This window comes from Melopsittacus undulatus, chromosome 3 (genome assembly GCF_012275295.1).
Source record: "Melopsittacus undulatus isolate bMelUnd1 chromosome 3, bMelUnd1.mat.Z, whole genome shotgun sequence".
Taxonomy (NCBI): Eukaryota; Metazoa; Chordata; class Aves; order Psittaciformes; family Psittaculidae; genus Melopsittacus; species Melopsittacus undulatus.
In genome coordinates, this window is record NC_047529.1 from 68,284,803 (window position 1) to 68,394,848 (window position 110,046).

The 110,046-nt window shown below is 41.6% G+C and overlaps 1 protein-coding gene across 1 annotated transcript; it reads left to right on the top strand.

Moving 5' to 3' along the window:
- Nucleotides 1-25,175: 25,175 nt before the first annotated feature.
- RSPO3 (R-spondin 3) lies at nucleotides 25,176-86,189 on the top strand. Its single transcript, XM_005154728.3, has 5 exons — nucleotides 25,176-25,272; nucleotides 59,104-59,295; nucleotides 60,727-60,873; nucleotides 63,219-63,416; nucleotides 85,139-86,189. Exons 1-5 carry the CDS (start codon nucleotides 25,176-25,178, stop codon nucleotides 85,330-85,332), a joined length of 828 nt encoding a protein of 275 aa, XP_005154785.1. The 3' UTR covers nucleotides 85,333-86,189.
- Nucleotides 86,190-110,046: the final 23,857 nt, after the last annotated feature.

A 110,046-nucleotide genomic window follows, 5' to 3' on the forward strand; every position in this document is an offset into this window, starting at 1 on the left:
AGGGTGGTACTGCCTCGTGGCACACACCTACCCCATGGCAATGGCCTGGCTGGGGCTATCTGAAAGCCAGCTGTGAACTTCACAGTTTTGCATTGAGATTTTCCAGCAAAAGCTGTGTTCTGTGAAGTCCCTTGATCATGTCAGTCTTGCTTGCTTTGGCCATAGAAAATGATGGAGTATAACACCAAAAAACCAAAACCAACAACAAATCAACAAAACCTTTTCCTAGGATTGCATTCAGTTCCCATCAAATTCAGTAAGAAAGCCTGTGCTAAGTAGGAGGCAGAATTAGTCCTACCTATGCTAATTTGGGCCTATTTCCAGGGCTATTCCAAAGTAAAAGGGGTAACTGCCAAAACATCAACCCCTTTCACCTTGTGATTGCTCCCTGGTGTGCCCTCTTTTCAGGAGGAGTAGGTTAATAAGGAAAGAGCCCTCTGTATTACCTTAACCAGCTGAAAAAGGAATATGGTGCCCTAGGGCCTACCTGCAGTTATCTGAGATTTCCTGCAGACCCTAACACTAATTGGCCATAAAACTGAAAGACGTACCTATTCTGAAATGTATCTTAGTGAGATGAGCAAATCACCACTGGCTGCTTAAGAGCCACTCTTACAGATCTATAGACTGATGAAGAAAAACTTCTACACCTGAAGAACAAGCAGATCTCATCTCGTGGGTGGAGGGAAGTAACAGTATCAGTGTCAGTGGTATTTTATTAGACTAGGAATTCTGTGTTGTGAAGGCTTGGTTGGAAAACGTGCTTGTTTTTTGGAGACTAAAAAGATCTGGTTTAAAATCGGACAGTAATCGAAAGTTGCAGAAAGCTGCACAATTAATTAAATACAAGATTATACAGACAAGTATAATATGAATGTCTAATCTCAACTGATTTTACCCTTCCTTAGGCAAGATGTGTGAATGAGGGATCTGCCCTGTGAAACTCTGACAAAAATTTCATTTTGAGTTGTGACAGTAAAGGTTACTGATAAAGATAAGTGCTTTAGAAACATGGCTGCCTGACCTTTGGAAACAAGTCCTTGCCACTCTAAAACTAGTTATCCCACTCACACTGTTTTATTCTCTTTTGCTATTTGTCAATAAGGTACATATTACTATCACCAGTGTACATACAAGTTGACCTGGCATTTTGTTTCATGTGATAGAGTTGTTTCATTGCTCACAGTTATGGTGATATCAAGTTCAAAAGATAGCAATCAAATCTGTGAAATCATCATCTGCTTAAAGCAGAAAGCAAAACAGATGTGAAATAAATTTTAAGCCAGCAGAAAGAAAATCCAGTGCTGCCATCACCTCAGTACTCTATCACCTGTACAGAAACAGTGCACAAACACCGGGTGTTCTTGCCACCCACCTTCTAATATCACGCAAAGTTGACTAGTGCTACCGTGCTATCATAAAGTAGAATTTATGTACTGCAGCAGGAGTGGAAACCATCCTCATCCAATGTCCTTTCAGAGGATGTGCAAAGAAAGCAATCAAAGGCTTTGCAAGTTTTTGGATTGTGTTTCTGATCCAGCAAGAAGTCTTTGTTCATGAGGGAAATATTCTTTGATGTAAACAGCTTTACATCTCTGGAATCTGCTTCCCACCTTCATAACCACTTCTCTACTATTGAAAACTGTTGCTGTTCTATGAAGGATCTAAAATCTGGGTACTGGGTTTTAGTTAGGGGAGAACTACCATGTAATACAGAAGCAGCTATCTTTATTATGCTGTGGTGACAGTTATTCTTTCACAAGGGGTGTCAGAGGATGACTGCAAGGCTGAAATTTCCACAGCTAATGTAAAAGACTGACTGAGGCAGAGGGCCAACAGAGCGAGCAGCACTGAGACACTGACCACGTTGTCTGCCTGGAACTGGAGCCAGCTGCTACTGTGCCTGGCCATAGGTCCACAATGATAACACCAGCTTTTATTCCTCCCAGCTGATCCAGATACAAACGTTTGATCTAGATACCATGTGGACATATTATATTTCTTCCAGCACATGAACTGAAGCACGTTATTCACAATTTATTAATTTTATGCTTCCAACGTAGCAATCACAGGATGCCCTATGCCTGAGCCACATAAACCTAACTGATGGAAAGATAAGCTAGTGCAATGAACTCAACAAATTGGTACTAACAAGATGACTTTATTCACTAGCAAGTTTGGTCAGTTCATTGCATCATGTTTTTGTGGTACCTCTTGATCTTGAGGAAAAGCCCTTCAGAAAGAGTTGCTGTGTCAGGAAACCCCAGCCCCAAAGAAAAGACTGCAGCATACAAGCAATTAGTAAACCCTCTGGACTCCAGTATGCCAGGACCTGAGAGCAGAGACCTTCACCCTGAGGGAAGTGATCCTACCCCTCTACTCTGCATTCATGGGACCTCAGTTGGAGTATTGTGTGCAGTTCTGGTGCCCTCAACTTAAAAAGAACATGGAACTGTTGGAAAAAGTCCAGAGGAGGACAAAGGGACTGGAGCACCTCCCATATGAAGACAGGCTGAGAAAGTTTGGGCTGTTCAGCCTGAAGAAGGCTGTGTGGAGACCTCATAGCAGCCTCCTAGTATCTGTAGGGGGCCTACAAGGATGGACTCTTCATTAGGGACTGTAGTGATAGGACAAGGGGTAACGGGTTAAAACTTCAACAGGGAAAGTTCAGGTTAGATATAAGGAAGAAGTTCTTTACTGTGAGGGTGGTGAGGCACTGGAACAGGGTTCCCAAAGAAGTGGTAAATACTCCATCCCTGACAGTGTTCAAGGCCAGGCTGGACAGAGACTTGGGTGACATGGTCTAGGGCAAGGTGTCGCTGCCCATGGCAGGGGGTTGGAACTAGATGATTTTAAGGTCCTTTCCAACCCTATGGTTCTATGATTTTGCCCCTGCTTAGAATCAGAATAAGCTTATTGGGGTTTATTAGCCTGGGCAACATTGGAAAGTGGCTGAGTGGCCTCGGAAGTAGTATAGTTCACTCACATATTGCAAAACCTGATTTAATAAATCCTGCTAAATTGGATTAATAATGTATGACTCTGCTCTGGGGTTTCTGCACCCGTGGCATGACTAATTTATAGCTTAGATAAACCACCCATAGATAAAGACTGACAAGGTCAGAAGCACCGAGTTCAAATATCTGTTATCTCTACCTTTCTATTCATCAGTATCTTGATTTTTCCTCTTCTTTTCCCATTTCTAGAACAGGCATGTGCAGCGTTTGGCATATTGGAGAAAATACTGGTTGAGTGGGAAAAGAAAGCCAGGCAGCACATGATTCCTCTTCAGCCATGCGTCTTCCCTGAGAAAAAGGATAGGATTACTTTGGTACATGCTGTGTTGGATCTGTATACACTGTTCTGGGAGGTGAGATCAAACTTACAGGCTAGATTCTGCCTGCAATCATCCCTTTCATTCCACACGTTAGAGCAATACTGAAAAGCAAAAGATTTAAGTTTTGCCTAATGAAAGGGAACACAAGAAGAGAAAGGAAGCAAATCTCTCTGTATGTTACTGCAGAGACTGTGCACTGGCTGTTTCCTCTACAGTTCTGCCCTGGAAATGGCAGCTTCCAGCCAGATCTTATGTCCTTACCTCAAAGCGTACTTCCATTGCTACATGGCACCATGCAGCACCATGCAGAGCAACAACACCAAAAAGAAGACAACCAGTGCAGTGCAGCACGGCACTGAGCAGCTTCTCCCAGCAAGGCTCATTTGTTTGGGTCCCATGCCATACCGATGTGGTGATGCTGTTTCTGTTCCTGGAGCAACCTCCTTCAGTGCCAGCCCAGATGTCTGGCACCAAATCTCATCACACAGACTTGTGTTAAACGGGACATTTATGAGTGGTAATTAGTAGTCCACATTTCTAACTCCTTTCACTACTTATGTGACCACTGAAAACTGGGTAGGGTTAACCATATACCCCCACTGAGGGGCTGAAGTTGGACTCATGTCTCTGAACCTGGAGTCTGATGCACAGAGTGAAGGTGCTTGTCTGTTAATATCTCTCATGTTTCCTCTTCAACACTTCTTCCTTCTCCCCAGCATGTGCTGGCCAGATTTTTTCACATAAGATATAGGCTTCCCATAAACCACCTGCAAGAGACACTGATGTCATTTCTTCATGGAGTTTGCAAAGCTGGCTGTTTGATCTGCTTCTAGAGACAGCAGCATCAGCAACCAATATGGCTCCTGAAAACCTGGTCTATCTCAGCAGTTCTTATTTCTGATCTGTGGGGGTTTAATAGCACATACTCATTTTACCAAGGCAAATTCTTTTCTCCACAATGCCCATTGAAAATATGTCCGTACCCAGAGGGATGCTTAGCAACATTATGCCACAAAACATGTCCCTAGGGGGTTTTGGTAGCAGTAAAGGCCTGGATGTTGAAGGAATATTCTTACAACATTGCCTGTGTGAAAGCCTCACTGATTTACTGCCGCCTTGAGGAGCCCAGCCACCACAAAACAAGTCCAAATGAAGCAGCAGCCTTGAGGTGAACTACATCACCAAAGCTTTCTTTACCCTGTTGATGGTAACACAACTCATGTGCCCTTGAACCTGAGACAAAACAAGCTGTGAAAACCTCTGTGAAATTCAGAAGTGGTGGCAGTGTTCTGTGGCACCGAATGCCCACACAAAAACTCGTCTCTCTAAAACGTTCCAACTGCACAATATTTCAGCTACACGCTACTAGAAAGCACCTAATATTAAGCCATACATCATCAAAGGCAGGCTTCTCATCCCTTTGCTGCAAAGGCAAAAGTAGGTAACTTGGGTGTGATTTATAGGGAAAGCTCTAACTAGATGAGTGCAACACATAGCCTGTGCCAGTGGCAGTAAATCCAAGCCCTCTGTACTCTCAAGGAATGTTTTATGCAGTAGCCTGAAAAATATGTGCAATGCCTTTGAAAATCCTATAGTTGAGGGTTGGTAGAAAATTTCTCACCAGCATCGTATGTGGCTACCTGCCTGTGCTGAGAAACTGCTACAACAGTAGCAGCTGTAAAAATTTCCTGTTATCAGACATTATATCAGACTCCCCAAATCACTTTTGTAGTCAGAAGGTTAAAAAGTTTATCTGTGTTTACAGGGTCTGTTTTACCAGGAAAAAGAAAAAGAGAGAAATTATTATATCTAGCCTTGAGAAGGACACTTTAATTGCAGGGCTGAAGTGGTTAGAAGTGTTATACCAGGACTTTGGAAGTAAAATTAATTCTTCTCCAGCAGGCTCCTGAAAATGTGAGACCAATGGGCAGGCGAAGTAGCTGGAGTAGGCAGTGAAATGTACTCAGAAAAAGGAGGAATTCAACTGCCTGTCAACAGTTGTAAGTGGTTTCTAATTTTCTTTGTGGAAATGGGTTTATAAAACTGTTCAGCCCCGAACAGGAAAAGGAGCTCATTCCTTGCCATCTAAATAACCCCTACAAAGGGCAGAGGAAACATGGGAGGCAAATAATTTCCCAAAGTCAAGCTACGAGGTAGCTGGGGACCTAAGGGGAGAACAGATTCCCATGGCACAGCATTGAGCATCCAGACGGGGGACATGTTTCCATCTCCTCTGACAGCCCGCCTGCAGCAGGGCAGGTCATCTTCAGGAGGGGGAGGCAGCAGGGCAACTGTGTCCAAAGGTCTGGCCCTGCTGGGTGCAGAGGCTGCTGCCTACTCTTCTGCTCCAGGAATGAAGGTTTATTTCTGTCTCTGCTCAGAACAGACTGTTCCAGGTACAGTCTCCTGGGAAGATAAAATAGACACCAGTCTTTAAAGCAGTGGCATTTGCCCCCACCTGGAGCAATACAACAACCACTGCAGAGAGAAAAAAAATTCAACCAGTCTCAGAAATCTGGGAGATAGCAGGTCTTAGCCTCTTTAAATAGGAGTAATAAAAATAATGACTTCTGTTAATAGTAGGTATCCAGTTTCCAGTGTTGAACAAGAAAAGTGCAATACCTGCCATTTTAAATTACTCTGTCATGTTTTCATTCCTTCCCTTCCTCCTGGGATTTCAAAAATCTTGACAAAATGTGTGTTCACTCTTCAAATATTTCCTGAGGCCAGTGGGGTCCATATGTTCTTAGGAACAAGTTTTTCACTCTGTGGGTCATTCCTGATGACACTTAGATTTTGTGATCGGTATATATTGGCAGCACAGAGCTAGAAGATGATGGGGATTTCCCCAAATATAATGCACTATCACACATAATTTAAAGGTAGCACAAAAATACAACATTTGACAAAGATTATGCAAAACTTTTCAGTGTTTGCATGGTGATTACAGCCATGGCTCCTAAATTAAAGTGTCATTGTCAAGGTAGGAATGATATTTTACTTAAGCTGCTGCTGAACATATGGTGTTATTTATGCCTCAGACATTCATGGCAGAAAGAATTTTCTAAGCTAAATGCTGTTAGCGAGCAGCCAGCAAAAAGACGAGACTTCACTGTTTTTACTAGCTAACAGAGTGCCATTTCAGATAAAAATAGTTAAGGGATGTATTTATTTGAAGGAAAAAAAGAAAATCTAAACAGATTTGTCCAGAAACCATGAGTAATGTAATTGTAAATCTGTATTTTTCCTCTGCTGTCAGATCTTGCTCTCTGGTTGTCCTTAGCCACCCACTGTACATCAATCCTGTGACCTTCCCCCTGATCAGTAGTTTTTCATTATGGTATTATTCAAAGAGGTTGGGGCAGGTTATGTGTGACAGGAGATGGGCATGTCTGTATTCATCTATGCACAAGCTGAGAATAATTTGCTGGTTTGCTTATATGGAAAATGAAAATGAGTTGAACCTGAATTTCAAGTCAGCTTTACTCCTAGGTAGTGGCAAATGATGTAGGAGATTGTACACTCTGGGTATTACTTTTTATTACTACTTTTAAGAAAAACACAAAATGAGAGGCTACTTTAGAAAAAGGATGATTTTTTATAAACAATTTAAATATATTTAAATATGGAGTCCTCTCTCCCTCACCTTCCCAGGTCCAAGGTAAGACAAACATATAATCCACCATGCTGTCAGAAATCTATGACTTAATTGTTATGACTGGAGTGCAGCTATTGGTGGTTACAGGCTGTTCAGAAGGAACAGGTGGGGAAGGAGGTGTGGAGGCATTGCCCTCTAGAACAAGAGATGGATAGAGTGTGAAGAGCTGTCTCTGAACAATAACCACCAGCAGGTTGAAAGGTTATGAGTAAGAATAAGAGATGGAGGCAACAAAGGGAACCTTGTGGTTGGTGTCTACTACAGGTTGCCCTATCAAGGAAAACCTGTTGATGAAGCCTTCTTACTGCAGCTACAGGAGTAAAAAGCAAGAAGCATCACACTTGCAGGCTCTCTTCCTGCTTGGGGACTTCAAACATCCCAGTATCTGCTAGAAAAGTAGCACAGTGAGCTATAGCCAATCCAGGAGACTCCTGGAATGGATTGAGGATAACTTGTTAAGCCAGGTAATAATAGATAGCCCTACCAAAGAGTAGGTTGGCCAGAGAGGTGGTTGTTGCCCCACCCCTGGGAACATTCAAGGTCAGGTTTGGACTGGGCTCTGAGCAACCTGATCTAGTTGAAGGTGTCCCTGCTTATTGCTGGGAAGCTGGACTAAACAACCCTCCAATCCAAACCATTCTATGATTCTATGACATGAGCCTGTATATTTCATCTTGATGCATTTCCTAACTCAGCTTCATAGTTGGCATATAGAGCTGCCACCAGCAAACTGATTTATTTTGCTTAAATGTTAACACTTGCTCATATTATAGAGCTGGATAGGGATCTGCAATATAACAGACTATGCTAAAGAAAACCTTGATGAAAAATTGTTATATTAATAATTCAAAGAGAGCTGCTAAGGATTTGAACAAGTGGAAATGGACATAAGAATTTTACTTTTCAGCCAGAACTTCTGACATTTATCTGATTTACTTTTTTTTATTATTTATCTATTTTAGTTATGTGGAAAAAACATATATAACATCATACATGTATTAAAAAAAACCCAAAGTTTTAGTTTAGGTTATTCACATTTCTGTTCATTTTTATTATGCAGAGGCTACCCCCTGCAGCAGGTACAGGCACTATACTGAAGGGTCTCCCGTGCCATGCTAGCACAGCCCTGCAGGCTGGGGGAGAAAGATAAGCAGAAAAGGCAATGAAACAGAGCTCCCTGAGCTGGCCCTGCTGTAAAAGGCATCCATGAAACCACACCTCCTGTGGGGCACATAACAGCTCAAGGGCTGGATTTGGCACTGCCCTCATGCTCCCAGACCCTCAGATACGACTCTAACTTCTAGAGTAAGGTCTTCTAGCTCTTTCCCACTTGCAAACTCACTGGTGGCTGTACCGTGCCCATGCACAGCTCCATCATGTGTGCAGGCTAGCAGCAGGACACTGACATCTCCATCCATGATCAGTACAAAGAAGGGTCAGTGGGGACCCGCCAAAATGACCAGCAGATAACTCAAAGTTTCTATAGTATATTTTGTCAAGAGACTATTCATAAAACACAGGCACAGCATTTCTGCCTGTTTTGTAGAAGAAAATGCACGTTGTTGCCACTTATTTCAGCTAATCTTTGCAAAGTGCTTAAGTTTCATGTTAAACACATTAAGCACATGTTTATATCCAATTCAGCACCGTTATTAAGAATTTTCAACAGGATATGAGCAAAGTCAATAAATCTGGAAAGCAGCCATTTGTCAAGTCTTACAACTTGCAGTAAAGACATCCAGTAATAACACAAAAAGGTGCTGTGATGCTTTTAAAGGCAGTGTACAGTAACACGAGATTGTGTCAGTAGGTAGTGTTACAACCCCAACACCCACATGGGCCACATGCTCTCTTTCTCACAGCATCTAGAGATAAGGAATTTATTTCTCAAATTACACTACTGAATTAAGTGATTTTGGGCTAAATTCACTGGTTCATTTCTTAGCAGGCTCCCAGCTCCATCAGAGGTGGTTTTATTCAAGTATCAGAACCAAGACAAGGTTTCTATCAGTTCTGAGAACACATCCAGACCCCACATTCCTGCTGCTTTTACTTTCAAATTTTTTTTCCAGTTTGTTCCCCTATCCTCATAATTCTTCTTTAAAGCCTTCTAAAAGGGTGTTTTTATTTCTTTATAAATCATTTCTTCAAAGTTCTAATGCATGGGGCATGTTTTCTGGATCACTTGTCCTCAAATTCTGTGTGTACTGAGCAAGTGTGGGACCTGGACATGTGCCTGTGCAGGAAGGAGATGTGTGTCTGCAGACCCAGGCACAAGAGTCTCCAAACTGGTATTTCACACACCATTGTCTATATGAAATGGCCAAATTTCATCATAATCTGCATTTTTATGTATTCCAAGACCACTGCCTTTTAAAATACTTGACTATTTTAAACTCTAACTTGTGATAATATTTCATCTCATTTAGACTGATGTAAACCCCAATAATTTCACAGGAGACAATGATGCCAATCTGGGATAGGTCAGTCCTGTCTCTGATAAACCTCCTCAGCTGTAAAGGTGAATAATGGTTTAATTCTGTCATGAGATGACAGTTCCTCTATTTGTTTCCCTTGCTTTGAAGATTGGGGATGAATCTGGGGCTTTGTTCTGACAGCAAAGGCCTAACAGTGCTAAAGACATTTGCAAACAACCCCTAACTTCCAGACTACAAAACCTGAACTATTCCCATCCTAAACTTCTCCTCATCACATTCTGCCAATCATGACAAATTGTGTGAAATCTGTGGTGAATTTGTGATGTGGAGAAAAGTCCACTAGGGACTAATTTGACACCATCAGATGAAATCCTCCTTTATTACCCTAAGGCAAGATTTAAACTAGTTTCCAGGGGTGAGAGGTTACTCTATTAACCCAGGGTGCTTGCCCCAGCAGGCTGCCACATAGACAGTCTGGAGCATCGTTAAGTGGATGTAATTCTCCTGCTTCCTCAGGAGACCCTTTTTTGGGGTTTTTGTTTTAGGGTGGCACTTCAGTTCTTAGTCTTCAGATAGACACCTCTTTTCATAGTAAGACCAATCTCTACCAAAGCCTTTTCTGCAGCATTTTTTTTGCAGGAGAAAACACAGATTTAGGTGCAGTTATTCTAACAGGTCCAGCTAACACTGAAGAAGGGAATGGAGGCTGAGGAGGGCAGGGACCCCAGGTGAAGCTCAAATTATGCAGGAAGGCAGACATGAGTTGGGATATGTGGAGCACAGAATCAGCTCAGCTTCCCTGGGGCACTGCCAGCCATCCCACACAGAAGACACCTCTCCACTCACCTGCCCCATGGGCACCTGGGAGGAGACAACAGCTTTTGCACTTGGCCAGGCTTCAGCTGAGCATCTGCCTTTGTGTGACCTTGTGCCTGAGGCACCACATCACCTGGATCGGCCAGAGGCTCTCCAAGCAGGCTCCTCACAGCACCAGCCCAGGGCCCAGCAAGGCTTCCTGTCTTGGGGTTCATCACCAACCAAAGCAGTTACTTTGCTTCTGGATCCCAGACAGTGCTGGGATTGGTATAGCTCTAGTCTCATGAAATGACCACTGAGTTGCAAACCTTAAGCATAGCGTTTGATCATGTTTTTCTTTGACCATGGCATGGTTACCCTGCCGTCCACATAAACTGCACACCACTAAGAAACAACTGTGCAGATGCTAATGCTCACCAACACCAGGTGAGATTGCAAAATCATGTATAATACCCCTCTAATTCTCATTCAGGACCCAGTTCCACCAAGGTCAATGCCATAAGAAAAATGTCATTTACAAAAGAGCTCAAATTGCATATCCTTTTTTTGGTTTGTTTTTTTTTTTTTCTGTCCATTTCTTCAGGATATTTTTCCTTCTTCCTTCAGCTTCAAAAAAGCTGAGTTTAGTTTAGCTCTGTATCCTTGTATTTCTCCTTTTCACACAAGCACTGACTGCCAGGGGACACGGTGTTTATGTGAGATTTTGCAAAGGACAGAAAGAAAGCTCCTTGGTGTTTTCTGTGATGAGTCAGAAAAGCAAGGACAAAAACAAAATGAGAATTTTCCTGTAAGCCTGGGCACGAAACAGGCTCTTGTTAGGGTGGTGTGTGGAAGTGGTTTAGCTGAACCAGGGACTTCTGGTGCAGCAGAGGCAAAGCCACCCTGAATTTGCAAATATTGTAATGTTTGTCTTTGGCAATAATTTGGAAAAGGCACTGCAGAGGCAGGGAAGAAGAATCCCCAGGAGGGCAGATGCAATATAATACACCACAGTGCAATATTCTTTATGATTTTAATAGTGACATAAATCCTGAATGGTGAGGTAGGTCTGCCTCTTTTAAAATGATTTTTTATTTGGAAAAAAGGAACTGTTAAGTGAATTAAAATTAGATAGTTTTAAGAAATTAAATAAAAATATTTATGCAGGGTCTTGGATGTGCTTGTTTTCACCTCTAACTAAATTAGGTGAAGCCAAAATGTTGGGGACTGATGATTATTGCAAAATAATCCAGATAAAGATTGATTTAAAGTTAATTAGCTACCACTGAATGGGTTTTTATATATATGGACATTCTTGTCCTGAGGCAAACAACTTGGAAGACTCTGCATGCTGGGATCACCTGAGAATATAAATCTGGGCCATAGTACTTCTGATAAAAGCACTGCACTTTTATTGTTAACTAGCATTTTGTGGGGCTAATGCTGCTTACTGCCCTTCAGGAACTACCCAACATCCCTTACTTTTGCCACAAGACTTCTGCCTTTTTCACCCTCCAAGACCCTGTGGGAGGCAAGCCCCATTGCCATGTAAGAGTGTTTGCAACACACTCCTTCAGGAAGAAGAAGACAGGCTTGGAGACATCTGCTTTCAAGATCAACAATTGCTTTGGGAGAAAAAGAAAAGGAAGAGAAAAACAAACAGGAAAAGCCATTTAAACTGAATTACTGGCACTGCTATTTTCACCTCTCCACAACCTAGCCGTGACTTACAGAGCATCCTGAGTTAAGAGTTCATAATTCCGGCTGAATTTAATGGGAGTATTTACACAAGAATTATGTTGCAATAGCTAATAGGCTTGGTTGTGGGCAAGTCTGTTTTCCTGTGTCTGTACTGATTTTGGTCCAAAGAACATTCCCCCTTCTGCAGTTCCAGCAATAGGTAGGAAAAATTCTAATGCTGTTGTGACCGATCACTGTTAATTCAAAAATAGTATCATCTAATAGACAGGCTGCAGTGTTTGCAATCCATGCTGGTGGTTGCTCCTGGCTTGTCCAGACCAGATCCCATCATCAGTACCACAAGAAAAGGTTTGCTGGTGGGAAACTTGTAAGGAAAATATGATTTTCATCAGGTGATCTCATCTCTGCTTTCTTCATGGACGTAATAATAGTAACAGTATTTCTCAAGGTTACTATGAAGACTAATGAGCAAATGCTTATAAAGCACTTTGAAGATGAAAAGTGTGAAATATTCTACTTAGTTATAGAAGCATAATGAGGCAAAGGAAGCAGTCAGCCATCTAACTTACATAAAATTTCCTTTTATAATGTTCTAGTGATGCTGGTTGTTGAATGTGACAGAGGGCAGTCAATCTCTGTGCATAAACAATGACACCAGGAGATGCACTTCCTCTTCATGAACTTTGGAAAACCTGATCTGTCTCACTCAATAATGAAAAGAAAAATAAGGAAAGAGAGAAAGAAAGAGAGAGACAGGGAAGGAAAATATGTTCTTTGATCCAATGTGAGATGTAGGGCAATGTTTCATATTAACCCTGGCTTCCTCTTCATCCAGCTGATTTCTTTGAAAAACACAGGCATAGTTCATCCACTGGTCCTATGGCCTGTGTTGTTCCTCAGGGAGGCTGAATGTTATGGTTAGAAAGAGCTAAAGAAAAAATATTGCTGAGGAATTTAACTAGATTTTTCAATCTAGCAGCTTTAGTATTGAAGCTAAAGTTTCTCATGGAAGTCGTGGGGGGTTTTATTGATATTATCAGGGAAGCTTGGAGTATTTCCAGCCAGGACCAGACAGAAACTATTGGATTGTATTGGGTTGGGTTCACTTGGGTAGGGTAGAGTACTTCTGAGGATATGGAGAGCTTGAAATCAAATCCCTGTCCCTCCTGGTTCCAAACAAGAATATCAAGGTGGCTCTCCCCTGCCATAACAAGTGATTTTTGATCCACTACTGCTTTTTTTTTCCCAAATCAACTTGGACTTTTCCAGCAGGGAGATTGTCATAGAGGAAGGGAGATCCTCCACCCTGCAGTGACAAGGATTCTCAGATGAATTGCAGAGACCTAGTCATCCATCCCTAGTCCCAGTCAAACAGGCAGGGAGAAAAACCTGAGCAACATGCTACCCTGGAGCTCAAAAGCTGGGAAGAACATTGATGGTAAGCTGCAAATGATGGGCTAGAAAAGCCTGTGTCCACATGACAAACACTGTTAGGTAAGAGTTCCCATTCAATTTCTTGCTGAAGGGTCTCTAGAAAATACAATGGCAAAGAGAGGCATGAGAACATTTTTCCTACAGCACAGACAAGCACCCTCATCACCCAAGGAGATACAGGCATAAGAAGGGAAGAGAGTAGTGCTTTCCAGGGGTTTCTTCAAAATGCCTCAGGCCTGTATGAAACAAAATCAACAAGAAAGGTTTTTGAAATCAGAAATATCAGCGAAGTAGGATTTAATTTCTTGTATTCTACCAATTGCCTGGCCTTCCCTCTATGTGGGTTTGGGTTTTTTTTTTGTCTATACATAACAGTGCAGAAGGGAAGTTAAATCATCTAACTTCAGAAATCTGTGTATTTTAGGACACAATTCAGCTGAGTTCTTTTAGACATCTATCACAAGACAAAGAAATCAGTGTCTTTCCACCAACTACAAAAGCAGTCTAGATGATAAGTTCATATGCAAATACATGGTCATAGAATCATACAATCACAGAATAGTTAGGGTTGGAAAGGACCTTAAGATTATCTAGTTTCAACTGCCACATCCTTCCCATTTCCCCCATGAAGAAGTAAGTATCCCTTCATGGCACACGGCTGAGCACAAGCAGGCTTTGCCTGCAGAATCACACCAGGTTGTGTTCATTTATGAGCAAAACCAGGTTGAATTTCAACTGCTAGCTGTGGCCTCCCAACCCGTTATCTCTGCTAGGTGTTTAGATCTCAGAGAATTTGTGGAGTTTCTGGGTTTCCAGATACCAGACAGTCTTTTCTATGAGGTAATGGGCATAATTCCTTCAGTGATTTTGGAGGAATCTGTAGAAGGAAACTCATGAGCATTACTTGCTCTCTCCTGTAAGGGAAGCAATTGAATTCATGGTTTTCTGACAAAGGCTTGTTTTCTGTGGTTGTCAGAAAGCCAGGAGACATTTAGCAGCTGTAACAGTGGAAGCTAAATAAAAGCAGAAAATTTCCAGGCTGCTGTTACACTGGATATGTAGTAAAGTGAGGTTAAAGAGAGGTAGCTCTGCTCCAGGAGAGTCTGTCACCCAGTATAACTTTTGAAGTGGCACAACCCTCCCTGCCTCCCACCTTGATACTGGGTTAATTCTTAAAAACAGTCCAGTGACCACTGCAAAGCAATGATAGTTGCGCATTCAAACCACAAATCAATGCTAAAAGTGGACTTGCATTTTTAAAATAGAGTATGTCCACAGCCTTCATTCAAGTTATTAATGTATCTTGAATAAACTCTGAAGATTCAGAGTTACATTTCTAACATGAAGTTATCATGTAACAGACTTAGTGTTTCACCAGATACTGAAGTCATACTAAGCACTGAGAAAACAGTCTTCCATACAAGCAATACTTCCATTTCTGTGGGATGAGAAACTCTTTCACTTTCTTTTCTGCTTTTGTTTCCTAGGGCTGTCTTTCCTTCAAAGCTAAAACTGGTATTTGCTGGTTTCAAGGGATATTTATTGTTGTGACAGTGACACATCACTCCAAGTAATGCCTCTTAAGTACTATTAGCACATATATGATCTTAAAATGAACAAACACATTCAAACAAAAATGTTTTATTAATAGACAGGCCAAAAGTAAGTAAACAGAAAACAAACAGAGCTTTCAAAAAGAAAGAACTACAGTTGAAATACTTTAAAGATAAATAAACTTTTAGATTTGACTCCCTCTAGAGTATTTTTAAGGAAAAGCTTGATACAGGAGATTCCTTTTCTTTTGTTGCAGAAACTCTCTCACCGCAGTCCCACCAAAATATACTTCTCTCCAAATGCAAGAACCCCTCTGTGCCCAGCAGCATCTCTTCAGCAGAGCACTCTGCCTGAAGTCGGTCAGAGCCAGACCCCTGCAGGGCTCAGACCAGAGTGTCTCAATGCCTCACTGAGACCAGAAGACAAAGGAAGGTATTTTTTAATAAGCAAAGAAAGAGCCATACCAGTGCAAGCCTACATTTTCCAGAAAGGGGACCCAATATCGCCTGTCTTCATCAGTTAAAGGCAGTAGGAGGGCTTTCATTTGGTCTGTACTGTTGAGTCAAGACAGAGCGGAACCACATCAGTAGGGACCTGTTGTAGTACAGGATCTTCATTCACTTTGACTTTTGGGGATTCAAACAAACTCAACACGGTGTTGCAACATCTGCAGGTACCAAATACCTATTTTTTTTCTAAAAGTAAGATCAGTTCCCTATTTCAAAATGAGCAGAGTGCCAATGTAGTCTTCATAACCCTTTCGGTTAAAGTCCCTCAGCCCCGTTGTGCACAACACAAAAAAACACTAGCGTTCAGCCATGCCCTGTATCCATTAAAGCTCTCACTACTGCTCAGTCGGAGGGAGCCACAGAGCATTACAAGGAAGATATTGAACAGAAGGAAAGGTAGCAAGAAAAAGGCAACTTAAATTTCAAGAGTCCACTGGAAACAAGACACAGTGTTCAAAAGCATTTGTATCTATATACATAATGAAAACCAAAAAGAACATCAGATACATTCCATACGTTTCATATGTAATAATGAATAGGGAATAAAGGACATGAACAATTTTTCTTCTCTCTTTACCAGGCAGTAAGATGGAAAGATTCCTAAAGAAAAAAAAAAAAAGTTTAAATATGCTGTAGCTGCCTGGATCTGAAAAGGGGGAAACTGGATTTCTTCGTACTTAGCGCCATCACTTCCTATGATGTAATGAATTATCACTTATTAGTTTTCTAAAGCCACTAAAGAAAGGGGAAAAAAACAAGCCCTAGTATCTTCTTAGGTGCAGAAATGTGTAGATAAGTTAAATCTGACTACAACACATGTACTGCACTGCAGTCCCTCCAAGAATAAATTTGGATCACTGTGCCATAGGCTCCAAAGGGTCAACATGACATATTGCATCATATCCCCCTACACACACACACACACACACACACAAGAATTCACTAACAAACACCACTTCGAAAAGTTATCTTTTATTCCCCTTTCACATTATAGTTATGAAATATTTTAGTGGATAGCTTTGGTGTTTTGCCACATTTCTCTCAATCTATTTATAAATGTTTGGCTGGAAAGAAAGTAAATACTACAGGACAAACACTTTATAAACCTTTGCTTTTTTCATATAATGCTTGCACTGGAATTGGTTTTGCTTAAAAAATAATAATAATCAGGAGTACTGTGCAGAGTAACACAAGTCTCCCATGCTTGTTAAAGGGCAAAAATGAAAAAATTAAAAAGCAAAAACCAAATTCTTTGAGTCCTATCTGAGAACACAGAAATTATGTCTTTTATGAGGACTAAAAATAAATAAATAAAGGCCTGCCAGGTAGACTCCATCCTGCATAGCACATAGCTGGTAACAGCCTTCGGGGCAATCACTGCTGTTTGATTATAACTCGAATTGAGTGACATGCTACCAGAAAGGCAGCAGAAAAGATGAGTGTGCGATATCCCCTTCTTAATAATGGATTAAACAAATGTTTCACACCTTAAAGCTCTTGATGCATTTGGAAAATCACAACTGGTTTCTCACAGGCAGAAAAGCACTGGCTAACGTGCATGCTGCTTCAGCTGCACCCTTCCCACCTCACATACCCAGGGACTTGCTGCTTGTTTATTTAAATGACACTGTTGTTTGAAATGATGAAGGCTTCTTATCCTCTTGAGTCATGCATTCTCTGTCTGGGATCCTCTGTTTAGGCACTTTTAGCACCTCATTAATTACTAACTGCAACAAAGTCATGCTGTTTTGCAACTCTATTGCCTTTGTTAAGAAATCTCAATCCTGTGTTAGAATGTGAAAGGGGACTGTTATCTACCATATGCCCTGCCTGACTCCATATTACAAAATTAGCTTTCTAGTTCCTGAAATACATATACATGTGCTCTTTACATCCATACCCCATGATTAAACAGCCTGGCTTCCGTTAAATATCCTGCCGGTAACAATCGTAGAAACTACTGTGGCAGATAAAACACGCTCAGCTCCACGCGTTATAAATAAAGGTTTTACCCAGGAAGGTACAATTTCGTAACAATGATCATTAAGTCTTGCTACAAAATGCTCTTCGGGATGACTTTTTATGAGTCTGAGGGAACTAAAACCCTCTCAAACAGTTAACTATTGAGATAAGAAACTAACAGATTAAGCAGTTGGAAATTTTATTTCCCTTTTAGATGAGAGGTTAGTGAGACAGTATTATGTAAAGAACTGTAAAACTCTTCCCTGCAGTGACCTGGGTGCTATTACTGTATGCAATTCTGAAGGTACATTAAGGCAGGTTGGTATGAGAAGTTTGATCCAAACAAGACCTTTGATGGCTGCGCAGACAGCTGTGATCATCTTCAGCAGCAGCTTAGCCTGGAAGCACCTAATTAAATTCACAATGTCCTTCCTTGTCTGGGGTGAATGCTCCTTGGAGTTCAGCCCCTACAGAGACCCAGAGCCGGCCCAGGCAGGACTTCTTTGTGAGCAGCTTGTGGGCCAAAGCTCAACACAGCAGAGCTAAATTCACTAAGGAGCTAGACATGGCCATCAGCAGGGCCAGGTCCCTCTCAGCAAGAAAAGAGCAATAGCTTCTTTATAAAACACAGGTAGAAAAAATGAAATTGTAATGATAATGACTGTGCTTAGTGGTTATGATCTATTAAACCAGGACATGCCAGTTTCCACGCATAAATTTCTGTTTAATGTGAAATGTGCAAGCAATCTTTTTTAAAAAAAAGCCAACAACAAAACAACCAAAAAAACAACTAAAACCAAACAAAAACAAACAAACAAACAAAATAAATAAATAATTAAACAAAAAAAAAAACAAACAGAAGTTAAGACTTCCCTCATGTGCCTTAAAATCGGGTCCTTTTTATGGTCTGACACCAAGAATCTGGTCTCCTTTGCTATGTGGTGGTACAGATGCAGCAAGCAGCCCTTGAGTAACCCCAGCTGAAGAACCCCATAACCGGGAGCAAAAAAAGAGAGAAAGTGACTATTCGTTGGAAGAAAGGGTTTGAATTTGTCCCCTGATGAAGAAGACTGGCTGGACCAGACACAGATGGTGGGCAAAAACCAGCTGTGCTGGGTGTTTCCTTATTGCCAGCTCCTGTTAGCTGTGAGTTCAGAAGCAATGTTGGTTCTGATAGCAGTTTGGAGGGGTACAACTATTCCCACAGTTTCAGGACTTTAGACATCTAACTGTTGAATGTTGGAGGTCACTTGCAAAGTTCACATGCTTACAAGGTAAGTTTTGCTACTCCTAAATCGAAGACACCTTCTTATTTCATTAGATCTTGGCTTTCAAGTTGAAGCTATCTGATGCTTTTTTTCTGACTTGTTCCATGTAGTAGATGTTGATATTGTCTTAGCAGAAGCTCCACATCATTAAATCATTGTCATTTCACTACCAGTCATCTGCCTCATATGAAAAGAAACAAGTCCAGAACTAAAACACAGTGTGGCTCTTTCCAGCCATCAGAAATGTTCTGGAAGGTACAAAAAATTGGTAAAGCTCTGGCTAAAGGAAGCATGTTTCTCCAGACAAGTGCAATGTCTTCTTTGAGCATTATCTGCCTAATACAATCATGTTACTGAAGTATCTCATAGAGTAACTATGACACATTTACCAGTGTTTAGTGAAGGACCACCTCTTGCTTGAAATATTTTTCAAGTAACATAATAGTTGTCTTCACCTGTTAAAATTCTAACTGCCACATAGTAAGGCCAGTGGAACAACTTTTCCTCCTGTGCCAACCCTGATGTGCTTGTTTAGGAGAAGCAGTGCTGCTGTTTCACTATATTACCATGGGACCCAAGACACATTCTGCATGTCTCAGTCAGGTTCCTGTTGCCTTTCTCTGCCAGCACAGGGCAGGGTACCCCATGCTTGCATGCCTGTGTCTCATGTTGTGACAGTGACAGTGGATGCTGAGTCCCGCTTCTACAGCTACTACCTCTTATGCCTTCAGGTCACCAGAGATGAACTGCTTTAGGATTTCCTAGCAATAGGATGGGGTTGTTGAGGACAGCTAAAACTGAACATCGATTCCATCCACAATGTGCACCACCACCCTTCTTCATGCCCTCTTGTTCCTCTGTACGCACAGTATGCCCATCACTTGTGCTGAGGTGTGAGCACACATATTACGAAACAGTCTTCTTCTTTACTCCCTGCCTTTCCAAAGGACCTTACCTCTGTGATTTTACTTTCAGTAGGAAGATTACTTCACTGACCCTTTTGAGACTTCCCCTGCTCTTACTGTTTTACATGTCAAGCTTTTAATTCACCCTTCCTCATGGTGAACCAGATCAGGGAACTGAATCTTCTGGAAAGAAACTTTTTTCTTTTTTTTTTTTTTTTAATTTTCAGGATTTCATTTTTAAGCATGATATTTCCCTAATCCAGTGTATGACTGCTAGTGCTTGGATCAGCACAGTGAAGGAAGTGGGAATGAGCAAATTGCTGGAGTAAGTGTGGGATCTACTTAGGCTGACACCAAAGAAATCCATCAGGAGCACTGCCAAGTGAGAAAACAGCTCCTAACTTAGTGTTGTGAATTACCCTCCCAAATATTCAAATCATGGAGAAGTCAATGCCTAGACAAACGGATGTGTCAGTATCCTATGAAACCTTTGCTGCTGGTTACTCACATCTTCCAGCTTTACCCAGTTCCAGTTCCACCTTACGGGCTGTCACCACAGAAGATGTATGCTTAGGCAAACTGATGTGTGAATTTAAACCAGTGCAGTTATTCTGGTGTTGCCTCCTGGGTGGTAAAAGTTAGTTTAGACCAAAAGCATTTTTTTTTTAACTTAGCATACATTACAAAAACATTTATTTTAATCACTTCTGTTCTATGTTAAGTATTTACACCCAAAATACACAGATACTTCCATGGCAATGCTGAGATTTTTTTTCCAGTACAGTTGCTCTAGGCACAGATTCTGCAAACAGAACAAAAAAAAAAAAAAGCTGGTCCGCATCCCAAAAGTTTTACAATGTGAATGCACGTCCAAGAGACGACCAACTGATAGATGAATACAGGGAAACAATGACTTAGCATGGTTTGATCATCCTTGTAGTAAGCGCTAAAACTTCCTATGTGCCAAGAAAGTTCTCCTTTTGAGGCCTTCCTGTTGGACTGTCTTAACTGAGCTGCATCTGGAAGGTTTGTGCTGCAGAATTTGCCTACGTGTTTTTCCCACAAATATGCTTTTTTTCCCTATGTACAATAAAACAATAACTCAGCTTTCTTCCAGTGTGATCTAGAAGACCAGATCCAAGCCTCTCTTAGACTGATGAAGGGTCAAGCTGACAGCAGCAGGCTTTGGACCTAGCCCAGGCTGTGGAATAGTCCAGACTGACATGCTAATTCAGGGACTGATCCTGCAGACTTTGGTTACACTGGGATTTTATTACAGTGATGGAATTGCACAAGTTGGAGATGGGAAAAAACCAATTAGGTCATCTAGTCTATTTGTTGCCAGTATAGGATTGTTCTCTGCTGCACATTTTGTTACTGTTCTGCCATTATATCCTTTAAATATCTGAAACATAAAGAGATTATTAAAGATATTGGGACTAGATCTTTAGAAATTAGTTTATTTTTTAAACAGTACACATCTTCTCATAGGTTCAACTTACTGTGAGTAAAACATTTCTCATCACTCCTTTTGGTTTATTTAGACTATGCAATTACAGTCTCCTGTTTGTGATATTAACAACTTTTGAGAATGCTCATGATGTTATAGAATATCAACCTCCTAAATTGAAAATGGCTAAAGAACAGATAGGTTTTGTTATGAAATACAGAGAAATGCAGCAACTGTCAGATTGGGAAACAGAGGAAAAAGTAGTAATACAGACACACACACATACTGACAGATATATATATCTCTGTGTGTTTTGAGTAATTTCTTACACATTTATGCTTCTGTGCATGCCTTGCCCACTCTGTGCTTGCCTCTTAGTTTGTACAGGGAAAGAAAAATCTGGGGCAAAGACTGTCATGATTTGAGGTCCTGTGCAGTGCCAAGAATATTGCTGGTGTTTAACAAACAGTGGATGTGTCACATTGTGCAACTTTTACTCGAGATGCCTGCTCCAGTCCTCTAACTCTTCTCCCTTCAGTGGAGATGACTGACCAAGGTCTGTGGGGATGCTACTGCAGATACATCCACGGTGGTGAAGTCTGACATATGCCATCTACACCCTGAGCTGATCCTGAAAAATATGGATATCGTATTGGATATAGTATGCTTCATTTTCAAGTTATGTATCAGAAGTAATCCAAGGCCTTCATTTCTTTACTGTGTTTCTGAAGTTGAAAAGACAAATTAGTGACCCTTTTGTTCACTTATACAAACTCTTTCCAGTCTAGAGAAGAATGACAAAAGGTTAGCATTCAGCTGTCCTGTTCACACGGCTAGCTTTCATGACCAGAGTGTCATTTTAGGCAAGCACAATATCAGCTATTAATTTAATATTGTCCTATTTTTGAGTATAATCTAAGCATCTTCAGGCCGCCTTCTTTTTCTCCCAATTTATTAGCTGTTTGGAAAACTGGAATTAATATTTTCTAGCTGTGGAAAGTTGCACAGAGAAACCTCTGGGCAGGAACTGCAATAGTGAAACCACCACACACTATTCTTCTTGGATTAAAGATTATTTTTAAAAAAGCCAGCAACAACACAACAATACCTAGCTGAATTTACAGTCTCCTGCTGCTAGTTTTAATGCAGTTCAGTAAAACAGAGGGCTCAGACATCTTTGACTTTCTGGCAGTAACAGACCATCAGCCATTCTCCACCTCCACACCCTCTTTAATAAACCCCAATACAGAGAGGTGTACAAACCACCCTGGGAGATGTTTCTGATTCATCCATTTTTAGCTGCAGGGAAATACTACATCCAGCTCCCTCCACCGCATGCACTGCTGCTGGCTCCTGGCATCCCAGGGCCTGGCAAGAGGAGGCTTCTTCATAAGCCTGATGATCCTGGCGATGCTGGCAGCCCTCTGCCCACAGGCCCCGGCAGAGCTGCATAGCCCTGTGCAGCCAGCCCAGGCCACTGGCTCTGCCCCCCGAGGGCTGATGTCAGCCTGAACTTTGCCACCGATATCTCATCAGGATGAGCGACATAAACAGAGAATTGCACACCAGAGTTTTGCTATGGAACAAGCTCCTTCCACACATTTTGGCAATATAAATCTTCTCTTTTTATTGCAGAATGGCAGTAACTGTTTGTGGGTTTGTTTTTTTTCTTGGGTTTCTTTTTTTCCCCTCCTAATGGAGCTGGTTTGAGGGGTTAACCTGGCTGTCTTGTGCCCTCTCGCCCTGCCTCTTTTCAGATACCATCTCAAGTCAAGGCACAGCTTTTGTTTTCTCTCTGGTCCATGCCTCTGTCCCTCTTTCACAGCAAGTAAGAGACCTCTCTCCCCCCCCCCCCCCCCCCCCCCCCCCCCGCACTGGTCACTCATGCACTGGCCCTCAGTTGGCACACATTCCATGAATCTGTCTTGCCAGGGATCTTGGGTGAACCCCCGTAGAGCCCAGGACTATCTCCCAATACATCTGCCCCGTGTACCCTGCCATAGCAGGGGCACATGGAAGAGAAGAGGCTGGAGAGGCAGCGAGTGGAGTTTCTCAGCCATGCTTTGTCAGGGCAAGGAGACGGAGTGCATTCCCCATTTGTTTAATGTTTTCCTTATGTTTCTCGCTCAGCGTTTATTTTTTTGACATGCTTTCTCTGCCCACTGGTGCTAATGCTGCTAGAGCGAGCTGGCTGGCTGGCTGCAGGTTGGCTCACATGTGCGTCCCATCCTTTCTTCACAGCCTTGTTTATTTACACCACTTGCCTGGCTTGCTCAGAAATCTCCACACAGGAGAAGTCTCAAACTCCAACAAAACAAAACACCGAGGCAATTGCGCTTTCTTCATGTCAGCGTAGCCTCTCGGCTTGTCTGTAGAATTACTTTTATTTTATGCCTCTCTGGCAATACCACCCCATCCGTCTCAAGTATCCTGGATTAGAAAGACTTTCCCCAGAGTCCTTTTCAAAGGGAGCCTCCCACAGACCTTTAAATCCCCCACATTTTATGGTACAGATATTTAACAGCTCTGAGAGAGGCAGCAGGGGAAGAGAGAACTGAGGAAAACAGTTACAAATAAGAGTGACTGCTCCTCACACCACTGAGGTTCCTGATGAGATCAGCACTGTTTTATCCAGCTTGCTCCCTCATCCCAGTGATAGACACCGAGATAAGAAGTGAAGCAAGAAAGGGTCCAGTGCAGTCGCTGGTTTCCCCTTGATCAGCCTCACCTCCCCTTCTATAGTCCTCTCTTTCCCTCCAAAACAGAAACCCTTGCCGGAGAAAGGAAACGCGATACCCTTCTGTCAAACAGGCGGCCGGGCCCCTCCTAGGTGCGTCTTTGCTGCCAGGGCTCCTCTGACGGTGCCGCTGCCGGCCGCGGGCACCCCGGCAATGCAGCTAGGCTCAGGTCGGCCCCCTCCCCGTGCTTCCAGACGGCCGTGGAGACAGCCCCGGCAGGACACGAGGTTTTGCTCTGCTCCGTCCCGCCGGAGAAGCCACCCCGGAAAATCCCTGCCCCGGGGGGAAAGGCAATAACGGAGAAAATCCCTAGGAGAGGGAGAGGCTGAACACTCATCGTCCCCTTCACATGCATCTCCTTATCTCCATTTTGAGCAAAGATGTGAGGGGCAGACTCAGGCTAAAGGGTGTGCATATCTCTGCTGCGCTGTGTCCCCTCTCCCAGCACACTGCCCTTTCCCCACGGCAAGTGGGGGGGTTCCTCCCTACGGAGTGGCCGAGGCGAGAAGGGCAGCGGAGGAGGGCAGGCGAGTGAAGACCTCCAGGAGGGGGCTGCAGGAGAGGCTGTAGAGCCTCGCCTCCCGCCCCAGCCCCGGTCCCGGCCCCGGTCCCGCCCCGCCCGCCTCGGGAGTAGCGCAACCGCTGTCCCCGCCGCTGGAGGATGCTCGGGAGCCGATGCCCCGCGAGGTCTCGTCCGAGATCTAGGGAGCCTCCCTCCCCCCCGTGCTGGGGAGCTGGGGCTCGCCCCCTCCCGCCCCGCCCCACCCCGGGGCCTCTCCCTCGGGGCCCCGCTCCGAAGCAGCTCCCGCATGAAGCCCGGGGGCTCCTAGTCGGCGGGCGGGAGAGCCGGGGGGGGGCCCGGCCCACCTGCTCCCGGCGGCTGGCGGTGCCCGCAGCGCAGACCGCGGCTGCTCCGGAGCGGCGGCTGCCGGCCTGGGTCCTCCTACTGCCCCCCCGCCGCTCCCGCCCTCGCACACTCCTCTCCCACCGCCATCCATCCTGTCGGCACCTCGCCCGCCCGGCGCACACACGGGCGCGCACAGCCGCACGCACCCCGGCACCCCCACAACATGCTGCCGGCCGCCCGCCCGGCATGGACCCCGGCGGCGGCTGCTCGGCTCCTCTGCGCTGCTGACTGCCCTCTGAGGTTTGCGGCAGGTAGCGGGGCAGGCGGTTGGAAAGTGCAATAGGAAAAGCGGAGGGGAAGGGAAAGGGAAAAAAAAAAAAAGGAGAAGAAATAAAAAGGGAAAAAAAAAAGGCAAAAGCCATCAAGCCGGCCAAGCCCCGCTGTGGATCTCAGTGCAGGTATTTCTGCTGCTGTGTTCATCCCTTGCCGCCCACCACCCCGCTCTGGTATTTTTTATTTTTTTTTTTAAGGAAGGAGGAAAAGAGCGAAAAGCAGAAGTCGAACTCTCAAAGGGTTACTATGCAATTGCGACTGATTTCTTGGTTTTTTATCACTTTGAACTTTATGGAATACATTGGCAGCCAGAACACCTCCAGGGTACGGCGACAGGGAAGAAGTAAGTGCGAAGAGATTTATACTTTGATAACTTCTGCTTCCTCTCGTTGTGCCGGTCACCTGCCCCGGGGGCTTCCTCGGCCCCAGTGCCTCTGCAGGGGCGCCAGGCAGCAAGTCCCGCGCCCACGAAGCTGCAGGCAGTTTCACTGAGTTGGAGGGATGGAGGCGATTTTTGGTCTCTTTCTGCTCTTCTCTCTCACCTCACCGCTATTAGCAGAGCTGGCTCCGGGAAGACCTGCGTCTGCTCCTTTATGTTGTAATGCCTGGTAACGGGGAACGGCCTTTCTTAGCGCTTTCCATTTCCTAAAGGGAAAGCGCGATGACACAAGAGGTAACTTTTGGCCATGATGCCCGAAGCGCCTTTCCCCTCCCTGGTGGAGAAGCACGCACCCCGAGCCCCAGCAGTGCATATCACCGCCGTAGGTTAAGCCCGGCAATGTGGAGTAGAGAGCTGGGGTGTCGGGAGGTTGCCCGGCCCGCTGACTTCCAGCCTCTGCTCGCCACCGGCCACCTCGATGGCACCGTCCGGGTCATCCATCGGCACTGCTCTGGGGCTGTGGCTTCTGATTTTTTATGTTTATTTCATTTATATATGTACTTTTTTAATCCCATGGGATGAGGGGAGCTCATCCCTCCTGAATCAACCAGCCCCTGATAATGCCGCCTGGGTACGGGTTAGTGACAGGAGGGAGCGGGAGGACTGGCGGGCGAGGGACAGTGCCCGGGGTGCTGGCAGCACCTCCTTGGGCGCTGCTCTCCGGAGGAGGCGATGTGGGTGGCCAAGGACGAGGGACCCCCCGGCACCGGGGCAAGAAGAGAAGCAAGGCACCACAGGGCAGGCGCTGTCCAGGTAGCGGGCGCTGCGGCGGGCGGGATCTAGCCCCGGCGTGGTTATCCCGGGTGGCGGCAGTACCGGGGATCCGGGTCCCCGGTGACCCCCCGACAGATCTAGGGCTCTGCCAGGAGCCGGAGGGACGGGGTAAAGGGGGGGGGTGGGCAGTGGTGGGGACTGGAACGTACCCCTGGTCCGGCATCGCCACCCCACCTGCGTTCTACCCGCCGCCGTTTCTGGGGAGGGAAGCATTTTGTGCGCACCTACCGCGGAGGGGCTGCTCATGCCTGTCACCTTTCCCTGACAGCTGCAGATGCCGTGGAATTGTCACAAAACACGGCGGCCTGCATTCAGTCAGCAAGAAGTAACTCAGTTACTTCCTCAGGGAGCGAACGGGAGGGGGGTTACTATTATTTTAATTATTTTTTTTCCTCAATCCTCGCTCCCTTCCCCTGCTTGGCATGGCCAGCCCTTGAAAGCCTCCTTTGTATGGTTTGCCTCCTGCACACAAAGTTTGATTCACCTAAAGTGCCCCTAAAGCGGAGCCGAGGACTAGAGAGACCGGGGACTCCAGCTCTCCGATCCCCACGGCCGCGCAGCGAGGGAGCACTAAGGGCTAAGTAAAACATGTCAGGGCATCCGATTTATTATCCTTGGCAAGGGAGGGCTCCGCAGCCTCCATCACTTCCCACCCACTCCTTTAACCCCTGGCAGCCGCCGGCCCACAAGCTGCTGCTCCCCCACCACCACCACGAGGACACCCCGACGGGCGCGGTAGAGGGGTTCAGCCCTGGGTCGGGGGCAGGGTGGGGTAGCACCCCTGTGGGGCGAGCGCTGGGGAGCTGGCTCCCCTCCGCCTGTGTCTGCTCCGGCACCTGGTGCGCGCCGGGACACAGCCAGCGCCAGCGCCGGGCCGGCGGCGACCTCTGCTGTCCTGAGCCGCGGCGGGCAGCCCGCGCCGGCAGGTGCTCCGCTCCGCTCCGCTCCCCGCCGGTCCGCACGGCCGCTATCCCATCCTGGGGCAGCTCTTTTGGCCGGGGAGGGCAGGCAGCAGGTCTCCTGGCAGCAGCAGGTGTTGGTCCCGGGCGATGGGCAGCCCAGCTTCCTAGCACCTCTGTGTGTTTGTGGTGTGTTTCTCATGCCGACTCGCCTTGGTGCTGCTTAAGCACCCTGTTCAGTGGTGTCATTTTAGGGGAACAGAGGTAGAAGTGTTGGCTGCAAATAGGTGGCTGGTATAATGTAGAAGAAGGTAGCAAATACGGGCTCAAAGTTTTCTGGTTAAACTGCAAGAGTTAAGTTAAATTCACAGCAAGAACAAGTGGCTCAAAATCACAGCTAGAAGAGTCAGAATGGAAATCTGACCTTTCAATTTGACACTGTAGTCAAATAAATATCAGAACCTCATCTGGACATGGTGTACATCATCTGCTGGCCGAGGTCTTCCAGTTGGGCTGGTTGTAAAACATGCTTTAGTATAGCTAGGGGTTATTTGATGTGAATTAGAATGTGTTTATTAAGTTACTATAAAAGAGGGTATAGTAGCCACTTGCACTGATCATTTTGGCTTTAAAATCTGTGAATCGCTAGTAGTGAATACAGTACTTAAAAAAAAAAGTTGTAATAGGAGGGTAAAGAAGACACCTGTCAAATTCATCTGCTACATGCAAAACTTTCTCTGGATGTCTGTTTCTTTTGCCCAGATGCTCTCCTTTCAGCATACATCCTAAACCGATTGCTAGCAAAGTGTTTCCAAATACACATTCAATCTAAATATTTTTAAATACAATACAAACCACTTGCCCTCAAGCAGTCAGTGAGGCCACATTGCTTCATTCTCTTTAATATTCAAGTCCCCCATTCTATATATTATATTGTAGACTTCTATTTTTTTAAGAAAAATGAATAATGAAGCCTGAACTAATTCAGTATATGCTGGGCCAGACTTCCAGCCCATATAAATTGAAGTTTCTTTGTTATTTTACCCTATCAGAAGGGACCCAGTCCTGAAGCATCACTTCTTTTGTGCCTACTGCCAAAGTAATCTTTACTAGAAGAAAAATCTGGTCTTCCACCCTTTCACTCCCCAAACTCCTACTGAAGTTCGAGCATCCTAAATTTCTGTCTCGTAATCAGTAGTAAACACTTAGCTGGCTGTGCAGAGGCAAAACTCCTCTGAAGTCACCAACGGAGTGCAGGTGGAGGATTGGGTCCATCATTAGTCGTAGCACACAATCAATAAAAGTTCAAAAGCAAACACATCAGCAGCAGAGATTTGTGGATTTATTCTGATAAGAGCAATTAAGATTAACAAATTAAGTTGCTTTTTCAGGTCCTACAAGAGAGATCAATATTCAGCCGAGTATAGACTATCACAGTAACAAATAAGAAATTCTATGTATCTGCCAGTGATTACAGTTTGAAAAAAAGTAGAATAAAGTCAATAGTTCTAAAATATTTTGGAGGCCACCACTAACCTTCAGAACTTAGCTCTGGCAGTTACACACCTTTCTCACTGTGACCTTTTAAACGACGGAAATGAAGCATGATTCAAGCGAATCATACTTCATACTTCAGTGAACTATGATGACCGGCAGAGCATTTTCCATGACCCAGCAGACTGCCAGTGAGCCACGGAGTAGATCTGGAAATCACTAAAATAAACAAAGTGATAGAAAATTCTGCATTTGTACCACAGCTCCTACATCTGGGAGTAAATCTATCAGCATGGCTTAATGGAACTGAAGTTTGGATGTAGAGCTACATATCTTATCGGTAGCACATCAGTATCTGATGTTGGCAATTGCCTCCTGCCTTTTGCTGTAGTGGCACACTTGTGATACCCGGCGTTCATTCTGTCGGTCACTCCTCCATCAGGTCCTCTGTTGATGTGGGACTGCAAGTCTTCCAGCATCTGCTTCTGGTCACAGTCACGAGTGGAGGGCTCCACTCTGGAAACGCTCTGCCTCTCTGGCTCAATTTGCATGCAACTACCCACGAATTCAAGATTAAGCAGATGTGCAACAGCCCATTTGAAAACATAGCTCTATAAAATAAAACAAAACATGAAAGAACTGACAAAACACAAACCTGTAAAATTATGTCTCTGTTTTTTCCATACCTTTGTGGAGGGTGTAATTCATCAGGAAGTAAAATGTCAACAAGAAAAGAGGAATTACCTTCTTAGCTGAGATAACACTGCATTTTGGAAGCAATGTTTAATAGTTCACCATCAATACATATCTGTTACTGATATTTACACGTATGCTTTAGGCTGGCATGGCACAGACAGTAAGCTACATATGCTGCATATAAGTGTTGTTAACTAATTTTTATTTTTTTAAATAAATAATTTAATATCTGAGTGCAATAATTTAAAGCAGAAGTTATCTAAGGAAGCAGCCATCAAGTAAACTGACTCTGTCCTTGGGCAAGATTGAATTATTCAGTGGTAGTTCTCTTTCAAAGTATTTGCATGTCTCTAATATTTTTTTTTTCCTGTGGTGTTTTCATATTAGTACCATTAGGGTAAATTCTTTGCTGGTGACAAGTGCATCTTTTTTGCAATGAAACTATATTTCGCATTTTTGGATGAGATCCTGTTTGTTTCGAAATAGACTGTAAAATTCCTATTGCAGTCATTAGAAACAAAAGCAGACGGAGAGCTGTTTTATTGTATTTTCATAAACTGCAAACATATTTTGTTATACTGATATCTTAAATAACTAAATATTTGAAAATCACTACCCATTGCTGAAAGTGTTAGAAGTATTATAGGGATAGTCTGCTTGTGTTGCTTTTTTTATAGCTCTGCGTTTGTGTGGATCTGTGCTTGAAGTATACCAGCTGCATGGAACAATACGTGTTATTATCCCGAAAACTAAAGGTCATTACAGACCAGTTCCCATTTCCTACCTGATATCTGAAAGGATGATAATTTCAAGTTTTGTTTCTTTCAGCTGCTGAAGACATGTAATATACTATATAAAATTCATGTTAAACTGTAAACACATATATTAACACAACTTCTCAAAGACATGGATGTAGGATGGTATATCAGCAAATATATAAAAAGTCCTGTTTCTCCTTGTAAGCAGAATAAAATATTGCTATTAGATGCTTTTAGAGCTTGAACCTGACTCCTTTACTTTCAGTGGAGAAAGTCCTATGGACTTCGCTGGCATTGAAGAGGGCTCTTTTTATGCAGAACCTCAGAAAACATTTTGAGTTTGGAAGAATTCCTATGCTAGAGTACTTACATGATCCAAATAAGTACAGCCCCTACACTGGGAAAAACAATGCTCTGTACCTCTCAAACCTTTCTTGGAAGGCAATCTCTTTCTTAAGAATATGTAAAGAACAGCTATTTTAGTGCTTTTACCTATTGAGCCAACTGAAGTCAATAAAGTTAGCTCTGAGAATAATTTCTTCTTTTAAGCTTTGTTATTAGTGTATCAAGCCTCTGCAGATCTCTGGTCTGCTGCTGCTTCTTGCTGTAAATTTTTCACTGAAGATAATGGAAGCTATGCCTAATAAAATCTCAGCTAGGACATAAAAATCAGAGTTATAATCTCTTGCTTAGTGTGCTCATTTTGCTTTCTGTTTAATAAAGCTAGTGTGCTGGCTTGACCACTGATGTTTATCGCTAACATTAATAAGCTGTCTATGATTTCATGTGCAATCATTTATAGACAGTGACTACTAGCGACACTCATCCATTAAAACTATGGAAGTTCTTATGAACATTTTTCCCTTACAGTGAATGGTGCCTGTTGCTCTTGAAATTAAATTAAAAGTTGCGAAAGCCTGGTGGAGGAGATATAAAAGCTAATAAAAAAAACCCTCACATTTTTGTCTCATTTCTAATTTTGGAATCTGAACTACTCAAAATCACTTTGCCAATTTTTTACCAAAATAATTCAGAACAAAGCAGTCTTATCAGATGACAAAAAGCAGCTGAAGCCATGTACGCTTTTATACAAAAGTCTGTCTGCTATTACCACAAAAAAATGCCGCAGATAAAAATATTCAAAGAATATTTGTTCATGCAAAAGATGTTATGGCTCTCAAAAAAAAAAAAAAAAGAAAAAAAAAGAACTACAGCTTTTTTATAAATAATTGAATAACTGAGTTTCTGCCAATAGCAGAGCAATTACCTAAATGCTTTGTTTTAATAAAGCCAGTGGATTTTATTAAAAACAACTTTAACCCTATTTTTGTTGTTAGCAGTGAGCAGTGCAATAAGCAACACTATTTAAAAAGGACTGATTCTACTTTGATTATATGATAGGGTTTCAAGTTTTAGATTATGAGCTATAGACCATACATTTTACAATGTTAGTGTTATTTACTCGTGTGAAGCAAAGGTGCCACAAAACATATCCCTCTCCAGTTCTGCCAGGGAACAACTCAGCTGTGAGGACTGGAGCTGAACTGGGAGAACTGTGAGAGCATCTTTGGCTGCTATGAGGGCACTGAGCTTCCACCAGCTCCAAGCAGCACCCTGGCCTTGCACTGATACTTTGTCTCCACACAACAGAGCAATTAAGGGGAAGAACATAAGAGAATGCATATAATGATATATTTAAATGAAAGCAAAACCCTGAACCTCGGGTCTACGTCAGTTTAAGGTAGCAAGCTGCTACAAACTTTATGCTTTCAAGCTTCTTAATTGTGTGCCAACTTTACATCCTGACACATTTCATGTTTAAACTTGAAAGCTCCTAGATGGGATTTCAGATGTTTGATATTTCCTGCAGGGCAAAGTAGATTTTGGGGCACTGTAAAATAAAACAGGAGCTCATTGATGGGTGTTGGAATAGCAATGATGTGTGATTCCTGCGGCTTCCTGTAAAGTGCAACAGCAGACACAGCAAGGCTCAGATCCAAGAACAGGACTTAGGTGCCTAAGGTGTGTCTGGGGTAGGGTTTAAACACAAGTCCATCACCTTCAAAGCCCTGCTTAATTGCCATCTCACCCTTGACGCATGAGTGTTTGTCAGGTGTTTCATCATTTCTAACATGATGCTTGAGCTTACCGACATTGAGCATCCACCTGGCATGGAAGGCTTCTGAGCAACTTCTGCAGAGACTTTTCTTAAAGAAACCCTGGGTAAGAAAGACCATAAATGAATCTCATAACAAATAATGAAAATAACAACACAAAGTTTCTTCAGAGGGAGCACAGGAAGCAATTGTTTACTGACACTGGAATATAGTCATGTGCATCCCTACTCCTGTATACCCAGGTCTCCCAAGCTCTTTCCTCTTCTGTGCTAACTAAAATGAGTGCAGGCAAATGATGTGAGGTTACATGCAAATCCAGGTGATAAAACATCAGTTTATTAGAGTAGGTTGGACTCACGCTAGCTAAAATAATTAATTTAACTTAGATTTTCAACTCCAGGACAAAAATTTTTAGATATATTAGGGACAGTAAGGCTGCAATGCCTCATTGTTGGTGTGTTTCAAAATAAAAGAGTGAGGTCTCCTTTCTTTAATTAAAGAATATATTGTCTTGCAGGGCTGGCTAGCAGTGCAGGGCACCTAAACCACCTGGACAGCCAGGATTTGAGAGTTTCTGACCCCAGCATTGCCCCGTGACTTGGCTGAGAATCCCTTGTTCAGCATGTTGGATTTTGTCATTTGCTTTTGGAGGTGCCCAACTCTTCCCACCTACTGAAAGGCAACTCAAATGCCCTGCTGAAGGCTGTCACTTGTGCTTTGATGGAAGTGTCGATGGAGGGCATTGCTACACAACACAGGGATGTCAGTAAAATGTTTATCAAGCACCAGCTCATCCACCCCATCTCTCTCCAAATAACTCACCAGGTGCAAATCTTATCTAATGACAGTGTTTTGATGGGAAGTTACAGTAGAGGTAGGGCTTGAGCCCTTTTTCTTCATCTGCACTATAAACTAAGTTTCTGTTTCAAGAGGAGGGAAGAGGAGGTTCTCTTGTGAACCAGAAATGTACGAGCAACCAGCTGGTGGAATAAGATTTCCATTGCATTCCTCAACTAGCATTTACAAACATCCACATGAACCAGTTACTAAAACTTGACACTAATATTTTTACAAAGTTTATGTATATTATCAGCACATGTAATACCCCCAGCAGGATTTATTACAGGTTCCTTTAGCGGCAACATTTTTTATCATAACAGCTCAACTGGTCAGTTGAGCTGTTATGATAAAATGTATCAGAGAGAAGAAACCAGCCAGTTTCTTCAGAGCACACCTCCCACAAACACTTGCCCAGTGTTATTGCATTACTTATTCATGAAGATTACAAACACCAGCATCAGCAAGTGTTTCATAACCTTGTTTCTTTTTCCTAGAATGTTCATAATTAATTTCACTTTTTTTCTATGCCACTGAATAAGGAGTTGCTGGTTTTGTTTTATTTTACTTCATGTTACACTGCCAAATGAAGAATTACCCCTCCAAAATAGAACCAAGTGAGACCAAAGGATATTTATTTAACACAGGAGTCAAAAGATGTTAAGTTCATGTATTTAGCAAATACATGGAGATGTATGAAGGTTCTAGAAAGTTTTAGTATAACACAGAACTGAAAATAATCAACTAAGATGAGATCTCCTTGTGCTGGCCACAGTGAGCACAGATGTCATAAAATCTAATAGACAAGATCTTGGAGACAGGAAAGGTAAATAAATTACACAATTTGGTACTTTTAAAAAAAAACCCAGCTTCTGTTTTGCAGTCCAAAATGAAGCCACACATTTGTCTTTTGTGTTTATGTTTTATGACGAGTTGAGCAATTAACGAGTTTCAGAGATGAGGATATACTCAAAGTGAAAGTAGATTTCTGTACGAGAGTAGAATTTATAACCTGTGCTATGTCCTGGACAAGTATTTTTAAACCCAAGGCCCTGGCTTTAGGAATGAAACAACTGAAGTGTGCTATTAAAGCTATCCATTGAGGGTCATCTTCAGTGGTGTAAGAATGTAAGTGGTGTAGGATTCAGCTGTGAGTGAACACCAGCAAAAGGTTATCGACATGGCCATTTAGGTCGTGTATTATTTATTTCCTAAGAAAAGACCGAAATAATTTTGAGGAGCAGGTAAATATAAAACCAAGCCCCCCTGGACAGATTGTGGACCAAAATGCTCCCTTTCTCTGTTGGCATCATTTATTTCTGCTAACAACCTACAAAATAAGCATGACTTAAGAATGCCTATTCTCTTCCATGACTGAGTACCATGTTCTTTCATCTGGGTAATTCACTGAGATACGAATCATGCTTTGAACCCCAGCTTCTTTCAAAGGTATATCTTAGAACAAGTAAGCTGTTTTGTTACTAACTCTGAGTTCAGTATATTTCAGGAAATAATGTAACATATATGTACATGTAACATATATATTGACATATATGTGGCATATATTATGGTTGTGTGGTCTATTAGAAGTCAAAATGAGCTCAATCACTCCATGGACATGAAAATAGTGGAGAAGGTTTCAAATAGGCTTTCTTTTAGAATTTATCTACATATTGTGGCTGGATACTCTATGAGGACAAGTCTCAAGCTTTATGGAGTTTAGAAGCACTGGGTGGAGAGCAACTGGAGGAGGGGGTCTTACTCCTATTTGATCTGTCTGGCCACAAAGGGAACTGTAAACTGTACCCTTTCAATATGAGGCCAGGCTGCTCTTTCTGAAATCACATAATTTCCCAGCTACTCAGTGAGTGGGAAGTTAATTTCTTCCTCAGTATAAATCAAACCTGAGTCCAGATAAAATAGATTAATCAAAAAAGTAGTCTTCTGTTGCATTTCCATGCTTCAGTGATTCCGCAAAAAAGGAGGACTCTTGCCATAGCTACCACTGAAAGACCACCAAGTATTACGAAAATCAATCCATAATCCTTTCTGAAGCCTTGCATAATTTATTGAAAAATAAGTTATTCAACTATGGAACTTGATCCTTCTACCTTGGTTCCATGACTGACTGTGATTACTGCTGTGTGCACCGAAAAGGCCTATGTTTTTCATCTGGAAGTACGCAGAGACTGTGAACACCTCTTGTCAAAAAGAGATCAGCCACAGAAATTCTAGTATTGCATATAAGAAAGCATATTCAGTAGAATCTTCCATCTCATACTTCCTGACTCCTACATAAGCCTTCTCTGCCTTATGTACTTCATCCTCTAGAACCTCTTAAGCCTACAGCTGTAGTCCTAGAGTTGGAAAAACTTCTTTACACAGTCTGGCATAGATCATGGCATCTATGAATATCAGTATATATAACACTTGACAAAGGTGCCAGAAAACCACAAAACTACACAAATGTGCAGGGTGGTGTTTAAAACGCTTTACAAAATATTGTCAAAATTAATAATTTTTATTGAAAACTTATGAATATTTTATAAAATATAAATATAAAAATATAATCAATAAATTAGAATAAATGCTTATACATTGTAATCTCTCCTTTCCCCCTTACACATTCATGTCTTATACCTTTGTATACACATTCACATATTCACACAGACACAAGCAAGAATTAAAGATCTTGGTGTGTTCTTGAAGTATTTTCACTTTTAAATGGTATTAAGATATAGGTAAAAATTATACTGATAACCCCAGACAGAGAAAGTTTTGTTTCCAGTCACACAAAGGCATCTGGTTTGTCTGAAATCTTCACCTCTTCTCCCACTGTTCTTATTGTCTGTTTGGTCATGGAAAAAAAAAAACATTTGGTTTATGTAGGTTAAGCCAAGCACTAAATTGACAAAATAAAAAGATAAAATTGCAAGGGAAGCTTGATAGAGGACCATCTTCTCTTCCTTTTGAGCCTGGAATGCTTAAAACTAACAGAAGGTTATACAGAGCCTTCCCTTTTCTGTTATGTACAGGTGAAATGTTTTATGGCTTTTCATAGGATGTGTAAACAGGTTGGAAATTACTTCAGCCACTGAGGAGGAAAATGATGTTCCTTAGGCTGGACTCTGGGGAGGGGAAATTGATGGTGCTAGAGAAGAGACTCCTTTCCTTGCCCCCACCATGACAACCCAGCAACACTACTGCTGATGTTCATGTGGGGATGTCCATGCATACAGGTGCCTCTTTGTGCTTACATCTGTGCCTGTGCTGAGGGAACAGCTAGGAGAGTTAATAGTCTTCTCTTTTATCAGCAAATGGAAATGCTATGATCATAAGACATATACCGGATTAATATGAGTTTTTCAATAAAAGCCTCTGCATTGTTTTTAATGGGAGTTGTTTTAAAAGGAATAAATGTCTCATAAAGGTTAAGGGACTGATTCTGCTTTTAGTTACAACTCCTGTCAGGAAGCAAATAACTCATAGAGCTCTGCCAGCATTATATTTGCATGTGCTCAGAATCCAGCCTAAATGTTTATACAGGCTATTAAAAATATGATAGTTGGAGATTTTTATTCTGTCACCAACAAAAGAAGCATCAATGCAATCTACCCTTCTCTTTGCAAAGTGCTGGTAAAGAACATGAGGGTCTCCCACATCTTTTGTCAGAGGACAGCTGCAATTTGCCACTTGTGGCAAAGTGTGGGAGGGATATTTTTGCTGCGTTCCTTATTTTATGAAGTGGCAAGTGGCACAGGAACTCTAGATCAGCTCCATTAGTCTGCCTGATTCAATACAGGCATGGTCCAAGTCCTCCTCATTATCCATAACATGCCTGGATCCAACCAAAGTCTGCTGGAAACAAGAACTAGCAGGTGAATGTAGTGAACCAGAGCAGACAAACCAGAATTCAATGTTATGTAGGGTATATGACAATATGCTCTTTGTCAAATGAATTTTTATTTTTGTTTTTTCTCATCATCCTGTCAATTCCTGTTCATCCTTAGTGTCACCCTAAAGGAACACTATCTTAGCGTTCCCTCTCCATCACTCCCCATTCATACCTGTAAGCAAGTTGTCTCCTTGGCATAATTTTCCCCATTGATGCCAAGCCACAGGTTATTGCAATTTACAGTTCTAAGCCCAGGGTAAAAGAGAATGGACACCCTCGAGCTATGGTGTGATGAGCTGATGATAGCAGTAGCTTTCTCAGTGAAAGAAAAGAAGCAGTGAACAGCTTCTTTGATTTACAAAGACAGGTTGTAAAAATAAGCTATGGATCTTTGCATATACAAAAAGATGTGAATCCTTGGAGTATCTGTCAGGCATGGCCTGGTAGAAGTAAGGAAGGAGCTGGAAAAGTTTGCATGCTGTAATAGAGCACATAGACCTGAGGCCTATCAAATACAAGAATATGAAGGGTGGAGTTTGGAAAGTGGTGAACTATTCTAAATATGTCAATTGGCACCGAACATGGCCATGGCAGTTTGTCCAAGCATAGATACCAAAATACTTGCCCAGTTTACCTACTGCTCTTCAAGCAGCTGGGCAGGACCTTCAGAGACCAGTGGAAAAAGTTAACTGTTTGCAAAAATACTGGAAGTGGTGGCAATCCTCCTCCATAAAGCTTTGCATCTCCCCACAACTTTGTCAGGGACTGCCATGTGGGATGGCAGGGTAACTGGTGTCAATGTAGCACAATTTACAAAATCCTCTTCCTCAGCTGCAGAGTGATGCTGTGTCGCAGAAGGGATGGGTAGCAGAGTTCATCAGCCAAACTACAAAGTACAGCACTGCTTGCTGTACTCTATAAGCAATTCTCAGCTTTTGTAATGCCTGATGTGCCTAAGTTTCCCTATGCCAAGCCTTTTTTTCCAACACATTTAATTCCTCAACGCTCTGCACATCTCTATTCTCTCTTATGACAGCAGTTGAGTAACGTCTACAGTGGAAATATCTACTCCTCCTGGCTTGCTGTGGAGCCATAACCCCTTCCCCCAGTACATTCAGTCTAAGTGGATTTACAGAGTTAGCCTGACAGTTTCTGAAATAGAAAACCTCTGGTTAATAGCAGAGCCTAACCATTGCTCTCTCTGTAGGCAGGCCAGTGCTTCTTGCTTCTCTTAAAGATCAACTCCCTCTGAGGATGTATGTGGGGACAGAGGAGATATCACACCCTGTCCATCCACTGGCCTCTTGCTGAGACAGCTATCATGACTGTCAGTTCTTCTTGAAGGTTTTAAAATGTGTACAGTTTCAAACAAACATCAGATGAAAGCAATTTTGAGTCTAAACCAAGCACAGCCAGGTTTGTGTTGGTGATTTATTGGTGAAAGTCATCAGCTCCTATTACCTATTTGTTGAGCCATCCAGTTCTTTGGCTCCTAGCCATTTCTACAGCCTGATTCTGTTCCTATTGAAGTTAATGGGAGGTTTTGTCACTGATTTCAATAGGAGGACTTTAATTTTCCAAATTTCTGTCTACAGAGGCTTGAAGTGCTTCCAGGTTTCCCTCATAGTCTGCGGTTCCCCTCTTTTAAGTCAATTGGACATTAACAGATTGCCTGGGCCCACACCTTTGGATGTAGGAAAGCTCTAGATCTGAATCAGCTCTCACTCACACAACAGCTTTAAACCTCAGTGGAGATCCTACTGATTTATACTGGCAGGAAAGCAAGGTCCAGTGTTACTTATGTCTGGGTCACTGCCAGCATAACACGGAGAGAATTCAAGTCACTTGTTATCCCCTTGCCTGTACCTCTCAATCACACCATATACTTTCATATATATATGCAGATATATTAGAATCATCTGGACTCTTTTAAGTTATTCACCATCAAAACTGACTTCAAATTCAAGTTTTAAAGTTGAAATAACAAAGAAGGAAAAAAGAGCCAGAAGGGAGCCAGCTGCAAGGGTATTCACAATTTTCATCAGCCTACGGGACACTCCTAATAACATATTTTAGTACTTTCTAGTGAACTTTCTTTGCTTCTGCCATAAATATATTCCCTATGCTGCAAATGAATAGCTTGCAAGCTCAGTAAAGTTAATATAGAAGAATAAATCTTAACTACCTAATGTCAGGTCAGAAATATAAATCTTATCTAATATGCCAGGTCAGAAGGAAAGAATACTTTAGCTGAAAATAGCAAATACTTTCCAGTGCAGAGTAGGAACTTATTTTTCTCTTTAAAAAAATATGCTGCCCCTAATAAGATGAGTTGAACAGTCTCCTTTTAGAATCTCCAAAAGAAAAATAAACACATAGAGCAGAGTTAATTTATAAAATGCTCCAAAGTTTATCTTGGCAGAACAGTTTTAGGCAGTGAGATTTCTCTCCCTCTCGCACATGCATTCATACACATACACATTCACACACACATGCACACACACACACGTCTCAAAACTAGGACAGGCCCTTGCAATAGCAAATACTACAGAAAATTTCTATGTCTGATTGAAGTCACAGATACTTATTCAGGCAAAGCTCTCATTTTCAAATAGATGGAAATTTTTCCAAAGCAAGAAACAATCCTTGAAACCTTTTTGTGTAAGTACAGACCTGATGTGTCACAGTGGGAGACAACGAGTCACACAAGTGCCTCCTGTCTAAGCTCCCCCTCCCATGTGCCAGCACTTATGCCAGCTGTAAAGCAGTGATGAAGCTGCCCTCCCCTCCTCCTTCCTGCCTGGACCCCAGCTGTTGGGCACAGCTGGATATCCTGCTGGCATGTGGAACCCTCTCAGAAGGCACAAGCCCTCACAGCTGCCCATCTTCTTGTTGCATCTTCGCACACATCTTGCCCATCAGAGCCAAAGCAATTTAAGAGGCTGTGGAGATGAAACCCACCAAAGGCTTGATTTCAGCCTCACAGGCTTAGCTTTATTTCTTTTTTTTTTTTTTTTTTTTTTACAGCCTGTATGCCTGCAGTCAGCCTGTGCTGGGGAGCCACAATAACAGGGGAATACTGCAGGCTCCAGATCTAACAGCCAAGAGACTGCACAATTGCAAGGCACAATGCAACCAACAGCAAAGTGCACTGGGCCCTACTGACACCCCCAAAGTTTAGAGCTTCTCCAACTCTTGCAGCAGCCACCAGCCTTTCAGGCAGTTGATTTACTACAGGGTCTGCAAAGCAAACAGTGACTTCCCTCAAGATAAGCAAGAATAGAGGCAGTTTTATGTGGCTGAAGCACGGCTTGAAGCTGGTGCATGTACAATTCTCTGGACTATCTTTGCTCAGTACCACCAAGTTGCAAACCCTGATTTACTAAAATCCCACAGAAGAATGCAATGAGTGCACTCCTCTCCTCTCCCCTCTTCTCTTTTTTCTCTTTCCTTTTTGGCTGCTGGGAAGTTGCCAGTAATTTCCAACATTTGGTCTGACAACTGTTCTACTGTAAATATTTAGAAGAATCCATTAGAGATTAAACAAAGTGTAAGTAACTGCTCCTAAGTGATAGTTCTTGTTAATGTTTGCAGCAATAGGCACTTTACAAATGCCTATGAAAGTCCTACCTCTGGGCTGCTTGTAGGAAAGTGCAAAATAGAAGGCAGCAGCCAGAACACAGTGTAATTTGAGCATCAGTGTGTTATCATTATAAATAATCAGTGAGGAGACAGCATTCTGTAATGTGTGCACCATGCTTGCAAATCCTGTAGACAGCAATGGGCAGAGTCCGTTATCCTGACCAATGTATTCTAAATGATGTGTATCAGGCTGTGAAAGTACTCATTCCCCAGTTCAGGCATCTGCCTTTCTCTGATCTGCCGCATCCCCCCTCCCCAAACAAGAAAAAAACAAAACAAACAAACAAACAAACAAAAAAACCCACACCAAACTCCCCCACCAAACCAAAACCAAGCTCTGCTCTGGTGGAATTTGTAACTTTTACTGTATTCTAAAATTATCCCAATTATGCAGTGTCTTAAATGTTCCACTGCACAGTGTAATATTACGAGCTGAGAAGGAACAAACACAAATACTGTGCTGAGGCTGACAATGAGATACTTAATAAGTAATGCTGACAGTAGTCACTTTCCAGTGGAGACAGTTGTCAGAATAAAAAAGGCTGCATTTATAGCAAACTGAAATGAGGGAAGATGTATAAATGCATCTACATGCTAACCAATTTCTCTGCTGAAACAATATGTGATATTCGAGGAACAGAGTGAACAGCAGGTACATGCCTATGCATGTGCATACCACAGTAGAATTTTCTATCCCAATAAAGGTGGGTGATACTGATTATTTTCTTTTTTCATTTTAATTGCATTATTTATTGTCAGTTTGCAGTGAGTAGAGTGTTCTGGTTCCAATACAGAAGGGGTAAAAAATGGATCAGAAGACTTGGCTCCAGTGTCTACCTTGCACCAGTTAGATCCTGCAGTAAAAAAGGCCTGGGGTTATCCAGGCTACTTGTGATGCTTTCCTAAGGAGGTGACGTCTGCTACTCAGAAATAATGCATATACGGCAGACCTCTTAGTATCATATCTAATTTTTGAAACTGGCAGCCTCCTCCTTTCCTGTCCCCCTACCTTCAAGAAAATGTCTGGATAGTCTAGGAATTACCTGGGTTCATCCTTTCATTTCAGTTTCACAGACACATATGACTTTTCAAACTTAGAGTTACAATTTTCTGTATGTGAGTTGAGACCTTTACTGAAGAACTAAATAAAAGCAAGCTGGGCAACTGGGAGAGCTGGGTACGGGCTGCAGAACAGGAATATGCTGACTTGTTGGTTACTCTCATCACTGATCTTCGTAGCTTACAGAGTTGCTGGCTTCAGTGTCACAGCAGCGAAGCATGAAACTTGTTAAAGTGAAATTTGGTGTTGCAAGTTTACCAGAGAAAGAAAAGAAGACAGAATCATTGTGATCACCTGAAGTAGGCCTCAGCAAGTTAAGCAGAAAGGGAGATGGCAAAAGAAGCTATTAACAGCCTCCTCACTAGGTCAGATGTTGAGCTGGTGTCAAGAGTAAGGAGGGTAATGTCTGCTCCAGCTTTTCCTCTGCAAGGTCAACTAGTACCCAACACAAATGAAACAACATGTCTTAGTAGCACTTCCCAAGCATGAGATTGACTCAAAGTGTAGGCAGTGATATGCATGACTCCAGCGGGCACAGTGCATTTTTGAAGTACTACTGATGAAGGGGTCAGCTCTGGTGTTTGGCTGAAGTCAGTAGCCATCTGCAAGAGAATGACTGCTACAGGCTGGGTCTGGCCTTGCATCACATAATGTTCAGGTCCAAAAGTGGGACACACAAAGCCATGAAATCTTCTTTAGGCCTCAGTCTTTCTGAACTTGTTTATAGGCTTCCAGCTGCTGACACTTTTCCACCTTTACAGCCAGTAGCCAGTAGGAGTGGAGTGAGGGAGCCATTCTGAGCTTCCTGACAGTGCCAAGGAGAATCATAGAATAGTTAGGATTGGAAAGGACCTCAAGATCATCTAGTTCCAACCCCCCTGCCATGGGCAGGGACACCTCACACTAAACCATATCACCCAAGGCTTCATCCAACCTGGTCTTGAACAGAGACCTCCTCTGGGCAACCCATTCCAGTACCTCACCACCCTAACAGGAAAGAATTTCTTCCTTATATCCAGTCTAAACCTCTGCTGTTTAAGTTTCAACCCATTACCCCTTGTCCTATCACTACAGTCCCTAATGAATAGTCCCTCCCCAGCATCCCTGTAGGCCCCCTTCAGATACTGGAAGGCTGCTATGAGGTCTCCACGCAGCCTTCTCTTCTCCAGGCTGAACAGCCCCAGCTTTCTCAGGTAGGATGTATGGTGATTGGGAGCTTCAGGAGGTCAGGCAGTTATTCACATTTATCTTACAATGTAATGATCATGATGAAAAGGACTGTTCTCAAAATTTGCTATTCAATTGCTATATAGTTGGTTACAGCATAAGCACATGCACTTGGAGTGTGAAACTGCTGACTGGGAATAGAAGCACTTTACAGCCACTTACCCCAGATGTGAATGCATACCCCAGGGTCAGTGGGAGGAAATCCAGCTTTACAATTTCAGAACAGGAGCCACAGTGCAATGGGGATGAAAGAAAAGTGTAAAAAGAGAGGCCACAAAATGTTTTCTTTTGTTCACAGCCATACTGGCTGAGAGAATATGCTATTTAAGTTAATGTTCTTTGCAAGATAGCACCTTAAACACTCCTCCAAGATGGTGGTTTGAAGAAACAAAGTGGAATATATGCTGTAGTTCAGAAAAGAAAAGAACAGTGAATAACATCACTTGTTATTCCTTCTACTTTTTGACAGAGGAGTATTCCATCATTGCACTCCATTTTTTTTTTCTAGGAAAAAACATTCCATCATCTTTACATCCTCTTTGAAATACTAATTTGCTAGTGCTTTCTTACTTTTCTCTGATATAAGGAATAAACTGAGGAAGAGACCATATGGTTGAAGAATTTTAGATATATATTTAGGCTTTCAATAACTAAAAGGTACTGTTCATTTTATTTTGTTTTGCCAGTAATTTCGTATGAATACTAAAATGCATTAGACAAGTGGCTAAGACACAGAAAGAGAAAATTATGTGAAATCAAAAGGATACTTTCTTGAGATTCTCCTCGTCTTTATCCTGCACAAATATATCATGGTAAAATCAACAAGTCTCCTACCATCTGTTTGCTTACTCTGATGCCTCATCCAGCAGATATGCTACATTGAAACCTTATGAGACATAAAAATCCAATTTTGTTCATAAGGCAACAATGTGGAGTTTGTTTTAAGGAAACTGAAGTTTATTTTATTTCTGAAAACTCCTGTGAAGCAAGTAGTTCTCAAATCACAAAGAAAATATTGGCTCATCACCCTATATTAAAAATATGGCATTTTTATTTGCTTTTATCCACAATTATTTCATTCACTTTCCTTGTGTCATCAGAATCAGATTGATGAGCATAATACAACTCACTTTGAGGAAGAAAACGGTGATATTGCTAATACTATCTTAAGGCAAAATGCCAACAAACAGCTGCATGTGCGGGCCATAGCCAGGGGTACAGCAGTGAGGGATGTTTGAAGGTGCATGCCAACAAACAGCTGCATGTGCGGGCCATAGCCAGGGGTACAGCAGTGAGGGATGTTTGAAGGTGCATAGCAAAAACTGTAAGACCCACTCAATGGTTCCTTTCTCTGGCACAATAAATTATGGTTAAACTGCAGCATGCTTTTAGAATGATGTGTGACCCCTTCTTGGAAGCATACATGCATGTGACTGAGGTTGTACTGCTTCCCTTAGACCATTGCAATGACTTAACTGTCAAGGCTTTCTGAAATTTGTCTTTGATAATGCAGTTGAGACTTACTGATGCCCATTTCCAACCATTGATCCATTGTACCTTGACTTTCAGTAGCAGATAGCTTTACAACACCATATATTTTAGGGGTAATAATTACAGACTCTTTTCCCACCTAGAGAAAGAGGTGCTGCTGCAGAGTATGCCTCAGACAATACTGGTTTTGGAGAAAACACTTCACTAAGATATATGCAGTTTTCACTGTGCTTTTTCAGCTCTAAGAACAGGCATGACTGAGGGTTTAATGTATCCCATCTCAGTCCTATTTAAGGCCTGGAACTCTTTTGGTGTTAAAATTTCCTGAGGCTGTTCTTTGCTTATAAAGTCATAACAGAATTGTAGTAGGGTTTACCATAGTGCTGATCTATGTTGTGACTAGGCAACTGTGTTCGTGATGGAACCGAAGACCATGAAGACATCCCAGTACCACCTTCCCTCATGGCTCTGCCCCACCTGCACCAGCAGCTCTCAGTTATTATGTAGCATCAAGACACTGAAGAGCTTAGAGATATTCAGAGGAAGAAAACAGGAGCAAGGTGATGCAATGACCCTTCTGAATCCCTAGTACTGAACTATTTCTTCAGCATGGGCATTGGGATGGTTGCACCTCCTCCTTACAATAAAAAGCAGAATAAATCTGATAGCAATCAAGCTGGGTTTGCTGGTAAAAGCCATTAATTTCAGCAGTAGAGGTTTCCCAAATGTCTCAGTTCAGACTAGTTATAGCAGCTATGAAATAGGCAGTGCATTCCACTTCTCCAAACATGTGTTGTTAAAGAGCTGTTGCAGTCACCTAAGAGGAAGGTAATATGACCCCTAAAGCATTTACTTACATCATGGAGCTTCATCTTGCTTGATTACTATAAAGTGCCTTGAAGACCACAAGGTGAAAAGTCCTCCAGAACTGCACATATTTTTTGAGCCTTATTGTTCCTGCTGCTGTTGATAGATGATTATCTCATGTTCTTGGGCTTTGTTTTGGTTTTTGGCTTGTTTCTTTCTTTTTTATTTTTTTTTAAGGAAATTACAATACAGTTTGTAATACAAATTACAGTTTGCAATAATTACATTTATTTTCTTTTTCAAGTCTGTGAAAAACCTTGTAATAATTTTCCTGATCATTTGGCCTCTTTTTCACTTGGCTTCCCCTTTAACACCTCCTTCTAATTTTCTGTGAGAATACCTTTGTTGTACTGGCGTTTTTCCATATGGAGTGTTACATATGATGTTGGTATGGAAAGTATTATATAGTAAACAGCAGATTTAAGCTAAAAAAGATACTTTTGAGATTAATGAATGGGCTTTGAGTGTCTCCTTTTATAGGACACCAGTTTGATTCTTACTGAAATCAAAGCAATCTCTTTTCCTCAAAATCTCAAAATTGAAAATCTTTATATTAAAAAATAATGAAATTATAATCTGTGTTGGGTCTCCTGCTGAAACACAAAGAAACAGGCCTGCTAACTAGAGGCACTGTAGGAATCTTACTCCCAGATATAATGGTAGTGATTTAAAATGCATGAATATTAACTTTAAAAACTTAATACATTAAAATAGTAACAGAAGACTTTCATAAGCCTTTTAAATTCACATAGCTATACTTTTCTCTGTAGAATTAGGGAAGAACTTTTTTTTCTTCTCTTTTTAAAAAGGAAAAAAAGGTTTTGCTCTCTGGAACACTGTGAAAACAGTAATTATGTTGAAAACATTTGATCTTTTGTTTTCTTCACTACAAAATTGCCTATAAACATTGAGAAGATTAAAAATGAAAAATAGTTCAAGCTTTAAATTAGTTAATGGATAAGAAGTCCAAGGCACTATTTTCAAAGTTAGTATGTTAAGAGTTAGGCTTTTGCCTACTTTAGGAAGATACGTGTCTGCTCCAAGCACAAGAGCCTCTATTCAAGAATGTGTCCTTAATTTTAATCAGGTATTTAAGTCTAATTGAAGTCAAAGAGTCTGTAACACATGTGTGAAGATAACCATATGCTGATGTGCTTTTTTGGATAGGGAGGTATTTAATGGGCTTACACAATAATTGTTTGTGGGTTATTTATTTTTTCAATTGGGTCTGGGTATGCAGAAAGGAGCATAAAAGGGGATCAACAAACATTAAAGCTTGTTAACTTGGTGCTCAGTATAGAGGAGAAAAAGGGCCTTTTATTCCCCTGAAATTTCTGACCTTTTTTGTTATTTTTCTTCTCCCTGTTGCTCTTTGCTCACCAACCACAGCTCTCGTTTGCTGTGGACAATTCCCAAAGGGAACATTCCTCACTGGAGTAATTTACTCAGCTCTTTTCCTTAATTTACAGCAAGTACAGCACCCCTTGCAGAATGCATAGCAGACCCTTTGGCCACAAGCCAGTGCTAATAGCATGTTTTCCAATAATCTAATCTCTTCAGTCCCAGAGCAGAAATCAGAAAGTTAAAAGAACTGGCTTCTCAACTTGTCTCAGTCAGCCTTTGAAATCTGTACATGGAAAGGTTGTGTGAGTGACTACAATAAATTGTTACCACACTTGCACCCACGGCTCAGTAGTTGTATTCATAACAATCTGGTGCATATGAGAGAATTTGTATAAAGCAAAGTTTAATGTGGTTCCAGGAACAGAATCACACGAGGGCTTGAATGTGCAAAGAAGCCAGGAATTTCACCCAAAGCTGAGGACATATTATAAATATCCATGAATTAAACACTTCAACACTCCAAAGAGATAGGTATCGTTTCTCCTTTGCAGATGAGGAAAATGAAGCCCAAAGATGACAAGGCCAAAAGTTTAATGTTTGGCTCTAGAACTGAAGCAGCAATACTTTGATTGGACTTCTGAATAAATAGTTGCATTTTCAGACCTCCGACCATCTGCATCTTCCACAGGCACTCTGAAAATCAGGTTATGTACATAGGAATGAAGCAGATTAGTTGTCTCTGGAGGCCCTGGGTTTGAAAATATTTATGCTAATGCTTTTAACTTTCCAATGCTAGAAGAAGACTATAAGCAGGCAACTTCACCAGCCTTCAAATCCAGGAACCCCTAGCTTTCTCCAAAAGCACATAGCAGTGTTTCTAGAAGGGTTTTGAATATAGGGAAAGACAAAGTCACTACATGTTGAAAGTTCACCTATTGCTTTTATTCCATGCTCTTTGTTTCTTTTTTATCTGCACTGGACTATGTGTATGCTTGCTTTGGGGACGGGGAATTGTTACCATCACAATAATTTTTCCTCATTTCTGACATGATGCAGACCTCTGGTGCTCTACAGATTACAGGCTGATAACTGGGTCCATCACTCTGCCCTAGGACAGAATCCCCAGGTACAATTTCGCTTCCCTTCACCAGAGGCATTTATTTGTGCAGAACTGCTACCTCTCTTGGGGAGCAAATTGCTTCACTTGCTTCATGCAACTCTGTGAGGTCAAGGAGTCATTTAAGAGGGATGTTTTCATACTAGGATACAGTTCAACCTTTCCTTTCACTTATTCCATTTTGGCATCTGCTTGTGTCATTTTTTATCACATTTTTTGCTGCAGCAGCCCAGCATTTGGGGTGGTGTTGTTGCGGTCATCTCATATCCGAGCCCTGTCTCATGGCAGCCCAACGTGGTGCCGCAAGCCACTAGCCACCAGTTGAGTTGCCAAATACTCATCATATTGGATGCTTTAAAAATAACTGCTGTGATTTCATGTTTTTCTAATATCTAGAGGATGTTTGGTTTTCACCGAAGCTTAGCTAATGATTGGTATAGCTTAGAGTACACAGTTTTATTTGTAGCAACGCATTCTATTTCTATCATTTGTTCTGCATCAGCTTAATTATTTTACAGCATGACAAAACAGAATTAAATAGTCCCCTCTTCCTCACTACCGTAATTATATGAAAAATTCTTCAATGGAGCACTGTTGTAAGGTGCCAAGGATATTTTGCAAGCTGGCAAAAGTATCCAACACCTGAAAAGGCAGCTCTCTCTGGACACAAAACAGCAAATAGATAATTTTTTTTGCAACAAGTTGGGTAAGAAGAATTGTCTCACATATTAGTACTTGCATGTTCAGAGTAAGGTTAAACATGTTCCCTGTGGATGCTCCTGTTATCCAGCCTAAATTATGTGACTCCTACCATTGTTACTAGTGAAATGCTTTAGCGAAAGTGCATTTTTAAGACTACTTGTTCACTTGTGCATAAAAAGTGTCAGATATGAGACCTCACTTGGAGTACTGTGTGCAGTTCTGGTGTCCTCAACATAGAGAAAGGACATGGTACTGTTAGAACAAGTCCAGAGGAGGGCCACGAGGATGATCGGGGGCTGGAGCACCTCCCATATGAAGACAGGCTGAGAAAGTTGGAGCTGTTCAGCCTGGAGAAGAGAAGGCTGCATGGAGAACTCATGGCAGCCTTCCAGTATCTGAAGGGGGGTTATAGGGATGCTGGGGAGGGACTATTCATTAGGGACTGTAGTGATAGGATAAGGGGTAATGGGTTGAAACTTAAACAGCAGAGGTTTAGACTGGATATAAGGAAGAAATTCTTTACTGTTAGGGTGGTGAGGTACTGGAATGGGTTGCCCAGGGAGCAAATGCTCCATCCCTGGCGGTGTTCAAGACCAGGTTGGATGAAGCCTTGGGTGATATGGTTTAGTGTGAGGTGTCCCTGCCCATGGCAGGGGGGTTGGAACTAGATGATCTTGAGGTCCTTTCCAATCCTAACTATTCTATGATTCTATGATATCCCTTTGGATGTGCATCAGCAACATCAAATAATATATGAAACAAATAAACCCCACTCATCCCTACAAGTTATAATTCATAGATTAACAAATGTTTAGGTTAAGCAGATTTTAGAGCACATAAGACTTTTTTTATTTTCTTATTTTCTGTTGAAAAAAACACTAGAGTGGCTTCAGAACCTTTGACTTTGCAATTCTTACTATAAAATATTTAATTACACTCATAAGACTAATCTTAAGTTTCCTAGATATTAATTTCTTTGGTTTATAAATAATCATATAACTTTGTTTTTCTTTACCTAGTATTGTCAATAGGTGGCCTCAGTTTATTTAAAATTTTTTTTATTTAACTATTTCCTTTTTCTTTTAAATTGAAATTCTGTATCTTCCCATTCCTTATCACCTTTATGTTGTTACTATTCTTATTGCAAATTAAAGCCACTCGGAGGATCACTGTCAGAAAAAACATCTATTAGAGCACATCAGTCGCTAAAAATAGAAATATTCACAACAAATGAAATGGACTATCTTTAACCTTTTGTGGATTATTATATAAATTTTTGCATTTTATGGCAATTTTGCATTAATCCCACTTTTGAAAATCCTTGTGAAATAGCGTTCTCATTGTCCACTATAGGTACAATCTTTATGGGCAGTCATTGTAGCAGAGCAAAACATTCACAGAGACTCTTAACTGATTAAACTGATTTCCTGCTTGCTGCACATCCCTCCCAGTGCATCCTCAAGAGGCTGGAGCAGCCTGGCAGCTTTCAGCCTTAGGTTGCAAGGGAGGTGGTGGCCATGGGGCACCTCTTAGCATGAAAAGCATGGGCAAAGGTGGATAGAGGGGACCAGGTCTCATCCTGCATTGACCTAGCAGCTGTGACGGTTGTCTGCTACATTGGAGGTGGCAGCAATGGGACGACAGGGCATTTTAGCGTCCGCACAGACTCTTTGTGTCACTAACACACTCAACAGGACTGCTGCAGGCAAACTAGCTTTAGAGGGAAAGGTGTGATTGATTGATTTTACTGACCATTGAGGTTGTAATGGCATTGCTTGGCATTTACCTGTGTGGCTGCATAAAGCTCACCCAGTCTGAGCAACCACTGGCTGCAACAGCCACCAACAACCCCTTGCAGTTTACAGCTTCTATTTTCAAAGACAGCCTGCGCATAAATTTTCTATTAATTTAACTATCTGGAAAGTTTGATGTGTCAGCATTATACTATTAATTGGTTTGGGGATAAAGAACATACTTTTACAGATGTTACATTAAAAAAAAAAAAAACAAAACTAAACCAAACAAGAAATCATAATTCATTTTAATTAATTTTCTCTTGCAATCAGTTTAGCTGATTTGTGCACAAATCCTTGGAGCAGCAGTGGTACATCACCACATAAAAAATGAACTGCATCCCTGTTTAAGCACAAAATGGACAATAGCCTTGATTTCATCATTGTCACCCCAATAATTCAGCTCAAATACTTGCTATCATGGCTTTAGCTTGACTGTAAATTGCCTGCTGTGTATCACTGCAATGATGTTAGATGTATTACGGTTTTAGGGAAGTGAATGATGCTTGGTGTGAGCACTAAATTTCTTTCATGTGGATCAGTGTGTGAGGCAGTGAAGCTGGCTGGGAGGGAAAGGCTCAGACTTCAAAGGAAGGGCAGTGCGCAGAAGGGGTGATGAAACAAGCCCTAACTACGTGCCATTCATAGTTACTTCACGAGGAGAGCCAGGCATGGGGAGCTGTTGAACTGAGTCAGTTTCTCAGGAATCAAATGCCTACTTAAATCTCTCCCATCCAATTACTTAATTCCAGTCAAAACAGGCCATCCAATCACAGTGCCCCCTAAAAATCAGGTAACTGTACTCCAAACCACAGAGTACTCTTAAGTTAATTAACAAATTAGTGAAATCCTCACCCATCTCTTTGCAGGAGCTTTGCTGTTGACTTTGGTGGGCCAGGACTTCCTTCAGTGAGTCCAAGCTGAATGGTGATTAAGTTTCTTGTCTGTTTTCCATCAGAGTTGAATCCAGTTTCATACCATACTGTTCATGCTTTGCACTCCTTTTTTCCTCCTTTTCTTAGACTGGCATGGGTCCCAGGGGCATGAGGGAAAGGTGTAGTTGGCTCATCATTTGCTGAGTGCTGATAGTATATGCATCACTACACAGCACTACAGCAGAGAAGCTGTCACTGAATCTAATATTTTAATCGTTAATTTAAACTTGGAATTCTGGACAGCATTTTGTGTCATTGACAGATGCATGGTCCTGTCAGCCTGGAGAATTTACTCTTTTTCCTTTATGAAAATCTGAGATCAGATTTTCCTCTTGTTAAAAATTATAGAAAACAATTTTTAGACACCTTCCAGCACTGTAATACTCCTTACTATCTATACTCTGGGATCAAATCTTGATGTAAGACTTGAATGTAAAGAGATAGGTTCCACTTCAATGTTTGCAGGCATCAGTCCAGAACAGTTCCCCTGCAAGCAACATACTTTGGGGCTTTTAGTTAGCTTCAGTATGGTATGAATTTAATTGTTACACAGAAAAAAATAATTTTATTCAGTACAAACGTTTGATCAGTTCCACTTAGGAAAATACACAAAATTGAGAGGATATTAAGTAATTGACCAAAGGCACATCTGAGCAATGCCAAGGCAGTGGCCTGGCTTCATGTCTGGCTTATTAATTTTTTAACGCTGTAAACATGGTAGTAGAAAATCATAGCTTTGACATGGGATTACAGGCTTTTGCTGTCTAAACCCTTCTCCCTAGTCCCCAGCATGGAAAGTAAAATCTGTTACATCCTGCTGTTCTTTCTGTGGTTTCTGAAACAAAACTTTGAGAGAAAAACTCTGGTCTCAAAAGACCCTGTGGGAAACGAGAAACTTGCAAATGCTACTGTAGTTGTGTAATGTTGACAGTATGAGCTGAGTGATCCTTATACAGCTTGGAAATAAATGAGCATCTGTGTAATATGCAACAATAAGTCTCCAGTATGCTAAAGGAATAAAACAGGAGAAGCAAACAGTGGGGCTTACTCTGCTGCCACCAGGACAACCTGAGCACCAACAAGCTTTTCTAGAAACACATAAACAATAGATGGGAGGCGAGCATCAAGCAGAAAGACTGTATGTTTCAAAGAATAAGCATGTGCAATATACAGCTGTATCCTTTCTACTTGGTAGACATATGCATCTCTTGTAGGGAAGAGACTGGGGAGTTATGGGAGTCACCGTGACATTGACAACTTCGTTTTCAGAGTTCTGTACGCATATGATCAGTGTAAAATCAACTGGGGATCTTCATGACAGCATCTTGCAGGATTAAAGTATTAAAATACTGTCTAAATATATATACATCAAATATAATCTCTTTCCAAAACTCACACCTCCTTTTTTCATGTCAGCACAGATGCTTTATTTGTAAGTAGCTGAGTCTGACAAGTGTCCTGACATATTGGTTATACAACTATAGGTTTATGCAACTATTGTAATTCAGTTTTCTACTTTTAAAGAAGATTAATGATGTAGAGTCTTGAAGGCTGGGTATATGGAAACAGCTACAGCTGACTTTAAATTTAGTACTTGATGTGAAAACATATTGTGTTACCTGGTCTTACCTTTACCATCACTATTGGGGTGCTTAGGGCAACTTGCCTCGGGGATCCTCTTTGATTCCTATACTGGCTAAACTTCCTGGATCCCTGAATTTTGGTGGTGCTCCATGGTATGTGAGAAAAAAAAGTCAATTTCCCTTCTCTGTCCATGAAAAGAATTTTTCAGTTTATTTACAAAACTCTCTGGAATGACAAGGAGCCATTTGTGGTTGCTGTGGCTGATTTCTGTTGTGCTGAAGATGCTAGGAGACTGCATAAAACTCTGCACCCCTGGTGAGATTTTTCAGCCTGTTGATGCTCTTTCTAACCAAATTCAGGACAAATGTGTTCTGGCAGCCAGTATACTTAATTTTCAGGATCACTTTGCCAGACATGTGTTTAATAATGATGAGGCATTCCCCGGTGAGATCTTGGCCATCTGGGCTGAGGGCCTCCTTTCTTGTAGACACCACTACAGAAGAGTTACAGATACTCCCTGAGACTGGGACAGCCCATACTCATGTTTCTGTTGCTTTTTAGAACTGTTGACACTTGGTGAACAAAATAGGTTGGTTTGTTTTCCATCAGATGGGAAGTGCCTCTTGAGGAGGAAAATATTCTGTCAAGCCAGGCAGATGTTTGAAGAAATTTTGTTTTAAGTCCTTATGGGATCTTTTTCCTTCAAAACACAGGAGGACATTTAAGGATCTTCTTTGTTCTGCCTTTTGCACCACAGAATGCAGAAATGCTCTGACATAAAAGTGAAGTCAGGCAAAACTCTGGAGGAGCTACCATCTTATTAGAAAGAAATCTTAAAGTATTTGTGAAGTTCAGATCGCAAAGAGAAACAGAAGACATGAAGCCTTTAACAGTTGATTTTTAGACTGATTTTTCTTATTGGCTCCTTTTGTGTCTGCCTCTCCTTTCAAGGCTGCCTCAGACTCCTGTAGATACAGGGGAGGATGGATGGATAGGCCACATACCTCAGCTATCACCCCTAGTTCAGTTGCATCCCAGAAAACTTATGGCCAACCCAGTGTAGTAGTTGCTGTGTATGGGTCTATCTTCCTCACAGAGCCCAACTGCTGCCCCATCATGACACATCAAGTCCCTTGCCTCCCTGTGGGTGCTTTAAGGCTGAGCAATCAAGCAGAGCTTAGCCAGCAAGTTTAAGCTCAGTTTTCATCTTGGCTCAGGCTGACAATATATCTAGCACTGATAATGCAACTTGTCAGTCTGATTTGTACTCACTCTCCCAGTGCTGCCCCACCACTCCTGGGCTTTCTCCTTGCTCCTCACTGCTTGTTGCCTACATGTTGGTTCGGTGGATTTGCCGCACCATTGTCCGTTCCACTTCTAACCCATTTCCACACAGAGAAACACTGCCCAAGAAAGAGTCTGAGGAAATACACTGTGGTTTGTAAACTGAATTCCTTAATGACTTTCTCATTAGAAGAGCTCACTGCCAAATGTTGCCTGCATTTGCTAAAGGATGGTCTGCGTGATGAAGAGTAGTTCTGCTTTAAATGAAGTATTGTTTTCAGGCCATTGCCCCAGGCAGCTGGTTCACACTAGTCAAGAGAGAGAGAAATGAACACCAGTGAATGCACAGAGTGATCAAGTGACATGAAAGCCCATGGGATATCCCATCCCAAATCCTCTCCACCACAAGGGCTAGTGCCTGCTCGGATGCCACTTGGTGGGCAAAGTCAAGGCATGGCCTGGGACTCGCGGTAAGGGGCAGCCCAACCAGGGAGGCTGAATTCCAGAGCAGCTCTGCTATGAAAGTATTTCCTGTGAGAGGGCACAAGCCCAGGAAACCAGGAGTAGCAGCAGCAATGGCAAGGATTAATTTTGTTTGTCCGGCACATCCATTTCAAGGGCGAGCCTCTAAATGGACATCTTGTCACTGAAGATTGGTGATGAGACAGTGCACCTCAGCTGCAGCAAATGGGCAAAGAACATACTTCTACCCTGAGCGTTTCCCTTGGCTTTCAGAAGATACACCCACTGGATTCCTCCTGCATTTCCTTTGATCCTATAAATCTGATGTATATATAAAGTAAAACTGGTGAAAAAAATGTCATTGCAAAGTTTTTTTAGAATTCATTTGCTGCATGCAGTCAAAATCTCCTATCGCTTTGTCATTGAAAGTTCAGATTCCAATTCAGCTCCTTGTCCTTAACTTGCTATTTTTAACAGAGACCACAGCTCATTGTTTCCAGAGCAGGGCTTTGGAAAATATTATGAAAAAGGAAAATCCCCAGTGATTTCATTTGCTAATGAGGCTTAAAACTAATATCTGGACAAACAGCCTGCACAAAAAAAAAGCCTCCAAAAAAGGGCTTAAATCCAGGCAGGGGAAGAGAATAGTTCAAGATTAACTTTGTGTCTTCTCTGATCTCCAGTATTTAGATTTTATAAAAAGAAAAATGGAGGGATAGATTCCAGACCTAACACCATCCACAAGCCTGCACATACATACTTTCATACCTGATGAGTTAGCAGGCCTGGCTGATGCTTGTGTAGGAAATGGGGAAGAACTTGTCTGGGTTTCTGTGGTCCCACCACTTACTTTGCCCATTACTGCGTTCTGTTTTCCAACCTTGCAAGTCCAGGACTTCACTGTGCTCAAAGCAGTGTTTGAATACAAAAGGGCAGACATTGCTCCTGACAGCCCATGCATGGAATACTTCATCCTCATCAAAGTGAGTTCTAAGGGTTGTGGAGGATTTTTTATATTTCATTTTATTTGTCTTTATAATGGAGGAGGTGGCATAAAACCCCAAGTGGTTACAAGTGAGAGCATTTCTTGCATTTGTTTGAAATGCTAATGCTGAGACCTGGTTCTGCAGCCAGTGCCTCACTGACGAGGCCACAATGACTGCCCCTCTGCCAAGAGACAGGACCTCTTTTTGTCCTTCTTACCACATCTGGAACCTGTGGCTAATAGGATTGGCCTGCATTCTCCTAGCACTTTTTTCACCTGTAGACTTCAAAGCGTTTCTTACAGTGCACATACACTACTTACCCAATTTTGCTGTTAACCTAAGTATAGAAATTTGAAGCAACGCTTACATCAGGTGTACCATGGCCAGATTTCACCCGATGGGGTTTATGTTCCCAGCTTGTTGCAGCACATCACTTACTTAAACTCAGTGTCTGATATGGGGAACAAAAAGGGTAAAACTTTTGTTTGCTTCCTTGTGGCTGTGGTCTGCAGTCACTAAAGTGCTTGAGATCTGCAGGCACTAACACCTTGCTGCAATGACAGAGGAAGAGTAAGTGCCTGTTCTGTACCCAGCACTGATAAGTTCCATCCCTGCAGCAGAAAGATGTTTCAGAGCCTGAGTGCACCCCATTTACTTCTGGAATCCCTTCAACCCCACTCAGCCTCTGCAGTAGGGGAGGGACCAGCCCCTCCATTGCAAGGATCAGGCAAGAGCCTGCACTGAACTGGACAGTGAGGAGGCTGAGAGGTGACGAGAATGAGATCTTCAGCTCGAGCTTGGAGATGCCTTATTTTAAACATGCCCTCTCATGTTTTAGACACAAATATTTTTCCCCCACCATTTGTTTTCTCTCAGTTCAATGACAAGGCCCAGTATTGTGCTTCCAAACAGTACCAATTTCTGGAGCTCTCAGCTGTCCCTGCTTTGTTTCTTGCCTGAGCCAGAACAAGGGTCTACCTAGCATTCAGAGCAAGCACAAAGAGAGAAAGTTTCATTACACAGAGAGAGGGCTTAAAGAAATGTCAGGCACAATAGGAGACAATGAAAAAAAATAATCACTTTTACAGCTTTTAATAGAAAAAATGTCTCTTAATTTAAAATGTTAATTCTGAATTTTCAGTGAGGCTTTTGCTCTATGGATTTTTTTTTGCTTCACACATTGAATTATAGCATGGCATGAAATCAGCCTCTAAATGGAGCTTGACTAACATATTTTAACTTATTTTTTGCTCTGTAATACTAACATTATGATTCTCCATTTGGAACTACAGGCTTTCTTTTTTATTGTGTTATTTGTATGAGATGTATATGGGATGCATGATAGGAGGCAGAAATAGTGAAAATGGCTAGGAGTACATTGTATTTTATACTTAATACTTCTGGAGTTAAAGGGGAGATGGAAATTGGCCATGTAATGGACCTTAGCTATAAAGAATTATCATCTTTTGGTAATAAAGTACTGCCTGTCTCAAGGGCTCACACACACAGCTTGACCTCAGAGCAGTTGCACATAATGTTTTCTCTGTCAAGAGAACCTATTCATAATGACGTGTCACAGGTGCTCACACATAATATGTTTCCTGTCAAAAGTGATCATCCATATTTTATATAGCAGCTTTGATGACAAATATTTTGTACTTCAGCTGCTTTTTCTTCCCCCTGTCAGACTTAATGAAGGAAAGTCATGGATAGTTTTTAAATAATGTCAGCTTCTTAGATCACGTTACTCTGTCTGCCTTTGAAAGTAGCTTTATACAAGAGCCACAAGGCCAGGGAGAGAGAGACAAGGACATTTTCATTTACTTAACTTTAAAAACAAAGCCAAATTTTAGGCTCTTAATTTCAAAATCAATATACTCTGTATCCTTGGAATCTTTTCAGAAAAATGTAGCTATACTTCTTGAGCACCCAGTATTTTGAGAGTCTAGTGAAAGCAAGTCTGATAACTGAATTGGGGTTGCAGCTTCTCACTACGCAGAATGCTGTTTATTCTCATAGTAGTGGTTTGTCCTGGTGGTCGAATGCTTTCCTCCAGGTTGTTCTACAGAGTACCTCAGGGGGCTCAGAGGACTGGGTTCTTATGTTCTCATTGAAATTGTTTGCCTGCAGCAGGGCCAAAGTTTGTCCTTCTCCTATGTGTTCAGCCCTACTGAGAGAAATAACCCCCATTCTTCATTCTACTAATGAAAGAGGAAAAGTGAACTTGAACTCTCTTTGGGGTTTCTCAGATTGCAGGACTGGTTTTGATATGCTCATTGAAGCCTCAGCACATAGAGGAGCTCTTTTCCCATTCATGGGCCATTTATTTTTTGCCAAAACTGCAAGTGAACAAAGTACAGAGGTACTCCTGAACTTTCCTGACATTAGGAAAACTCCCCTGAGCTAGCACGACGTGGTGGCTTTCAACCTGTAAGCCATAGATTTGTAGGTGCTTCTAGTCTGCCTCCAAGGGATCCACAAAAGGGAGCTGACAAAACCAAGTTCATTGTGGATGCAAGCTATTTAGCAGTTTCTCCAGATAAAAATAAAATCAGAACACTAAAATAGGCAATCAAAGTATGGCATGTCCATATTTATAAAATTACCCCTGGCCTGAGGAGAAGGCAGAACAGGAAGCCAACAGTATTTACAAATAGGATTTACAAATATAAATGAGGATAGAATTTCTCTTACATATGAAACATAACCCAATGTCTCAGGTTGAGAGATGAAAACTTACACTTAGAAAAATGTCTGGGTTTCTCATGCAAGACAAGGTAATAAAAAAGGGGGATGCAGGGTCTGGAGATACTTGATGCTTGATTATTTTGCAGATCCAACTCCTATTTAAGAGTGCAACCAAGGAGGAATTAAAAACTTCTAAAGTACAGGAAGATGAAAAACATTATTCTCTACCACTGAAAAGTAAAACACTGATTAATGTCTGCTACTGAAAAGATAGTCAGCAATAGCATCCTTTTTTCTGCTACCCCCAAGCCCCTTAAGAAGAACTGAACAGTCTAAAGCAATGAGTGCAATAAGTTTTCCTTTCCTTGTTTGAAGAATTAGAATAATTCAATTGAAAGACAAATATAATCCTACCTATGCTCCATGCTGGGACTGGGACAGGGTAAATGCCACAGTTAAGTCTGAACATCAGGTTGTAATTGTTAGAGATTAAAAACACACTAGAGAGAACATTCCAGGGAAAGAAGGAGGGCGAGAAGGATGGCTCTCCTGTGTCTTCTTATTAAGGTAAATTATCATCAGATCTTACAAGATCTTACAAGGGCATATTCCTGCACAGCAGAACTCAATAAAAGAGCATTTAGTCAATAAAGGAAATTATACACTAGGTTGATTTTTAATCATCCAGCTAGTAAAAGCAAAGATAAGTGAACGTGTATTTATCTGCTGAGCCAACTGCACAGAGGGCAGAAAAGCCACTGAACATAATCAAAACAAAAAGAACTGTTCTTTAGAATGCTGCTGTTGTGTAAAATCAATTTCAAATATAATTTGCTGTTAGCTTTTTCTGCAAGATGGGAGCACATCAGCTGAGCTTTTCACTTTATGCAGATGAAATAATTGCTGAAATGAAATGTCAGGTCAGAAGGGATACAAGAAAAAATAAAGCAATCTTGAAGAGCTTTCAGAGAGGTGAATAGTCCACCCTTCCAAGTACAGAGGAACTGTTATTTCATGGTTTTGTCTAATATCTTGTTCTCTCACCTTTTATTTATTTATTTATTTTAATGCTTGTCTTCTCAGTGCATCCTAACGTGAGCCAGGGTTGCCAAGGAGGGTGTGCTACATGTTCTGACTACAACGGATGCCTGTCATGTAAGCCCAGGCTCTTTTTTGTTCTGGAGAGGATTGGCATGAAACAGATTGGAGTATGTCTTTCCTCATGTCCAAGTGGATACTATGGGACACGGTATCCTGACATTAACAAGTGTGCAAGTAAGTGCTGGGGAAAGGGGAGCACATGGATTTGTTTGTTCTCTCTTGAATGCTGTGTCCCCTTAGGAGTCAAGTCAACAGAGAAAGCAGATGGAGAGGCTCTCTTTTTTTTTTCAGTTCTCTTACAGTAGTGCAGTAAATATTAACCTGAGCAAGAAGTTAAGGTGAAAGATCACAGAATAGCCTAAAGCTCAGGGTTCCCAGCTCCTAGGACCCTCTATATCCTCATGCAAAAGAGAAGTGCCACTGGGTGCCAGGCACTGTCCTCTGGCAGCAAGACTGATCTGCAGCAGCTCTGAATAGGGGTCAAGGGATGCTGAATCTCAGTGGCTGAAGACATTTAACCCACTGCCCCTTCCCCACCTGTCCTCTGCAACAAGGAGAGAAGATGGCAGGTGCCATTCTTGGGAGATGCGGTTTGTCCTGGTCTCCATATAACTTGTCTCACACACAGTGTAGTCCTCTGAATGCCTGTAGCAACTGGCCAGGTTTCAGCCTGATTGAGGGGAAATTACCAATTAATGTTGATTCCAGGCAGGGAGACAGAGGACTCAACTCTATTCTTTAGTGCTCTGGCAACATTCTGACCCTACTTACATTTTTTGAACCAAAAATGAACTGGAAAAGATCACAGTGTCCTCCCCACTCCTCCTTCTGTTGTTGAATTCACTGTTTTTAATCCCACAGGTGATATAAAAACATAAGAGTGATGGCCAAGCAACTCTCCCAGTTTTTACCTGGTAATAAAAGTTATTTAATGAATGGACCCCAGAGTAAAGTCTTACAGAGTAACTTGACACTGTAAAGTATTTGCTCACTTTTTAGCAGTGTGTGGCCTTCCATATCAGACATGAGCTGTGCCATACACAAATTTTTTATTTTAAAACATCTGAAAACTGGGAATATTACCACTAATGCGAATTTGAATAGTCATATAGAGAATACATGAAATACTACAGGACATCTGATTGAACATCAGGGAGTCGTTTAATAAAAGAAAAAGTTGTTGATGCAAAACAGCTTTTAGCAGATTCTAAATTCTGGCATATTTTTATTTCCCTTGGATGAATGGAGATAGTGTGGAACTGGCCCAGTTTGTGCCCTGTGGGCTTAGCATCTATCCTGTGCCAGTTCAGGGCAGAAGCCATATATTGTTATTCTGATGTACTGTGCTCTGTCTTCTCTTTGTGTAGAAGAGAAGCAGTGTGAGGCTATTCAGCATCAGGTCATCCTCATTAACTCCTCACTTGTGCCAAGGTCATGTGTGGCTGGCCTCACTATGTGTACAGGATGCAAAGAAGATCTAAATATAATTTGTTTCTCTGAAGATTGTTTAATATTGTTAGAATTGTGTGATTCTGATATATGTGGGAGAGCCCATGGCATTTTATGGCAAAGAGCAAAAAATGTTGTTTAATGTTTGTGTTTCAGAATGTAAAGCTGACTGTGAAACCTGCTTCACCAGAAACTTCTGCACAAAGTGTAAAAGTGGGTTTTACTTATACAGTGGAAAGTGCCTTGAAAAGTGCCCTGATGGGCTGGAAGCAAATAATCACACGATGGAGTGCGCTAGCATCGGTAAGTCCACTCCTGCTGTTCTCCCTGTTGTTTTCTCACAGGGGATGTGGGATCTAATGAGTTGCAAGATCAGTTATACCACCAGGGAAGAGCAACTTATAACTGAAACGTTCTGCATCACAAGATGCATTCCCCAGCACAACAAACTCAAGGTATTTCCCAAATACTCCATTTCACTAGAGGCACAAGCTTGGTTGTGCTCTACAAACACAGCCTTGATGCAAAGGGCGATTCTGTCTCAGGGAATACAGACTGTTCGTCTGCCTTGAGGTAGACTAACATCCAGCTCTTACTTGCTCTGTTACAGTGTATTGTAGCACTGCTAACATCAAAGGTTCAAAAGTCCAGAGCCAGACCCCACAGGTAGTTGAAAGATTAAAATAATAACTGCTTTGCTTCCGCTCCCTTGTACTACCTGAGCCTTCAAAGCATGCACACATCAACATTTTGAAGCTTACCTTCACAAAGGTGAAAGCTAGAAAATAAAGCATGAGAGCACCCCCAAAAAACACCCTCTCAAATCCCCAAATGGTATATGCATAATCACCTGACTCCAGAAACTGAGGATCAAAACACAACACCAGTGTGGCACTGCCACTGAAGGAATGGATTGGCAACAATGGTCCTGTGACTCACTGGCTGCAGAGACCTGCTTCTGTATCTGTCCAGCCTCTGACTCACAAGCTCTGATTATGCACACCATGGCATTTTTGGAGGTCACAGCACCTAAGAGTCTGCTCCATCCCTCTGCCACCCCTCCAGCTAAAAGCAAAACAAGTGATCTATTTGCCTCTGGGCTGCTGCAGTTGACATCCCCTGCCATGGGCATGCTGAAGCTGTGGCAAGGTTTAGCTTATTTTACTATGGTAGCTGTGAATTGTAGTGGCTGAGGGCTGAGAACTGCAGTGGAAGGGGTAACTCTTCAGCCAGCAGCAACCAAGAAGCACAAAGGCGCAGTCTGGCCATGATGGAAATCTCCTCCCCTATAGTATTACGCACATAGCTCTCCTTGGCCTCACGTGTTTTGGAGGGGAAGTAATGCAGGATTAAAAATATACAGTAGTTTGGCATTTTCTTTCTCAAATACATGTTAGTTCAGGTGGTATCAATGGTTTTTACAGTTTTACTTTCAAGCAAAGACCTTCATCTTTGAAAAAAATTCAAAGGATCATTTTTGTTTCTTGATGGCTGTTTCCACATGCTATAGAATTAGCTGCTATGACAATAAGACAGACTCAACTAGGAAGAGCCATTTAAAGCTACAGAGAAAAACCAGAACCTATTAGTGCCCATGAAGGCAAATTATATTAACAGGAGTTAAAAACAAAATGACTCACATAACAACTCACTGAAGGAAGGCTCAGAGATTGCCTGAGATCTATTATATTTTTAGGTTTCAAAAAATTTGGAAGTAAATTCTGGAGCTGAAAAATGTTAACTTTCAAGCTCCTCCTTCTACAGGGGCTGCAAGTTTTTCCCTCTTCAGCTGTGGTTTATAGTGTTAAGCATGCACATGAACATGAAGTAAATATAAATGTTTACTGCCTTTTTTCAAGAGGATGCTGAGAAGATGGCACTAAAGAAGTTATTAAGAGCATGTTGTTAAGCTTCAAAGGTTACGTCCATTTTTGTCTACACTGTACAAGTGTCCAGCTGCACACCTTTTTGTTCCTGATAGTATGGATGTGCATTCAGATCACCGTGGTTTAGAAACTGTAACCCACACTTTCCTGAAAAGCTTGTACCCGCCCAGACACGAATTCTCCTCTGCTTTGCTTGCTTACAGCTTCTATAGGCTACAGATGACAGCTCTTTCACTATTCAAGCTGAATCCTAAGCAGCAGATCACCAAAGACCTTTGATTCTTAATGTAGTACCTTTTGATATCTGCTGATCTTTTATAATTCTGTAGTTTTCCAAATTTAATACCTTTGAGACCAGATGTAGCAGCCTGAGCCCATGACTTTATCCTCCTTTCACACAGGCAGGACAAAAGTTTAATTCCACTGAAGCTACAGGGGTTTAGACCTCCACAAAACCAAAGCAATCTCAGAATCAGCCACAGTGACTGATTTTATTGAGACCAATTGTGGTGGTGGTGTCCCATGTCAGAAAGGGAATTACAAAAAACAGTGTACAAAATAGTTACTGACATAATTATTTGACATTATTTTGTGCTTTATATCCTCAACTATTCAATTTCTGTCAATTCACTGCTGTAAATCATGATTATTTCCATTATTTTTGCCACATTTTGGTTGATGCAGAATAAAATTAATGTACCATTTGCATTGTGTGTACAAAAAGATATTGGCCAGGGTCAGCTTATCCTATGTTTATTGCAGTGCACTGTGAAGCAAGTGAGTGGAGTCCATGGAGCCCTTGCACAAAGAAAGGAAAAACTTGTGGTTTCAAAAGAGGAAATGAAGTAAGGGTCAGAGAGATCGTGCAGCATCCATCAGCAAGGGGCAATCCTTGCCCAGCTACAAGCGAGAGCAGAAAATGTATTGTACAAAGAAAGAGATGTCAGAAGGAAGGAAAAGGTACCACGTTATCATCATCATAATATGAGATTGGTATTGTGCTTGTTTAATTACTCACAACTGAATTCCCAGGCCTCAATTGCAGGCTTCATCAAAGCTCCCATTGATGTGGTGTTCTTTGGGCTGGAGAGAACCATGCCATTGCCTGGAGTAAATAAAGTCCTAACGCTGCTCAAAAAATGCTCTTTGTGTGATCGAGAAAGTACAGGGTGGGCTGGATGGGAAGGCACATTGTCTCTTGGTTCTTCTGAAAGAGCTGCCAACAAGAGGGGTTGCATGGGGAGCTCAGAACAAAAGGATCCATCATAAAACAAGTCATGGTGGGAGTTGTTTGTTGTGTCTCAGGCAGACAAATTTAATGTTTTAACCATGGGATTCCTTCAAACCAATTCCTATTTCATGCTTTCCTACAGGTAAGACTATAACTCTTGCAATTGCAGTGCTGTGGCCTCTCTCCCACTCTGAACTCTTTCTACCAGCTCTGGCTGAACAATATGGCCCAATCCTGCCATCTGCTTTTGGCTCATGGAGTCCCAGCATGGGAGAAAGACCACAACACTGTGTGGCAGCCAAGGGAAATTCCACTTGGTTTTAGACATTGAGCATGAACTGCCCATCCATGTGAGCCAGCTTGTTGGACTTAATCCCCATCACGGCAACTATGTGGTGGGATGATGTGGGAATGGCCTCACACATGTTCAGAATGGGAGATGCTTAAGAAGTCTATGAAATAATAATTTCTACAAATTCTATCCAGTAGAGATTATTGTTCTTCAGCAGGAAGATTACTTCCTATGTCCCTTTTGCAGTTACTCTGATTGGTACAGGATTGTCCATGGAATATTTCCTTTTCCCCACCCCTCCAATCTTTCCCATCCCCCTTTCCTTGTAACTCAACAGCAAGGTTTCACCCCATTTGAGGATGAGTGGAAGAGGTGGAGCAGCTATCCCCTATATAAACATCCATGAGCCAGCATGAACTGCTGGCACCAAGTACTAACTTACTGTTTTGTTGTCAAATGGTCTCCAGGGTTGCTGCAGATTACTTGTAGAATGTGTTAAAGGGGTTGGAGCTTGTAATCTTTTCGAAGGTTAGCTTGTTTCCTAAGGATATACCTCATGAGAAGGGAAATAATGTTAGAAGGATGATCTTATGAACCAGGTAGTTACTGGTGCCTCCCCCTCACCAAGAACTGGCTAGATCTACTGATTCATCTGCTGATAAATAAACCTTATTTATATGTTAGATCTACCCCATCTAACCTATGGGGTAGATGTCACCTTGTGTCAAGCAGTGCCTTGAAGAGGAAGAGAGAGGTATCTGCCCCAGAGGAGCAGCCAAGGCAAGATATTTATGGAGTCCCTAATGCCTAGAATCTATGTCCAAAATGTTTAAGCTTACTTCTGCTCCTGCACTGTGGCACAACTTGGAATAAAGCTTCTCGTTAGCCCACTGGGGTAAAGAGTCCTTTTTATCCTATCAAGCCAATTTTGCCAGAACTGAAAATATAGGAACAAACTATAATTTTGGATCTATAAAACTGGTTGTGTTTTTGTTGGGGGTGGTTTTTTTTTGTTTGTTTTTTTTTTTAGGTAATAATGCTGTTGTGTATTTGTTTATGGCCATTTGGCAATATCTTCATATTGGACAAGACATTTCTCTTTGAGAAATGCCTGCTGTTCCTGTGTAGTAAGTACTTGAGAAGAAACTTCTCACATACTTTACTGTCAATTCTTATTTTATGGGATCTGAGTCAAACCATACTTGAAAAATACTGCACACCACAAGAATTTGTTCACAACCATGAATGGTTTGGGGTTTTTTTCTGCAATGTGCATAAAGGTGGGTTTTTTTAATTCCTTTTGAGCAAGTCACACAATATACCCTAACCTGTTTTACACTCAGCATGCAATTTCTTCAGAACCAATGCAGGCAGATGGAAAGTTATGTTCCAACTTTACCCATGCCCTTGGGATTTGCAGGTCTATATCTGAGATCCATTTTTTTAATATTCTGAAATCCACCACTATATACTCCTCAGTATCGGCAGAAGTCACCATTCACTTTCACATACCTTCACAGGGTGATAATATAAAAAGAAAGATAATTCGTAATGAAACTGAGGAAATTCACACATAAATATTAGGTTAAAGTAGCTTTAAGGGATGGATTACGGTGACAAGCTAGGAAACATAACTAAGCTAAAAGTTTTCCTTCTGTTCCTACTGGAATGGGGAAATGAAGCTTTCCAACTCAGTCTCCAGGTAGTTTATCTTCCCTACTGCCACCATCCCTTATTATGCAGAGAAACTTCTGTTCCTCTATGAATAACAGAATAATTGCATGAGAAACCAAGCCAGGCTCTGTTCTTATGGGTTGCTGTGTCATCAGTGAGTGTAGAAGGCAACAGCAAGATGACTTAGGGAAACAGAAGGGAAAGTATGTCTTTACTGTTAAGAAATAATGAAAATGCTTTTCTACTGTATGACTCCCTATTGCTGCTCAGGCACTGCTTTGGAGTTTAGCTTTCATGACATCAGCTTTTGAAGTCTAGCAGCAGACGCAGCAGTTACCAACAGTGCTGCTAATCTTTTCTCTGCAGCCATAAAGAGGGACTTAGCTGGATCAACCTCTGCCGTTTTCATGTTGAATAGATGTCTGTGGCCAAGGGAGTGAGGGCAAAGACCACATGATGACGGGGTATGCTCGTCACAGATGCCTCAATGACTTTGCTCAAGAAGTTGAGGTCAGAGACAGGATGTTAGTCAGTTAAGTTGCTGCTATCACACAGAAGCAAGGACATGTTTCTGGAACAGCTACAGAAAACAAGATAAAATGGATGAAGAGTTTTTTTTTTTTTTTCTCTCAGTGGTTTCAAAATTAAGCTTTACTGGTAGAAGGTGCTACAATTTTCAGAATGAATGCAAACAGATGGGAATAATGAGGATACAAATAGCCTGACCAGCCTACAACATTCTTTTTATTCATTTTACAACTAAATTAGTTGATCCCAGTGTGTTCTAACATCGTAATTCCCATCTGTCTCACACATAGCCTCCTTTCATAGGTCAGTCCCATGCAAACCTCCCTGTAATTTATTTCATAATTATTCTCTTTAAATCCTGTGATAGTGAGTTCTTTCTAGTCTGCATGGCTACATGATTTTTAGTTCCAGTTTTTCTTCTTCCTTTCTTTCCCTCACACTCCTTGTTTTGTTCTCCCAGTGCAGTACACTGTTACTTTTGCCTTCCCACATCCATCTTCTTGGCTCCCACCTTTCACTGACAGACATACATTGAGAGTCGTGTTTCCTGTAGCTACGTCCATTAGTGGTACTGGGGAAGAATAACTTGCAGAGCTCTTCAAACACTGCAAATTATCCATCAATATTATTTCTTTGCCTCTATACATGTGCTGCAGCCAAACACAAGTCCCTTTGTATTGTCGTCTGCAGACGTATGAGAATGACTTTTAGTGGCCAAAAGACAAATACCAGAAATGCATACAAAAGTATTTGTGGAGAAGTGCATGTTTTCATGCATGAGTAATTCTGCCAAGAACAGTCACCATATGATTTTCTGTTGAGTCCCAAATAAACCCCTGAGAGAGCAGTTTTAAGTGCTTTCACAGAATGTGTTCTTACAAGTTTGAATGGGCTAAAAACAATCACAAAAGACTAAGTGCGTAGTTATGAACACGGAAGACATCTTAGAAATCTGGATACTATGCAAGCCAATAGATAGGCTACATCACTTACACAGTTGTATTTTTGCAAGCAAATAAATAATACATTTCAAGTGTTGTTTGTTCATTAACTGCATGCTGGTGGCATTTAGATGCTCAAAGGAGAAAGACAATGATGCTAACTGTCCCCAGTCCTGTGCAAACACAGGCCACAGAAAGTTCCTGTTCCTGACAGGCAAAAATTCAAGCATTAGACATGAAGACATGGTGGGATGAATGTAGAACAGCCAACTCCTTAATATTCTTACTACTATGAAGTGTAGGAATTGTCACCTTGTACAGTGTGAAAGCAGGATACTATTATAAGAGGAAGAGGGGTAATTTTAGTCAAAATTCACAAGACAGCAACTCCCTAGGGGCATGGTGGCTTATCAGTTCCTGGTTTGTGCTGCAAGGAGAATACAGACAGTATGCAGTGATTTATTTTTTTATTTAGTGTATAGCACAAATGAGAAAAAGCAGTGAATTTGAGACTAGGAGCTGAATTCTGGATGCAGACTGGCAAACAGAAGGGAACCAAGGGAACAGGATTTGCTATTGATTTAATGAGGAGTTACATATATTTGGGGAAAACAAAGTAAAATAAATGTTTTTATTGTACATGTGAATATAAAATCCAGGTTTGATTTGAATAGCTTAGAGAACTGAGACTCAGTCCACCTTTGCTGTTTCTTTGAACTAGTTCCTCCACCCCTTGTCATATGTCTGTAAAATGCTTCAAAAATATTAATCAGATCATGTCTGAAAATTCAGTGTGATGTGTGAGGAAGGAACCCTATCAGGTTTCCAAATCGAGCACTCAGCTAAAAATCCCAGGCCATTCATCAAGAATTTATTTTAGCTGAAAACAATGTAGCTTAATACTAACAAACTTAAAATAATAGTCAATAAACTAAACTCATTTAACTTAAACTCACTGAGTTACCCACCCTAATGTACACACTCTGATGCTGTATGGATCCATGTAACAACAGAGCACAAAGGGCTGTGGAGTCTAAACTAAGTTGCCCTTTTAGTATTTCTCACACAGAAAAGTTTCTGCAGTTGATCTCTGGTTGTGGTGGACTCCGTTAACAGTCAGTTAAGCTTGTCCCAGGCAACAGAGAGAAAGGAAAAGAGCCCCTACTAAATAAAAGATTGTGTAAGTTGCATTACATTTTAAAATGTATGAGGAAGTACAGTAGTGAAGGAAGCCATTTGAAATCAGCGCAAGTTTCACCACTTTGTACAGGTTTTGAATTGTGGCACATAAAATCAGTGTTTCATGACCTTCACAACCCATAGAAATTCCTATGTAGCCACTTAAAACTTGCATACGTATGTGCCACATCAATGTGTTTATTCATGTGGTAATACCCATTTTTCCTAAAAAAATTCTGTAGTAGCAGGCATCTAGAACAGTTGCTTGTGCATTTTCTTGAGCTCTGTTGTCACATTGGACAATCTGAATTTGACACGGATGCGATTTTCACTGAGAGGATTTTGCTGTCTGAGAACTGAGATGAGGAATGACAAGCTGGGACTCCTCTAAGCCTCTGTAGGCTTGGCAAGAGCATGATGGGATTCACTGTACTTAAGATGGACAGCTACAAATTAGCTGTTTCTGTTAAAGCAAGGGTAATATTAATGGTGGGGTTAATACTGCACCTGGGAGCAGTGTCTATGACACTGTAAAATGTATTCTAAGAAAGACAAAATAATTTGCCTCCTGAAAGTGCCTGTTTCATTCCAATGGCTGTTAAGGACAGCCTAATATGAGTTATCTGGACTTTTACCTGCTAACTTCTAAATTAAAGGGCACATTCTCTCCATCTATACAGTAATGACTTTGCAGTACTACAAAATCTAACCCAAGGTTCTCCCAGGCTGACTTTGTAAGGAAGATGAGCATGTTTCAGAGGATCCATCAGCCAGCCCCAGTAAAACAGAAAGTAGAAGTGAGACATACTCATTCCCAATACTAATTTTGTTTAGTGCTGGAAAAAAACATGGTTAGAGCAACATTTTTATCTGTTTGTTGATCAGCATCTAGTAATGGCTGTATACCTGCTCATTCAAAGGTCAATTGCCCTTTACAGAACAAGCTTTGAATAGTCTGTTCCTACACATTCCACACACCAAAGACACATTCTCTTCCCAAGGCAACAGAGGCCCACACCAGCCCAGTAATTCCTCAGTGTCCTATTTTAAGCATTTTTCTCTGGTTAAAAAAAAAAAAAAAAAAAAAAACCCAAAAAAAATGGGGGAAATTCTGGATATTTTTGGTACTGTGTATTTTTACTTAATCGCATTTAAGTCCTACGCATTGCTACGTGAGAAGGTAAGATATTCCAATCACAGCTCATCCCAAAAGTCACATCCTCTTCCTCAGTATAGCTCAGTGGCATTTCAAACAAGAGGGCTGGAGCACATGAGCCAGGGAGACATCACAGTGCACAGTTCGCTCGTGTAACTGTGAGATATGGGGTGTCCTGTGTGAAGGTCACCAGTGTGGTTATGGTTAACGACCTTACTCCATGGCAGGTCACAGGACTTCTGAAGCCTCAAAATGAACACAAAGCTAATTACTGCATCCCTGTGTTTACATACTGCATACGCCAATGGGTCATAACTCCGGCCCTTGCAAGTCTGAGTTACTATAATTGAGGAATCTGTCTTGTGAAGAGTTTGGTTGTTTATTTTCTGTTTGTGGCTGCCAAGAGGACCTCTCATTTCCTTTCCTTGCAGGGGTTTTGACTCTTAAACTTTAACACATTTCCAGCCTCCAAGAGTAGGGCTCTCGAGACTGGGAATCCACTAGATGCAACATGAAGTGAAATGGAGTCCTGGGGATACCTTGAACAAGGCAAAGCACAGACAGCACAGCGCTGTTCTTCATGCAAGGCAGACAGAAGCACAATCTAGAGAAAAGATCTGTGTGAGAAGGGTTAAGAGGAGAAAAATAGGATTGATATGAATCAGAGTGATTTGTGAAACCAAACTAGCTAATAGTAGAGGATGCAGTGGCTCTACAATTCAGGATCTGAAAAGGCTGGAAAAAGCCATTATTAAACTTTAACCACAGCATTTGCAAAATGTAATCACAGGCAGTTTTGAAAGTCTTCCTAGGTTATTACCTGCAAAGAGAGATCCCCAAGTCTGAACTAATTACTAATGATACTGCAGTTTGCTACAGTATGTTTGTTTGTGTTAGTGTGAACATGAAATTCATATCATACCTCCCAGTTCTGACAGACATGTATCAATCATGTAAGCAAGCACATACAGACCGTGTGCCTCTGGTACCATAGGTACTATACGTGTATGCAAAGTGTCTACATGTGTATGGTGCCGAGGTTGTATTCTCTGAATAACACAATCTCAGTGAACAGCCAGGCTGAAAATGTCTGTGTGGCTGTACACCAACCTGTACAGCCCTCGGGTATCAGATTTAGTTTTAGCCTCTCAGGGGTCTGGGCTGACACTGTCTCTGTGCCCCTCAAGAGACATTCTCCTCTCCTACTGCCAGCCTCTCTCTTGCCAGCTTCCATCTCCTCCCTGTCCTGGGGGCCCAAGGATCAGAGGGGAGGTTGTGCAGCTGCCCTGAGGCCCCCTGGAACATGCTATCAAAACATGTGCTGGACGCACTGCTGGTAAACAGCATCATCTTCACATTAACAGGAATGGTGTCAAAGCTGAGAAAGAAGTGTGTGGTCAATTGCTCCCGCAAGGGAAGTGAATCAGAAAAAAGCTGATGCATTCTTCTATTAAAATGTGAACGATGTGAGTGCTGTTCTCCTCAGAACACTAAACCAAATAAGGGATAGAAGTCAACTCTTCTTTTTCTTTCTGATCCTCCCTTCCGGTACCTCCTTGTGCTCTAGAATTAGCTGGTTATCTTTTAGATGCCTGAGCTCTGTAGGAAAAACAGGAGGGAATACAAACCTCTCATGAAAAACTGCTTCCTCTCCATTCCAAAGTGCCAATCAGGTGTTCATTCAGCACCAGATTTCCAGCATCTGCCTAAAATCTTCCCTCTTGGATAAAAATGTTTAGGATTGAGAGGAGCAGCTTCAGCTTTAGAAGGTGAAATCCGCAGCTATGTCTATACTGCTAAAGAAAAGCAGGCAAAGGTCTGCTCCTTGGATACAAGGCAAGGGCAACCTTCTGGCTTGCATCCAAACTTGATGGGGCTATTCCCTTCACAGCAGGTTTGACTGGGGAAGAGGGATGGCTGTTGCAGGTCAAACAGAGTCCTAAATCAAACTACCAGTTATGTTGTGCAGACACACAGGGATCTGCCTGGTCTCTGGCCTTCTTCCCTGTTACAGCTGTACTTTACTTAACCATGGCACCTTCACCTTCAGCACCTTCACATTGCTGAGTTTTAGGGAGAGGCAAATAGCGTATTTAGCTACTCTCTCAGAGCTAAGCAGAGAGCATGTGCAAAAGAGCAGTGTCATTCTCTCCTATTCCACTTCCTCGCTCTGCCTGCATATCTTTACAGACTCTTCTTTCCCTCCACACTGCTCTATCACTTCTCACAGTCACTCCTTCCAAAGTCCTTGTCCTATGTTCTAGTGTTGTAAGGAGCTCTTTCTGAGGGGGGCACATCTCATCTGGAAGAGGAAATAAGCCTCTTCCAGGCTGTGTGCCACAGCAAGATATCTTGATTTCTTTCTCTTGACTCTTCAGAAGACCACAGCAAACTTTTTTCTCACCTTTGGGCAATACTACCATGAAGTAAATGTGAAGGGAAGTGGCTGCTGACAGCAGTGCTCACCCGGCCCGCACCACCTGGAGATCTAAACCTCTCAGTATTTCTGCCTGTGTGTCCTGGAAAGAAGAACAAACGCAAGAGAGACGTTTGCTAACACATCTAGCAAATTTAGTCCAAGAATGCAAACCATTTGGGGTATGTCAGCTACAGAGTAAATCAGGCAGTGGGTGTTTCAAATCTAATGGTGACACACAGAGCACTGTTTAATCAGATAAATCCTGGGCTGTGGAACACTTCCATGTATAGCAATGCTGTTATAACATTGCCAGTCATGGCCAGCAATGGCACTCATTCACTATTGTGCTACAGCTGCCCTTCTTTTACAGAGTTTGATCCATGATCTGCTGAAATCCCATTGACTTCAGAGTATTTTCAATCTAGCTGTAATGAAGGGATTTTCAACATGCCTTTATAACAAAGCGAAAACAAAGGAGCACTTTTCAGCTGCCTTTTCTCCTCATCTTTCTGGATATTTGCCTCTTCTTCCCCACCCAGGCAGCTCTGTTTGCTTTTCCCCACCCAGGCCTCTGCGTCTCCAACCTCTTCGTCTCTTCTCAGCTCACTCTTCCTGACAGCTCTGACACCTGATGCAGTTTTTGGTCTGCTTAGGCTGCCACCTCCCAGCTCTCTTCCAGCCTCATAACTTTGGGAAAGAAAATACTCACTGCTATAACTTTCCTTTATGAAGGTCCAAGGAGCATCATAACATTCCCAATGATATGATAACAACCAGTGTTATTATCAGAGATCATAAAGATCAGGAGAGAGGGTGTGGGAATCTCTCTAATTCAAGATTTTTTAAGAGGTTAGACAAACATCCATCCGAGAAAGCCTAAGAATAGTATTTCAGCTTCTACTAAGGGACTTCATAATGCTTTGATAAGCATTTCTAAAATTGCTACAAAATTTCCATAACATTTTCTTTTGCCTGTTGCTTTCTCTCAGGTTTCTACAGAGAGACTGCATACTGCACATTTACATAGAACAAACCCAAGTATCTCTGTCCACTGACACTAATACAAGACCTCCTGCTGTCTTTACTGTGCTCAGACTTTTATTTGGGACTGAGTCAAAGAACTGAAACCAATTTTCCTTTCATTTTGTCCAGTTTAGTCATTTACATAGCTGAAATATCTGTTCATATTCCTCCTTGTAATCATCAGCTTTGAATCATTATTCTAGGAAGACTATAGAACTGGGTTTTCTAAAAGAAAAATTCAGTGAAATTATTACACTAACTCACCAGAGCTTGCATGTCTCTGCCAGTGAAGCTATGTATATTTTAAGAGCAGGTGAGAATATGGTCCATGAGGGGCATATTGCTGTCAGCTTAGACCTGAAAAAGTGAGCTAGTTTTAAGGTCCAATGCAAATATATATTATTTTTTCAGTAATTTTTTTCTGAAACAATTTTGCAGTGACAAGAAATTAAAGGGGAGAGGAAAAAAAATCATGTAAAGATGCAGTGGCCGTGAAAAATTCAGAACATTAACTGAATTTTTTATTTTAATTTTTTAAAATCCAAAATGGTAGCAAACAATTAACCAGCAGTCCATGAGTGAAACGTACACAGGTGATGCTAAGACTATAACCTAATGATAACTGTGGTGATCTTTACTGTTTTCTGGTTTACAAGCAAAGTGACCCAGTAATGAATTTTCTCATTTCTAATCTCCTCCTCCCCAACATCTGTGACAAACAGTAGCCCCAGTATAAAGATTTACAGCTACAGTTATGTCTCTGCTTTGTTCTTAAGCATGTATTTACTTCTGCTATTTGCTTTCTGAAATTCTCTCTCATTTATCATCTGAAGAAGTCTGTTTAAAATGAAAACAGGCTTTAGACATGAAACACAGTTACATTCCTGACACATGAGATGAACAACCTTTAATTCACACAACCTTTCATTTACAGTAATGTTTAATGGATGGGCCAGTTTCATTATGGACAATGCCTCTCCCTGTCATTAGCCAGCAGAAAGGTCTAAAACTCTTAAGCATTTAAAGGAAGGCTGTTTCAGGCTCTGTATTCCCTCCTTTCCTCTCTCCCTCCCCCAGTCCTCACTACCCCTTCTGACTGTCATTGTTCTAAGTGCATAACCTAAATGCTGTACTCTGCAAATTGCACTTCTTGTTGGTTTCAAGCTTTGAAGGATCCTTCTGAACACATTTTATACAAACCCTAACAAGGTCAAAGCTGGAAGGATCTCAGCTGGTGGATTTGGATCCCATGAGCTAGTGACCATTTATAATTAATATTAATGAATGGCAGACGACAGATGTTTATTGCTTAAGTAGAAATGTACATTGCAAAACCAGGAAGATTTAGTTTAAATCCAGAGGAACTGACTTTGTTTTCTGTATGGATGTGGATGGTGGGAGGGCATGCCAGTGGGTGATCCAGCCCCTGCTAGCTTTAAGCATGAACAAGGCAACAGTGCTCTGTAAAGAAGGATCCTGACCTCTCTCTTTGACTGAAGCATGATGTCTGGACCTTCAAAACATTAATTGAAGGAGGACTCTCTGTCCACTTTAGTGGATCTAATTTGCATCAGTAGTGGTTTTTATCTGTAGATCCCAGTGCACTTACTGAGGAACTCTTATCTCCATTTTACAGTTGTGGAACATCATAAAGTCATATGAAGACTGTATTATAAAGAAAAAAACGCTTTGTCTCTGAGACAAAGGATCACATTCCCAGCCACAGTGTACTTTATGTTGCTGGATTTTTTCCTTCAGTGGTCTTAAATCGAAATAAACTTATGATGGATAAAACTCTTTAGATGTGACACAGTGGAAAATGCAATACGGAGATGGAAGTCTCTGTGAATCCCTCTGAGTACAGGCTTAAGGTTGATGGAACCTCTATGTTTTCTAACTGAAAGCAACTCACGCTTTCAGAGGACATAAATTAATTTCCTGGACAGACATCTTGGGTAATATTTTCAAAAGTACACAAACAATTTGAAGTAACTTCTTAGAGTTTCTGGTTAAGTTTGGAGTAAGGGTCTATTTGCTCCTGATTCTTTGGACAAAGCATCCTGATCCTTTTAGTATCTCACTACAGCATGTGTGCACTAACTGCTGTTTTCTTGCCTGTACACTTTGGTATGACAGTCTATAAAGTGTTTCTGACCATGTTGTACCTGCTTGCGAAGTATTATTGATTTTAGGTATCAAAGAGTGCCTAAGAATTCGCTAGCAAGAGGAGGCAGCACTCAGATATGTAGAAATAGTGAGTAGTTTTCTCCTTTTGACTAACATGAAAGTTCTTGGAGCAGGCAGGAAAGTGATTCAGTTACTTGGTTTTAAAGAGTGTACAGTGGGCTTCTTCATCTGCAGGCAGAAGACAGCTGGAAAGAGAGACTGCTGGTCTCCACAGGTCAGTTTTCAGAGGCTAGAGAAGGTCCTGACTTCTTGCAATACACTGTAGTACTGAAAATATCACCTGCTGAAATTTAGCTTTGGGTTGCCTAGAACCTTTCTGCATCCCTACAATTTGGCTCCTGTAACCAGTCCTGCCGTACAGGCTGCACACTCCCCTGGAAGTGTGGAGCCCAGGATTGTTACCAATTCACCAGCACTGCTGTAGCACTTGTAAGACACCAGCCAAGCACCAAACAGAAAGATAAAACATGCCTGCAACTAGTTCTGAACTGCCATTGTATACTGCTGGTAGGAACTGTGCTAGACAGGACACAGGGCAGATCTGGTGGCATGGCTTAGGGGTTACAGACTTCCCTTGGCACGTGGTGGTGCCTTCTGTCATAAGAGGATGCTTCTTTATCTCGTTGGGGGCTGCATCTCCTCTAACCTTTGAGCCATATGACCTTGCCTGTATCTGATCTAAATGGCATGGTGGTCAGCTTATGAAGTATACTAAGTAAAGTGGACTCCAGTGATGCACTGTCACATGGCATACTCATTCTTCACATTTCACTTCAAGCTACTCATAAAGCTGGCTGCCCACTTCAGTGTGCAAAGCCAGTGTTACTACAAACAGCTCTAAATGCTCAGTTCATTCCCAGAGGGATTTAATAAGAATAAACTTATCACATTCTTGGAAAGGGGAAAAAAAAAAGTAACAAAAAAAAAGACAAGGCAGCCTGGATAAAATTTGCATGGACAGTTTCTCTCTGTGATTAATTTTAAATAGAAGACTAATAGCAATATTAAAACATTTGCATTCAAGTTTTTTTTTCATGCATGTCCTCCATGACCCCTACTTGGAAATATTTTTAAAAATATTTTATAGGGCTGATTTTTCCAAAGGAATGGAAAATACCGTATCATCAAAGTCATCACATTTCCCAGAAACTTGCTGATTTCAATGAAGCCCTAGTGGAAAGGAATAGGCTTTGAAACAGCTTTGCCTCTGTGTTAGGTTTCTGTCTAGTATCTTGGTGGCTTGTCCATTGGGTTGGCCTTTCACAACCCATCTGGCAGGCTGACAAGGACTCGGGAGCTTGAAAACCTGAGATCCCTTTGACAGTATCTTGGTCACCCGAGCTCCCTGAGCTTCCTATGTCCAAGCTCTGAAGCACTTTGGCATAAAAACTTCCTTGAGCCTTCCTTGAGCCCAAGAGCCTTGGTGATCCTAATCCTCTTCTCCACAAGCTGCTCGTATCTTCTCAATAGGTGAGAAAAACTCTTCAGAAACATATGGAGATGTCCAAAGTGAAATGTCATGTCACCCTTTTTGAAAGGGCACCTTTGGAGTCCCTGATCTGTATGAAATTTAGAAACCTGATCTGTTATTTGCACTACCTGGAGAGGGGAGGATCAATGCTTTGGCCAGCTGAAATAGTATACAACACACTAGAGACATGAAACAGAAAGAAACAGCCATTTTTCAACACCTTGTTTTGAAAAGCATCCTTGACAATAAATTCTCCCTTCATTTACACCAGAGACCAACCTTGGTGACCTCTGTGTGCTTCAGCAAGTACAACAGAGGGCAGGATCGGGCCTCCAGCAAATTTAAGCAATAGTACCTTGGCTCTAGGGTGACGGCTTCAGTGAGTGGATCCATAAGGGGCTGCTGTCTCCCTGCGTGTTAGCTACTGCCAACTGGCTGATCCATCCATCCATCCATCAGGCTGGCCTGGGTTACCTGTAGGACACACAGGCGCTCCCATCTACCTGTCAGCACAGGTGTCACCCCAGGCAGGAGCACAAACAAACTGTGCTTAGAGTGGAGGGGACAAGTGAACCGTGCAGAGTGGGGCCAGAGGTGCATCCTGTTGACTCCTCGTCTTCCTTTACCTTCCTGGCACATCAGGAAACTTAAGGAGATGCAAAGAGGCAGCTTGAGGGGAGCACATAGTTGCACCTATACCAGCAAAGAATGGTGGAGGATGCATGGGTTCCCTGGCCCTGGCATCTAGTACCAGGCCAGGAACTGGTGGCCTGGGCTAAGTGTTAGAGACAGCACTTGCAAATCTCCTCCAGGATGCTCAACCATCAGTACAGCCCACCTCCGAGCCATGGTCACCTAGGGAAAAACGCATTCTTACACATGCATCCAAACACTACTGTCATACAAATATCTTTTGAATTATGGTTTCATTAATGCAATCAGTTTAAGTAAAGCCAAGGAAAATGTCTTTTCTCATTTCCCCCTCCCTCCAGAGCACTCTGAGTACAAATCTGAGTACCAAAGAAACAAGTTTCTTTGGGTGTTTTCTCCTTTTTACTATTGTACTAGAAAGAGTTCAAATGGCTGCTGAGGCACTAGCATCTGTCTCTTATCATGTGTAACTTTTCTTATTTCTAGAGAGGCAGACTAAACATGCAGCTCTGACATAATGCAGCATCACATTTTTATTTCTGCTTTGCTCAAAAGCCTGCACCAGCTGAACTAAGTCTCTAAAAAGGACTATATTTATTACCTCAAGCCATGATAATGGGAGGACTTGGATTATTGATGCCTAAAAGGAAAAAAAGTTATTATAGATTTCTGCCAATATGCTTACACTCTCATAACAGGATAAGGGGTTTTAGTACCAGTCACTACTGTCGCCAATCCTTGTACTGGCATCTGGTTCCCTCAGTCTTAAAAGAGGACTATAAAGTAGATTTGGACAATCATGTACCTTTTCACAACTTTTAGGAGAGCTATAAAAATCAAATCCCATTGAGAAGCCACCATTAAAAATCTCAAAGCAAGCCTGGAGAGAAAACACTACTTTCCTAAATACCAGTATGGTGCATGTCACTTCCATCCCAAGCAATGCAGAGTGGTTTTCCGCTCTGCTAAACAGCCATTACTATCCTGTCTTCAGAAGCTGTGTTCAGAGTTTATAAACTGTGGGTTCTTATAAGATGAAAACTGTTAAGTAATTGTAAAATTGCTGTTGTTAGCACAACATTAGTCCTGATTAAAAAAAGGCTGCTAACAAACTCCCTTAATCCCAACAGACAAGTGCAAAGGAAATAATCCCCACAGGCTCTGGTTTAAAGACACAGCAGTAAATGTCTCCACAAACAGCAAACAGAACTCATTATAGAAATCCTCCTCCTCTGGCTGCTTCTTTGACTAGAGGAAGTCTTGTATTTTCTGGCACTGGCAATGTCTTTTCTATGGCACAGGAAAGGCAGATCCAACCCATTTCTATTGCAAAGAGGCCATCACAAGTCAGTTAAGCCAGAGAGTTTCTATAAGCCTTGCTTATGAGCTCATAAGTCTGGCAGTGTGACTTCTGAAGCAGCCTGTGGAAGCAGTGATGCTTTCCTACTTCCCATACACCTAATGGGATACGACTTGTTCTTGGTATGCTACAGCAGCAAAACCTGACATCTCAGCACAGCTCATCTGCTCAGCCTCCTCCTGTTCCTCTTCACCTGCTTCATGGCTATTGTGCAGGCCTAATCTATTCCTCTATTTAGACACAATGTTCTTATTTCCCCTAATGTGCTTGCCTCAATATGGTCCTCTTCTTGGGAGGACAGGCTAATGCACACAACATAAATAAGAACATTTTTAAGTGAATGTAATCTAGTAGTCCAGATTCTATTTTCAGAGGCAAATGAAGCTCAAGGACACCAAACCTCATACAAAGATGTCTGGACTCTATATCTAGGGAAGGATTTTCATTTCCATGAGGAGATAAGGCATGTTAAGTGGGTAACTGTAAGCACCAATATCATTTGAGGTATCTTAGGTTATCTAAGATCACCCTACAGGACTGTGGCTATGCATGTGCCTTAGGACCTGTATTCATCTGGGCTGGTATGTGGAAGCCAGGTAGGCTGTCCTCATGAATCTCAACAGCGGGATAACCTATGTTGGGCTCCTTGAATACCTTTAGACCTTAGCTCCTTTAAAACTTTTACCCATATTCATTTCAGCAGTTGGTGCATCTTCAGAAGGAAATGCACTGAGCCATGTAGAACCTAGGTAGCTCTTGAAGTTGTTGACTCTCACCACTCCGGTCACCTGGAAATCCAGTCATTATCAAACTGGACCACTGTAACTAGGAAAACAACAACTGTGGCTAAGAAAGTCATGCTGTTTGAAAATCAAAAAAGAATACCAGATGACTCAGCCACTTGTGGCTTGTGAATGAAAGGAGAATGTCCTGTGCATCACTGGGCAGCTGGGGATTTGGAGGCTTGCTGTCTTGGCAAGCAGTGTGAGTACATACTACAGCCTGTGTTCCTAAAACAAAAAGTGTTACTTTTCTTGAGAATGAGATTGATCTACTCAATATGACATGACCATTTTGTAGATGGAGCCCTAGTAAGTGGCTCTAGAGCCAAAAGCATTTTTGGCTCTAGAGCCAAAAGCAATCCTACTGGTATTTTCCCTCAACGCATGCCATGCTGTTGCTGTCCAGGCTGTGTCATGGGAAAAGAGTGACAGACTTTCAGTCTAAGAGGACTAAAAAAGTCTCTGAGAAGACAGTGGTCTGGTGGGAAGGAGGGCTACATAAAATGGTGGCACTTAGCACCCAGGTTTTTTGTTCCTTTATGTCCTGGGTGGTGGAGTACCGGAGCTGACATTTCTCCTGTAGCCAGGAAAGTGCTGGGAGGTCAGCTGAGGCTGTGAAGGGTGTGAAAGAACACCGTGGCACGTTACAGCTGTGCCTTGTGGTCTTTTATTGTAGCTCTTGAGCTCACTACAGTGTAGTGGGGAGGTTTTTGTGGTCCATGGGGACATGTACACTAAAAGCACCAGGACTTTCCCAGACAGCACCTATTACCTTGGTGCCTGCAACCCCAACAGGTGCAGTTCAGTGACTCCTTTTGCCCCATTCTGCTCTCCTGGGGTAAGTTTCTTCATGGGAGTGATGTCTCCAGAAGAAATACAATCATCCCAAATGCCTGATGCCGGATTCTCCTCTCTCTGGGGTTTCCATGAGACCTACGCTGTGGCACCATCCTCCACACCAAAGTGAAGCAGTTTACACAATCAAATTTTATTCCTTCCCGTGGTGGTTTGGGGTTTCCGTGCCCATGAACGGGAGAAGTGAACAAATACGGTGCTCTGAGTTCCCTGTAGTAATTACAGCTGCAGGTAATAGGGTGGGACTAAGAGACAGTGCCTAAAGTGAATGAAGTCTGGAACCTGCAGTAGTTAATCCAGGTCAGCCATGATATTTTCACAAAGTAACACTCTCTCATGTGGTGTTTTTAAGTACGAAGTTCCCTCAAGTTGTGACCAGCCTGTCCTCCCTTTACTCCATAAAGTACTGCTATGGGACTAGTGGAAACACTGTATCTGATGCGATAATGCAAAGACTTCTCTGAAATACTGTGGCCTGCATACTTAAAGATGTATTCAGACATGGATTGTATAAATATAGATGCCGGGATTTCTTTGACCAAAGGCTATAAATTAAATTAATCAGAACTCAGCACCTCTAGGCTGATTTGAGATGTAATTATATTGTTGTCTGAATTATCTTCATGTCTGCATTTAATCTGAACTACTGCACTTCTCAAAATTACAGCATGTTTGCAGATTTCCCACAATATACAAAGTAGCTATTATTAGAAGTAGTAAAGTATTCCCTACCTAAAAGAAAATTCTCTAGGCAGCACCTACAAACCAATTCTTCCAGTACAGACAGCCGCATTAAGTTTTGGTTCTAAATTAAAGCTATTTTAACTCCAAATAATTACTTCACAGAACTATTAGAATCTCATGAATCTACACCTTTATGAGCAAAACATTCCCTCGGAAAATGTCTTAGTGTCCCCCATCTAAAAAGACTTTATTTTTTTCTTTTGAAAGGATTTACAGAATCCGTAAGACAAAGTTTGCTGCATTAGATTACCACTACATGAGAATTCTGTAACCCACCAGGACAGAACGATATCCGCATGCTGCGGCACAACACAATGCCGCTTTTTAATACCCTCTTCCTGGCACACTAGAAGTGAATCGCGTACGCAGCAAAAAGCAGGGGCAGGAGGTAGAGCAGCAGACAAAGCGCGGAGGAAGGGAAGCGGACAGGAAACGCTCCTCGCTAGCTCCTGCAAAAACAGCCCGAACGTACAGACCAGGGAACCTCTACGCATGCTGACCAGCTCGCTTCCCGGCCCCGAGAGCGGGCGGCACGGCCGGACCCCCCCACCCCGGGCCCCGCCGACCCGCACTCCCTCCCACCCCTGTGCCGGGCCCCAGCGCACCCACGGCCCTGGAGCGGGACCATGGCGCCCCCGTGCGACCGGTACCGATCACCGCAAGCCGTTTCCCTCCTTAATCCCCCCCACACACACACATCTGCTTATATGCAGTACCAGTCGCATGAAAGTGCACCGAGATGTGCACATAAAATGTGACACGTTCAAACACCTTCCTTCACAAGCGAAGTCGAAATTGCGGGAGAATGTTTTCTTTTATTTAAGTTACACTGTTCACAACTTCCAGTACCTAAAGGGGCCTGTAAGAAACCTTGAGAAGGACTTTTTACAAGGGCAGTAAGGGTAGGACAAGGAGGAATGGCTTGAAACTGACAGAGGGTAGATTTAGATTAGACATTTGGAAGAAATTCTTCCCTGTGAGGGTGGTGAGGCACTGGCACAGGTTGCCCAGAGAAGCTGTGTTCCAGCCCAGGCTGGATGGGGCTTTGAGCTACCTGATCTAGTGGAAGGTATCCCTGCCTGTGGCAGGGGGCTAGAACTAGATGACCTTTAAGGTCCTTTGCAACCCAAACCATCTTATGATTCTGTGATTCTTTGATGAGGTATGTTTTTTCTGCTATCCTTGCCTTTTCTTCTCTTTTAAATTCAAAGTTGTTCTGAGGGGAATTGTAAACATAATGGTCCATGTAGTTTTTACACTTTTCACAGATAACCAAATGTCCAAATTTCCAATAAATTTACACGACTTCTTGTATCCAGTCCAACATGCTGTTGTGAAGTGGGCTTCAGCAAGTAGTAGAAAGCAGAAAAAACACTCAGGAACAAGCTTCTGGGATGAAAAGAGCAGGGATATGAACAGGGAGAGAGATGCATGCAAGAAGGCAGCTCCAGCTATACCCCAATGCTAACAGATAACTGCTGGCAGAATCTTCCCTTGAGTCTAAAATGAACCAATGATTGGTTGGACGTAACATTATACTGTCGTATAAAACCTCAATTTTTTAAAACAGTGGTAAAAGGATCTAAACAGCCTGCAAAGATGACCCTTCTGTGCTTTATTGCATTACCAGAGCAGAACAGGCCCAGAGACCAGATCTTTTCACAAATGGCAACAGCATGGAGGTGATAGCATTAAGCTGTTTATAAAATTGCACAGAGGACTCCAAACTAGGTATCCTCAGAGTAGAAGAGAATTAGGACTGAATTTTAAGTATTCTCCAGAGATCAGTTTCGCTTGTCCTTTATGACACCAGTCTGATTAAAACAGAAACAGTGAAGCCATGCCTAGATAAGTCTCTAGCTAGATAGACAGTGTATTCTTAGTATATTCACCCACATACATATAAATACATGCATCCTGACCCATGAAAGAGAAACCATTACATGTTATTCCAGCATACTTAAAGAATTGTGGCTAGGAAGTCACAGCTGAAGGATTTTGGCTAATCACCAAGTGAACAATGTCAAACACTGAATGTCTGGACAGTTTCCATTCAAATAACATTTCATCTGGGACCAACTGTATTTACAAACCACTGGAACAAAATTCCATACTGTCATTTATCCATTAGTAAGAGGCAGCATTACAGCCGGGTAAGATGCACACTCGCTTTTGCATGGAGCTCTCCCAGCTCTCCCCGTGGTGGTAGCTCTCACTAAGCTTCACATATCTGGTTTGCAGGTCTCCCTTGCTCACCTCTGCACATCTTAGTCAGCATTGCCAAATTCAGAGAGGGATTCTGTGGGTATGGGGGCACATATTAGGATAATCTCTGACTGGTTACCTAAACTTTGAGGTGCCATTTTAAATCCAAAGCATTACTGCATGTTCCAGAAACAACATGAAAAAGGCAGATATTTGTCCTCATTTGGCTTAACATGTGAATCTAAATCTTTTCTTGCTCTTCAAACTCAGGCAGTGTTGGAGAGGAAAGGAAAAGCTGTAAAATAAGCCTATAGAGGTATACAAGAAGAAGAGGGTACAGCATATCCTCACATTTTAGTCATACTCCTGGCTTCTGCCTGCTCTTCACCTCCTCTGAATCTCTCTCCCTTTACCTGATCTACTCCTCCTTGGACTGTCATCTGTTCTCAGAATTAAGGCACTGCCCCTACACCTACTCCCTTACTGTGACCTACTTACTCCCACACAGCCCACCATGGCACTGAAAACCGACAGCTCTGTTTTTGAGACTGGAATGGGCACAGTTCCCTGCATTCAGCACCCTCAAGGGCTATTGCCAGGTTTGTGTAATTCCCCCACCATCAGTATAGAAAAGCCTGGGTTCTATCTATCAATATTTAAAAGCAAAATGCATTTTTTGCTGTAACAAAGAGGGATAGATAATTTTCAGTAGTATTATTACTAGAATATCATAAAACAGTTTGACCAGATACTTTTCAACACTTGTCCAGAAATTTCTCTGTGTGAGGAGGCATAGATGTCAGCATGACACTGTACCATGAATGTCTCAAGAAAAGTTGCTTTTGAAGACATCACAAGGATTCATCTAACCACAGATGAGCTTCAGCTGCATAGCTTAGTAGATGAACCAGTTCCACAAAGAAAAAAAACAAGTGGTTGTAAAGCAAACAGAGGAATACAATCATAGCACCACAGAATGGTTTGGGTTAAAAAGCACCTTTGAAGGTTGTCTAGTCCAATGACGGTCTTCCATGGGCAGGGACACCTTCCATTCGACCAGGTTGCGCAAAACCTGGCCTTGAACACTGCCAGGGATGGGGCAGCCACAGCTTCTCTGGGCAATCTGCACCAGTACCTCACTGCCCTTACAGGGAAGAACTTTTCTTATGTCCAAGCATAAATGCATTACACAGTATTATCTCCACAGTCAATACACAAAGTTTTGATGTTCTTAAGGGGATGGAAAGCATTATTGGAGAGATCTGTAGTGATAAAAAAATCCTCAACATCTTACCTTTGTAAGTATTTAAAGCAATAAAGTACTGGAATACTTAGTTTTGTAACAATAGTCTAAAGCTTGATATGAGACTTGGAACACTGCTTTTCAGTCTGAATACAGTCCCATACATGCCCCCACCTTTATTGTGTGATTCATGTTGCAATACCAAGAATCCTCTGGGATGGATGCAGTTAGGGTTAAGGGAGAGGAGAGTGCTTTATAAAAGAGGTAGTTGCCGAATATTGCAGTGAAGGGGAGTGACATGATGGCTAATTTCCTCGCACCATATGCTCTGGGTCCCAGACCAAGATAAATTTTGAACAGTCAATAGTTAATGCTGCCTGTCTTCTGCTGTAGACGTCCCCAAAATGGCCGTGTTTAGGTGGAGTACGTGGAGCTGTGTCCCTGGCTGTGGGGAACAGGCTATGAGTGTGTGAGATATTTATACCAGCTCTAAAGCACTGCAACTCTTCCAGGGAGTTCTTGGCTCCTTGCTCAGAGTCAGATCGATGGGAGGTGCTAGTTTGGTGGCTGAATTTAGTAGTCTGATAAAGAGGTGGACATTTCTAAACACTAGTACTGCTGTTCAGCTTCTAACAGCAGGTGCTAATCCAGGGCTGGTTTTACCAGATATGGGAAAGTGAGGAAGTCAGAAATTGCTACAGCCTGAGCAAATCTTCTAATGTGCCATCATTTTTATTCCAGGGAAAAAAAATAGGGAGGAGAAAAGAAAAAAGTCTAACAAAGACGAAAGCAAGGAGACAAGACAGGAAAGTAAAGGGCGAGCAGCACGAAGACAAAACCGAGAACAGAGGGAAAACAACAATAAAACGCAGCCGAAAAAAAGAAAAGCCCCAAATAAAGAAGAGAACCTGGCACCCATTGACACTGCACATTAACAGCCCTCCACAATTGTTTAAGTCTTATGATGCTGCTATGTCTACCAGATCGCCCTGACAGGTGCTCCAACTGTTCAGGCTGCAAATGGACAATGCTACCAGTTATTACTAAACTTTAAACAACATTCCAAATACTTCCTATATTCTCCAAGCAACCATAGTTTATTAAAGAGATTGACATGAGCCAAGGAAAAGAAAAATAAATCTAAAAATGGGATACTTAAAAACTGTTATATTATATGCTTCCATGCATCTGTAAAAGGCAATTAAGAAATTTTGTATATATTAATAATAGGGTATAAAATATAGCAATATAATAATGAATGACATTCAGATGAACAATGTTTTCTTTGTAAAATATTTTTCAAGTTATTGTTTAAGTATGCGGCAAGAGATATGTCTAAATCAAAGATGCAAATCGTATCCCTTCATATATTGTACATAAATACTAAGAGAAGGAGGAAAACTTTTCTGAAGAGCCAGTAGGAACCCAAGGGTTTATAGCCTCTGGTGGAGCAGAACGGGATTGCGCTGTGGTTCCTCGGCCCGTGCTCCAGCCGCAGGTGAGAAACACCAAGGGAAAGCTGACAGGGCTTCTCAAGCTGAGGGAGAAGAAGCAGAAGCATCTGCAGCTTTGAAGACTGACTCCCTGCGGCAGAAGGCGATGGAGCTGAGCTTGAACAGCAGTCTTCTCTATGGAACATCACAGTGTTTTCTGGTCTAAACAGTGGTACCGTGTGTGCAGTTTTATGCTTTTTATACCTATGTGTAACTTAAGTCTACATTTCAAATCTTCTGGTAAATGACAAATCATTTGTAGGAGACAATGTTGAGTTAATAAAACCCAGAAAAATAGATCATGTAAATATGTGTTTTTCAGTGATGGTGACACGTTTTCTACTGGGGGAGGGAATCATTTCATAGCTCCATAGACTGAAGAGGACACAACTTACAAAGCACCTAGTGAAAAGCATCTAGTGAAGCAAAGCATCTAGTGAACAAAGCATCTAGTGAAAATGTACCCACAACAGTAAACCAATTGAAGGATAGAAATTACAAACTTCTGTCCATTTTAGCTAAATTCTTGTTCTAGTTCTTCTCTCTGACACAGCAGAGGTGAAAATCAGTGCTCAGAGGACAAACCAAGCCCCTTGGTACCATTCTGGCTCTGTAAGCAGCTAGAGTGAACCACAAGTGAAAGACAGGCTATGCTATACGCTGACTCACTGCTCAGAAATGGATTTGCCCTTTATAGAAATACCTTGAGGAACCAACATGCTTCACCAGATGTCTTTTGTTGCCATGTTTTCCCCAGGGGCAGCTTTCATAGGGGGTAACAGCCTCCCCAGTGTAGTGCATGGACTAGAAAATGTGGCAGGCAAGCTTTTCCAGCCAGTTCCCATCCCTATTCGCTATTTCTGTTTCTCACAGTGAGTTTAATCTAAAAAATTACTCTGCCCAATACTGAAGCCCATCTCTCAGGCTGAGGAAACCTGAGTGACAGGCTTCAGTGACTTTCGGAGGAAAATCCTAGTCATCCAGACAGTGACACAGGGGAGCTTCCTACATTTTGTTTTGTAAGAGCTTTGTCTCTTAATTATACATGTATAGATGCAGCAGTCTAATAACATGGGTGTTTCAGACTTCCACAGCTTGCCTCCAGCTTTCATAAGAATTAGGCAAAGCTTTCTGTAACCAGTCTATGGTTATATGCATATACTGTATTTTTGCTGGTGAGAAGACCTAAAGGCTGAATTTTGCAGAGAAAATCATCATGCACATGGAACACTCATCACATACAATAAAGTCTGAATGGTGGAGAGAGAAAAGCAGGGTGTGCTGAATGCCTGTGAGAGGCACCTAAGAGTGGAAAACTGGAGTGGGGGTGCTATCTGTGGGCCCCTAGCTCCACCACATATCTTGCCTACATCCTCCTCCAGAGTGAGCTGGTCTCAGTCTCCCACTACCAATCCTGACAGCAGCAATCTTCCTCCATCAACACCTTCCCCTCTTCTTGGCAGCAGCAACTGAGGAGAAGCTTGTCTCACAGAAGTGGAGGGTGCTCAGCACTGAGGCTCTGAGTGATACTGAAAGGAGGCAGAGAGAGGAAAGGAGAAATCCTGCTGCTGCCAGACTCAGAGGTTGGCACCGAAACATGTGGTGCAAGCAGGAGTTCTGCTGTGAGAGGTGTTGGCATCACAACAGAAAGCGGCACTCGGTGCTTCAAACCCTCTCCTGAAGCTATAGTCACCCATCTGTCTGAGGTGCTGGTGGGCAGATGGGGATGTTCAGCTGCTCAGGAAGAATTTACTGCTTAATTTACTCCCTCCAGAGACAGGCTGTTGGCCAGATGAAGTAACCCTGGTTGGTTTCAGCAAACTAGACCACCAGCTGGACGACATGGATAAGTGAACCCAGAGAGCTTTGTCTGCAACTCCTAATACTAACCAGTAGGATTGTGCCTTTTCCCTGCCTTAATTAAATATAGGAGGTAAATGGCAAGAGGTTTCAGATGGAAGAATGGCACTTGATAAAAGCACAAACAAAAACTATAAAAATGAACAAGAATGTTCAGAGGGGAATTAAAAAGAGGAATGAGCAAAGCAAGGAGCTAAACCCAGAATGACCCTCATCTCAATTATTCTCTACCACAACACTTGGAGGAGTCAAAGGAATGCTATTTATCTGTCAAAGACAGACAGAAGACTGGAAAAGCAGTACCAAATAGTTCAAAAGCTACAGATTGAAGAAAAAAACATAAAGAAGAAAGGAAGAAAATGAAGGATATAAATATGAGCTTTTTTATACACTGACACATAAACCTTTATTACGAGCTCCAGCATGCCTCTCCCTGCTTATGCAAATGGCAGTGACAAGAGAGGTGTTTTGTCTTACTAAGAGAAGGACTTGGAATACTATCACCTTTCAGCAAGGGATAAAAATGTAAAAGGAATGTGGCTCATGGCAGTAAAAATTCATAGCAATAGTACCTGAAAAATTATGACACAACTTTTCCTGGAGGTGATCAAGGAAGATGCTGTCAAGTTGTTCCCTCCCACACAGGATAATGTTTGATAATATTTCCTGTAGCCGTGGTGAAGCACTAAAATGTACATCCAAAACTCATCTGGGCAACTAAAATTTTACGCAGTCGCGGCACCGAATGAAGACTATCCTGGTGGTAGGGGCACCACTCCATTGGGACTCCCAGGAAACTGAAGAAGAATGTGGACCTTTGTAAGCCCAGTATATATTGCAGTGACACTTTTTGCCCACCCAGTAATAAATATGAAAAATAAGGAGTCAATGATCTTACACACTAACAGAGTAAGAGCTAATGGGGGCTCATATGACCTTACTGGAGATGATCTATGATCTAGTTAAATACTGCAAATAGCTGTGACTAGATTTGTATGAAACTTCTTTCCTGACTATTGGTTCCAGTTACAAAATACCTAAAACCATTAAGAATCAACTTTAAGTAATTTCCAGAGGATTATGAACAGAGTAGGATCATGAACAACTGTTCTTGAAATGGGAGCTAAAGCGAATGGGTGTGAACTGTCACCCAAATTCATGTGATAATTATTAAAGAATGGGCCTAGAATAAAATACTAAATATCAGCTACTGTCAGTAGATCAACAGGAATGAGGTGCTATTTCTGACAGTTAAGCTGCTCAGGGGATTGTAATCAGTAACTAAGAGGCAGAAAAATGAAAAAAAAGCAACCATCACAGTTCAGGCTTCAGATCTGTCTGACCAAGGTGTTGCTTGTTCTCTCACCTGGCTCCATTTTAGTGAAGACCCAAATAAAGCAATTCTGTGTTAAGGTCTCATAAATAGTTTAAGCTCTGAACTGCTGAGCCCTTCACTCAAATTATTCTGAGCCACCAGAGCAGAGCTGTCAGACTGATCAATGCACAGGTTTTGCTGTACGCTGTAGCAAAGCAGCAGCAGAAGGACCCATGTGCAGAACAGGATCATCATGATCATAAGTCATCCCCCACAACACTTGCTTCACCCCCAGGTCTTGTGTCATACCCTCTGCCAACCACCTCTGGATACTTGTGGTTGATGCTGATGGGAAAGAAGCTCACGAATATTGTTATTAATTCAGAAGTATTCCTCTATAGTCCTAATGAGTCACTCATTTATTTTTTGTCTCTGTGGTTTTAGGCTCTTAGCTTTATGATGCAGCATGAATGTACCATGACTGTTGTACTTAATTGCTATACATTGTTAATTTCAGAGGCAGCACAGGGTTTTGTTCTCACGGTTCACATGAAGTTGCAAGAACTCAAACAAAAATATCTGCACACCATGACATAGCAGCTGATCATGGGAGCCACTGTTCACAGTGACATTCTGCAAGCATCAGCTGAAGCTGCAATATCAGGCTAAGTCCAACAAGGGCTTGGGCAGTACTGTCATGTTTTCAGGCTCAGATCTGCTACTTCAGTGTTGTTACCTAGCACAAAGCTTATATGGTAAAGACCTTGCAGTTTTCTGTGGCAAGGGTACTTTGCAGTTACACATCCTCAAATAATTCTCCCATATGGCCTCTTGTAAACGGGGGATTGGATTTTTCCCACTATTTTGTAATAAACTGGCATAATTTAAAAAAACTTAAGTCAGCATGTTTGCTTATCATTAAAATAACCCATCTGTCTCTTACATCTCCTCTCCTAACTTAGCTGTGATAGTCCTAGTAGGTTTAGGCCTGCTCATTCAGACCTGGAATGCTAATTGCATTTGCCTTTGAAAAACAAGAGTATTCATTGATTGATTGGTTTGGTACTGAAACAAGGGGAACACAAAATCACAAAATGGAATATATAAACCTTTAGAATTAGTTTTAAGCAATGTTAAGTTCAATGACTTTGTAACAGTAGCAGTGGAAAATTACTGAGGTGCATAATACATAGAAAAAAAATAGAGTACAGCTAGAGAACATACTGGCACAAGATAAATCGTTATAGTTGATGTGGTCTTAAGAAAAACAGTCTAGAAAAACAGGACACAGGGATAAGGAGTATCTGGGAATAGCAGGTGTCCAGAATAGGCTACAGGTAAACTAACTGATAAGTAGGAGGATAGGAAGGTTATTATGTCTCTGGTGCTAACGAACCAATTAAACTGGTACAAGCATCTACTGCACGTGCTTCAAAGGCTGCCAGAAGTGATGAAGATTGTTGGAAGAAGTAAACGACCCTCAGAGACCACCACCACAATTCTGTACGCATGCGGGGAGCTTCCTGGAAGGTGATGTAATCCATACGTAGCCTCATGAATATGTATGTATGCCCAGGGACTATATAGGGATGGCTTGTGTAGCAATAGGGGGGACACACATTAGGAGGAGTTATCCCCTGTGTCTCCCGGTACTGCAATAAAGAATACCTGCTTGTCAGCTTGAAAACTTTGTTGGCAAGTTTGTTCCTGGAGTTTTCTCTGAATCAGTACAGAAATTTCTGGGTTTTCATGGGTAGATTAAATTTTTGTTGATACTGTTCTCTCGACCATTTCAGAGTACTGATAATGTCCATATCAAACCCTCATACATAACACATTCAATTCCTTAAAATTAACCCTCTGCATTTCTGCACAGCAACAGTCGTTAAACATCTTTTTAGATATAAAGCTGTCTGAGAATGATCATTCAGATGTCAGCAAGAAAACGGACCTTTATGGATCTTTGAGCCTGGCCATCTGGGGCTGCTTTCTAGAATTTACTAAGTACTTCCTAGGAGTAGTCTTAAGATGTATTTCAGTGCATTGTGGCTCTGTTTCTACCTCAACCTTACGTTGTCCAGTCTGGGATGTTCGCGGAAAGGTTAATAACAGGTCCAGTACTTTCCTCTGTCAGTGCACATGCACATCTGCACTTACCCTGTGCATTCATCTAAATTACTCTGTCCTGCTTAGCTCACATAGACACTGTACATCGATTTGGTCTGGGGTCATTAACCATTGTCCTTTCTGACTGGCTTTTTTTTAGTTAGGTATAGGTATCTTCTGAATTTTCTGTCTCTAGCTGAACTTTTGAATCTCTGATCACTGTGGTCACATATAGAAGGAAACAGTGGTCTCACATTCACCCCTATTTTGCTTCTTCCTCCTGTCCTCTCAACTTTCTGCCTAAGTGTTTGCTTCCCCTTTCTTCTGTGTTACCATGGTTCCTCTCCTTCTGATCCACCTTGGGTATCCTCACTGACAATCCACTGCTACCTGATGGCAAACTAAGTGCAATTGAAGTTTGAGTCTTTTCCATTTGCTTCACACCTCTCCCGTGCTTATCTTTCTTCAATTGCTTCTTATGAAGGCTATGAAATAAAGGAAAAACAAACTGTTTTACTAACAGACTCATTTGTGACCACGGGGCCTTGGCCTGGGAAAGAAGGGTAAGGTAATCAGCCTTTCTTGGAGAAAAATGTCATTGCAACTTTTTCTGTAATCAGTACTCTGAAGGCAGGAGAAATTCTGCAGATACCACAAAACCAGGATGAAGTATTACAAGGACAGGAGGGAAGAGTTGTCAGCTGGTCTGCCACCTTTAAAAGGATGATGTGAACAAAATTAAACTAGCAACAGTGACTGCATTTTCATGTATAAAAGGAGTAAAGCACTGGGATAAATGAAACCAGAATTAAACCAATAAATTTCAATTTACTTAGTTCCTGATGTGCCTACAGGAGGAAACCGGAGATGAAACAAATTAATGCAGAGATGGGACCAGAGGGATGGCTGGCTGCAGATAAGCAAGAAGCTGAAAAACATATTGTCACTATTATTTAATTTATGCATTAAATATTATCTACTCATTCACAGTCTACTCCAGTGCACCTATGGCTAAACAGGTTAATAAACTTCTATTGATATTTGCAGAGCCATTACACTGAAACAGGTGTGTTTTCCCAGAGAATGAAATTAAGGAACAATTTTTTGTGATTTTTTGTTGGTTGGTTGGTTGGTTGGTTTGTTGTGGTTTTTTTGTTTGTTTTGGTTTGGTTTTCTTTGTGTGACTGAAAAACCGGAGGGCAGTTCCCCTTTCTGCTTTATGCTACAGCACAAAATAGCCAGTTTCACAAATTGTTTGATCCTCACTGTATTATTGATGCACCATATAAATATACATCAGTTCCTGAATTAGGCTGTTATGAAAAAGAAAAATGTGGATAAAATTCCTTAGGCAAATCAAGATAACCTGCTCAAGGGTATGTTCCTTTTCTATAAGAAATTACCTATTTTTTTATTCTGCTGTCAAAGTTGAGCAATGGTAGAAACTTTGAAAAACATCTTACAGCAAAAGTATAACTCAAAATGATAAAGGAAGTTATTTTTCACGGTGATGTTTTGTTTTCACGGTGAAAGAAACCTCCAATGAGTAAATGACAACAACATCTGTCATATAGCTGCTCTAATAATTCTGCTGTCTGGAAACAGGACTTACAATTTCAGACAGCAGGAGGGGACTAAAAATGGGTAAATTATCTCCACATGACACTGACAGATATCAGTGTACCCCTACTACTTACTGGGCAAGTAATGTCCAAAATAATAAATAAACCCAAGATCATCCTTTTACCACTTCTTTCACCCCACTGTTAATCCTCAACTAGCTGATAGAAGAGCATCTGGTTTTGCAAGCCAGACATCAAATGGCTGGGCAAGGAGTTGTGATTTGCTCTGTTTTTAAACCAGGAAATTTATTGAACAGTGGCTGAAGTGCACAGTTCTGCCACTTTTGGTGATGATGCCTCCATGTCAGATGTTTATGTCTTGCTGACACACAATCCACTAACAGTATCTGAGATACTACTGTTCTTCCAGTTTCTGCTTTCCGTTTAAGAGTGACTTTGACTATTCCCAGTGTGATGACCTTCTATTTTTTTTCAGATTCTACTTCTGTCTGAAATACATTTCTATCCCCCAGCCCCTGTCTTCTGTTCTGTAGATGTGACATAGGTAGGATAGTTTACCCAATTCTATGGGGAAGAAGACTGCATGATTTAGACATTCCATGTATTGGAGTCAGGGATAGAAGGACTGATGTAAGCTGTTTTTTGGATCAAAGCCCTCTAAAAGAGGAAGGACATTAGAGAAGCCACCACTATAGTTTTAAACACATTGAAAGCCTTGGAGGGACATTCACACATCTTAGTCTTCTGTAGTCATCCCTGAAATGAATCTCAAGAGTACAGCCTGACTCCTTGGACTACAGGTTTGGCCTATTTCTACATGTTTGTGATATATTGTATTATTTCTTTAGTTATCTCAGCTCACTTTCTAAAAGGATTTGTAATAAATGAACATTCTTCCTGAATATTAACTAAGTTGTTGTCCTGTTTACATTACTGTTAATGAACAGTAAGGGTTAAGCCACTCACTGTTCTCCATACACATAAATCCTCTTTGGAGTATGTTTTGGTGATAGCTCTCCAGATCATCTTGAACACAAGTATGTATCCTTCTACCTTCCTGGCATTATCTGAGCTCCAGTAGCACATCAAATGATGTAATTAGCATCTCTCACCTGCGGTTTCTTTTCACATCCTGTTTCTTACGACCTTACATTTGCTGTGCCTAATGAATTACTGAAGTCTAGATATATTGTGCTTGCTGCTTAGAGGGAAGGAGAAAAAAGAACCAAGTATTCTTACAGTAGTGGAAACCTTGCATGAGAGATCAGTTCCTTGGTTTGGTTTGTTTTGCCTTTTTACACAAGGGAGAAATGTCAACACAAGGCAATTTCTTAAGCACATGCACCCTAGGACTTACATTCTCAAAATTAATCCCCAGGAAAGAAAAGAACGATAATTAAAAGTGAGTATTTGAAAGTCAGCTGGGAACCTTAAGCTGAGATTCTGGTGCACCATTAGGGGGCCATCTCAATATAGGATCTTAAGAATGAAGCTTTTAGAAAGACTTAGAAGTTTTATTCAGCCAAGACACATTTGCTCAGGGATAAGTCAGAATTCTTTGCAATTTTCTCATGGGTCCGACAGACTCCTAGGAGCATTTTCATATATTAGGAAATGTAGGTCCATTGCACTTTAGTGACTGTCAGTGGGTGGTTAAAAAGCACAATATCCACATTGTACCTCAGCCGTAATTAAAGAGGTATCAACTATTTTTCAATATAGAAAGCTTTGTCTTCTGACTACAAGAATAAATAAGTCATCGCTCAGGAATGCTGGATAGTCATAATTTCAGGCCTATTAATCATACTTAGTGTGTTTTGTAACCAGCTTTTACTGAAATGTTACTTCATTAAAAAACCACACTAGAAGCACCATGCATTGTATTACTTATTAGTACAAGTGGGAGCTGCAGAAGCACCCTCATCATCCTTCAGCTATCACCCCCTCTGGGAGAGCAATAACTGCTATGTTTTGAAAAATAGCTGACAGTATCATAAAGAATTTAAATGTTAATGTAAAAAGTGGACATTCTTGGCTTGGTATAAGGCAACAGGCAACACAAAGCATTCAGAGGATTGTTTTAAGGATGAATTGACGCCACTGACTATTTTCTTATATAGCTTTTAACTTGTTTTTTTTTAATAAAGTGACACAGATCTGTAGTCAGCATGTCTTTGATAATGTTTTGTGTGTGTGTGTGTGTGTGTAAGCAGTAACAGTGACTTATAACTCCATATAAAGCTGTCGGCACAAAAGTGTCATCCCTTGCATGAGCTCTGCCTAAGCTGGCCTGAAGCTCAAGCCATCTCTTTGCTCAGTTAAGCACAAGAGCAATTCTTTCAGAAGGCTGCAGCCAAATGCTGAGAAGTTTCCCATGGGCTTCAGTGAAGCAGTAAGATGAAATTCAAAGGGGAGAAGGCAGAGCACTACACAAAGACAGGAATATACAAATTCACAGAGTAATGAGAGAAGTCCCCTTAGGCAGCAGTGGTAATTCACAGCTGAATGCAAACAGTGTCATGGTCTCACAAAGAAGCAAACATCATACTGGGACACGCAAGCAGGAATACAGCCTGTAATTTTATGAAGCAATGACTCTGTTAACTACTCCGTACTGCTAGTCGTCTCAGCTGAAGTACAGTGCCCCCTTAAGGTATCAGTTCAAGAAAGAGGTGATCTAACTAGAAACAGTTCAGGCAAAAGCACTGAGAATGGACAAAGCTCAAAACTACTAAGCTCCAGAAAAATATTCCCACACCTAACTGTATCTATTAAGCAGATAACAGACATAAAACAGCACTGCCAAGGATCAGAGGGACATGGCCAAAAATGGGGATCAGCTGAAGGAAAAAGCACTAAGGAATTCTCTAAAGAATGTATAAATTTTTCCCTTTCTGGATGTAAACAACAACACTCACTGAGGCAGACAATCAAAAAAAAAAAAAAAAGAACAACACACTGAGAAATCTGGATAGGTAAAACTAAAATATCCCTTTCATCCCCATATGGAGCCAGTTTATAATTTTCCCCTTTCTCAGGATATGCAGCGCTTGCATTCCCATCTCCCATATACATACATTTAGACAAGAATAACACTCTTCCTGTTCTTCTCCAAACAAAACACCCTCTTTTTTTTTTTTCCCCAGTGATTCAAATGAGCACTGGGGCCTCCAAATTCAGAAGGCAAATGGAAAACATAAACTTTATAATCTCCTTTCTTAGAGGAATCAAACTTGTGCTGCCATGTGGCCAGTTTCATCCTGATTTGGGGAGGGGGGGGGGGGGAAGAGAAAAAAAATTAAAAAATAATGTTTCTACAAGGTAGGCATTTGACAGACAGATCCTAGGCCGCCAGGCAGCAGGTACAGACTTCTAGACCTGTCCATGAGGATGCTGTGGGGTCATGCAGCAGACACAGTCATGGGGGAAAGAAAGGAAAGGCTGGGTCGCTCCAGCCAGCATGAGTGTGAGGGAAGAGACAACCGAGGGAGCACATTCACATCACTGCTTTACCAGCTCCCCTGGGCAACCACCTCTGTGTACAGTCCCCCTGGTGCTACTTAGTGGAGGAGGTGATAGGGTATGGCAGTGCAGGGCCACCGCAGTTGTCCATTTTTAGGTAGATAGATGAGATTTTGAGAACTGTTGATTCTGCCATCTCAAGTTATACATATATTACAGTTGAAATTCACGAAAACAAATGACTGTCCTGGATTTCTTGAAAGCCTTGGATATAGATTAGAAATTCAACTGCTTTCTTCCCAGTGTCAAGATAGTCTGTCCCACAGAGAGTACATCCTGAAAACAAGGCTCACACTGGGATCCTCAGAAAAAAAAGACCTATAAAATGCAGTCAGAATTAAAAAGTGAATTTTGGGGCTGAATAACCAGCTGTGTGTGTCAGTGCCTATGTTCACACAAGCACGTGTGTCATTTCAGTGAAACACATGCAAAGGGATAGGGAGAGACCTCTGCTCCAAGTACCAAGATCCAGGACAGTGACATTTCACTGGGGTGGTAGACAGCTGGGTTCACAGCTGAGTGTCCCAGTTTGGAGCAGAGATTGGAGCAGAGCAGCATTCCTACCGTGCAACTGTCCCAGTTCAGGCTGTACGCACTAAAGCAACTAGGATCACATGTCCAGGAAATAAAGGAAGAACCACTTACAAAATCCCTGTTTCAAGATCTCTTGGACACATGGATGTCCTCCATGCCTGAGCAGCATTACACATGCTCACCAGCAAAACACAGGTGTGCAGGGCAGAAAGCAATGTGGCTGGAGAAATGATCTGGTCACAAGGAAGAAGCAGTTTTGAGGAAGGCAGTGACTAAAAGAGCCACTTCAAAGGCATCACAGGAGGCAAAAAAGGAAGTATCAAGGAAAAATGAAGCTACATGAATAACAGATAGGATAGAAAAGCTGGTGATGATAATGTGCCAGTAAAACAATTTTTACCTGGAATTTCTGTACTATTTACTCTGGATCACATTTTTCCTTCAAAGTTTCTATTACAAAAAAGAAATAAAAAAATCCAAACCCATCATCAGTCATCTTGCTTTTGTTTTGACTCTACCCATGCAGGGTATTCCAGACTCTTTACTCAATCAGTTTCAGCCTTAAGCCTGGAGATAGGATGCAAATGAGCCACGTTAACATTGTTTTCTATATTTCCTGACTCACTGCAGTTTTGTATTTAAAAATTTAAATAAGGTAGCAAATTCTTTAGCTACAACATTTTCACACACTTCTTTTCTGTAGAAGCTTAGGCAATACTGAAGATCTGTCAAAGGACTTCTTACTGACTCTTACTATTTGTACCCAGATGATCTGAACAAAGTCTTCTTTTTAAATTCAATGATGCATTAATAACACATATGAAACATAAGAGTTTTTTAAGATCTTGGCCTTAACATCTGATAATAATCAGGGTGTGAACAAATACATACATGCACACACATCTGCATGTTCTGTTTTGTGGTTGGCTTTGTGGTAGAAACCTTGCAGGATGACCTTTGACTTTTTTTACTCTATCTTCCATGCTTCTATTTAGACACAATGGCCAAGACCAAGAGTCTCAGCAGCAACCAAAAGAAAGTGAAATGCAACCCTGAAGAAGGAAATTAGAGGTGATTTGAACCTCCTTAATGAACAGAGAGTCAGACAAAGTAATCTTTATGTGGGAAAATTTGAACTACTGATTCAGGGGTTGCTAACTGGGGATCTGAGACTCAGAGAGGCCTAACTATCATTTTCTTCATTTTTGTGTTGTGGACTCATAATAATACGTTAATTATGGTTTTAATTTTGGAAATACAGATTATTGTTCTTCAACACACAGGCCAAACAGATAATGATTTCTTTGTCGCAAGTCTGACAGAATACAATGCTTCTTGTTTGTAACAGCAACTGGACAATTTATTTGTATGCAGGAGGTAGTTTGTTCCACCAGACACCCTTTAGCCTTTACTTCTCCGTTGTTCAGAAATGACACAGTATATTACAATTATATTACAATAAGCCTTCAATTACTGGGTAAACCAATTTAATCAACAAGAGCATGGTTCATATATAGCTGCAATTACCTGTATAGTTATGGGTACTGGTGGTCAGCACTGTCTTTCACTGTATCATGAGAGAAGACAATTTAAATATGCTCAACTATGAGCAAGACTTTGGTTGTTAAAGAATATTAGGGTAATTATTCCATTATGGTGCTATTCCACCTTACTACCCATAGATGTGCAGTGGAAAGATGAAAACTTCGGTGTCCCTTGTATAGTCCATTATACAGAAGAAAATTTTATATGCAAATCATATATTTAAAATATTACAAATGTAAAGCTGTAATGCAGTTCTTCAGTATCTGCCATCAGGGCAAAAAAGCCTTTGCAGCCTTCTTGACCAGTGCAGCAGCTACCAGTCCTGTTAGCAATAGGCTCTCTTGCTCACAGCTGCCCTTAAGACCTCTGGCTTCTACCAGCATGTGCATGCTTGGGCCTGGGCAAGCGTAATTCCTGGCAAGAAAGAAATATGGGGTAACCCAAAGGCCCTGCATCAGATCTACCATCCCCAAGTGGATGTCTCAGAAAACCTATACCACCTTACAAGGCACAAGACACCTGCACATGGACAGCTGAATCCTACCTACATATCCATAGTATTAAATTGGTGGAATATCTATAGGGGCTGTGTTTAACACTCATACTGAATCCCACCCAGTGTGACCTAGCTCTGACCTAGTTCCTTCTGGTTTAAAAGCTTATACAAGGACAGTTATGGGCACTCATCTCTGAAGCTGTCACAGCTTGACTGTGTGTCTAGTCTAAATCAAGTTACCAATTTCAAATGAGTTTAAAACATGAGTCCTCCTTTCTCTACTCTTCTGTCTACTACCATTCCAGGTGCCTCTCCAATACAAGCTTTAATATTTTCCAGAGAGATCTTGACTGTTACCACATCTTAGCTGGATGATCAGTTAAAGAATGTTCCTTTATAAATTCTTGCTCTGTGTAAAACTGCAGGCTCTCTCATACCCTTATTTTAGCTACAAGAGCTTTCTATCTCATTGCTGGAGATAATGAAAAGCAATGCCACAGAATCTGAAGACTTATGATCTCAGTCAAAACTATAGAATGAGTAATGATACCACTACTAAACTTCCCAGCTCAAATACCCAGCTTCTGCACTTATGCAGCAATCACAAGCTGTCCACCACATCTGCCCAAATACCCTGAGTACCAGATACTCCTCTGCTGAGCTTGCAGATTTTTCTGCTCCTCCTGCATAGTTATGTAATTTATCCTTCCTCATGCTATTTTATAGCAAACTAGAAACTGGAGTGGGAGTAATGAGGTATAAAAAGCTAGATAATGCAAATAATTGTTCCATCAACACAACTAGCCGACATCACATCAACCTGAACCAAACCCACCAGTGCTAATTTACCTGAACCTACACAGAATATCTACTTTGCTGGACCTGAGCATCGCAGAAGTTTTGCCACAAAACACAAAGGATAAAGCATTCACAGCTGTGTACATGAGGATGCATGCAAATGTACAACTGCGTGCATTCCTTAAAAACCCATAGATAACCTCCAATGCTGTGGAAATACAAATGAAGTGCAGGTCCATTTCTTATCTTCTCTCAAACCAAGTGCACTATCACTCCTATAAAATGTACTGCTTAATCTCTGAAATCAATAGCCTTGCAGAATCCGTAATATGTATCAGAAGCAAGCTAATTTATTCATCCATATCTGATCACCTCTTCTAGCCTTATTGCTCACTCTTTGAGACATTACAGTCTGACTCAACTTTATTTCACTATCCAGCTGTGTTGGAGCCTAGGATGAAATCATATGAATGAATGTGTGTCAGGCATAACCCAGTGTCACTTCACTTGAACTCAAGGAGTTATATGTATGTTCTTACAACAGCAACGAATTTAATCTATCATTGGTGGAATAGCATAGTTGCAGCATCCTGCTCAAAATGAATAATGGTAGGAACTTTGAGCTCCCAGCTAAATAGGTGCCATAAATTCAGGCCTTGTATAAACCCAGGAATTTCTACTAGGGATGGATGCAAACTAGATATCTCGCCATTCACCTGCTCTGCAGTTTAAAGGTTACACATTATTCATTGCTGATGCAAGTAGCTAAAAGTCTACTAAATTCCACAGAACGGCACTCAGCTATGCTGGCTGTGAGTGTGTCCCTGCAGTATTACCCAATACACAGCTAAAGTGACAAGTGCCAAATGAAGACACAAAATGGAGAAATGCAAAATGAGATTTTTCAGAGCTTGCTTCAAAGTTATTGGAAATCGTCTGCAATTTGCTTTACCTCCAATTGAAGAAGGCTATCACAACTACCTTGGAGAGGCGATGACAGTGGAAGAAGTGATCACTGTACATCTGAATGAATTAACTGAAATCAGTGAAACTAATTCTAGACTAAAGCACTATGCAGCAAGAACAAGGGCCAGAACTGAGCCCATCCTACTCAAAACCAGGAAGGGTGGTGAACTACTCATCTGTTTTAATATGAACCCCTTATGGACTTCATCAGCATTGCTGGAAGTCAAGAAGTAAGAACACCTTATTCCATTATCCTTCCCCCCAGCTTTCAATGCTCACATAATTAGAACACTTATAAAACTGCCAGCTCATGTGAGAACTTTGAATAAATAACTAAATACCTAATCTATTCACCTTAGTTCTTTAAAAGAATGCACATTCTTGCAAAGTAACGATGCATTAATACATCAGAAGCTTTTCAGGATTAATGAAACAGATCCAAACCACAAACAAACTTTAAGCTAACATTACAGACATACCAAAAGACCTAATTCACACAACAAGAAGCCCTGGAATAGCACTCTTTTATCTTGCTTAAGCTCCAATGAGACCAGTAATTACGAACTGATGCACAGAAAAGCTAAGGCTCAGGTGCAGCCATCCCCAGAGTAGCATCCCCACAAAATGAACAAATTAATTTCATCTTGAAAACCTATCTACCAAACTAAGAAGGAAATAAAAAAGTAAAAAAGGCAATAAAGAAAATCCAAGCAGATATAAACTCAAGCAATAGACAATAAATGGTAAAAAACTACAGTTTGGAAACAATTGCTTTCCTCAGAGGGTCCCCTGATGACACATAAGAACCTGGAGAAGATTATAGTGTCAGCAGAATACTACCATTTCATACTTTTCTTCCTGAAAGTATTCTAACGAACATATCCTCGCAAGACCTTTGTGAAAAAAACGTAAGTAATATAATCTATTTCACAGGTAGAAAAATTGACTACTGATTTGGTAAAGTTTATGCCAGAACAGAGATTAGAAAGCTGTACTTCCTGAATTTGTGATCCCAAAGATACTGTAATCTTTTTCTGAACTTTCCTTCCTTGGCTTCTACTTTCTTTTGCCTGCTTTCTTCCTTTGGGTACAGAGAGGGAATATAGAGTTGCAGCAGCTAACTTTTGTTATCCTGTGAAATCCACAGAACCAATGTGCACTCAGTCAGAACAACTAGAGCTAACAGGATGAGCAGGAAACAGATTAAGTCAAGGCATTAAGCATACAGGAGGAAAGGGTATTGCACCCTAGGCTGTAGAAAATGCATCCTTTCTCTTGAGATTACAAGTCATTTATGCTGGAGCACCTCTTTCTGATAAGTAGTGCTAGCAGGGCTGCCTGCTCATGCCATTTCTAAACTAGTTTGTCAGCAAACTCAACCAGGATGTAGATTTGTCCCTCTTCCCCTTGCAGAAGATCTACATAGGGGTTAACTGCACTTGTGTTTTCAAACACTTTATTGTTCCCTTCTATTGGAGAAGGCATAAACTCCTTCATACGTGCCCTGGGCCAGTTCAGGCAGATTGCAAGGCAGCAGGCAGTTACCCACATATACTTGCTTGGGCAATCTATGCTGCTGTTCTAATGAAACCACATGTGAAATGTAAAGTTGTGTGCAAGTACTGGCTTAGGGACTGAGTGAGTAATCAAAATCATTAACTTGTGACTTTATTCTTTTTAACATTCAAAAGGTTATTCTGCAAGCTATGCTGAACATCCCTTTATCAGTGCTTATGGATGCTATTTCCCTTCACTGAATTTGTTAATTAAACTCTAAGATATAACAGGCAGTGCAGCATTACTGAATGCCTCAAATCCTCAGTGAGCTCCTGTCAGCTCAGAGTTCATGCCACTAAGAAACAAACTTCTCTATGCTATGCTGTCGTACTGACAGAGAATCCTTTATAAAATAGACACAAAAGCAAGTGGTACTGTGTTGCTACGATCTGCAATGTCACCTTTGTGTTAACTGTTCCACTGTGTGTGGCTCTTAAAGGTGACATCCATTAAAATTGTAATTATAATAATTATTTAAGAATTGATTGTCATTAATTTCTTTCCAAGATTTTGTCATAACAACTAGATCTTCTTTTCCTTCTTTATGGAGAAAAGGCTGGTGAAGCCACAGAAAGAAACTCCTTCTCACAGACATTTATATAGTCTACATTACTGGCATTTGAAAAATAACATTAAGAAGCATTTCTCCATGGAAGTACTACTTCAACTGCATGGCTGAAAAGTGCATTACAAGACTGACCTGATCCTGCATTCTCTGCTACATTGCCTACTGTAGGCATCTCACTGAGAGATGTGAGTATACAGAGAGAAATTAGACTTTAAATGGGAATATTTGTCCCAGTTGTTTTCTTTACATGACGTTATCCCTCACTCAAGCAACAAAGAGATGATGCCACACTACACAGCTACCTCTTGTAGTCACGATGAATGCTTCTTTTGGGTGGCATAGCTACTTACTTTTCTGTACCATAGCTCTATACATCTTCAGAAAACTTTTTCTCTTACTGGTCTGAAGTACTACAAAAAATGATCCATGCCCTCAGCCTGGAAACTGAGACTTATTTTTGAAGGCCTCCTGCTCTGCTGTGGAGATTGTAATGAAGGAAGGTCCTGTGTGTCTAAGACTTTCTTCTCCTTGTTTGCTGCCTTGGTGTGATGCTGTGGGACTACACAGCACAGAGCATAGGTCCATTCCTCACTCCTTTCCCTCCAGAGATCTGTTTCATCCCACTCTTTCTGTCCACTACTGAAGAGAGTGCTACACCACCCAAGAGCACAACCTTTCCAAACTCTGGGGAGCAGACCAAAGCAAAGTGGGGTTAGGCTGTGCAAAGCAGAGTCCTGCACACTAACTCCTTACCTACAGTGTTTCATGCTACTGTGGAAACTGGTGACACTGTGAGAAACTGCTATGAAAACTTCAGATGATATTGCCCACCATAATGAAAGGGGCTCTCACCCAAGAAGCCACAGAACCTAAGCATAGGAGAGACCAAGGAATGAAAAAGCACAAATCACCAAACAGCAAAGTAGCCTCTGAAAACAGGATGCTTCTTTTTGGTTTCTTTTCTGCTAAAAAGCACTAAGAAAATTTTGGCTCCCACAAGGAACAAGAGAAATAAGATGTAACTGCAGAATAGCGTACACACATCTTGTTCATGTGACCCTTTTCAAACAAGTATAGCCTAGAGGATCGCGTCATCCAGAGTTTTAGTTTTTAATTGGCAGTTTTCAAACTAAAATGTCATTATCATAATTGGAAAGTGGAAATAGTCCTATTTAAGTTGTTGAACTGCTCTTGTTGAAAATGCTGTTGGTTCCTTTATAAAATAATAACAAAACCATCTCACTTGTTAATCAAAATACTGGAGTGCTTGTTAGCTGGTCTTATTTGTTAGAAGACTTTCATGTCAAAAGGTTGCAGTGGTCCTAAGAAGAGCTCAAGTGAGAAAGCTTTCCTGAGTAGTGTCAGCTTTCTAAGGGATTCATATTATTCTTAGATGCTAATATTCACATTTAATTATATTGTATTTAATTATATTATTTTACATTAGAATTTCTGGGAAAACATATTTTTATGGAATTTGTTTTGGCCGACCTTTGCTTGTGTCTTCTATTTTTTTTTCTATTTTACTTATTTGCATTTCTTTTACATATATATATATATATATATATATATATATATAATTGCTATAGGAGATTCTGGTTTTACTGTCCTACTGTAGCATTCAAAAATATTACCTGCAAAAATAATGTGCCCTCTAGTGTAAAAGTAGCTGCTTGCATAGCAATTATATTGTACTTCATATAGGTGTAACTAAAATTACAAGCCTAACTTTCCATCTAGTCTGTCTCTGTAAGGACTTCTATATCTATTGAGAGCTCACCAGCAGGTAGTTCAATGGGTCTGATAAATGCAGTTTGAAGACTTTGCTACTTTTCTAACAAAATGTGGGTCTTTTCAAGCATTTCAATACAGAGTTCCACTTTTTAAAATATAACCCAGAGTCACAGGCCTAACTAGTGTGCAGTCTCCCAGAAACCATGAGACAGAACCACTCAGCAAGTTTTGGCACTGAATGCAATAGGACCAGGGTCTTCGTACAACAACAAGCAGTTTTATTTCTCAGGAATAGCTTTGCATGCATTTCCTCTGTAAGCCAGGAGTCTGGTCAGTTCAACAGCCGGATCAGGAGAGGCAGCAGTACCTATGCTCTATCAAACTTCTTTTTAAGATCTCTGCTTCACTGCAGTTACCATATACCACCTAGTGATACAAAAAGGAAATTGCAATTTCTAATCCATTATTCTTTAAATGAAGGATGAAGATGGCAACAAGATATTTTTGATATTTTTTTTTCCTTCCACTAAAAGAAAATGTAGTCATGAGTGTGATAGCTCCTCTCTGCGATTCACAGCTTTTCCATCCATCAAGAATCTTGTGACTCCAGCTAGTTTTCAAGATTTCACTTCAGAAGATGTATGATTATACAAGAATTTCAGATCCAATGAAGTCAGAATAAAGTCTGCCTTATAGAGACAGACCTACATTTTATATGTAGCTCTATTATTGTAAGTCCTACAGGTGTAAAACTCATGAGCAAATTTAACAGAAACTCAGAACCTAACCTTGCAATTCTTGTAAATATCATGAATTTGAAGATCCCAAGTATTTTATTTTTTCAATATGAGCTTAATATTTCATGTTGATAGGAAGGTAATCTCTCTTCCTGGAAAACTCAAAGATTGAAACACACTCTATTATAAGTCAGTAATTGTTCTGTGGTGATTTCATCCTGCTTGTCTGCATCACCATATGGGTGACTTCAATTCAACAGCAACATACACTGTGATACAATTCTGACAGTTGGGATAATGGAAAACGTCAATGTTTACTTATTGGCAGAAGAAAATTTTACCTTGCCTGCCAACTGGGGCAATAAAATAAATTTGTTTTGTATGCTGTGTGGAATTTTTTACTGCCATTAAATGAAAGTAAAACAATCAGGATCTCTCCCCGGGAGTTCACAAACAGAATGAGTACATATCCAGTGAAAGTAACAGATTGAGAGAACTGAGAAAGAGAACTTTTCCTCAGCTCCTTTTCTCCCACTTCTCCTCCTCAGCATCATTCAACTTTCTGTTTTTAAAGCAGAATGGGATTGTTCTTATGACTAACCAGCACAATCCTTCCAAAACTGTTAATAACAGCATTTTTGGCAGAGCTTGCTACATATCTAGATTATGTAAGCAAAACAGATACACTATATGAGGTGCAGTAGTTGCATTTGCATAGACCAATCAGGCCTTAAACAACACTTTGCTCTGAACCTACAAATAGTGACTGAAAATCAGTTTAGCCATAGCAGAGCAGGACTATAAGTGTAGATTGCTGAGACAGACATGAAGCCCAGCAGTTTCAAACTAGTCAAAATGAAAAATCATTTGCAAATTTGTTTATTACCAGACCAACTGCACTTGCATTTCAAGGGAGTCGAAGTGAATACTCCATTTTCTCTCTGACACCATCTAGACACTCCTCTTTCTTACACTTTTTGCTTGGCTGTAAGGAGCCAGGACTACTAGGGGCCAAAGCCAGGGAACGAGGGAGGCAGCCTGATGCTGGCTGTACACTGCTAGAGAAGACCCTGGCTAGCGCAACTGGCTGAAACAATTCAGGCCACTCTGCACTGTCAGCACACTTAAAACACCTGTAGTACAAGCGACAAACTTGTGTCATGGACTTTAAAAACTATCAACATAATTTTTAATAAGAAATAATTCTGGAAAATTTGTGCATCTTGGCTTTCAATGGTAGTAAAATATTTACCACTTTAATGAAAATTGTAGTGCAAACTGGGGATCTCATGCTCTACGACAGCTTAGAGGAAAAGAGTGCAGTGAATGATAAGCAACAGGGGTTCATGAAACAAACGTGCCACTGGAACAAAATCAGGATTTTTCGTGTAGTGTATTTACAATACATTCAATTCTCAAACCCGCTTTGGCTGCTAGCACAGAAGAGCCACGGGTACACTTTCACTTGAGCAGCAGATTGCCAATTCCACACCTCCTTTGCTCAATATAGAGGGGTTTTTGAAGGTGCAGGAGTGTAGAAAGAGCACAGTACCACGTCATCCACTCTTTTACTGCTAGTGAAATTTGCAGCAATTCTGAGGGTCTCCACACAAACTCCCCAAACTGCTTTGATATAAACTGACTCAAAACCACAGCAGAAGGAAAATGTTTTTCCTGTCTCTCCTTAACTTCACCAAGTATAGCAAAGATTGAGTTCTTGATGAATATAAGACATTGGCATATCTGCAAATGCTTATAGAGTATCACATACATTTGAAGAAGCATTAAAATAGATGCTTTATAAATAGCAACACTGAAATATGGATTAGTAGTTCTCCAACACATCAGCAAAATATTAATGGCAGGACTGCAGACACTTAACAAGGGAAGTGGCGTCTTTTAAAGATTAGTCTGGTGAATCTGTAGGTCTCAATCCACTGTATTAAGTAATAGTTTAGTGGCAAGCATCAGATATAAATTCCAGACTGATGACAATGTAGACAACAGTAAAAATAAACAAGGAGAAACGTAGGAGACAACAGAAGAGTGAAACAAGCAGAGGCAAAAAAAAATACAAACGAGGTGGTTTCAACTATAACAGATGGGTAAAAATAATACTCATAAATGAAGTCACCATTGGAATAGATAGATTGTGTTCATGCCAAAACCAGAAACGCAAAAGAAGAACAGCCATTCTGACTAAAATAAGAGCTGGTAATACAATGTGATAATAGCATAGGTAATATTTGAGAAGGTATAATCTTGCTAGAAGTAGGTAATTTCTCATCCCAATATTTCAATTTATTCAATTAGATACCTTTGTGCTTCTTATATCTTCAGTGACGTGCAATGCATTTGAACCTTTGGTTACTATCTTCAAAACTATCTGATATTCCCTTTAACTGCCATGTTTGCTCCATAACTCACGGAGTGTAAAATAAAATCTTGCATTCGCTAGCGCATTTTCTCAGTCAACCTGCAGCAGCAGTGAACAGTCACAAACCTATGTGAGCACAGCCATGGACTTCTATTTTACTAAGTACAGTTTTCAAGGTGCTGCTTCTCTTACAAAGCTGCATGCAGTGAGAGCAGCTTTGTTTAAACTCTTTAGAACCCTTTGAAGCCTGGGTCTGCTTTCCTCTTTTTAGGTCAGATTCTAACCAAACCAGCAGGAATTTGGCCTAAATAGCTTCCACAGGATCAGGGTCTGGTTCAGTAAGGGATTAAGCCTACTGCGGCTGAACACACACTGCCAGTAAGTGACCTTTCCTTTTCTCTAATCTCTATTCTTTGACTCAGCCTCACACAAACCTCTTTAAATAGCAGTGTAGGTTGCCATGTAAATGTTTGTCCCTGGATGTAATCATGTCACATTTGCTAAAACCAGTGCTAATAGTGGGTAGGCTCTTCCAGACTTCTAGAAAGACTCAGTGGTTTAACTAAATGCATTTGGTTTCGTATTCCTAGAGTTTTGATCTTTCATGTTCTCTGGTTCTTGTGATTTCTGGGTGTTAAAATACTGAAAAGAACAGCCAACAGTACCCCTAGGTCTATCAAGCCCTTGACTACGCAGTTTGCACCTTTAGAAATGTTGAATCATAGAATTATAGATTCATAGAATAGTTAGGGTTGGAAAGGACCTTAAGATCATCTAGTTCCAGCCATCCTTCCATGGGCAGGGACATCTCACACTAAACCATGTCACCCAAGGCTTCATCCAGCCTGGTCTTGAACACTGCCAGGGATGGAGCATTCACAGCTTCCCTGGGCAACCCATTCTAGCACCTCACCACCCTCACAGTAAAGAATTTTTCCTTATATCCAATCTAAACCTCTGCTGTTTAAGTTTCAACCCGTTACCCCTTGTCCTATCACTACAGTCCCTAATGAATAGTCCCTCCCCAGCATCCCTGCAGGCCCCCTTCAGATACTGTAAGGCTGCTATGAGGTCTCCACGCAGCCTTCTCTTCTCCAGGCTAAACAGCCCCAACTTTCTCAGCCTGCCTTCATACGGGAGGTGCTCCAGTCCTCTGATCATCCTCGTGGCCCTCCTCTGGACTTGTTCCAACAGTTCCATGTCCTTTTTATGTTGAGGACACCAGAACTGCACACAATACTCCAGGTGAGGTCTCACGAGAGCAGAGCAGAGGGGCAGGATCACCTCCTTTGACCTGCTGGTCATGCTTCTTTTGATGCAGCCCAGAATATGTTTGGCTTTCTGGGCTGTAAGCGCACACTGCTGGCTCATGTTCATTTTCTCATCGGCCAACACCCCCAAGTCCTTCTCCGCAGGGCTGCTCTGAATCTCTTCTTTGCCCATCCTGTAGCTGTGCCTGGGATTGCTCCCATCCAGGTGTAGGACCTTGCACTTGTCATGGTTAAACTTCATGAGGTTGGCATCAGACCACCTCACAAGTGTGTCAAGGTCCCTCTGAATGGCATTCCTTCCTTCCAGCATATCAACAGAACCACACAACTTGGTGTCATCGGCAAACTTGCTGAGGGCACACTCGATCCCACTGCCCATGTCAGCAACAAAGATGTTAAACAAGACTGGTCCCAACACTCATCCCTGAGGGACACCACTCGTTACTGGTCTCCAGCCAGACATTGAACCATTGACCACAACTCTTTGCGTGCGGCCATCCAGCCAGTTCTTAATCCACCGAGTGGTCCATCTATCAAACTGATGTCTCTCCAATTTAGAGACAAGGATGTCATGTGGGACAGTGTCTAACGCATTGCACAAGTCCAGGTAGATGACATCAACTGCTCTATCCCTTTCCATCATTTCCATAGCCCCATCATAGAAGGCCACCAAATTGGTCAGGCAGGATTTCCCCTTAAACATTTAGTTTTCCATTTATGTGTAGTGGGTACCTGGACACACAACCTTCCTTCTCCACCTAAACGAGTATTATCACTCCAGCCTGAATGACGTGTTATTATTTCCCATGCTGTTTCATTCCAGAATTAATACAGCAGACTTTCCAATTGTTTCTGGCAACAGCAGGCAACACAAATCTTCTCCCTGCTGCCATCCCAAAGGGAGTAGCTCAGCTCCAGTAGTGTCTGCCCCCCTGCAGTTACATTTGCATCATGCCCAAGTCTGTCTCCACTTGCAGGAGACACCAAATCAGCCAGAGCCTCACCAGCCACCTCAGCACAGCTGGGCAGTGCACAGCAACACAAGTCACTCACCTGGTTAAGCTGGAGCAGTGACTTTGGGCAGCTACTAAGCCATTAAAATCTTCACACAAATGAGCTGCAGAATGTGCCCGGAGAAAAGCCAGCAACCCTTCATGCCTCCTGCTGTACCTACTCCCTGTCCTCAT

Coding starts and splice junctions, on each gene's coding strand:
- RSPO3 (XM_005154728.3), top strand. CDS start 25,176: ATGCAATTGCGACTGATTTCTTGGTTTTTTATCACTTTGAACTTTATG. Junction 60,874..63,218: donor GATGGAGTGCGCTAGCATCG/GTAAGTCCACTC, acceptor TGTTTATTGCAG/TGCACTGTGAAGCAAGTGAG. Junction 63,417..85,138: donor ATGTCAGAAGGAAGGAAAAG/GTACCACGTTAT, acceptor TTTTTATTCCAG/GGAAAAAAAATAGGGAGGAG.